This window comes from Callionymus lyra, chromosome 1 (genome assembly GCF_982586985.1).
Source record: "Callionymus lyra chromosome 1, fCalLyr1.hap1.1, whole genome shotgun sequence".
Taxonomy (NCBI): Eukaryota; Metazoa; Chordata; class Actinopteri; order Syngnathiformes; family Callionymidae; genus Callionymus; species Callionymus lyra.
Window position 1 is genome coordinate 4,692,484 of NC_141818.1, and position 134,902 is coordinate 4,827,385.

Below are 134,902 nucleotides of genomic sequence, written 5' to 3' on the forward strand. Positions count from 1 at the left end.
CAACATCCACAGGACTAAACTAAATATTTCTGGTAAAATCGTCTGGTGACAAAGGCCCAAAAACAAATGTGTTTATGTTATTCTTTGTGATTGTCAAGATTGTTTTTAGGCCTTCGGGTCACCTTGACCCTGAGATAACATAGGGTTAAAATGGTGTAGAGTTGCAGGCGATCTGGTCCACCAAGATGGTGATCGATCTTCTCTCCAGATACTGGTCGGTCTCACCCGACACTTACCAGATCCTTAGCAATTTTCAATCTGGTCCCAAGTATATCTTCTGGTTTGGTTTATTCTTCAAGAAACATGAATAGATCTTGTATCTTGAGATATTCCTATCTCGTGATATTCGAATATCGTAATATTCGTATCTCGGGATACTTGTATCTTGTGATCCTTGTATCTCGAGATTTTCCTTTCTCGTCATTATCTCACCCAAAGATTTTCATATCGCGTGATATTCATATCTTGTGAAACGTGTATCTCGAGATATTTGTATCTTGTGATATTCGTATCTCGTGAGACTTGTGTCTCGAGATACTCATATCTCACTATATCCGTATCGCATGGCGCTTGTATCTTGAGATATTCGTATCTTGAGATATTTTGATCTCTGAATTATTGTACCTCGAGATATTCGTATCTTGTGATATTCCTATCTTGTGATAATCATACACTGGTATATTGATTTTGTCATACTTGTATCATCTTCATGATAGTTGTATCTTGAAATATTTGTATCTTGTGACACTTGTATCTCAGTATATATGTATCTATTGATCATGTGCAGTACTACCCTCCTCTTATCAGCATTTTATTGAGTAATAGTTGATTCTTTCAGCCTAGCTAATCCTTAAAGCACAGCAACTATGCCGGACAAAGGGATTAACTTTATTGACAATTAGCAGTTTACAGTCCGTAGTTACAGGTGGATAAATGGAAAATGGTAGTTTCACAGCTTGGTTTTGTGGTTATCCTGTGCAGTGGAGTGAGTACTTCAAGTCATTCTCATTCATCCTTTAATAATTCTTCCACTTCATCTTCATCTTCTGGTCTCTCAAGAGATCACTCATCAATTAATCATATAATAATAAACATATAAATCACGTTAACAACCACACATACATGTGTAAACAGACCAAGTCATAATATCTGCTCTACCTCTGCTTATATTATTTACCTACAATTTACACAAATTTGTCACAAATTGTCCTTGTTAGTCTCGAGAGACTTCCCAACGAACACACTCAACCAATGAACGATTCTATCTAGTGGCTAAACTTACTAAATAGAGTTATTAACATGAATATTTGACTCGAAAGACACTCACAAAAGAGTCACTGAAAACAACTTCTCCACCACTCTCAAGTAGACTGAAGGATGGGATTCTTTTTTTTAAGGGTAATCTGCTATTTTTGGAGTTTTAGGCAAACGTATGTCCATTTTACAGTGTCCAATGTCTAAATGTAAGCTATCGCTAAGTTTAAGTTTAAGTGTTTCCTGTCTGTGTAGCATGTTAGCCATTTAGCTTCTGCTACAAACAAGCTTATATAGCTTATAATGGGTTTTTTTCCCTAACAATTCCTCTAGTCGCAGTGTCATTACAAGAGGAATATCACAGTATTAAGTATTAAGGTATTTGGACGTTTGTAAGTGTGTCTTTTTGGACAAAGAAAAGTTAGCACGGTTAGCGACCATCATATGAACATACATTTCTGCCTATAACTCTAAAAAGGGACAGATTACTCTGAAAATAATCCAAAGCCTTAGTTGACTATATGGTGAGAAGAAAAAAGGTGTATTTCTGAAACTGAAGCGACAAAAATACGAGATACGGGTATCACGACATTTGACCATCTTGAGAGTTTGTAGAAAAACTACCTAGAAAAGAAAAATCTCTACGTGAAGAAGTGTGTGATGTAAACTCTTCCACTAATTTCATACGTTCTTAAAGTAGATAATAAAGTGCAATATTCCACTGGACACCCGACTCAGTGTCACAGGAATTTATTATCATTCATTTAAACCGGTTTGTCGACTTTTAAAACTTTTGATAACGTCCAGTGAGCACTTCTCACGAAGCTCAAACATTAAATCCAAAATGTTTCTTTTAGCAGATTTTTTTTCAACCCTCCCCCCCCGTATCCCATTCAAGTGTCCAAATTTTAATAGCTTTTTGTCCGGCGTTAACAATGTCACCTCCATTTTAAATATTTGCTCAGAAGTGGCGGCGTCTCGGCGGCGGAGCGGAACAGCCGGCAGCGGCGAAGGCGGTGGCCCGGGTGAGATTAATTTAAATCAGGCTCTGTGATTCACGCTGGGTTTCTGAGGATGGAGCTGCTGGGGAGGAATGGAACCTTCTGTCTTAATCAATATTCAAAATTAAAACTCTGTGTGACAGATAGTGACACTCTCTGCCTCCCGCTTGCTTCGCCCTCTGTCGCCTCGGCGCAAAAGGGAAAGCAGGTAACGCTTGTTTGTTTCCAACAAAACCACTTGTTCACTTCACGCTCTTTGTTTATTTAAAGTTGTATAATTAGAACGATCAACATCAGGGAGGAGATGGTTCTACAGCAGTATATTCACACACTCGAGAATGTTTTTCACATAAATGAAAAGAGAAAGAAGAATTTAATGGATTTGAGGTCAGTTGAAGTGTGACTTGTGACCTTTACTCTTCTGTTCACTGTGGGTTTTTTTGGACTTTCTGCTCTACAAAGTCTATTTTCGACATTTTAGATTGACTAGTCAATTACGGCCGCTGAGATGATACTCCGAGGCCCGTCATTTCAGTGGCTGCTGACCCTTGGAGGGCGCTGGGGCACCGACCAGTTTTTTAACTTTTTTATTTGTTTAGAGGGAAAGTAATCATCAATTAATAATAAAATAATCTGTTGTTAACCTTTCACACTGAACTGTGACGTTCTATTTATAATCCTGGTTTGTCTCGAAAGTCGTCGTATCCATGTCGACCTGCAGGCGCTTGTTTACAGATCCAGTTTCTATAACTCATATAATCGTAACCGTTGCAAACGTAACCGAGAACATGATTTGCTCCAATCAGAGTCGTCTCTGATTATGATTTCGGGAGCGCAGAAAATAGCGCCCCTTGATAGTTCCAGAGCAAAATGGTGTGAGATCTCATGACGTCATAAGCTCGGTTGTCTCACTTGGTGCCATCGTACCATCAGGTTCCAAGACATGAATACAAGAATATATATTTTGTTGGAAAAAAAAATCAAATAGCTCAATAGTGAGCCAATCAGAAAGCGTCTCTTTATTGCCCTTTTTCCGATAACCGAAAACCCATTTAAGTCGTACAGTATCAAATCTAAGGGATATTTTCTTTGGGGATCGTTTTGTGAACTGATAATGTACTTTTACGCGTGGAGGGTTCGGCACTACATTGTTTTATGTGGCCCAGCGGCATGTTTAGATTGAGACCCATGGTTTAGAGTTAGTGTGTCAAACTGAATCACACAAGGGCCCAGACTTAGAAACGGCCTGAACAAAACATATTAACCTCAGTGTCCGTAACAAGAAGAATGATATTTTTTTTAATTCTGAGAGGCTCCTTTGTGTTAAATCAGGGTCAAGGTGACCCGAAGACCCAAAAAAATCATGTTTGTGGTATCCCTTGTGTTGTCTCTGGGTCACGGTGAACAACCTTCAACACGGCATATGTATTTATGGAAGCCAGGGAGGTCGTTCACCTTGACCTAGAGACAAAACAAGGGATACCACAAACACATTTATTTTCAGGCCTTCGGTTCACATTGACCCTGAGATAACACAAGGGTTAAAGGGCCACTAATGTGTCAATTTAAGTGTGTCTTAAGTTGATCTTAGACTCTATTGTCTATTGTGTATGTCTGTTTGTACAAAACTCTCTTTTCATTGAAATATTTACGTTAGAAAATGATCTTAAGCCCCGCCCACTGAAAATAGTTTATCTGACGATTAAATATTGTTAAGTATAACCACACCCACTCAGCTGTGATTGGACAAGCATCAAGGTATCAATCAAGGAAGTCTCCACCTCCAAGGGACTTGTTGTATAGACAAAGCGGTGAACGACCTCCACCACTGCATATGTGTCACCTTGTTCCAGAGGCAACACAGGGGATACCACAAACACATTTATTTTTCGGCCTCCGGGTCTCCTTGACCCTGAGATTAGACAAGAGTTTTACCTTTTGGTTGTGACTGAGTTTAACCACGCTGCTATTAGAACATGTATTTGGTAGAATTTTGTTTTTTTTAATTTCCTTTTAGTTCAGTTCAGTTTAACCAATTATCATCTGACATTCTGTTCTCAACCGCAGCTAATGGCTACAGAGTAACTCATTTTTTTAAACCCTGCCCTTAAGGTTGAAATGGTTCATGCACTTTTGTAATGTCTTTGGTCACAACATTTCACATATGTTGTTGTGTAGTTGAATAGCTAATGTTTTATTACGTAATATTAAATGTATCTTGCATTTTTGGGGTGTAAAGCAAGAACAAAATCAGTTTGTTCGGTGTGTCTGATGAATAAAAAGTACGTTCATTTTTTTTTTTAACTGGTGGACAGGTTAAATATTATGCATTTAAAACTTTATTTTTGTAATATAGAAATCTTATTTGTACTGTAATTGCATCTTTTATCATCAAAAACTACACAAATTCTTGAAGCAACATCCACAGAACTTGCTCCAGAACAGAATGAAGCAGAAATTAAAACAAAATTAATCATTTTTGACTTCATAACAATATAAAAATGAGCCATTAAAAAAGAAACGTGTCACTCCAGGACTGTAAAAATTGACCCGTCTTACTTTTAAAAGCCTTTTTTTTTTCCTTCTCTCAACCATTATAAATCCAAAAGGGGTGAGGGGTGGGGGAGAAATCACACATTCTTTCTCTGTATACAATGTTTCAAGTTGATGTGTCACAGCTGAATAATAGGGAGCTCTTTCTTATTCATTTACAGTAGCATATAAAAGGCTTGTGACGGTCACACCGTGAGTGAAGGGCCTCGTCGCTCCTGGACGGAAAAGAATGTTACAGCGAAAGAGAGAACATGGGGGTGAAAAAAAAAGAAAAAAAGATGTGGCAAAGCCCTCTACTGCCCTCAAGTGTGCGCTTTAATCAAACATCAGCTTTTATCTTTGTGTGTGTGTGTGTGTGTGTGTGTGTGTGTGTGTTGTGTTGTCCCAGTGTTCTCGCACGGCTGCGTCATCACGTGTCCTCCACGAGCGAATGCCTCTTATTTAATCGAGAGATTAGCGGCTAGAAGGACGCGGCGGAGCCTGAAGAGGAGTTGGTGAGCGGAGGAAACAAAGGAATGAAAAGACAACTGTTGGTGAAACACAAGCGGCGTCGGTCGAGACGCGCCGAGAATCATCGGATGATGACGAACCGTCGCGCTAATGGCTACATCCCAGATTGTTCTTAAATATTACTTTTGGCTTCTTTGTGGGCGTTCGTATCTACTAGAAAAGGATGAGGTTTGATCTGAGGAAATAAATGGAGAAGCTACTTTTAGCCAGTGGTGGAGCCATGCATTCCACTCATAGGCCTTCAGTGGCGCACGTTTGAATGAATCCACCTCTTAATAACTCAATTTAAGGTTCTTTATACACCACAGGGATCTGAGCGTGAACTGTTATAGGTCAATAAGACGTTTATCATCAAATGAACATCAGTGCATTATATCAAAATATCACTCCCACTAGTCTGTGTGGTATCCATGGCCACGACACACACTCTCTGCATCGCCCCCCCCCCAAAAAAACACACAGACACACACTCTACGCCCTTTAACACACACACGCTACAGCGACATACACACAAGCACCACTATTGATCTCATGAAGCGCAACATTATTTAGAAAAAAAATGCATTTACTCACGTAGTTCATTGAGGAAATAAATAAATCATTTGAGGCTCGTGAAAGACTCATCTCGGAGTTGGCATAACTTTCGTGTTAACAACGTGCAGCTTTTCTTGAAAAGTCCTTCTTGAAAATGGCTTTGCGAGTATTTGCGACCAGATCGAGCTCTTCAGCCATTGTTTTGAAAAACAAGGAGTTAAATTAAATCAAATCAACGTTTATTGAACAACGCACTCAACGTGTAGCTTCCATTCCTTTAATTTTTCTGAATTATCTTTGTTTTATATATATATATGTATATATATATATATATATATATATATATATATATATATACAGTATATATATATATATACAGTACATGTCCTATTAGGTTTTTCTTCCACGCACTAATTTCCAAGATTGCACGAATGCTCGTCCACAGACGCAACACTAATAGACTCAGGGACCCATTAATTCTTTGTGCTTTTAGACTGTATAATTCAGAATTTCGGGGCAGTGGCGGAGTGAAAGGATGATGTATTCTATAATATGTCAATCTTGGTATCCTTTTCTCGGCTTTTTTTTTTTTATCCTTGTTCTTCATACTTTCCATCCATTTAGTTATTTTATTTTCACTTCTTGATCTGTTTTTATTAAACTTGCTGTACCAAACTGGAAACCAAATTTCCTGCGGGAGATCTCCAGGGATTACTAAGGTCAATCAATCAATCCATCCATTCATTCATTCATCTATCCATCCATCCATCCGTCCATCTAGTTATTTATCCATCTAATTTGCCATAAAAAAACAATGGATGTCCAAGAGACCAAGATCACAGAAAAGCTCCTCGAACCAACTAAGTTCCTAATGAATAAAAGGAAAGACACAATATATTTTTTGTTGTTAGTACAGACATGTAACCGTAGGATTCCTCATTCTTGGGCCAATTATCACCAGGACAAATTTCTGCTTTAAAAAGCAGAAATTTAGCATTTGATTTCGAGTGATTTTGTAACTGGCAGTTGTGGATAGAAGAAGAAGATGTTCTGACAGATGTATGGTTTCCCTTTAATACAATTAATATTGTTTTAATTAATGAACATAACTGCTAAATAATAGTTACTTAGAAATAACTTTAGGCTATATAAATGTTTTAAAAACATTAGAACAGATGGAATCCAATTCGAGTCATCCTTTTGATAAAGTTCAGGTCTTTTACCTCGAATTCAACTTATTAATATAGCACGTTAAGCTCTGTGTTATAAACTGTGTTGCTACTGTTCCAAATTAAATAAATGTGTTTACAATCAGAAACTAAGTCTATTGTTTGTTTAGAACTGCGGCTATCAATATTTCACTAACCTGACAAGACGAAATTAGTACTTTGACAAGATATTTATGTTGTAGATCCTCTTTTTCTACGACAATTGTTCGCAGTCGGTAAAACTGTTTTTCAAAAACACAGGAAATATTTAACATTTTCTAAGGAAATGGTTTAGGATCTCTTACGCGCCCATCGAGTATATCCAAGATGGCGACTTACAGTTTGATGACGTGGCATTAAAACATTCTTTACATTTTGTTTGGCGTCAAGGTTTTTGGCCCCTTGTGTGATTGAGTTTGATTCCCCTGTACTATTTTTTTTTGTTTCTTTTGTTTTTGTTTTCAAAATCACTAGAGTCTCTGTGGTACATAAACCAGGGGGTCGCCCTGACGTGCACACAATTTGGGGCGTATGAATGTGAGCCGGGGCCCCACCTGTGAGGTTTTACAAATTCCTTAAAGTTAGTCGTCTCCATGTCCCCCATGTGTGTGCATGGATTTGGCTTCGAGTCTTCTAATGTGTTTTCGCAGTTTTTCTATGTGTATCTCAATATTGTATGACTGTAGCCACGCGATGAAGTTTCATTTATTCATTCAAAAGCGTCGGAGCTGCAAACTCCAAATGAGAAACAGAGTGTTGGAGGTGAAAACGATGGATGGGTGGAGAACAGAGGGACGGCGGAGGTGTTCATGTGGAACTCATCTCTCTCCATTGTTGACACACGGTGACCTGTGTTCCCTCTCACACACATGTCGGAGGCGACACACACACACTCGCAGCCACAGAGTGACTCACATTCCACACGACTGCAGTTATTTAAAATTCATGTTTGAGCAAAAATAAAAAAAAACGATTCCGTTTCTTCATTTTGAGCGGCGAACACACTCGCTTGTCAAGATGTGGAGCCAAAGTTGATGACAGGAGACCCGCAAATTTGCAATTAGGAGCTCTATGGTGCGAGTTTCAATCAGGTATTGATCTGTTTATCTCATCGATCTGTTGACTGGGAGAATAAATCATGTCATTGATGGCGTGTTGTTGATGTCCGCGGTGCCTTCAGGGCTCATTTTCAATTGGGTTTGAAACTCAAAACAGGCTGTGAGATGATACAAGACACAAATGATCAATTACTGGACTCCGTTCATGTATAGTCGCCGTAATGAAGCTCCCGCATTTAATTGACAAGGTGATGAATACGCTGCTATTCAGTGGAATAAAAAACACAGTTATAGCATCAAACTCTCACTTATTATGTGACCTGAGATCAGATGAAAAATAATTTGACAACAAAATAATATTTATTTTATTTTGATTTTAATTAAACCCACTCTTTGACTTCAGTCCTGATCAAAATAGTTAAGCATTTAATAAGCCATTTTATTAATTATAAATCAATTATTTATTTACCAAAGAGAAGAATCATTCTTTATTAAAATTTTATGAACCGTTTAAAGAGATTAAATTCATTGTCATCAACTAATCATAGTCCTAAACTCTCAATGTTTTATGATTTAAGATTAGATTAAAATAAAAATAAAACATTCATTTCTAGCCTTTTTGTTTTTTTGTTTTTTTTAATTCTTCCACTAAATCGTTGTTTAAAATTGTTAAGCATCTTATCATCAGGTCTGTTCATTATAAATCATTTATTTAATCACCAAAACATTTTAAAAATCATTCTCTATTAACATTCTGTGGAATGTTAAATCGTTAAATCGGTGATACGTTTTTGAATGAGCTTCGCTTTTTTTTTCTTTTTATTTGCAAAAATTGTGAGATTCATTGAGTACAGGTAATGGAAAAAATACATATAATAATATATTACTAATATTACATAATTTAAAACCAGGTCCAACAATTTTTTTAACTGTAATACTTTTTTTTTTTAATACACAACACACACAAAGCAACAATTTGTTTTTAATCTGCATTTTATTGGTAATTATTTTCATTTTAGTGTACCCATAAGCTTGGTAATGTAATTAAAAGAAAAACGCAGAAGATACATTAAAATTAGAACAAATTATGATTATTTGATTAGAACATCAAAAGGGTTTCATATTTTTCAGGGACTTGGGAAGAATTTGTTTTTTGCAACTGGGTTTGCTGTGCGGTCTGAAGACTTTTTCAGGGTTAGAGGCTCCGACGAGCCCAGGTTTGATTTGTGTGCCTGCAGCCAGGTCACTGTTCTTTGATCTGCTCGCAACCGTCTTGATTTCCCCACAGAAATCACCAGCTGTACCTGCTCACACACACACACACACACACACACACACCTTCACACACTGTTTCATTGTAATGTTTTCGTGAGCTACATGAGACGAGCTGTCTTTTCCACCATTACAGCAGAGGCGAGTGGAGGGTCGGTGGGGGTGGTGCTGGTGCTGGCGAGGGGAGGTGGGTTCTATTGTCATCGCAAAGAGAAGACAGCCATAATAGATTTTTTTTTTTCTCTGCTGCATCCACCTTCACGCTACAAATTGTTTCTCTTTCGCTCCCTCTTCAACTTTTCTTTATCATTTTTTCTTACTCCTGTGCCGAGCCGTTACGATCTGTGGAATAAAAAAACACTTCTTTGAATGAGGAAGAAAAATTGGAACTCTTGAAATGAGAAACAAACGACAAAAAAGGAAATTCAAATGAACGTGAGATTCTGTGGGAAAGAAAAAGTTTGTTATCGTGTAGAATTCAGTGAGTAAATGTACTTATACCGAAGATGTCAGATAGATCTGTCAACAACTTTTTGACTTGCTTGAGCTCATCAACTGGAAAGTTGCCTCATTATCAGTCCATCTGCCTCTGACTTATATCCTGAAGTCATCTGGAATGACTTTCTTACACCACATGTTTGTTATACAGAGTTCCAAAGCAAGACAGGTTCTAGGAAGGACATTTCGCCTCTAATCCAAAGACCATTCTATAGGTACGAACCTAAGAAGCTTTTTGGCTTCCCAAAACTATACCTAGTCCAGTTTCCTCGCCTTGGAACTACGGTATTTGAATAACAGTGGATGAATGAGAACCTACACGGACACATGGTTAATTGGCATTTTTTTCCGCTAGTAGTGAAATACATAAAGTTGCCATAGGCACATCCAACCAATTACGTTACAACTCTGAGCCCCTTATCTTAGATTTTCAAGAGCTCTTTCAAGATGCCTTCAATAGGTCAAAGTACCTTCTACTTGTCTTGACCCATGACTCACATGTAGTTCCGTATCAATGTTTGCGCATATAGAAATCTTTACACAATGACTGATATTCCAATTTGCGAATATTCATTTTGCGGGCATAACAATGTTAAAAAGTGGGCTGTCACCATGGAAACATTTGATTTCAGAACCATGCCTTCCAGAACACATCAAAATTAAGAGGTTTTCCGCAAAACAGCCCAGATCCTGGCGATCTTCTTTCGAGTTCATTATCACTCAGTGAATCCGGGAATTCTTGCGCTTGATGGAGTCCACTGACTCCTTTAAGAAACATCTTAAGACGTTTCTATTTGTTCAGGCTTTTCCTTGAATTTCTCGAACTCCTGTGTTGTTCTCAGTATTATCTTGCTCTTTAAAGTATGTACCTTTTTGAGTATTGTTTTGATTGTTTAAGCGCTTTGTGACCCTGGTCTCGAAAAGCGCTATATAAATAAATATTACTTACTTACTTACTTACAATATGTTCCCAAATGAAAGTGTAACTAAGTAAGTAAGTAAGTAAGTAGTATTTGTAGAGCGCTTTTTAGACCAGGGTCACAAAGCGCTTAAACAAGTGTTAGAATGGTTCTCATCTTACCTTTCTGGGCGAAGTTTTAGTGTATCTGCCAATCGAATGAGGTCTGAATCGGCAGATCTGTTGTGTGGAGTCCCTCAAGGTTCTGTTCTGGGTCCTTTATTGTTTTTGCTGTACTTGATTCCCCTTGGTAAAATCATTCAGAGATTTCCAGATGTTTCTTATCACATTTTTGCTGATGACATCCAGCTCTACTGCTCTTTTGACCCAACTGAGCCCCAAAGGCTGAACAGCTTAGTCAATTGTTTGCTAGAAATCAAACAATGGCTGAGTGAAAACACTTTACAGCTTAATGTGGACAAAACTGAAACTCTGGTGATTGCTCCTGATGATAAGATTCCAGGGTTGAGTCAGTACTTGGGTGACTTAGGTCAGTCTGTCAAACTGAGCCTGAGAAACCTGGGTGTTGTATTTGATAAAGACATGTCTCTTGTTCAACACTGCAGAAAACTGACCAGAAACTGTTTCCTTCAACTGAGAAAAATCTCTAAACTTAGGAAAATGTTGTCACAACATGATCTGGAGCTTGTAATCCATGCGTTTGTTTCTTCTCGTCTGGACTATTAGTCTCTGAGGTCTGTGGATCAGAATCTACTTATGGTTCCACGCACACGGCTCAGGACCAGAGGAGAGAAATCTTTTCAGGCTGTTGCTCCTAAGCTTTGGAACGATCTTCCTCTCTCTTTGCGCTTGATGGAGTCTACTGACTCCTTTAAGAAACATCTTAAGACGTTTCTATTTGTTCAGGCTTTTCCTTGAATTTCTCGAACTCCTGTGTTGTTCTCGGTGTTGTCTTGATCTTTGAAGTATGTACTGTTTTGAGTATTGTTTTGATTGTTAAAGCGCTTTGTGACCCTGGTCTCGAAAAGCGCTATATAAATAAATATTACTTACTTACTTACTTACAATACTCAATCAAATATAAACTTAGGTCAAGATAACATCGAGAACAACACAGGAGTCTCAGAGAATCAAGGAAAAGTCCTGCACGAATAAAAGTGTCTTCAGATGTTTCTTGAAGGAGTCAGTAGATCAATCAAAGGAAGATCGTTCCAAAGCTTAGGAGCAACAGTCTGGAAGGATTTCTCTCCTCTGGTCCTGAAGCGTGTACAGGAACCATCAGTAGATTCTGATCCACAGACCTCAGAACTCGAGCTGGGGTGTAAGTCTGGATCAGATCACTGATGGAAGGTCTGACCATGAATAGATCTGAATCTAAGAACCCGAATTTTTAAGTTGATCCTGAAAGAAACTGGCAGCCAGTGAAGAGATTTAAGGATCGGGTAAAAGTGAGTTCTTCTACTAGAGCGGGTCAGAATTCTTGGTGCAGAGTTTTGTATTAACTGCAGGCGAGACAGATCCTTGAATTGTCCGTCCAAATTATTAATTTAAAAAAAAAATTCTCGACTTGTATTGTGAGCCTTATGACACTTTCACGATTGAATCGACCGGGACGGAAACAGGAAATGAAATAAAGACGCAGCCACGACTCGTCACGGTGTCAACTCCCCTCTTTACTTGCTTGTTTGAGACGCACCTGAAGGCAACATAGTCAGGGGCACCGCACCTGGATCTTCTTCAAACCCTCAGGTGCGCTTCTGCACGATTTCCTCCCCTTGTTATTGTGGCTTTAATGTTATTGCGGGAAGCGTGAAATCTATAAGCTGAGGGGGTAAGAAAGAGGAGTCAGATTATATAGATGAGGGAAAGAAGGTGATGTAATGAGAAAAGAGGACGTGAAAGGATGCACTGTAAAGGGGTGACGACCCGCAGCAATCGACAGCGTGGAAGCGTAGACGAGGGCTCAGCTTGAATATTTTTTTTATCCCCCCGGTGTAGGATTGAGGGCTTTCAGCTGTCTCAGGTGTGACGTACGTATGCAGGCGGAGGGCAATTATATCTGGAGGGTTGTTTGTGTTCCCGGTAAACATCTGCCGAAAGGCCTGTAAAGTGTGTCTCCTCATGATCCTGTGCAGCCCATCTTCATAGTGACTTTCAAAAAAAAGATCTCTCATGTACGAGTGCTTACATGCTTACGTAACCGAACGGTAGATCATTTCAACTCAAAGTTCAACTAAAGTGTGGATTTAAGTGAGTCTTAAATAGATGTTGGACTCTATTGTACTCATCAGTGTCTGTTTGTACAAAACTCTCTTTTTATTGAAATATTTACATTAGAAAATTATCTTAAACCTGCTTGTTTACCATAACCACACCCACCCCTGCTGTGATTGGTCAATCATTGGTTTCAGGAAGTCCCCTCCAATGGACTCGTTGTATAAACAATTCGGGTGTGATTACATCTGGCTGGAGGAGGAGTGAAGCCATTATTACATCATAATGGACTCCGCTCTCGTAACCTCTCGTTCGCCCAGATTTCAGACGGAGGAGAACTTTATAAAGTAATAAGTTGAAAACATGGTCATGATGAGAGACTTACTGCATCTTGGAGAGGAAGACTTCAAAAGTAAGTTTGGTTTTCACATTAGGTACCCTTTTAAGTTACTTCGTCCAACGGGTATTTTTATTTATACATTTTATTTTTTTATTTTTTTTATTTGTTAAAGAAAACAAATATATAACTATATTAAAAATGTATATATTATGTCGTTTTTTAATCTGTATATGAAAATACCTTAACATGTTTTTTAATTAGTAAGCAGTATACAGAATACAGTATACAGATGTTTAATTTGTTAAGGTTTTATATATTTTACATTCATATCCGATTTAACTGTTTTAATTTGTTTGCAGAGAATAAAGTAATTATTTTGAGATTTTAGAATTTTGATTTACCGTTTAATCATTTGTTTTTACGTCTCAGATCATAAATATATTTTTTATTTTTTTTATTCAAAAATGAATTAAATTCTAGAAAAAGGAAAGTAGTCAGTTTCACTGTCACAACAGATGTCATCGTCATATGTTTTTTTAAAATAAATAAATATAAAAATATGTTTCCACTACAATGATTGTTCAATTATTGTCTTCTTGAGCCGAGGCGGAATAAAAATAAACATATTTCCTTGAAGAGATTAAAAGGACTTCCTGCTGGGCCCATTCTGGTAAAAGAAAAAGAAAAAACATATGGTTAAACATTCCAATCCATCAGCTACAAACAGAGTACAATTACTGTAGAATTAAATGGTCGACCCAAAGGCAGCCAACGACAGAGCATATGTGATCTCCACACAATTGAAGCTCGGTATACGAACATCACGACAAGAGTTGAGGATTTCGATTGCACTTATTTTCTACTCACCCTCATGTCGACTAAGGGTTGGGATTATTCTCAGCTAAAAGGCTAATATGCTACACAAACAGGAAGCTTCCACTCCACAGTCTACACTGGGAGTCAGGAGATCTGTGACCATGAAAAAAGAGCTGAGCCAAAAGACAAAGCCCTTCACGTACCATCTAATCACAAACGTTGAGTTAAAAGAACAAGATCACAGATCCTTGCGACCAAATTTGTTTTCTCCACAAGCACTTCTCCTCAGAGATAAGGTGGGGAGCTCAGTCATCAAGGAGAGACTCAAAGTAGAACCCACCTTCTCAACTTCATGCCTAAAGAGCAGAGGTAAGTCTGGTCCACTTTGTTACGGCTGTTTACCCCTCAACGTAAACTTGGATAGGCAGGAGAAGATGGAGGGATGGATGGACGGATGAATTCATGGGTGGAAAGAAATTCCCACCAAATAGGATTAGACACTCATGAGCTGGAACTTGAACTACATTTCTAAATTCTCCGGGTTTATTCTGGCCCAGTTGCAGGTCGCAAATTCACAAAGTTGGCCAGGATGCTTGGTCTGGGCATCGGAACGCAAAGCTGCATGAGAACCATCTCCCCTCGGGGAACGAGGGAATGAGCAGGAAAATTCATTTTGGAGAACTTTGAGTAAGAGAGATTGAGAAGAGTTCCTTCGGGAAACATTTAAATCCAGACTCCATCCTGTTCGTCGGAGCAGATCCAGCTCGGAACTCCAAATACACCCTAGAGTAAACAAGTTTTAACACACAAGCGGCATTAGGTTGCTGAACACTTATTCGGCTGGCTGAAGCGTTTAGCACAGATTTATCGGGAAGTCTATCGCCTCTCAGCTCTTACAGGTCAGCGCCAGATAAACTCATCTGCATACATTAGTCGGAATAGTTAAACAGTGTTAACTGAGCTTTCCAAAAAGTCACACCACATGACTCAGAAACCTCTAAATATGAACCAGAGTTTTAACATGAGATTGAACTGAAGTCGACCTGCCTTTCTTGAACTTTGTAAGATCTTAATGTTTATTTTTTTTCAAGCTGGAGTAGAAAGGGTTAAAAATAAGTAGAAGAAGTGTCAAGTTATCATTTATCTTAGTAGCCTTTGGGTATTTATTAATTAAAACGCCGGATTTCCTGCAGACCAGCGTCAGTTCGTTGCACAGTTCGCAGTTACCTTCCATTTGTTTGACTAGTTGTTTGATACTGGACTTTTATAATTCCTAGCAATTTTTTCAACACCGTTTTTTGGTTACTACGATATTTGGTGATTTTTGATTGACTTTGTTCCTTTTTTTCCTCCTGTTCATTTGGCGGACACTCTGTCTGGAATTACCCTTTTATGTTTGTTGGACGGAGAAAGAGATGCGTATTTAGAATCGACATTGTGGAAGATAGGAATTTTTGGACTTGGTACCATCTTGTGGACATTTTAAGAAACTGTTCTTTTGTCAAGTGTTTCATATTAAAAAACAGATTTTCTGGAAATATCTTTGTTCTGCATTCTAATTGTGTTTCGCTCCATGGATCCTCCTTTTTGATACTTACGACACTCACACTGACTTTTTTAAACTGGCGTTTAAATTATATATTGTTTAACTTATTGTCTCATTAACTTATGTCAAAGTTGTTTTTATATCACTGTTTTTTCAGCCATCTTTTACAGTGTCCTTGAGTGCAGGGAAAGGCGCCTTTAAATAAATAAAATGGATAATTGTTTTCATAAAACGAAGAGAAAAAAAAACAACAAATTATATTTTAGCACAAGTGTGTTTTCTTTTATGAATGTCTTTCATTGCTAATGTTGTTTTTCTTTTCGGTCTCATCTCTTGCACTTTGGTGCAGGTCTGAGCGAAGGGAAGACACAGCGACGAGGCCTTCCTGTCAAAGCGGCGCCATCCAGGCAGACGACTAATCAGCTAACGGATGCTAATGAGGCCCAAACTTGCGCACACACACAGACCGACTAATTCTCTCTGATTGCCTCTGAATGCATCCTGTGTTCACTGATTACAGAAGCACAAATAGCTTGTTTTCCGTGTCTTAAAGTCCAAGTGAAAGGGAAAAAAATAATGCGTTTTAATGTTTAATCCCTTCTTTATAGAAAAAATACTTTACATTTTTTATGTTTACATGGTCAAAATGTGAATCACAGGTAAAGTCATACTTCATTAACGCTATTAAAACTCCCTTTGATCGGGGATTGAGAGCCTACTTGTCATTCACAAGATGACATTTCAAAATTTGATGGTTTCGTCAGTTTGTGAGGGAAGACAGCGAGAGGTTTGAAAACAAACACAATGAAGCTGTGTCTCAAATCGCATACTTGCGTACTTAAACTAAGTATTTTTAGTTCATAAGTGCGTCTTAATTCTTAGCATGTGAAATGTAGTGCTCCATGCACACTAAATAGTCGTACTAAAACGCCCACAAAACTGGGTATGGATCGATGGACACAGCCGCCATCTTAGTGACGTTGATTTTGTAAACGGAATTAATGTCATATAGATATATATATATATATATATATATATATTCATATACTTACAGGTGCATTTTATGCCAGCAGTATGAGGATGACACGTCTTCGGTGCTGATACTGGCGTAAATATCTTGCATTTAATTATTTATCTCATATTTCTTGATCCAAACTTGCAAAACGTGCTGCCAGCAGGTGTCGCTAGTGTTCCTACAGCTGGTCGTTCATCATTAAATAGTAGTAGAAGAAGAAGCTTTCGCGTCATTTCCTGTTAGTGTGTAGCAACAGTGTTTGATTAGAGACATACTATCTGTCGAGAATTTGCGTACTAGTTAGTATGTACACTATCCTGATGCATACTAACTGCCAGTGCACTAAGAGAAGTATGCGATTTGAGACACAGCACTGGGGTCACAAATTGCGCACTTCTGCACTTACACCTTATGATTTGAGAGCAGTGTGCGAAAATGTAGTGCACAATGAGCACTAAATTGGCGCACTCAGATGGCCAGAAAATTGAGTGTGGATCGATGGACACTTTCCTCCCTTAACGGCCGCCTTCTTAGTGATGTAGATGACGCCAAAGGGAAGTTTCGTCATTGACGACGCATCTTCGGAGCAGATACCGGCATAAATGTCTCGAGAAAACACTAATTTTTCCACAAAACAACAATAATAACACAATGAAAGACAACTTAACAACTTGTTACAGATTGGCGGGAAATCGCTGTCAAATGTCGGCGATAGTGTTTTAACGACCGGTTGCAATCAGCGTTAAAAACCAGTAGAAGTAATCTTTTCGAAATCAGAGCACTGCGCAAGTAAGTGGACTACCACTGTACTATAAAGCAGTGCACTTATAGAAGTGCGTGATTTGAGTCACAGCATTGGCGATGCACAGGAAGTGAGTGAGAACCAGTGAGAAAGAATTTTGGCACAGGTGGACATGGATAAAGTTGGAGATACCGTTGTTAGGGATAGTAGTTTTTTAGGGGTTAGTAATCCAGAGGATGAAACTCATCCAGGGTGAAGAAGAGAGTGCAGGCAGGATGGGAGAGGTGGATATACAGACTCAGGAAGAAGAGGTAGAAAGGTCCTAGATCCTGAAGTCAACTTTGTATGGGAAAAGTTTAGAAGTTTGGAGAAAAAGTCGAAGAGATAAATTACAAATATTGGATAATTTCCGAAGAAAACACGATGAGTTTTCATATGATTTGCTGCGAGAAACACTTTCGTAAGCGGTTGACTGCAGACGTTTACTAGTTTAATGATAGAAAACTGTGTTCGCCCCTTCGCTGATACGCACAGCGACATTCCAAATGAAGGGAATTTTATATCCATTAAGATGCAAACGACTCCGGCGGGAACGTAAACAAGTCGGCGAGGAGGGGAGGCGAGGACGAGTCGGCGGAGGGAGGAGAAGGAGTGGACCGACAGGAGGAAGACGGAGCTGCCGGCCCTGATCAAAGTGAGAATATTCACAACGCTCGCCTCTCTCCGAATTAAATACTAATTACTCTCAACAGCTGCTCAATGAGACTCATTATCACGATGTTCTACATGTGTACCGCTGAATAAACACGACGCTTCATTACAAAGAAAGATGTTGATAGTGGAGCAGCAGAAAGAAAGAGGTGTCAATGTTTTATCGCCATGAAATAACCGTTAGGTTTGGCTTGTTGTCTCTACACACCAGTAAGAAGATGACAATTATATATTTTTATTTTACATCTTAATAGTATTTTTATTGTATTCATAAATAAGAAATTGGTTGTTTACAAGTACAACTATCTGCACCTCTGATATCTTAAAAAATATATATTTAAAAAGTTGTTGCTCTGAAACTTTTCTGGAGAGATTAAATAGTTTCCCAAGAAACTGTGTTGGTTCAATGCTCCAATCGACATTCAAAGTACATTTACACAAAGTACACAATTCATGCGTGTCTGGTGCATTTATGATGTTCTAAAAAAAAAAAAAGTGTTTATCAGGGAAAAAAAATCTAATAATTCCCTTTTTTTTAGTTCAGAAGTCAAACAGATTTAGCAACTCAAAGCCATGCTGTGTCTCAATTTTCTGGCTATTTAAGCGCCAATTGAATGCAAATTTTTTCGCACACTACTCATCAGAACGCACCTAAAATATTAAGTGTAAGTGCACAATTTGGGTTTGGTTTGGTTAATAATCTTGAATAGGTTTACATTATACAAGCTGCTGACACATGACCTCAAGAGAAAAAAAAACTATAATTTCAAGAAGATAAAATGTACAAAAGAAAATAAATTATAAGAAGCCAAACTTGAAATAAATAGATTATGTGGTCTATGAAGTCTAAAAGACTTTTGTTTGCTGTTTTATACTTGTTTTTTATACATGAAACACCTAATAATTACATTGGTAGTGACAAAGACAGCTGGGTTTACTGATGTATTCATGTTTATAACCTGAACTCCACTTGTCAATGCACCAGTGCATATATCATGAATCATTGATTTGTCGTGAAGTCATTTGGATTTAGCAGAGGATCAACTCAACTAAGACACTGACGTCACACACACGGAACTGGGCGCATCAGCCTTTATTCAACCGCCATTAAACACAAAACCACTTACTTTGATGCGGATTCCGATGATGAAGACATCAAAGTAAACACTGCTCCATCCTCAGGCTATAAGACGTTACCGTGAATTGAACACGGTTTGACAGGTATTTAAAATGGACATGGTAATAATATCTGTTGGGATATTTACCACAGTTACCCTTTTAACCGGTAACCTTTACATCCCTATGTAGGAAATTGCAACTCTAGTGGCCTCAAGCTAGTTTTTTTTTGTCGTATTTGGATCACGCAACTACACACTCGTCATTTCCCGAACCGAAAAGTTGAGCTTGATCACAAAACGTTCCATTTAAGTGCCAAAAAAGTTCTGTTAATTAAATGTTTTTGTTGGATCTCTGAGCTCCTTAATTGCAAAATATGTTTAATTTAGCATGTGAAGGGACATTTCCTTGTGTCGTTGTTTTCACTTTAATTGGATAAAAATTCTCATTATCAGCCAGACGACGACTTTTGGGAGTGAATGATTTCTCCTCACATAATCTCTCTCTTTTCCCCCTCTTTTTTTGTTTTGTTTGCGCTGCACTTCTCTTTCGGTTAATGTCACGCTGATGATCAGCACAGGCAGTGGACGGATATCCAAATGCAATCACAGATAATTATACTCCTCGCTGAGTGTCTGTTTCGTCGAACACACTCTTGTGTGTGCAGGAGAAACTCTTCCTATTAGGAAGTGACGCTCTGATTATCGGTCGACTCCAGCTCAACCCCGACTGTCACTCAACAACAACGTGAGGAATAAGCGGCGCCCGCCGACTGTCTTACACCTACAGAAATCCGGAGACCCCACAGTGATGCTAAAAATACACCACGAGCCGGCGTGAAAACTTCAGAGGATATTCATGTTGGGGAAACTTTTTTTATTGCGTTTTCCGCTCATAAATCAAGACTGTGTGCGGATAATCAGAACGCACACGACCTCTGTAGGCGTTATTCATTATAAAACTAGTGAGTCACTGTCAAGTAATTGCAAAAGATTTTGGGATTTCACGTTCCAATTAAACTTTTGAAAAGGCTTCACTGCTGGTGTTTTACTTGTACCTTCTGTGGATGTTTTGAGATGCTGTTTATGATAAAGACGAGAGAGAAATTAAAAGTGTGCATATAGTGGGCATTTAGGAAATCAGAAAAACAGTTGACTAAGTTGACAATGGAGAACAAAGATATAGTTATTTAAGGGGGAAGATCAGGGGCCTCATGTACAAAGAACTTTGTGGATCTTCTACTGAAAACGCTCGAATACTTGAATCCAGAAAATGGTGCGTGTACAAAAATATTCACATGTATGTGATGTTGTTCCACAAGAACGTCTGTGACTCTCATATAGAAAAATTGAAACGATCAGACGCTGATCATTTTGTTCGTTATATCATAAAACAAGCTCATAATTCCTCTACATTTGAATTGTAAGTAAGTAAGTAAGTAATATTTATTTATATAGCGCTTTTCGAGACCAGGGTCACAAAGCGCTTTAACAATCAAAACAATACTCAAAACAGTACATACTTCAAAGATCAAGACAACACCGAGAACAACACAGGAGTTCGAGAAATTTAAGGAAAAGCCTGAACAAATAGAAACGTCTTAAGATGTTTCTTAAAGGAGTCAGTAGACTCCATCAAGCGCAAAGAGAGAGGAAGATTGTTCCAAAGCTTAGGAGCAACAGCCTGAAAAGATTTCTCTCCTCTGGTCCTGAGCCGTGTGCGTGGAACCATCAGTAGATTCTGATCCACAGACCTCAGAGACCGAGCTGGGGTGTAAGGCTGGATCAGATCAGTGATGTAAGGAGGAGCCTGACCATGAATAGCTCTGAAAGTAAGAACCAGAATTTTAAAGTTGATCCTGAAAGAAACTGGAAGCCAGTGAAGAGTTTTAAGGATCGGAGAAATGTGAGTTCTCCTACTTGAGCGGGTCAGAATTCTCGCTGCAGAGTTCTGAATCAATTGCAGACGAGACAGCTCCTTCTTGTTAAGACATGAAACAAACTGTTACAATAGTCCAGACGAGAAGAAACAAACGCATGGATTACAAGCTCCAGATCATGTTGTGACAACATTTTCCTAAGTTTAGAGATTTTTCTCAGTTGAAGGAAACAGTTTCTGGTCAGTTTTCTGCAGTGTTGAACAAGAGACATGTCTTTATCAAATACAACACCCAGGTTTCTCAGGCTCAGTTTGACAGACTGACCTAAGTCACCCAAGTACTGACTCAACCCTGGAATCTTATCATCAGGAGCAATCACCAGAGTTTCAGTTTTGTCCACATTAAGCTGTAAAGTGTTTTCACTCAGCCATTGTTTGATTTCTAGCAAACAATTGACTAAGCTGTTCAGCCTTTGGGGCTCAGTTGGGTCAAAAGAGCAATATAGCTGGATGTCATCAGCAAAAATGTGATAAGAAACATCTGGAAATCTCTGAATGATTTTACCAAGGGGAATCAAGTACAGCAAAAACAATAAAGGACCCAGAACAGAACCTTGAGGGACTCCACACAACAGATCTGCCGATTCAGACCTCATTTGATTGGCAGATACACTAAAACTGCGCCCAGAAAGGTAAGATGAGAACCATTCTAACACAGACCCAGACAGTCCCACTTCATCCCTTAGTCTTCTCAGCAGGATCTGGTGATCAACTGTGTCAAAGGCTGACGACAGATCCAAGAGAACCAGAACAGTGAATTTACCAGAGTCAGCCGACATCATGATGTCACTGGACACTTTCAATAAAGCTGTCTCCGTAGAGTGATGTTTACGGAAGCCAGACTGAAACTTCTCATGGATGTCGCTCTGATCCAGGAACAAAGACAGCTGCTCGGACACCACCTTCTCCAAGATCTTGGACAAGAAAGGGAGCTTAGAAATAGGCCTGAAATTACTGAGGTCAGTTGGGTCTAAGCCTGGTTTTTTGAGCAGAGGCTCCACAATGGCATGTTTAAATGCATTGGGAAAAACCCCTGTGGAAAGGGAGAGGTTCACCATATTGGTAACCCAGGGGCCAATTACATCAAATACTTTGATAAAAAGCCTACAAGGAAGGACGTCATCTGAGCAAGAGGAGGGTTTCATCTTGTTCACTAGTGCTGAAATATCACCCAAAGATACAGCAGTGAAGGATGACCAAGAGGAGGAGATGGGCTCAGAGACAGTAGGGGTTCCCAACAAAGGGGGAGAGATTTTCTCTTTGATAAATTTAATTTTGTCAATGAAAAATCTCAACAATGCATTGCTGTCAGCTTCACAGAAGACCGGCGTGATTTGAGGAGCAGGAAACACGAGAGAATTAATCGTGTCAAACAAAACTTTGGGGTTTTTCCTATTTGCTGCTACCAGTTTTCTGATGTAATCAGATCTAGCAGTTTCTACCATCTCATTGTAAGAAGTCAACAGATCCCTGAGGTGAAGTCTGTGCACCTCAAGTTTAGTAGACTTCCAGAGACGCTCAGTCTTTCGACAAAGTCTCTTCAGACTCAGGAGATCTTCATTTGTCCAAGGGCACCGTTTTTTCTGAATTTTCAAGTTCGATTTAACAGGTGCCACTTGATCCAGTATTTCAACACAATGATCAGTGTAACAGTGAATCAAACTGTCCACATCTGGACAGTCATCAAAGGAAAGACGGTCAAACATAGCAGAAAAACTGTCTGCAGTATCGGCTGAGATGACACGCCTCTGAGACCTAACTTTCAAAGCCTTAGGTTCAGGGATGAAGTCCAGGTTGAACAAGACAAGAGAATGATCACTCAGATGGACATCATGTACAGATACATTAGAAATGTTCAGGCCAAGAGTAAAAACTAAGTCTAAAATGTGGCCTTTTTGATGAGTGGGTTCAGAAACATGTTGCTCAAAATTAAAGTCTTCAGTTAAAGTTAAAAGTTCTTTAGCAGAACAAGATGTGACGTCATCAACATGAAGATTAAAGTCTCCAAGAATAAGAACAGATTCCATCTGAATAATGGAAGATAAGAAGTCACTAAAGTCTTTCAAGAACACCGCCGCAGGACCAGGCGGACGGTAGATTGACACACAATAGAAAGGTCTTGTAGAACCAACCAAGATCATCTGAGACTCAAAATAAGTGAATTCCTGTGTCTGAATCACTTTGCAAGAACAACTCTCCCTAAAAACAGTAGCAAGACCTCCTCCACGACAGGCTTCCCCAGGACAGCGCTCCCTACTGGACAGAGTTCGTTCAGATGAATAAACTCTTCCTCTCTCTGCCAAGTCTCAGAAAGACATAATAAATCCAAATTAACTCTTGTGAAAAGATCATTAAGAATAAAGGATTTATTAGTAATTGTGTGAAATAGCAGATTAAAATATTCACTTTAAAACAATCGATGTTGTCTTAATAAATACAGATCATCAGTTTGGTGAATGAGAACATATTTATAAGTTTGCCAAGATTTTAATACTCACACGTGTAACTAAAAACACTTGTTTTTGTGTTAATTTTTAATCAACAGGCCCCTGGTGATTTTCAACTTGTGGGTCATGACCAAGAAGAAGGACCATTTCAGTTGGTAACAAGTCTGTGATTAAGCAAAAATAATGCTTTTAATTTGAAGGGAATGGATCCTCATATGGAGCATAGTGTAGTCCAAGAAAAAATATTTTATCTATGTCATTTTTTTATCTTACTTTATTTAACAGGAAGTAAGACTAGGAGGATTTTTGACTTATTATTAAAAAAAATTGTGTTTGTTCTCTTGTTCCAAACTAATTTAGTTCCTTCGACAAAAGTTTTATTCTTATTGGAAGATATCTGTATAATTTCAGACGCCAACAATCTCTGTTCCTTATCTTATCTCAAACACTACACAAACAACATCTTTACAGGTTTATAGGTCACAAAATTGTAACCATTAATTGAATCTACAAACCATTGTAAAATACTACCATCTAGAAAGAAAAAATCTGAGTCTAAGTATTGGGGTTGGAAGTCTCACCCTCTAAGTATTCAAGTATTATTAATGAATTTTTTGAGTGTTTTTGTGGGCTTTTTGTTCGATTTTTTTGGGTATGAAAACGTTTTTTACACATTTCTTATTTTGATTAAACCTTTTTTCAGATTCAAAACATAATTTTATCGTATCATATGGTTGAGGTGCATGTTGTGATGTTGTTATGATATTATCCTATGTTAATCCATCCATCCATCCATCCATCCATCCATCCATCCATCCATCCATCCATCCATCCATCCATCCATCCATCCATCCATCCATCCATCCATCCATCCATCCATCCATCCATCCATCCATCCAACCATCCATCCATCCATCCATCCATCCATCCATCCATCCATCCATCCATCCATCCATCCATCCATCCATCCATCCATCCATCCATCCATCCATCCATCCATCCATCCATCCATCCATCCATCTATCTATCTATCTATCTATCTATATATCCATAGGTAAAACTGCATTAGATGATAAAAGATGCTGAGCTGGGATAGAACATGCAACCGTTAGTCAGGGTTAAAACATATTTTAACAACCGTCAAAACCATTAAAAGAATGATAACCAGGTTGATACAAACCTACCGCCACACTTTGCTTAGATCCGCAACTGTTTATTTCATATTAAATCAGGATCCGATGTAAAATGAACCGGCTGACTTTAGGTTCGTCTGTATGATCCCATATTTATCAAACTTTATCCTTCAGGCTGCCGACAGTGGAACGTCGTCGTGGCAATTCTGGAAGATCCTTGAGCCTTTGCTTGAATAAGTGATGGCAGATCTGCTCCTCTGGTGTACCATCACGCCTGAATTACCTCGAATCATTACTAATAAGCAGATGCAGAGGTTGTCGCCTCTATGAAAAGTTATCTCGGCGGTATCTCTCGCTGCATCACATGAAGAGGCTGAAGACGTCTCGCTCTTTCTATTCGCACAGATGTGAAAACAGCAAATTGAATGGGGGATCAGGGGGGGAAAGGAAGTCGCAGGAAAATGGGAGCAGGCGGCATGAAGATGAATGGGAGGAGGAGCGGAGGCAGGAGATGATGGGGAGAAGGCAGAGAGGGACTGACAGCTCTAATGTGTCGGCATGAGTGACAGCTGTATGTATGAATTTTGCATGCCTGATTAAGGGGAAGATGAAGCTTTAATGGATTGTTAAACTCGGGCCCAGAATACCGGCAGTGAGACGAAAGGCAGGAGTGAAGAAGTCGACTTTTGAAACGATCTATATAAAAAAAGCAAGTTAAGTTGGTCTGGCTCCTTCTTGAATTATCCACATAAACCTGATTCCCAAAGTTAATTATTGAATTAAATTAAGACTACTTTAGACATTCGTGCTTAAGTTGAGTTAAGTAAACTGAGAAAAATCTCTAAATTTCGGAAAACTTGTCACAGCATGATCTAAGTCTTATTTTATTTTTATAATCCATGCGTTTGTGTCTTTTAGTCTGGACTATTGTAACAGTTTGTTTTAACAAGAAGGATCTGTCTCGCCTGCAGTTGATACAAAACTCTGCAGAGAGGATTCTGATCCGCTCTAGTAGAAGAACTCACATTTCCCCGATCCTCAAAACTCTTCACTGGCTGCCAGTTTCTTTCAGGATCAACTTTAAAATTATTGTTCTTACTTTCAGATCTATTCATGGTCAGACCTTCCATCAGTGATCTGATCCAGACTTAGACGGGCTCTGAAGTCTGTGGATCAGAATCTGCCGTGAAAAGTGCTCTACAAATATTATTTACTAATTTAAGTTCAGTCCTGCCAGGTGGTCCGTTACCTAATCTAATGCTCTTAAGATAGTGAGTCCATATCTTTATTTGTCATTATTGGCAGTTCTCGTTAACAGTGGCACAGTATTGGTAAACCAAATGGTCACATTCGGTCCCCTAAGCGGAGCATACCAAAAAAGTGGTCCGGGTTGAGGTCAGTTACTTCTGGCCGTAGAAATCACCTTACATGAGACAAACCTACCAGGTGGTTCAGGGAAAATACACCACAAGGCTCATTTTAAATGGCACCAGGACCAGAATGGCCCCGCACTGATGATTATAAGGTGGATAGTGCTTCCCCTTTATTTGGTTTTACTGTGTATGATCACTTCCTGTTCACTCCCTTCTTTCTCTACACAAACTTGACTGATGGCTGGAGCTGATCAAATGCAACCCACGACTTCCAAACAAATGACAATAATCAATGTTATTCATGTGTTTTCCAGTGGCCGCTTGTCTGACTGTTAGATTCCTGTGTTTTCCCTGGATTTAGTATTAAGCCTTTCCTGCCTCAGCATTTTAGTTGTTGTTTATTCCTGCGAGTGCTTTGGCCTCTGTATTTTATTTTTCTCTTTCAGATCCCCTGTTATCTTGACCTTTAAAGCATATATTTTATTGAGAATTGTTTTGATTGTTTAAGTGCTTTGTGACGCTGGTCTGGAAAAGCGCTATACAAATAAAAATTACTTACTTACTTACTTTTGGTTTTGTCCCTCTTTTATTCGCTTTTTTTACTGGAAATTTTGGAAATTCTTTTTTTTAGAGATGTTGGACTATGTATTATACTATACGGTTGACTCTGGTTACTTTTTTTTTGCAATTTAATTGTATATTGCACTGTTCCTGTGTCTGTTTGAGACGGAACTCTCGCACTTGGTTCCACTAAAATCGTGACGTAGTGAAGTATATGGTTTCAAATATTGTCAGTGTTAAAAGTTTATTTATTAGATTTTGACCTGATGGTTGTGTAGTGGACAAGTAAGTAAGTAAGTAAGTCATTTTTATTTGTAAAGCGCTTTTCCAGACCAGGGTCACAAAGCGCTTAAACAATCAAAGCAATATTCAATAAAGTATATACTTTAAAGGTCAAGATAATACTGATAACACAACAGGAGTTCCAGAAAATCAAGGAAAAGCCTGAACAAACAAGGAGTGCTTTTTGGAATATTCTCAAGGCCTATCCCAGCTACTCAGTGCCAGAGATCGGACACACCATGGACGTTGTATTTGTCCTTTAATTTGAAGTTAAGCGGTGGATCATTTCGAACCAAATACCACGTTGTTTTGATCCAACAAGTAACGCCAGAATTCTACTTCATTGTTTTCACTGTTAAAAATACGTTTGGCAACAATAAGTTTTTGTTTCGCATGTGTATGAAACTTGTTTTTTTGGTGAGGGGGGGGGGGATTTTTTTTTTCTCACTCCACCGGTTTCTGGCCGGCGCTGGAAACTGTGATTGGGCGGAGGGGGGACTCTGCTAATCGAAAGTGGCTGCATGCCGTTTTGGCACCGTGTCATTTATCGACAGAGCAGAGGACACTTTCTCAACTCCAAATTCCTGCTGCAGGACATTTTCTGGCAGAGTAAATTAGCTGTCGGAGCCAGACGTGCACGCTCACGCTCGCACAAACACCGACAGCAGAAGCACATTTGCGTGGACAACCGTGAGAGCAAATGTGTTAGCGGAGAGGACAAATGAGACGCAGACTTAGCGGGGGTGTTTCGCTTTAAGTGCGAACATGCAAATGACAGGCGTATGGACTAGAATAACCCGCCAGCGACGCCTTCTGTTTATGATTCCTAATTTGTGGCTGTTAATAATAAGAGGAAAAATATGGACAGAACTAGTTTTTTTTTGCATATCGGTTGACGCATCAAAGTGCATTTGCGAGTTAATGAGTTGCCTTCGCGAACGTTCTGGAATATTTTGTCGCCACTCGTGTCTCTTTTGGTCAGGATCACAGTGCCGTCGCTGCCCTTCTCACAACTTCTCTCACTCACGGTCACCTCGAGGGGGTCGGGGTGGGTGGGGTGTCGTCCCCTTATTAATATCATAAAGATCTCCGACGTGACTCTGTTGACATTTGGCTTTGTTGTTGCTTTCCTGATTGAATGTTGTCACTGATGTTGACAAAAATGAGCCTTGTCTTTAAACGTGATTTTCTTTTAACACATCAATCCTTGTCTAAACATCGCAGACCCTATTCTCCTTAAATCGTCATTTCATCCACTGTTTTTATTCCTTCATGTATATAAGGTATCATCACTTGGACTTGAGACTGTAGCTTTTCCCTGTGGTTTCGTTCTCGCCACGGTGTTCTCTTCATTATTCCAGGTCACCCAGGTCACTCAAAAATAATTCCACCTGGCTCACCTCTAACAGCCAGATCATCGCCCTCTCATGATCTTAAAATGTGGATGTCTGACACCCTTGAAGCAGGAGCCGGATTAACAAACCCTGGAAACTTGTTTCAACATTTGGGGAACAAGGAACGCCCTCACAGTTCCATCTTTATTTCTGCAGAGAAAGCAATAGAAGCGAAAAGTAAGTGGAATTGCACTTTTTGGTTTTGGGTGTGTTATTTGTTTTTTATTTTTCAAAGAGCATTTGAAGTGATAGTTGACCCATTATTCCAAACATCACTCATTTTCTACTCACTCTCATGTCACCGAAGGGTTGGGATTATTTTCATTTTTTCAATGCTAATGTAGTGTTTGGCGCTCAGTTGTCTTCGCCTTCGTCTTCGTCCAAAAAGATACTTAAAAACATCCAAATAACGTCCATCTTGTAATGAAGCACCGACAAGTGGAATTGTTGTGGAAAAACTTAATCAAGTCTGTATTTTAAGATTGTTTTTACCGGATGCTGCTAGGCTAGCCGCCAAGCCAACATCCTACAAGGACAGGAAGTACTTCAGGTAAACATATATAAATATTGCAAGCGCTTCCAATGTAGACAATAGACTTGACGAAGATTAAGACAACTGAGCTCCAGTCGCTACATTAAAATGAACAAACATTTTTGTCTATAACTCAGTACTGTATATATAAAAAAGAACAGATTACTCTGAAAATAATCCCAACCCATAGTCGACATTAGGGGGGGTAGAAACTGAGTGAAGTTAGAATTTTGGGAGAACTAACCCTTTAAAAGAAACCTTTATTATATATATATTTTGGTTTGGATATTTTGGTTTTGGTTAGCTGCTTTTGCTATGCACTTTCAGTACTGTATTAATGTATTGCTCTGCATTGTTTTTTACGGTTCTTTCTTTTCTACACGCCCGTTCTACCCTTTGTTAAGCAACTCCGAAGTTCTCTTACGTTTACTATCTATCTTTTCTACCAGAAATCCCAAAGGGAAAAATAATGTTCAGGCTGTGGATTAGATCTACAGGTACAATCGTTTAACTAGACTTGTATCGTTACAAGACAACACAGATCATTATCGTTCACATTTGAGTTATTCAAAATGTAAAAAACCCAGGATGACATTTTTTCGCCACCCTGAAGTGCCAGAAATGTTCCAGTCACTCGTCCATCTTGCGAGTGTTTTCATAAAGTTCTTCGTCTGGTTGGCCGGAGGCTCTTCGAGTCCTTTCGGACCTCGGCGCCTCAGGAAGAATTCCATCTTATTATTGTCTGTTCACTTTTTAAAAGTTGTTTGGATGCTTATTCAGGAAACAGGTGGTAGGATTTTTTTTTTGTCTTGTATCTTAATTCCTTTTTTTCTTTTGTCTCGTGAGATCATATAACGAATGTCTTTTTTCTCCCATTTTGATCCAACTATTTGAAAGCTAATGACAATAAGCCCATGTAAACAAACGCAATTGCCACTTCTATTGTGCCAAACAACAGAAACACATGCCCGAATGTGACAATTGTGCGTGGAACCTCTTCCCGAAAGGTTTTTTTCTCTCTCTCTCTTATTTTTTGGAGTTTTGCTTCATTGGAAGCTAACGCGCTGGCACAAACATGCTCTTTCACGCTGAGCTGGCCTTTTTTGGACAAAATACAAAAGATATTACTGTAACAAAAGGATTTTCAGATGAGATGATGTTGTTGTATATTTGTGTGATTCATCACGACGGCACTGGACTAATAAAAGGAAGAATAAAAAGGTATTACTTATTATTTTTTAGTCGTTCCTAATACTCGCCTAAATAAACTCAGGCTTTGTCCACAAAGCAACACCGCTGACAGAAGCTGGAGTCCATTAACCAACATACTGTATGAAGTCAGTCATGATAGAATAAAGGTCGAAACCAAAATTAAAGGTGGGGTAGATGATCCTCAAAACAGTGTAGGCAACAAGCTACAGTTCAACGATATTTTTTGGTTTAAATGCGTCCGTTTTTTTATGTTGATTTTTTTCAAATTTAAATATTTTTGCTTTTTGTTTCTGTCTGAAATCTTGTTTACCGTAGCCACGCCCACTCTGCTGTGATTGGTCAAGCATCAAGGTTTCTCACCGCGCGTCATCAATCTCGGAAGTCTACACCTCCAGGGGACTGGTTGTATAAACAAAGCGGGGCATGATTACAGCTGGCTGGAGGAGGAGTGAAGCCATTATTACGTGGTGATGGACTCCGCTCTCGTAACCTCTCGTACGCTGAGATTTCAGACGGTGGCAAACTAAAGTTAAAAAAAGGTTATTGTTAGTCAAACGGTTAGTGACCAAAAACTGTGCGTCTGACAGGTTCTACAGTCACCTTTTGTAACATGCTACTGTAACTTTACCACTAACTTAATACATTAATTCAAACATACTATTTGTTATGGTTTTAATTTGGTTTTAATTTGCCAAATGTGTTGATTTAAGTGTGTCTTAAATGGATCTTGGACCTCTTTTATACTCATCAGTATGTGTCTGTTTGTACAAAGCCCTCGGCTGTGATTGGTCAAGCACGGAGGTTTGTCACCGCGCGTCATCAATCCCGGAAGTATTCACCTCCAAAGGGACTCGTTGTATAAACAAAGCAGTATCCTCTCGTTCGCCCAGATATCAGACGGGGGAGAACTTTATAAAGTAATACGTTTATGATGGTCATGATGAGGGACTTACTGCACATTCGAAACATGCGAGTTTGACATGAGTTAGCGTTTAAAAGAGAGGCAAAACTTGAACGTAGAAAAAGCAAAGTATAAAACGGGAGAAAACATTTTCAGGAGCTCAACACTTTTTCCCCGATAATCATCGTCCAATTTGATCCGTGCGTAGATTTCAGGTTAAGAAGACATCTTATCTTAATTGTGCCTCCCAGCAAACGCTCCGCCGAATCATTTCAGTTTTCTATCTTGACTGGCATCATCTGCGCGGAGAATTTAGGTGAGACCGGCGTAGAATGATAATTGTGCACCACCTCGCCCGGATTGTGTATTCAGATGGAGTTCCAGAACGAACGGCCCGGGGGTCGAGGTTATTGCTTTGGTCCGTACCCAAGTAAAGGTCAGGCCCGTGTTTGCGCGCATATTTGTCGGGGATGGAAGCCAGAGGATGCATTACATCAATAAAAGCTGTCACAAGTTTAGAGGTGCTTATAAATTTCAGTCAGCGTTGCAGCGACAGGGACGGTGAGTGGGATGAAGTTATATCCGAGTCCAAACTTTTATTGACATCGTATATTTCATACAGTTTGCCTGTCTTCTCTGTTATTTTAGGGGAAATCATGAGTAAGCAGCAGGAGGTGTGTGTTTCCATCCAGAGCCGGAAGGAGAGAGTCATTTAGACGGGAGATGGTCTGGAGTGGTTATGATACACAGAGTTATTCATCTGTCACCCTTTGAATGAGTTATAAATGACAGCAGTCCTCAACCTTTTTTTGTTCCACTGACCACTTCTATACAAGTTTACATAAAGGGTGGACGAGTAATACATTTTATGAATATGAATTTTATTTTTTTGTTGCGAAAAGTGGGAAATTTGAGACCATTATTAATGACAGCTTTCTTTTTTAAAAAAGCGACAGAAAAGACTCCTGTAAAGGGATTCTTTGACATTCCTGGCAAGTAATTATATATTATATTATTTTATTTATCGATTTAATTTTTTCATTGTATTATTCTTTACTTTTATATATTTTATTCATTTATTTATTTATTTTATTCAGGGTGAGTATATGGTCAGGAAAAAACTATTCTTAAACTGTTTTTGGGGGGGGGGTTCAAAAAATGAAAAACTTTACTTGTATATGACATTTTATAATCATATTATGTTTGTATCATACGTTTGATTCTGGGGATAATAACACCCTTTCTTTTGCATTAAAGGGAAAAACTAAAATATATATATATATATATATATATATATATATATATATATATATATATATATATATATATATATATATATAAATAAATAATGAATAGTAATAATGATAATAATATATTTTAAGTAAGTAATTTTTATTTATATAGCGCTTTTCCAGACCAGGGTCGCAAAGCGATTAAACAATCAAAACAATATTCAATAAAGTATATACTTTACAGGTCAAGATAAAACTGATAACACAACAGGAGTTCCAGAAAATCAAGGAAAAGCCTATTATATTCTTTATTAGTTCTATTATATTCATTGTAATATTGCAATAAACAGGAAAATATATTTAAATATAAATACTATGTATTCTGCAGAGTGTGTGTTAAGTGTAGTTTATATGTATATGTATTATTTCAATCTCATATTGTCCTTTACATCAATTCAAGTTGATAAATGTAATGGTGCTCAATAGTCTAAGTTTTTATCGTATCTTGTTGCACACATAAATAGAAAAAAAGTTTTGGATTGTGTCACTAACTCTTTCCTCTCATGGATATAATGCACAGCCATGTGTGTGTTTGGCTGCGAGCAAGAGACACAGATGGCGTGTTTCGGGCACAAAAAGCCTTTGGAGACGAATCAAACCACCAGAGACCGAAAGAACATTTTTACCTCACTCTTTTTCTCTTTTTTTTTGTTCTCAATCGTGTCACTCTATTTCTCACACTTCCCACCTTTCATGTGCTTTATTGAATCTATCAAGGTCTTCCGTGGCGATTGGATTTTCTGCGAGTAGAAGGCGCCACCTACTGGTCAAACGATATAACGTAATGACGTTATTAATTGTAATAAAGTAGCTATTGCTCTTTTACATGATTTAAGATCGTGCGTGTCTTCTTTTTACGCGTGTCAACAACTTGAACACTGATCCAAATGAAGAGGAACAGAAGAGGAAAAAGAATGGAAAGAAAGAGTTTTGAAATGAGAACAAATCTACTACTTAGTTTAAATGAATCAATTGATTCTTTTTTCAAACAGTAAATATGTCGATATTTATACCTACAAAATAAATAAATAAAAATAAAGCTTTAATTCGAAGGGGAGAAGAAGGAAGTAAAAATGCTTTTTTGAATTTTGTGCCTCTTTTTACCATTTCTTATTGTTATTTCTACAGAGAAATCCATTTAAAATATAAATTATAAGTAGTCATAGCACTAAATACAACTAATATATCTTGTCTTGCAGTATCTATACTACACAATATAACATGATATAGTATAATATATAATCATACACTAAGCAGATAGTATTATAAAAACATTATGATACATTATTATTATTATTATAACCCCTACATATAAACTGTACTGAGAAAAATCTCTAAATTTAGGAAAACAATGTCACAACACAAAATGGAGCTTGTAATCTATGTCTTTGTGTCTTTTCGTTTAAACTATTATAATGGTTTATTTTGGTGTCTAAACAAGAAGGATCTGTCTCGCCTGCAGTTAATACTAAACTCTGCAGCAAGAATTATGACCCGCTCCAGTAGAAGAACTCACATTTCCCTCGATCCTTAAAACTCTTTACTGGCTGCCAGAACAATATTCTTTCCACATGACGACCCCCAAGAAAAAAAAAGCATGTCACAACCTTTGCCCCGACACTCTCAGGGCATGGGGTCATAATGGGGCTCCAGCGAATGAGACGAGTCGCCCCCTGTCACTTATCATCACTTTTCACTATATAACTATCGTTGACATTTTCAAATACTTAATTATAAACTTGTACTCCAGAGACTTTAAGTGGAACGTAAAAATTGAATAAAAAAGAAAAAAGCATACTGTTCCACTTTTTTTCTTTCATGATAAGTTCATTTTTTTAAATTTCATTTTAATTGATTTATTGAATGGGAACTGCACATGTTAGTAAGTAAGTAAGTAAGTAATATTTATTTATATAGCGCTTTTCGAGACCAGGGTCACAAAGCGCTTTAACAATCAAAACAATACTCAAAAACAGTACATACTTCAAAGATCAAGACAACACCGAGAACAACACAGGAGTTCGAGAAATTCAAGGAAAAGCCTGAACAAATAGAAACGTCTTAAGATGTTTCTTAAAGGAGTCAGTAGACTCCATAAAGCGCAAAGAGAGAGGAAGATTGTTCCAAAGCTTAGGAGCAACAGCCTGAAAAGATTTCTCTCCTCTGGTCCTGAGCCGTGTGCGAGGAACCATCAGTAGATTCTGATCCACAGACCTCAGAGACCGAGCTGGGGTGTAAGGCTGTATCAGATCAGTGATGTAAGGAGGAGCCTGACCATGAATAGATCTGAAAGTAAGAACCAGAATTTTAAAGTTGATCCTGAAAGAAACTGGAAGCCAGTGAAGAGTTTTAAGGATCGGAGAAATGTGAGTTCTTCTACTAGAGCGGGTCAGAATTCTCGCTGCAGAGTTCTGAATCAACTGCAGGCGAGACAGCTCCTTCTCGTTAAGACATGAAAACAAACTGTTACAATAGTCCAGACGAGAAGAAACAAACGCATGGATTACAAGCTCCAGATCATGTTGTGACAACATTTTCCTAAGTTTAGAGATTTTTCTCAGTTGAAGGAAACAGTTTCTGGTCAGTTTTCTGCAGTGTTGAACAAGAGACATGTCTTTATCAAATACAACACCCAGGTTTCTCAGGCTCAGTTTGACAGACTGACCTAAGTCACCCAAGTACTGACTCAGCCCTGGAATCTTATCATCAGGAGCAATCACCAGAGTTTCAGTTTTGTCCAAATTTAGCTGTAGAGTGTTTTCACTCAGCCATTGTTTGATTTCTAGCAAACAATTGACTAAGCTGTTCAGCCTTTGGGGCTCAGTTGGGTCAAAAGAGCAGTAGAGCTGGATGTCATCAGCAAAAATGTGATAAGAAACATCTGGAAATCTCTGAATGATTTTACCAAGGGGAATCAAGTACAGCAAAAACAATAAAGGACCCAGAACAGAACCTTGAGGGACTCCACACAACAGATCTGCCGATTCAGACCTCATTTGATTGGCAGATACACTAAAACTGCGCCCAGAAAGGTAAGATGAGAACCATTCTAACACAGACCCAGACAGTCCCACTTCATCCCTTAGTCTTCTCAGCAGGATCTGGTGATCAACTGTGTCAAAGGCTGACGACAGATCCAAGAGAACCAGAACAGTGAATTTACCAGAGTCAGCCGACATCATGATGTCACTGGACACTTTCAATAAAGCTGTCTCCGTAGAGTGATGTTTACGGAAGCCAGACTGAAACTTCTCATGGATGTCGCTCTGATCCAGGAACAAAGACAGCTGCTCGGACACCACCTTCTCCAAGATCTTGGACAAGAAAGGGAGCTTAGAAATAGGCCTGAAATTACTGAGGTCAGTTGGGTCTAAGCCTGGTTTTTTGAGCAGAGGCTCCACAATGGCATGTTTAAATGCATTGGGAAAAACCCCTGTGGAAAGGGATTTAAATTTCATTTAAATGTTACCTCTTTTATCTTCAGATGGTCTCATCAGAACATTTTAAATGAAACATGTACAACTTGTTTCATATATTTATGACCATAAACATGTCATTATGACAGATTTAGCCAATGGCTACTTACCATTCGTAGATCGAGAACATATGAAAATAATATGTTTATAACAACAACACAAGATCAAAGACAAGCATCATCTAAAAACTCAGCATTAAATCAAAACTTTAAGAAAAGTTATAGTTGGTCAAACGATTAAGTTTAGTGACCAAAACCTGTGCGTCTAACAGGTACTTACTTACTTATTCAAACATGCTATTTTTTATGTTTTTAATTTGGTTTTAATTTGCCAAATGTGTGGATTTAAGTGTATCATTTATAGATCATGGACCTCTATTGTACTCATCGATATGCGTCTGTTTGTACAAAGCCTTCTTCTGCGATTGCTCAAGCACGGAGGTTTGTCACCGCGCGTCATGAATACCTGACGTCTTCGCCTCCAAGGGACTCGTTGTACAAACAAAGCAGTGGCTTGATTACAGCTGGCTGGGTGAGGAGTGGAGTTATTATTGAATCCAATTATTATTATTATTATTACTATTATTATTATTAGTTATTATTACTCAAGGACTCATCCATTTACATTCATTACATCTATTAAATTGTACAATTCTGAGTTTGGGGGCAGGAGTGGAGTAAAAGTATCATGATGTTCTGTCCCTTTATCTTTAGACTTAGATTGTATCATCTTGTTCTTTCTCTTTATTTCTCTTTGTTCTTGTTCTTATTTTATTTTGATTATTTTTTATGAAAAATTTCTGTATTTGCTGTGGATAATTTGGAAAAAAAAAAATCCTGAGGGATCAATAAAGTTCTACCTATTATTACAGTCATAATGGACTCTCGTAACCTCTTGTTCGCCCAGATTTCAGACGGGGGAGAGAACTTTATAAAGTAATAAGTTGAAAACATGGTGATGATGAGGGACTTACTGCATCTTGGAGAGGAAGACTTAAATCTTTTTTTTAAAAAGTGAGTGAGTTGGGATACTTTGGTTTTAACATGGGCTGATCTTTAGTATTTAAAATGTAACAAATATTTCAGATACTTAAATTAAAAAAAAGATAATTAAAAAAAATATATCAAAGTATCGGATGATTACATTGTGTTATAACACATGGTAGTGATTATAACAGGTACTTACTTATTCAAACATGCTATTTTTTATCTTTTTAATTTGGTTTTAATTTGCCAAATGTGTTGATTTAAGTGTGTCATAAATAGATCCTGGACCTCTATTGTAACCATCGATATGTGTCTGTCTGATCAAAGCTCTCGGCTGTGATTGGTCAAGCACAGAGGTTTGTCACCGCACGTCATCAATCCCAGACGTCTTCGCCTCCAAGGGACTCGTTGTACAAACAAAACAGGGGCTTGATTACAGCTGGCTGGAGGAGGAGTGGAGTTATTATTACAGTCATAATGGACTCTCGTAACCTCTCGTTCGCCCTGATTTCAGACGGGGGAGAACTTTATAAAGTAATAAGTTCAAAACATGGTCAAGCATCTTGGAGAGAAAGTATTTAACATTTGAAACATGTGAGTACATTTGTTTAAGCTTTCCCTTGATTTTCTGGAACTCCTGTTGTGTTATCAGTTTTATCTTGACCTTTAAAATATATACTCTATTGAATATTGTTTTGATTATTTAAGCGCTTTGTGACCCTGGTCTAGAAAAGCACTATATAAATACAAATTACTTACTTACTTACTTACTCTTGTAACCTCTTGTTCACCCAGATTTCAGACGGGGGAGAACTTTATAAAGTAATAAGTTGAAAACATGGTCATGATGAGAGACTTACTGCATCTTGGAGAGAAATACTTTAATATTTGAAACATGGGAGTGAGTCGGGAGAGTTGGGTTTTCACAATGGCTGATCTTTAGTATTTTAAAATGTAAAAAATATTTCAGATATTCGCTCTCCAAGGGACTTGTTGTACAAACAAAGCAGGGGCGTGATTACAGCTGGCTGGAGGAGGAGTGGAGTTATTATTACAGTCATAATGGACTCCTGTAACCTCTCGTTCGCCCAGATTTCAGACGGGGGGAGAACTTTATAAAGTAATAAGTTGAAAACATGGTCATGCATCTTGGAGAGAAAGTCTTTAACATTTGAAACATGTGAGTACATTTGTTTAAGCTTTCCCTTGATTTTCTGGAACTCCTGTTGTGTTATCAGTTTTATCTTGACCTTTAAAGTATATACTTTATTGAGTATTGTTTTGATTGTTTAAGCGCTTTGTGACCCTGGTCTGGAAAAGCACTATATAAATACAAATTACTTACTTACTTACTTACTCTTGTAACCTCTTGTTCGCCCAGATTTCAGACGGGGGAGAACTTTATAAAGTAATAAGTTGAAAACATGGTCATGATGAGAGACTTACTGCATCTTGGAGAGAAATACTTTAATATTTGAAACATGGGAGTGAGTCGGGAGAGTTGGGTTTTCACAATGGCTGATCTTTAGTATTTTAAAATGTAAAAAATATTTCAGATATGCGCTCTCCAAAGGACTTGTTGTACAAACAAAGCAGGGGCTTGATTACAGCTGGCCGGGTGAGGAGTGGAGTTATTATTACAGTCATAATGGACTCTCGTAACCTCTCGTTCGCCCTGATTTCAGACGGGGGGAGAACTTTATAAAGTAATACGTTCAAAACATGGTCAAGCATCTTGGAGAGAAAGTCTTTAACATTTGAAACATGTGAGTACATTTGTTCAGGCTTTCCCTTGATTTTCTGGAACTCCTGTTGTGTTATCAGTTTTATCTTGACCTTTAAAGTATATACTTTATTGAGTATTGTTTTGATTGTTTAAGCGCTTTGTGACCCTGGTCTGGAAAAGCACTATATAAATACAAATTACTTACTTTCTTACTTACTTACATTGGGATACTTTGGTTTTTAACATTGGCTGATCTTTAGTATTTTAAAATGTAACAAATATTTCAGATACTTTTTGATACTAAAACATTTTTTTTTTAAAGATATTACATATATATAATTGTGTTATAACACACGGTAGTCTCTGACCCCTGACCCAAGCCTCGTATGTAACCCTTGCTCCAGCCAGGGCCAACCCCGGAAGACAATAGCTGTCAGCGGGAGGCTCTGCTGCTCACTGACGGTGCAGCTCCGCCTTTGCAGAACCCCAAGCTCGTAGCAAAAAAAAAAACCTTCGACACGCACGGAGCTCCTGACCGCACACACAGCAACGCAACAAGTCGCTGACAGAAAACACGGACATTTGACCGTCCGAGTGGCGTTTTTTTTATTATTATTATTTTTTTTTATTTTTTTTTTTATTTAAGTCTCCAGCGAGCGAGTTAGCGCTTAGCTTTAGCCCCAACTTTGACTGTTGACAAGATAAAAGTTGCTCCGGAGGGAAACATGTAAAACTCGCAGCGAAGTGAAGCCATGGACGGGAAAGTCACCAGCGATGCTTTGCAACCATAAACGCACAGGTGCGTGACCGAGAAGCGGGTTTTTAATCGCCGCGGAAATAAAAAGAAAAAAAAAAAGGGACGAAAGTGTCGCGGCGAACTGTCACGGCTGGTCCTGGCGGATCCACCGGCCTAAGAGGCTAGCATTAGCTAGCTAGCGTGCTAGTTTTTTGTGCAACGGCTAGCTCACTTTCTAAAGTGAGTATTTGGCGATTTGTCCACGCGTTTGACAGTCGATCGTGGGTTTATTTCCGCGCGTCCACCTTTCCTTTTAGACCCGGAATTGTTGGTGGAATCGATGACTTGCAGCCCCTGGTTTTTTTTGGTGGTCGGTTCTGGGGTAAGCGTTGTTAAGTTGCCCGGGTGGGTGTGTGAGGCTGCTAGGAAGCCCAACATCTCGGCCTCCTCCTCAAAGTTGTCATCGCTCCTCGATCAGAGATTGAATGTTGTCACTGTCGATAAGAATAAGATTGATCGATACAGGATCCGATTGATTAGATAAAGTGCGTTTGCGTTTAACGGATCGGGTTGTTGTACGTGTGGGTGTGAGATGTTTGTTGTTGTCATGACTTTAGAATGACTTTTTTTTATGTTCTTTGGTTCTGAATTGTGGGAATAAGTCACAGTTTTAACCCACATTATTAACTGGTTACCTAAACTTACCTTTAAAACAATATATATATATATATATATATTTATGTATATGAAATGATACCCTGACCTTTTATAACAAAACTACAAAAATGTTTAAAATAAAATGTTAAATATGATTATAGGGATGTTTTTCAGAACATATGTTGAATTTACTTTGAATTGTTTGAGTAAGTAAGTCATTTATACAATCATGACATGAACAAACAAAACATGTTACCATTTTAAAATGAATAATGGAAATACATACTAAATTATATAATAAGTGAGACATCAGAGGAATTTCTACATGATCGTACTCGCAAAGGTATTTATTCTGCATTTATATATATATATATATATATATATATATCCATCCAAATCTGGAACTTTTATTGCCAGACAATATAGGATTTTTTAGTTTTGTAAAATTAAGTAAAGTTAACAAAGTAAGCAATAGAAAAACAGAACCAAGCACCAAGGTATGTTGTATATTTTCAAATAAATATCATCGCTCCCAATCAGAGATGAACTCTTGTCACTATCTATACGAATAAAACGTATCGATACAGGATCCGATTGATTAGATAAAGTGTGTTTGCGTTTAACGGATCGGGTTGTTGTACGTGTGGGTGTGAGATGTTTGTTGTTGTCATGACTTTAGAATGACTTTTGTTTTTATAGTCTCTGGTTCTGAATTGTGGGAATAAGTCACAGTTTTAACCCAGATTATAAAATGGGACTGTTGTGAGGTCAAGCAAATGGAAAGCTGGAACAAAACCTTTAAAACAATATATATATATGAAATTATACACTGACATTTTATAACAAAACTACAAAAATATATAAAATGTAATGTTAAATATGATTATAGGGATGTTTTTCAGAACATATCTTGAATTTACTTTACATTTTTGGAGTTAGTAAGTCATTTATACTCAAGACATGAACAAATACTAAAATATTTTACGATATTAAAATGAGTAATGAAAATAACTACTAACTTATATAATAAGTGAGCCATCAGAGGAATTTCTACATGATCGTAGTTGCAAAGGTATTTATGCTGCATTTTTTTTTTTTTAATATACATCAGAACCCAAATCTGGAACTTTTATTGCCAGTGTTGTAAACACAACATAGGATTTTTTTTTTTTTTTTTTAATTAACTAAGTTAACAAAGTAAGCAATATATAAATGGAACCAAGCATCAAGGCATGTTATACATTTTAAAATAAATAATACAATTAAATGTGGGGTCGTGAAAGTATGTTCATGTAGAAATCGCCAACAATATTATGTTTTATTTCAGAATCATAGCTTGGATTGTAGAGTGGTTACTTGGGGTCTGAGTGGTTGCAGGTTCAATCCCAGCTCCAGACGAGCTTGTGGCATTGTGTCCCTGAGCAAGACACCTTACCCTGATGGCAGCCTACTCCCATCATTGTGCAATTGTGTGTGTGTGTGTGTGTGTGAATGCATGACAATCAAAGCTGATCTGGTCTAGAGAGGCGCTTTACAAATATACATTATTAAAGAGACACAGGTGGAGCTTTACCTAGTTAAATGCAAAATAAGAAAGTTGTTTATACCTGTTTTTTGTGTCAAAAGTAACCAAAAAGTCTCTGGCAAACAACTTGGGGACATTTTCCAAATCAACAGACAGAACTATTGCAATCCTAAACAGCCCTTCTCTTCTTAACATTGCATCTATATATTGTATATTTGCACAACTTTCAAATGAACAATAGAAGCCAAAAATTAAATAGAAAACAAGAGACTGTGTGGCTGAGGTAGAAACCCAATGTGGGCTAATATTTAAACCTCGTATATAAAGGAAATTGCACAAATAACAAACCCAAACAAAAATAAACATGTCTTAAATAGAATTATAATATAAAATATGTGAGAAAAACTATATATAAGTTGTAAATATACTCAATACAAATAGGAACAAACAAACCAAAAAAACAAATCGGACAGAACGGTATTAAAAAAAGATCAGTATGATATAAAACAATTGTGATCGTAGGATTATTTTAGTGTTGATTTTAATATTTGACTTGCCTATTTTAAGCAGGTTAATATCCTCAAGGACCCTCATTCTATAAAACTCGAATACTATCAAGTGTTATTGGCTTAAATAATATTTTTTATTGTATTTTTTCATAAAACCTTTTTTTTATCTGATGTAATAGCGCTTAAAAAAAAATACTAATAATATATTTACTTAAATATTTGTGGCATGCCATGAAAAAAAAATGGCAAAAACTGAAGAGAAAAGTCCTGTTTTTCGCTTGATCATTTCAGTTCAAATCACTTTACTTATTCAAAGGTAAACTATTGAATAATCGTAATATTTTATTATTAAATGGATTATATCAAGTGATTTTAAATCGATTTTTCAATAATGACCCATCATTTTTTGTTGGTTTAAGACCCAGACATATTTTTTCTTCCTAATATTTTCTTATTAATTAGATTATACGAAAGTGATCAGGTTTTAAAAACTGCATGATCATTTTTTTTTTGTTTTAAGACCAGACTGTTTATAGTTTTTTCTTCCTCAATTGGTTCAATGTGTAGCTGCTACTACTAAATAAAAGTTACCACTAACAATAGTTCAAGAATGGTTAAAACGGAGCAGGTCTCAGTCATGCCCCTTAAAAAACGTTATTATTCCCACAAGAAACCTATGGAGGATCAGGAACTAATTTGATGGATGGAATAAAGTAGTTTTCAAAGTATATGGTGTCGTTAAATATCAACTATTTGAATAACATTGAAAAGTCTTCGAAAAGATCATACCTTCATAATGTATTGTTGTTTTTGAATCGGATATTTTTTTGGTATCCGATATTATTATGTATTGCTTGTATCCTTTATTTCCACCGAATTAACAACGAAATTTCCCTCAGTATAAGACCAAATATATTCAAAATATTCACACATACAAATTAGGGATAGATGGCGCCGAAATTGGTTGATAGAAAAATATTTACCAAATAATCACAAACTCACTAAAAGGACAAATGTATTTGAAGTAAAAACTGTAAAGGGCCGACCTCACCCCGGAATGAATCAGTTCTCTGCACTTTGTTGTATTTACTTTATAAAACGTCAGGAAGCTTATTTATTTATTTATTTATTTAATGTTCACTGAAATTCATTTGAGATGCTGCAGACGCTGGTTATGATGTTTAATAAAATAATATGCTTAAAGCCATTTAAACATAGTTAAGTGTTGGCATTTGTATTACTTAAAAAAAAAACTGATGCAAATATATATACTTTTACTGAAAATGAATATCTGCTCCAAATATATGTTATCGGCATCCTTGACTACTAATTATCGGTATCGACCATAAAAAATATCATATTGGTTTATCTCAAACACAAATTCTTATTCAGCAAACTGTAGCAGTTTTTAAGTCAAACAGTTCTTTCAAGTGACCGAGGGCGAGTCAGACAGACATCATTCTAAGGATCTGAACGTCTGAGCGGCGACTACATCAGTTTTCTGTTCTCTTAATACGTATTTAAATGTGTGACGTGAACTTAAAGCTCTTGTTTTTTTTTTTGGGGGTTAAAACGAAAGAAAGATCTCAATGTATTTGATAAGAGAGAAGATCCTTTATAATGAGATTTCCAGATTTTATAACCCTTCTCCAGACAATGGATCCTCTGTGCCACCAGCGAACGGTTTATGCAACCAGCGAGGCCGTCTTCATTGAGAATTCATTACACGTCGCGGAGGGAAGCCGCCATGGAACTAATTGGTTACATTAGCTATCTTTACCATTTCAGGGTTACATGCTGTTGACCGCCTCTCTGTCAGCGATGGCCACAGTGACCAACACACGTACGCCCGTGCACCAAAATGGGACCACACATAGGGAGTCTGCCGAGTCCAGACCAGCCGCCGCCGTTCTGAGGCTGCATTTCTACCACAACGGCCAAGGGACGGGCGACTGCAGTGACCTCAGTTACCCACCCGGGGACTATGTGGCGGAGGAGCTCTGTATAGAGGCAGCTACAGCTTGCGGTGAGTATTCTAGCTCCGGGAGTTTTTCGGTGTGTGCATCGATACGTTCATGCTCAGGTCACAGGTCCCGAGATAAGGTTATCAGGAGGCCACAGTAAAACAGCAGCAACACTGTGCTTGTTGTGTTGTCTTTTCTTACGAATGTAGGACGCTCTGTCTGGAGAAAAAGTGCGTCCAATCAGTCTGTTTTTGGAATTATGTCTTTAGTGTTTGATGAAAAACCTGTGGGGAATTCTAACTGAAAATGTATTGACACTCATTAATGTACGCTCTTTGCTTTTAAATTAATTTGTTTATTCTCCTGTTGCCTCCCCTAGGTATAGCACCTCTGTATTTTAGTCTTTTTGGCCTTTTTAGAGAGAAAGACTGCTTGTGGTTTTCACCTAACCACACATTCCATCTTGAAAGTTCAGCATCTGAAGATCTTTTCTTCAGAATACGGTAAAAACTTTTTTTATTGTCTTGACCTTTCTGGTTTCCCATTAAAAATGGATGCGAGATACAACTTTTTCTTTGATCGGTGTCCCCCCCCCGCAGACACTACTACCCTGGCTGGTACAGCGGTGGAGCGTCTCGAGCCTGTCGTTATGGGGTTACAAAAGGAATGGAGTCTCCAGTCATTGATGATTTTGTCATGTCATATCTGTTCTTTCAGGTAAGAATTTGTTACTCCGAACTTACTATGGAGAAGTGTTTGAGGAGGGTGGGAAGACAATGGAAGTGTTGAGTCAGGTTAGGAAGATGTCTCTATGGACCATGATGTTTTTTGATTATATGGTGATTTGTACGTTCTGGAGCACAGTGACGATGCATTGTAAAGAATAGCTCAAATAGTTGGGGTCAATCAACCATAATGGGAGGGAACTTTGGGCTGCAGGATAGGTCGAGAAAAATATCGTAATCGCGATATTGGCATCGAAAACATGAATCAAGCATATCTTAAATGCGCACTTTGACCAATCAGTGTCACGTTCTGTAAAGGTTTTTCAATTTGTACTTCTATGTCTTATTGTTGTTTACGTCTCGGTCTGTGATATCGCAACTCAAGTCACCAATATCGAATATCGCAATTATTTCCAATACCGTGCAGCCCTTGTGTTCTGTGTGTAGTTTGATGTTGTGTGGGCACTCCGGTTGCCTCCCACAGTCCAAAAACATACATAGGTTAATTGGGAACTTGAGGAAATTATGTGTAGGTATGAGTGTGTGGGGAAAAAGCGTCATAGAAAATGAATGAATGAATGAATGAATGCATCATCCAACATAGTTGTGTGATTTGTGAAACTTTTGCCATTGAACTTGTCTTATTCTGTATCGTTTTTATTCATTTTAGTGGAGAAACGACTTTATCAGTGGCTTGGTGAAAATCCCAAATTCCCACGAGGCACAGGAAGAGTGTCTCGGCATGGCCGTGTTGGACATGACCCGGACAGCCAAAGAGAGACAGATGTCCCCTTTGGACATTTATCACACAATAAGGTAATTTTTCTCAAAATCACACACATCATAATAAACTACTATAAGCATATAGAAATGCATGCCCTTGCAAGGACATTATAATAGTTTATTTTAAAGCTGAGCCCTTAAACTCTGCCGTTTATCTACAAAATCTGTACATTATTTTTATTCAAAGTTATGAAGCCATGTATACAGTAAAAAATCACTGAATCTTTACTTGGAGTTGTTTAATGTGTTGCTACTGTGGTTGACAAAGCTAGACTTGATGTTCCATCAATTTCAGGCTGTTCTTTTTTATAGTGACTATAATTTTCCACTGATAAATAGGAGATATTTCTTTGGATGAAGTAAACCAAAGAAAAAAACTGTCTATATTTGGACGTGTTAACCTTGACGATCAAGGGGGAATAATTGATTATAATAAGATAAAGTGATGTCATAACAATTGAAATATAATCATTCTTCTCTGTAAAGTTGTCTCTTGTAAAACACATTTTAGGGTATTTGGTATGTAACACATCTGATATGCTCTTCGGTTAATTTTTGTTCCAGGAGAAAATCATTTTAATGTGAAAATGATCTGTATCAGGAATTAACAGAACTGTTTTTCAACACTTTTTAAAGACCAAAACTAAAATGTTTGGTTATTTTAACCATCAAGGATAGAGAAAATGTGTCAATTCCTGGGGGGTTCTGTTAAGAAAGCTATATGAAGAATGAGCTGTTTTTTATTAATGTAAAATAACATTTAGTCACACACAATTTGGCATATTGTTTAAAACTCTTGTGAAAATACTTTGAAATAGTTGAAATACTAAAAAAAAGTCAAGCTAAATCTAAGGAGTGTTTGTGTTTTTCAGCTACAAATCCTTCTTACCAAAAGAAATGAGGGCTCATATCCAGAACTGCAACTTTGTTACACGGAAACGAATACGCTTTCGCTTCAAGCGCTTCATCCAGCAGTTCAGCCAGTGCCGCACAACCATTCGCGACCTCAAACTCAAGTACCTCATCAGCATGGAGTCTTTAGATAAAGCATTCTACACCGAGACCTTCCAGGTCAGGGAGCCGTCCCGTGGACAGCTGGTCGTCCTCGTGGCCGCGGACACCGGTATCCAGTGGTGTCGGGAGAGATTAAAAGATCCTGAACAGGTTGGTGAAGTAAAACTCGTCACAGTTTTTGGTCTGTTTTCCTAAGCTTTGGAACGATCTTCCTCTCTCTCTGCGCTTAATGGAGTCTACTCACTCCTTCAAGAAACATCTTAAGACATTTTTATTTGTGAAGGTTTTCCTTGATTTTCTGTAACTCCTGTGTTTGTCTCGGTGTAATCTTGACCTTTTAAGAGTATGTTTTATTGGGTATTGTTTTAATTGTTTAAGCGATTTGTGACCCTAGTCTGGAAAAGCGCTATATAAATACAAATTACTTACTTACTGTAGTTAAGAAGGTTTTTACCTTCCACATTAAGTAAAGTTGTTGCCATATATTTGTCTACAAAAGAAAGCTGAAGTGTTAGAACAATAAATGGCTTAATCTCAGCATTAGCTATGAATATTGATCACAGGAGTCTTGGTTTTCTCAGATTTAATGTCCTCGTTGTGTTTTTGAGATAAATTGAGGAGCTCCCTAATTCTCAAGGAGAATGTATGACTCTCAAGTAGCCAGTCAAAGGAGGGGTAGATCATCTCCAAAACAATGTGATCTAGCTGCAAATTCAATACAGAAGACTAACTACCTCCTCGAAACCACGCCTCCAAAGCTACGCAGCGCTGTGTTGATCCAAATTCTGTCAAAACCGGTACTGATACTTTCACTATGTTACCGTTTTTTCAAGTGATACTTCTATTGATACCTATACAAGATCAATTATGAATTTATTTTTATTTTTTTTTCAAAAATTGTCTCCGCTTTGCTAAACTTCCACTCCAAGCTTTTTCTCTCTTAAAGAAAAAAAAAGTAAAATAATTTGTAGTGCAAAATAATTTGCATTTCCTTTGATCCTTGTTATTTATATTTGCCCTTTTTCATCCCTTGAACTTTGTTCTTTTGTTTGCACTTTGTTCTTGTTCTGTTTTTAAGCAACTTGCTGTACCGAACTGGAAACACAATTTCCCTACGGAGATCTCCAGAGGCATTAATGAAGTCAATCTAATCTAATCTAAGAAAACTTGCTAAGAAGTTAAAATTCAATCCGAGGGTTTACTGCTTTTCTTTACCACCTACTAGTTTTTAAGAATAAAAATATGTTTTGATCAGACGGGAAAGACAGAGCATGTTTATGTACTATGTACTCAACGTTTTGGTCGAAACCACAAAGGAACTCGAAGTTTTAAACCCACCCCTGAACAGAATTGATGTCCTGAGATTTTTAGACTTATTCTACGATTTACAGGTGAATAAAATGTTAATTTTTCGTGTTGTAACATTTAGGGAAAACCCGTTGATTGTCTGATTATAAAATCAACAGATCAATGGTTTTCTAGGCCACAGAAGTCCTCGGTTATGCGTGAAGTTCACCAACCGGTCACAAGGCACATTGACAAAATGACTCTTCCAGTATCTCCACTGACAATTGTACAGTTACTGATTGTGCTGTGTGCGTGTAGACAACACTGTGACGATGGTGGAAGGTAACCGGCTAATCATGCATGAGAAGAGTTACAAATCCTTAGGCAAGACTGACCCTTATTAGGAAAGAGTATTTTGCTGTGTTTGCAGTATTACAGTCCAATACATCTGTAGATCTTTTAAAGCTAATGGGAGATAAATTCAGTAAATCATCCATCGTATTTCTTATGAAAGTTTATCCAAAAGTGTTGCCCCTCAAATATGACTGTCGTGTTATTTATAATCATCTGTTGAGCATGAAATAAGCAGCCAATAATTGCTTTTGTCACACATTGTTAATAAGTCTGATGCTACCGCTGGGAAAGCTGTCACATGCTCTCTTTGAAACCCACTGGGTTTGTTTGATTTTTTTTATGACGAACCAACCGTCTCTTGGTCTTTTTCGCTCCATTCCACATTCCTATCGTGATAATTGCAACAAATATTTATCTTATAAAACGCTGTTTTTGAGACTGAGTCTGCTTACTCCTTGCTATTGTACCTTTATGATTGACATGGCAGTTGCAGGTGACCAATATCATCCATCCTCTGGTGGTTATTGGCCCCTAATCCAGTTAAAGGGGCCGGCGTTTAATCATGGCTATATTCTGGAAATGTAAAAATGGCTAATATTAAAAGGTAATCTTTGACTGGTGATTCAATTAGATCATATCTTCTTTTTTTTTAACCTCTCAGGAGTTGCAGGTGTTATGCGACTTCTCTGACGTCACCTACATCCACATCAAACAGGCCAACAAAGAAGGAGTCACCGAGACTCGAGTGGTCACGATCAACAAGCAAGACGGGAAAATTTGGGTAATTAATCTTCTTTTGTGCGTTTTCTTTTCTTTCGTAGGAGTGCACCCATCGCGATTTTTGTGGCCGATTTCTCTTGTTTTTTCCCCCAATTTAACACACAAAAAAAGCCACGATAGCCTTTTATTGATCACACAAACCTAAATAAATAACAACAATAAAATGGAACAACACTGTAATAACACAACTCCCTTTAAAGGTAAACAAATACCGTATTTGTTTGACTATAAGGCTCGTTTAAAAACCCTTATCCGGAGTTTTGGTTGTACTTAAACCATTTTTTAAGTGGTTCACACCCCACAAAAATATGTCTGCTTTGGCGCCATGGTATTAAAAATAAAAGTCTTATATAAGGCTGTCTATTATTCCCTGTCGTCACACCATTTCTTTCTCTCTGAACATCGAAACCCTCGCGATTCCTCAACCATGCGTTTCTAAGAACCGTACATGTAATGTTGGCCAACAAAAACTATTCCTGGAACAAGTTTTTCCATGTTAAGTCATATAAATATTCCACGCTCTTGAACGCATTTGCCCGCATCGAAGAGGTTTAAACTTTCTCTCATCCGTGTCTTCATTGTTGATTTTCTTTAAATGAGTAATAAAAAAACATCTAATCTAATAACCACCGTGTATGAATATATATATATATAGCATTTAATAAATATTTGTGTTGAACTTTCAGGAACTGGAATTCTCGTGTCTTTCGGAAGCTCTCTCGTTTGTATCCCTGGTCGACGGTTACTACCGACAGATGACGGACGCTCATCACTACCTCTGCAAAGAAGTGGCGCCACCAAGACTCGTGGAGGCCATTGCTTCACACTGTCACGGCCCCGTTTCGTAAGTAAAACTTTGTTTTATTGACCAGAAATGATTCAAATTACAGGTCGGGTTCAGATATTTATTCTCTCAGTAATTCCATAATAGAATGAATGCCCAGAAACAGTCTTGGAATTGTCTCTGTTGAGGAGGGGACATGATTTTTTGGGTTGTGTAATGACTGGTTGTCGCTGTTATCTTAGTGGATGATCTGTGTGGATAATCTTTTAGAAGCAAAAAAAATCAGGCACAAAGGACTTTTTACACATAGAGGAACTAAAAGGTAAATTCCAACTTGTCCGACTTGATGTGCGAGTTCCACATCATGCATGTCCGTCCTTTTATTAATTATCGCCATGCAAACGCAACTGTACCCACGAGACTTGAGAAAGTGAATTGAATTTCACACTCGCTAATGACTTTGAAAATGTTTGAACATGCATTCCTGTCAGCTGCGTAGCTCACAGCAATATAACGGCAACAGCTCCGCCCACCGAGCTTCACACAAGTGGCTTTATTTTTACATGAAGTTTCAACAGCGTTAGTGTTTAATTCAGTCTTTGCCTCAATGGATTAAGAGCCATCGGCTTTATTGTAGGATTCAATGTTGTGTCTGATCTTGGCATTTTATTTAGTATTTTATTAAAACACACGGTGCTCCACTGGGGTCCTTTATGATTATAAAGCCCCCTGGATAAAGTCCATTTAAGTCTATTCCCTTTATTTACCTTCAATTATTTAAAGATTACATGTTCAAAGAAGGAAAAATAAATTAATAAAATACAAAAATAATTAAAATATTGCCTTTTTTCTTTATAATATATATAACTATATATTATATTGGATCCATGTTTTTATGTTGAACCCACATTACAGTAATTCAAAAGTGTAAATAAATCAGTCAAGAATACTCTGTAGTACAGAAAACAAAATTGTTAATTCCTTCTACATTTCTTTTTTTTCCTTCATTGTATCATGAAATGTTTTCTTGAACAGAAAAAATTAAGAAGTCATACAAATAATTATAATCCAGCGGGAGATCTATTTCAAAATATAACTCAGGATCTGCTGCTTTCGTTTCTAAAAGTCTTCGACATTTCTTAGTGCCGGTCATTGGTGATCTAGCATCACTATTTCATTTAACAATTGATGTCACAAAACTTTGGGTTAATGTTTGTCTTCTACTCTGCCTTTTTTTTGTTTTTACAGTATGGATTTTGCCATCAACCGACTACAAAGATGTGGGAACAAACGTGGATTATATATTTTGAGATGTAGCCCTAAAGACTTCAAAAAGTACATATTGACCTTCCCGCGTGCGGTAGGTGTTTTCTCGTTGTGACAGGATCCCGATCGACTGATTCCGATCTTGTGATAAGACTATCTTTTGGTTGTGTGTCAAAAGAATCACAAGTTTCTGTTCATGATGATTTTGATTTACGATTACAATTGTCTGGAGATGCGATTCTGAACCGGTCTGGCTTCTCTGCATTAGAACAAGCTTAAGGCTAATTGAGGGGAAAAAACATTTTGAAACGAAATGTAGCAGAAAAATTAAGGTTTAATCCTCAAAATATAAATGTTATAATTAAATCAGCTAATGGTTTAGCTTTTAAAAACTTTGGGAAAGAGAGCCATGTAAACTAGTTCTGAAAGATTATGGGAAATTGTCTAACTGCGATTATTTTCCTCAATACAGAGATTTAATGAGTCTTCTTTTCATATATTTCTTCTGAAGAAGTGATTGATAATAAAATAAATGGTGTCACCTTATTTGTTTTAAGATAAGTCATTGTAACGATGAAGGCAAAATAAGGAAAAATTGAAATACATTAAAGACAGTTTATTTAGTTACTTGTAAATATACTTGTATAATAACAATTGTGAAAGACAATAATGTGAAACTTAAGGCCTTGTGAACGATACACAATGTGTGAGGAAGTCAAGCGTAAACACTTGTATTCATCAGTCAGTAATAAATCACACCAACTTTTGTGCAGACTTTTTTCTTCCAGCTCAGGGCGAGGGTGGTTAAAGTGTCCCAGCACCTTATTAAACGGTTGCTCTTGTAACTCTGCCATCTCTAAGTGCATCTCCTGCAAAACAAAACAATAGTGTTATTTATGCAATTTGACTTGAGTGATTCAGACATGCACGTTGCAACCGTTCAACCCTAGTGTTAACTGCTGGAACACAAATTCATTTTTAATTTTAAAATTATAAATCAGAACCTACATATCCAGCACAGGATGATGCAGATATGCTCGGGCACCCCTTGGTCTATCGGTCGATAGTGAATTCAAAATCATGATCACAGTTTTGAGTCAAATTAGTTCAATTTTAAAACAGACAAAGATCTTTAGCTCTAGAGATGCTGCTACATTTTAACTGTCTTCCCTTGCATTTGTTCAATGAAGGTTTAGAATTACTCTCATCAGGTTTGTTCACAGTTCCACGTACGTTTTAGATTATTAAAGAAGATCCTCATGGATTTTTATTAACGTAAGCAACAAAGAAAATGGTCTGAGCAGTTTCTGTCTGCCTTTGATCAGATCTGTTTGATTCTGAAGTCTGAGATTCGATTTACTTCAACAAATAAACTGAGCTGTGAAAAAACATTCAATTCACATTAGAGAAGAATCAGGAATACTGCTTATTTTTAATTCATTCCTCATAAAATATGTATTTTAAGATCTCTACATGCATGTGTTACCTCAACCCCAGCATAACTTGAACATGTGTCTCTGCTTCAGCTGTACGAGTCTGTGGAATACAAGCATTGCCAAATAACAAAATCCGCCAGCGGGGAATTCAACCTCTGTGGAACCAGTAGAAACTTCAGCACAATGCAGGAGCTACTCGGCTGTTACCAAAAAGAAACGGTGCGCTCTGACAACGTCGTGTTCCAATTTAGCAAGTGCTGTCCACCAAAATCTAAAGGTGAGACGAGGAGAGGAGACGTGGGAGGATTCTCTGATCGTAACATTTATTTGAACCGACAGAAAAGACCTGCCTGATGGTGTGCAGAAGCAACAAGAGCTCCGACCTTTCCGTATCGCCTTCCTCGCACCGGCACAACTTCAACCAAATGGTGTTTCACAGGATAAAGAAAGAAGATCTGGAATTTGTACGTGAAACGGTCTTTAAAACAACGTCTATCGTGTTACGCTCAAATACAAAACCGGTGGTTTATCTTTGAATTTAAGATGGAAAGTCTCGGCCAAGGGACGTTCTCCAAGATATTCAAGGGAGTTCGTCAAGAGCTGGGAGATTATGGACAAGTACACAAAACTGAAGTCGTCATGAAAGTCCTGGACCCGAGCCACAGGAGTTACTCTGAGGTGAGTCTTTGTGGGGAAAAAAGATTTGATTCTTATTGTTTGTGTTAATGTGTTTTTAAATATGTATTTATTTTGTTGTGGTTTCATTGTCTCGTAGTCCTTCTATGAAGCCGCCAGCATGATGAGCCAGTTGTCACACAAGCACCTGATCCTCAACTATGGCGTTTGTGTCTGCGGAGAAGAAAGTAAGTGTTCCGTAAGACCGAGCCTCGTTCATGAGACTCCTTCTAACCACGTCCTCGCAGCCTTTGACCTCGGACCACACGCATGGCTGCTGACTTAAAAGGCGTAGCTCATTTTTTTTTCATGGGGAAAAGTCAGGAGTAATCCCAATTACTCAACTGTCCCTGATAACCCTCATGTCAGTGATAAGAAGCCGGGTCAAGGTGGGATATTCTTAGGAGGATTAAGTTCCGCTCGGTTCCTCAAGCCAGTTAAACATACACTAGAATGGATTGTACCTAATGAGAGATACATTTCTGTTTGGAGAGACCATTTGGCTGCACTTACATTTATACCCTTCAAGTCATTTTAATTGAGCAACAATGACATGAGATTTACTCAACTTTAATAGACTTATTGGACATTGGAAACACAATCTTCAGAGCTTAACCTAAAATAAAGATTAACTTTGTAACTTAGTGATTAGTGGTGTTTTTTAAGTGTTAAGAATAATAAAAAGCTCACTGAAATTAAATGACAATTTAAACATGAGTGAAATAACTTTTAAAGTCAGTTATAAATACGACAACATTGTAAACATCCAACACTTAACTAATGTCAGTAATAAAATGTAAAAATCTATGGTTTATCAGTGTTTTTTTAATAGTATTGTGTGTAAAGTCAGTTAGTTTAATTAGTTAATATGTTTAAGCCCTTTCGCTGACTTTAATACAGTTGTTTCAAGTCTGTTTACCATCAGCGTGATATCTTGCAGATATTATGGTGCAGGAGTTTGTCAAGTTTGGATCATTGGACACTTACTTGAAGAAGAATAAAAACTCTATAAACATCATGTGGAAGCTGGAGGTGGCGAAGCAGCTTGCCTGGGCCTTGAACTTTCTGGTAGAGTAACAACTTTTTTTTCCTTTTTTTTAGATTTTAATAATAATACCTCTTTTTTTCATTTACACAGGAGGAAAAGCTTCTTGTTCACGGGAATATCTGTGCCAAAAATGTCCTGCTCATAAGAGAGGAAGACCTTAGAAATGGGAATCCTCCCTTCATCAAACTGAGTGATCCTGGTATCAGGATAACTGCTCTGCCAAAAGAAGGTAAGAAGATGATTTTAATGTATTAGGTTTCGGTTTATTTGATGAAATGAGTTTTCAAGATATATGTTTCAACCAGGAATATATAAATAAAATGTAATATTGTTCTGACCCTTTTATGTAGTGGACTTTATTGTTCTTGTTGTTTGATGTTATTTATTTGTATTATTTAATTTTTTATTGTTACTATTTATTATTTTATGATTCTATTCAAAACAAGATTCATGACTTTGTTACCCTTGGACTTATAAACCTGGAGGTAAAAACCAAAGGGAATATGCGTGAAGACTTTACTGTTTGTAGTGCTATCAAACAACCACTGGGTGTCGCTACACAACCAGTGTTTTATTTAGGTTATAATAATGTTAAAAGTTACCTTATATTTACTTCATAACTCTTCATCCAATGTGAATTAAGAGACAGATTCTTGGATTTATGTCAAATCTTCCTACATTTTTTGTAATAAATATGTTTTTAAGGATAGAAAGAGTGAAGATTTTGTTATTCAAACCATCACTGAGAGTATTGGGAGCGTTGATGTGTCTTTTTCCTTCAACGCACTAGAGATTTATTATTTATATATATTTCATTTATTTTTTTACTATATTATTATTATTATGAAGGTGTAATATATGTATTTTCTCGTGGTTTCTCCTGCTTAACAGACGCAAAACAAAATATTTACTTCCTCTTTCTCTCAGAATAAATCGACTCAGCGTGTATCTAATTATCTTCTGTGTTTGTGTGATCAGTGCTTATTGAGAGGATCCCATGGGTGCCCCCCGAGTGTATAAATGACGCCGCCAACCTCAGCTTGGCAGCGGACAAGTGGAGCTTTGGCACGACGCTCTGGGAGATTTTCAGTGGCGGAGACAGGCCTTTGGCATCCCTCGAGAACTCAAAGGTAAGAACATCACTCGTAGTTAATTTCGGTTAAGACCCTCTCCCATCTAATCGTTCCGGTTTGAGAACTTTATTTGCTTTGTATAATCTTCATCTTGACTGTGTTTAAAGTTTTGTAGCAAAATTAACTGTTGTGACATCGTTAGAAATGAGAGGAGGCTGTGGAATGAAGCAAGAAGTCTTTTTTTTCTCATCCTGTCCAAAGAATGCAGCAGCACAACAAAAGTTTATTTCTGAAATTTCACAGAAAAGACTGTTTTACGAGGACCGCCAACAGCTACCTTCCCCCAAGTGGACGGAGTTGGCCACTTTGATCATCAGCTGCATGGACTACGAGCCGGATTTCCGACCCACCTTTCGTGCTTTGCTCCGAGACCTGCACAGCATGTTCACTCCAGGTCGGGTTCAGACGTCCCTGTTGTCGTGTCATACTAGCTATTTACAACTTTCAACTGTCTGCAAATTTACAAAAAGGACTCTCTCAGTTAAATCAATATTGTATAATGTTACAACTTTTATTGATGCATAATGAAAAAAATTGCAGCTTAACTTCAACTTCTCCAAATCTGCTTCAGACTATGAGTTGATCGTGGAAAGCGACATCCTTCCAAACAGGAACGCTGCCTCGAGCTGGACAAGCGGAGCCTTTGAAAGCCAGGAACCGGCCCAGTTCGAGGAGAGACACCTCATCTTCCTGCAGCAGCTGGGAAAGGTACAGTGCTTGTTCAAACACTGATGTTATTGATGATATTCTCGTCTGGTGTCGGTTGACTCAAGTCAATGTTAGCCCAGATACTACAGCAGGTTACTTTCGTTTCTTCTACGCTTCAGGGCAACTTCGGCAGCGTGGAGATGTGTCGGTACGACCCCCTCCAGGACAACACGGGGGAGGTGGTGGCGGTGAAGAAGCTGCAGCAGAGCACCGCCGAGCACATCCGGGACTTTGAGCGAGAGATTGAGATTCTCAAGTCGCTCCAGCATGAGAACATCGTCAAGTACAAGGGCGTCTGCTACAGCGCAGGTTTGGAAATCGATAACCGAGATGTTCAGTTAGGGTTGGTCTTGATTTATGTTTTGTGTTGTCAACAAATCTGTAAACCTGTAAATGCATTCCGTCTTTACCTTTTTGCATCCTGTCAGAACCAGTCACACTGTTTAAAATGTGTCTTAAGAGGTAGTAGTTGCCAAAGTCATGATCGACAATAAAGAAAACGACCTAAAAAGTTTGAAGATGCAAACAATATTGTCATTCTCACAGACTATCACAGTAGAAGCATATATTTGAAGTAAAGAAAAAAGAAATAAAAACATACAGAGTTATATTGAATACAATATTGTCATTCTCATTAAAAGTAAAAATATATATTTTATAGTAATTTTGTAACATAAAAACATATATTTAAGCTAGATTGCACACAATATTGTTATTACCTCACACTATTAAAGAAAAAATATATATTTTATAGTAATTTGTAACATAAAAACATATATTTAAGCTAGATTGCACACAATATTGTTATTACCTCACACTATTAAAGTAAAAATATATATTTTATAGTAATTTGTAACATAAAAACATATATTTAAGCTAGATTGCACACAATATTGTTATTACCTCACACTATTAAAGAAAAAATATATATTTTATAGTAATTTTGTAACATAAAAACATATATTTAAGCTAGATTGCACACAATATTGTTATTACCTCACACTATTAAAGTAAAAACATATATGTTATAGTAATTGTGTAACATAAAAACATATATTTAAGCTAGATTGCACACAATATTGTTATTACCTCACACTATTAAAGTAAAAACATATATTTTATAGTAATTGTGTAACATAAAAACATATATTTAAGCTAGATTGCACACAATATTGTTATTACCTCACACTATTAAAGTAAAAATATATATTTTATAGTAATTGTGTAACATAAAAACATATATTTAAGCTAGATTGCACACAATATTGTTATTACCTCACACTATTAAAGTAAAAACATATATTTTATAGTAATTTTGTAACATAAAAACATATATTTAAGATGGATTGCACACAATATTGTTATTACCTCACACTATTAAAGTAAAAATATATATTTTATAGTAATTGTGTAACATAAAAACATATATTTAAGCTAGATTGCACACAATATTGTTATTACCTCACACTATTAAAGTAAAAATATATATTTTATAGTAATTGTGTAACATAAAAACATATATTTAAGCTAGATTGCACACAATATTGTTATTACCTCACACTATTAAAGTAAAAATATATATTTTATAGTAATTGTGTAACATAAAAACATATATTTAAGCTAGATTGCACACAATATTGTTATTACCTCACACTATTAAAGTAAAAATATATATTTTATAGTAATTGTGTAACATAAAAACATATATTTAAGCTAGATTGCACACAATATTGTTATTACCTCACACTATTAAAGAAAAAATATATATTTTATAGTAATTCTTTAACATAAAAACATTTAAGTTATATTGCACACAATATTTTCATTCTAACACACTGTGGAAGTAAAAAATATATATTTAATAGTCTCTTTTTTTTTTTACATAAAAGCACACATTTAAGTAACAAATTACACAGTTTTGTCATTCTCACACACACTTAAAGTAAAAAAATATATTTTAAGGAATTTCTTTTTAACATAAAACATACATTTAATCGATAAATTACACAATATTGTCATTCTCACACACTTTGACAGTAGAAATATATATTTTATAGTCATTTGTATTACATAAAAGCACACATTTATGTAAGAAATTACACAATATTGTCATTCTCACACACAATCAAAGTAAAAAAGGATATTTTATGGTAATCTTTTTAACATAAAAACATACATTCAAGGGAGATTCTTGCTTCTGCCATGAAAATCAAACCTATTGCAAAACAAGGTTGCTGTTCAAGTATGTATCAATAATAACAAAGTGTATTTTCAGGACGACGTAACCTTCGGCTGGTCATGGAATACCTGCCCTTCGGAAGTCTGCGGGATTACCTCAACAAACACAAGGAGAGGATCGATCACACCAAGCTCATGCACTACACGTCTCAGATCTGCAAGGTACCGGTGCAGTCGTCTCGCCTGTTGTTTTCAAAGAGTTCAACATGTTCACGTGTTCTTTCCGGGCCAATCAGGGGATGGACTACCTGTCGAATAAACGCTACATTCACCGAGACCTGGCCACGCGAAACATCCTCGTGGAAAGCGAGCAGAGGGTAAAGATCGGAGATTTCGGTCTCACGAAGGTCCTGCCCCAGGATAAAGAGTACTACATGGTCAACGAACCTGGAGAGAGTCCCATCTTCTGGTACGCTAGTTCAAAGTTCAGATCCTTCGTGTGCCTTTCAGTAACCTGGCACGTGTCCTGCAGGTACGCCCCGGAGTCGCTGACTGACAGCAAGTTCTCGGTGGGGTCTGACGTGTGGAGCTTTGGAGTGGTGCTGTACGAGCTCTACACCTACAGTGACAAGAACTGCAGCCCCCCTGCTGTGAGTGCTACCAAACATCGTGCGAAGAATGTTCCTCAACTGACTTTTAGAGACAGTTTTGACATTTCATCAAAGTCAATCATACGCTGAAGTCCAGTCTGAGACCCAAAGTGTCAATCATGTTCCCGCCATTGTCAGGTCGGAGCAGCCTGGGTAGTCTCTCCACTCAAAATGGGACATAAAGTGGCGTAACTTAAATAATAAGACAGCTTTTTAATAACCATCTCATTTTCTCTTTTAACCTTATTGTTCACAAGTAGTAAGACACCTTTAACTCTTTAAAATATCTAGTCTCAAACATGATGTACACAAGCCAATATACTTCTCATAGTTATTCATATGAACATCTAGCTGATTGAGATTTGACTCTCACTCTTCTCTTTCTTTGCAAACATAGGACATACTTTGTTAAACACTTCAGTTCAGTTGGGAAACGCAGAATCTTCAGAAATTAATCCTCTTTGTTTTTTGTTCCCATCACATTCCAGGGTCAGATTAACATCATTGCTTTGATTTTGAAGGGTGTTTTTTGGGGGGGGGGAATTTTGCAGCTAACTTTTTTTAATCCGGTCATATTTCTGTGGTTAAATTTGTTTTCCCTTAAGTAAGAGGCGAACTCTCGGCTCTCTTGAGCCGGTGAATGCTGAAATTGTGTAGTGGATTTACTTGACAAACATGTAAAATATAAGCCAAATGTGGATAATGGTTTTCTGGCAATTTCATATATTTACCAATGTTCCTTGATTTCCAATCATTTTAACATTAAACATGTATTTTATTGGTCGAGAAACACATTGTTAAGATTGAAACAAATAATCTTATGTATAAAAAATTGCGTTGTTTGTTGTTTATGGACTTGTCTTATAGCAATTGGTAAAAACAGCATTTTTTAATAGATGATGCATTCAAAAAGGAATGTGTAGTTAATTTGCAAATCATCTTATTAAGATGTCAAACCCAAACCCACGTTGATGCAACTGCCTGAGACATGTTTTTAAATCTCCAAAATAAGACTCTCAATCGTCAGACAGACACTATCTAATGTCACGTCAGGTGTTGCACTCCTGACCTCTACTCTCGAGTAACCGGTTTTCCACTTCTGCGTCTGCCTCCAGGTGTTCATGTCTATGATGGGGAACGACAAGCAGGGTCAGCTGATCGTCTATCACCTCGTTCAACTGCTCAGGTCTGGCAGCAGGCTGCCCAGACCCCTCGAGTGTCCCGCCGAAGTACGTGGAACACCTGTTTCTATTCTGTTTCTTTGAGTGTTTTTGAAGACTTTTTTTTTTACTTTTTCAATATAGCGTGAAGCACAAATATCTCCTTGGTTTGCTTACGTTCGACTTGTAGAAATAGTCATCAACGTAATATTGGGTGTCCTTTTGAACCCTAAACTAAATTGAAAATACTCTTTTTCAACACAGATACTGAGTTTTTAAAATAATGAGTCTTGAATTTCTCTCTAAGACAGGAAATCGCATGAACTTGTTTCTTACCACATTTTTGCTGATGACATCCTGCTCTACTGCTCTTTTGATCCAACTGAGCCCCAGAGGCTGAACTTAGTCAATTGTTTGCTAGAAATCAAACGATGAGTGAAAACACTTTGCAGCTAAATCTGGACAAAACTGAAACTCTGGTGATTGCTCCTGATGATAAGGTTCCAGGGTTGAGTCAGTACTTGGGTGACTTAGGTCAGTCTGTCAAACTGAGCCTGAGAAACCTGGGTGTTGTATTTGACAAAGACATGTCTCTTGTTCAACGCTGCAGAAAACTGACCAGAAACTGTTTCCTTCAACTGAGAAAAAATCTCTAAACTTAGGAAAATGTTGTCACAACATGATCTGGAGCTTATAATTCATGCGTTTGTGTCTTCTTGTCTGGACTATTGTAACAGTTTGTTTTCATGTCTTAACAAGAAGCTCTGATCCTTAAATCTTTTCAATGGCTGCCAGTTTCTTTCAGGATCAATTTCAAAATTCTGGTTCTTACTTACAGAACTATTCATGGTCAGACCTTCCATCAGTGATCTGATCCAGACTTACATCCCCGCTCGGGCTCTGAGGTCTGTGGATCAGAATCTACTGATGGTTCCTGAACAAGCTGAAATCCTTCCAGGCTGTTGCTCCTAAGCTTTGTAACGATCTTCCTCTGTGTTTGATGATCTACTGACTCCTTCAAGAAACATCTGAAGACACTTTTATTTGTGCTTTTCCCTGATTTTCTGAGACTCCTGCATTTGTCTTCTGTGTCTTGGACTTTTAAAGTATATATTTTTACTGTATATTCTTTTTGATTGTTAAAGCGCTTTGTGACCCTGGTCTAAAAATGTACAAATAAATAACCTTTACTTTATTACTAATTTCTGCGGTGCAGATCCACGAGGTGATGGAGGAGTGCTGGGACAACGACCCGGGCGGGCGACCTTCTTTCAAGGAGTTATGTCTGCGCGTCGACCTGCTGAGAGACAGCGAGGACTTCTGAGTGTGACTGCTGCTGCTGCTGCTGCTGCTGCTGCTCGACTACAGTGCCTTTAAGCAAGGCAGCAAAATGGCTCAATGTGAAAAGGACAATTTATAGTGAAGCTGGATAAAATTGAGGTTGAAAAACGACTGTGAAGAAGAGTGTGTGTGTAGGTGTGTGTGTGTCAACAAGGGCTAGCAGGGCTGGCCTTCCTCGTCCTTAACAAAAAGACTGTGTTTTGTAGATGTAGCGCCATGTATAAATAGATGTATTCATAAATGTATATGTTTTAACCCTGTACATATAAATACATCTACAGTATATCTGTAAATATGTCCAAAAAAATATTTCTTTTTTTATATAATTTTCTAAATGATGGTCGATGCTGCCGTGAGATCCGCCGCTAAATTATTGTGATACAAACGTGAATCTGGAGGAGAAAAAAAAACTGTTTAAACTGTGAGAGGTGGTGTGACGATTAAAGAGCAACTTCACCTTTTCTTTTAAACCCTTCAAGGGAAATTTGTTGTTTGTTCTTTCCTTTTTATTTACTGGTTGTTGGTGAACAGGTAAGAAGTTGACTGTAGCAAAGCAGGTGAAAAAAAAAAAACTCATGCGGCTGATAATGTGTTTGCTTTTCCACAGACTTGACGCCTCAGGGTCGACGACAATAAAAACAAACGCTAAAGTGCTCCCAGAAAACATGTGTCCAGATGCACTTTTTTTTCCCCCTTAATCTATGGGTGCGATGGTTCTACTCCGAGTCTCTACTGGAACCCATCGGCGTAGAAATATTCTGTTCTTCTTCGATAAAACGAGTCCACGCGGTGAGAGTCGACAGAGGAATCGGTCCACGACAAGTCTTGCTGGTCGAGTTGTCATCGACCCAGTTGTAAGTCTCTACTACACACATCATTAAAAGTACACAATGGTGAATTGATGATGATGATGGAGGCGCACAGCTGTGTAAATAAACCCGACCCATGTGCGTCCAATTAGCCGATGACGCGTTGTTTGGACAAGAGTGTGTTGCAATTTAAATAGCTGACCTCGTCAGATGTTTCACAGAGAAGTGCTTATATCGGGTCAAGTTATTATTTTTACTGTTTAATGATATCCTGCTTGAAGGTTTGTCACAATAAAGTGTATTTTGTGTGATGATGAGTATTCGAAAAAAAAAAGGAACAATCTTCCCGGCAACGTTCATTGTTTTAAAGTCGAACCTAGGGATTAATTTTATTTTAAGCTAGCTGGTAGTTGTAACTAGTACCACAATGTAAAACAACATGATGGATAGAAAACGTATGGTTGAAAATCCTGGCGGGATACACCTAAAACTACTACTTTATGAAGCTTTTCTCATGTATAAGCTTGTTTTAATGTTTGAATCAATGACTTATTAACTTTGAACTTATTAAATTTAACTTATTTATGTTTATACTTTTTATATAAATTAATTTATTATACGCAATATTTTAAACGTTATTTATTCTGTTTATGTTGCACTATTTTTAACTTATTTATATTTATAAATTTAACTTTAAAAGGACAAAATTAAAAAGGTGTTAAGATGCTTCTTGTAGGAGTCCGTAGACTCCGCGTTGAAGTGGCGTTGCCATGACGCCATACATATACATTTCATGACATTTACGTCATGCACGCGTTGAAGTGGCCTTGTCGTGACGCCATACACGCACGTCGCATGACATTCACGTTATGCACGCGTTGAAGTGGCGTTGTCATGACGCCATACACGCACGTCGCATGACATTTACGTTATGCACGCGTTTAAGTGGCGTTGCCATGACGCCATACCGACGTTGACCTACAAACATGTTAAAGACTCATTGCTAAAAAATATATATATATTTTTTTTTGTTTTAATTATTTATTATTTATGTCAAGGTGGTTATTTTTAAATCGGTGATTTATTATATATTTTCTAGGCGATGTCATGACGCCATATAACTTCCTGCTGGAACCACTGGTGCGCACAAAGCGACCTGGAGCAGAACTCGGTTCGGTTCTGTTCGAGACTTCAAGTCTCGCCGCACGTCGACACGTTCCGTCGTCATCGACACGTTATTCGAGTCACTCTCGTCCACCTGCGTGAGAGGAACGGAAGCGTTTGAACATGACGACAAGGTTGGTTTGTTTTGAAAGGAGAATAACTGTCACTAGTGTCGCCGTTAAAAAAAAACGAGTTGTGTTTAATAGTTGATATGTTTACTCAAAGCTTGAAGATACTGTTAGTGTTTAATGGTTGTTTTTTTTAACGTGAATGTGAATCTTCAACGTATTTCCATGCGATACATTTGCGAATTATTTACGCTACAAACCGGTGTTTTCAGAACTGTCAACAACATCCTCTCAAATGTCTTTATTCTCCTGGAGTTTATGTTCAATACAAACACAAATACGCGTGAAATACTATTTTTAAATTACAGTGGAAATTGAAGAACTTTTCCTTTTTTTATTTTCTAGAGAAATTAATTTTTAAGTTAACTTTTAAAGTAATATTTACAATGTTTGGTTGAGATCATGTTTTGATGTTCATCTTGGACATTACCCTCTAAAATACCCTCACTTGACTCTTTTTCGCTTTCCTTCTTCCTCCGCCCCCGGAAGATAACCCGAGTGGTACCGGGGCCGACAGGTGGTCTACCCAGAGGTGATGGCGTCCAGCAGAGCGCGGCCCCCCGACGGAGGGTACGGCTGGGTGGTGGTGGTGTCGGCCTTCTTCATCATGGGCCTGACGGCGGCCGTGCTGAAGAACTTCGGCCTCTTCTTCCAAGAAATCCAGGACCACTTCGGAATCATGACCAGCACCACGTCGTGGGTCGCCTCCACCTGTATCGCCATGTTTCACATTGGAGGTAAAAAAAAAACTAGTAGTCCAGTAGAAAATGTTTTCTCAACTGGTTCTGATCCTGTGTCAGGTCCGGTGGCCAGTGCTCTGACTCTGAGGTTCTCTCAGAGATTGGTCATTGTGGCTGGAGGTCTGCTGAGTGCGTCCGGGATGATCCTGGCATCTCTTGGCCTCAATTTGCCGTGGCTCTACCTCACCATGGGCGTCCTCCAAGGTACCGTTCTCAACCCTATTCTAAGACGGTATTATAGTCCCGTCTGTCCTCTGAACTCCAGCTTCTTAAAACCCGAGCCAAATACAATGTATGCCCGACACTAGGTGCCACCAAAATAATCCGCAAACCACATCACAGACTCATCCGAAAGCCATCCTGCCACAACACCCAGCAGCACAGATACATGATCAAACCACATCCTTGATCTCACAGAACTTCACCACAGTAGCATGGACCACAAAGAACACGTGCGCTTTACCTCAATGTGTATTTGTATCAACTCTTTATACTCACCCTTGTGTCGAATAAGGGTTTATTTTCGGATGAATCCGTTCCTTTTAGAGTTCAGAGGGAAAAAAAATGTATGTTGTAAAGTAGCAACTGATCATCTTCGTCCAAAAAGACACTTCAAAACATCCAAACACCTCCATACTGCTCGTCTGTAACGTCCCTCTTGTATCGAAGCCTCGACAAAAATCGCATTCGCTTCCAGTGTAGACTGTTGACTGTGTGCGTTCTCAAAACGCTTGCGATGTTTACCCGGAGTACTACCTGTTTGTATCGCTTGTTATTCTTTAAACATCTTCTACCAACAAGATTTAAAAAAAATCTGGAACAATTCCTTCAATACAAGAGGGACGTTACAGACGAGCAGTATGGAGGTATTTGAAGTGTATTTTTGGACGAAGACAAAGACGACTGAGCTCCAGTCGCTACATTAAAATGAACAAACATTTTTATCTATAACTCTCTAAGGGGCAGATTATTCTTTTATTACAAACCTTTAGTTGACATAAGGGTGATTTGTACCTATCACTCTAACGCTAACTGAAAGTTTGGATTGGACCATGTGACTTCACATTGTAGTTTTTTTGTTTGATTTTTTGAGTAAAACTTCACATGTTGTTTGGGAAATTTACTGTTTTAGAAATACTCTTTCATCCAGCAAGAAAGAAGTCGAAACTAGGGAAGCACTGATCCAACTATTATAGACATGATTGATGGATCTACTGACTCCTTCAAGAAACATCTTAAGACGTTTTTATTTGTTCAGGCTTTTCCTTGATTTTCTGGAACTCCTGTTGTGTTATCAGTTTTATCTCGATCTTTAAAGTATATATTTTATTGAACATTGTTTTGATTGTTTAAGCGCTTTGTGACCCTGGTCTGGAAAAGCACTATATAAATAAAAATGACTTACTTACTTACACTGAGTGTGAGCATCTACCGGTACCAATTTGATACCTGTGTTAAAGAATATTATGTTTTGGCTTCATTTCCTAGAACTTCTAATAACCTTCTTATGGTATTGGACGTTTTTTGTTTTTTTTGTTCAAGTTCTTTTTATTGTCAAATATGCATGACAGACCGGACCGATACCAGGATCTGATCAGTACATCCCTAGTCTAGACAGTTTCTTCATTCAACCCCATCATTCATCTAATGACCCGAAGACCTTTTTGTCTTCTGTGTTTAGGAACCGGTATGAGCTTCTCGTGGATCCCTGCAAACAGCATGGTGAGCCACTACTTCGTCCGCTGGCGTCCCATCGCCTACGCCATCGCCAGCTCGGGGGAGTGCGTCTTCTCCGTGGCCTTCAGCCCGTTCTTCCACTGGCTGATCGGGCGCTACGGCTGGCAGGGCGCCCTCCTCCTCATCGGGGGTCTCCAGCTGAACCTGTGCGTCTGCGGCGCCCTCATGAGGCCGCTGGAGTCGGACGAGCCGCCGGCGGCGGGGAAAGAGGCTCCATCGAAAGAGTCGAGCTCCGGGAGGAACACCATCTTCCAGGGTTCGCTCCTCAGGAAGCCGGAGTTCCTCCTCTACATTGTGTTCGCCGTCTTCGCCGCCACCGGGTTCTTCGTCCTGCCTCTGTTCCTGGTGCCGTTCGCCAACAGCCTGGGCATCGACGAGTACTGGCCCGCCTCCATCCTGTCGGCGCTGGCGCTGACGGACCTGGCCGGGAGGCTGCTCTGCGGCTGGCTGGCCAACATGCGCCTGATGAGGAACCTGCAGCTGCTGGCGATGGTGACGGTCATGCTGGGGGTCACGCTGCTGCTGCTGCCGCTCAGCACCGGCTACTGGGGCGTCCTGCTCTTCTCCGGGCTCTACGGCTTCCTGTTCGGCGGCGTGGCGGCGCTGCACATCACGGCCATCGTGGACATCGTGACCCTGGAGGGGTTCGACAGCGGCCTCGGGCTCTTCATGCTCTGCAGGAGCACGGGCGGCTTCGTCGGGCCTCCTGCCGCGGGTGAGTATCTTCATTTTAAGCCTTTTTTTTAAATCAAAGTCCAAATGTTCGACGGCCTGTTTTTCAAGAAGAAATCATCACTTTCAACCTGAAAATAAACTAATTAAACACGGAATATTTAAAGTCGATTTAAAAACGATTTTAATTACTCATTAATCATGAGATTATTCGTTTTGAACGTGTTATGTTCCAGTTTATCAGTTTAACAGCTTTTTGAACTTGTACATGTTTTGGTTTTTCAAAGTAAAACGTCTGTAGTTTGCAATATTGATTTAACTAAGTGGTGGGAAATGACATTTTCCTCAGGGGCCACATTAAATTAAGTGACTATTGTAAGGGGGTAACATCAAGCTAAGTATAAAGTAGCAAAATAAAACTACAAGAAAATAGTTAAAATCGTTATAAGTTGAAATGGTTGCTAATAAATCTGATAAAATCGAGTTAAATAAGCTAAACTATATACTTATAGTATTTTATATTTCTTAATTTTTAAATCTGATATAATGGCCTTTTTATTTAACCAAATGTCATTTTATATTCGTTAAAATCTTCTGATAAATAATCAGGAATGTGTCAATAATTGGAAAAACGACTAAGTTTCGACCTGATGTTGACCTATTAAGGGACACAAATGCAGTCAGCTTTTCAGGTTTTCATTCTAGCATTAAATCAACAAGACCAGACCTCACACCATGTGACACACAAAGACGGCAGTAAGTAAAAAATATGACCAAGCATTTTATTTTTAAGCTACTATCAAGATAAAACCGGCAAAACAAGAGCTTTTGCATTGCGGACTGTGGCTGGCGCGACTTCAGTTTTCACGACAGTTTGTGATATAACAGTGGGTTGAGCCAGAAATTCTGTTCTGTAAACGTTAAAATCTACTTTTTCTTTTTCAACCAATTCGTCCCACAGGCTGGCTGGTGGACCAAACCCTCACCTTCGATACCGCCTTCCACTTCTCCGGCCTGTGCCTTGTGGCGTCGTCCCTGTTTGTGGTTCTGTCGGACCGTCTGGTCCAGAAGAGGAGGCTCCCCCTTCCGGACTGTTCGGCATCGGAGGAAGAAGGAAAGATGATATGAGACTGTCGCCCCATGCTGGTTGCAGTTTTTTTTTTGAGTTTTTTTTTTTTTATTGTGGTGGTTCAGGATGTTACGAAAGAGAAGGTAAACCAAAGAAAACCAGTGGAGTTTACAGCCTCGAGCTAAGCTTTTTATGCACAAGTTTTATTTAATATTTTATCATTTTTAGAGCAGTTTTTAATGTATTCTTTTACTTTGTTAGGCTTAATGTTTTCCTTTTATGTTCCGTGATGAAGCTGTTGGGTCATAACCTTTTAAATCTGTGAATTAAAATGTGTTTCCTCATAAATAACAGAACATTCTCGTCATTCAGATCTGGATTAGCAATAGCATGCTAATGCTAGCTACATGTTTAAACAAAAATAGTTAAATGGGTTAATCAAGCAAAAGTAATGTCATCCTACCCTTAAAAACAACACCCAATGTCCTGAACACACCAGCGCTCTCTTTTGGTTGACAAATTCTTCAAAAAAAGTCCTCGATCCGGATGGTCCGCTCTGGAAATACCACAGAAAATAACAGAAATAATAAGGATTTCAGTTATTTTTTAATGTATCTTAAAAGCATACGTAACCTCCTCGACAGAGGTCACAAAAGCTAGTTAGTTTGCGACATTTTCAAATTCGTCAAAATGCTCAACATTCTTCTACCATGTCGGGCTGGTTAACTTTACTCCGGCGTATTTATTTACTTATTTTAAAAGCTCTTTTTAACTGGCAGGTTGTCGCACATTTGCAAATAAATGTCTCAAAAGTTTTAGCTAAAACAGAAATTTCCGTTTTTCTAATTATGTTTTTGTGTAACATTATCTCACGAGACTAACCGACCTCTCCGGTGACATGTTTTGACGTTCTCTGGTCACGCCGTTTATTTTCCTCAGGTCGTCTATCATGACGCAAGCGTGTGAATCAAGCTGTCGTGAAGGTCGGCGGAAGCTGCTCGTGTTACCATGGCAACCGGTTTGTCTTTTAGAGAAACATTGTTCAGTCCTAATGAAGTTTTGAACATTATGCTGTTTTTTTTGTTTTTTTCAACTTGTTTTTTATTCTGCTGACAGACGTGTGTGCGCTTGTATGTCAGTCGCTGGTATGTGTCGCTTAAATAGCCGTCGTGGTGGAAACACTTATGGAACATGTGCCTCAGTTTTTCCTATATAAGTAAAGACCTGTTAGTACTGCATTCCTGTGGTTTTACTCCTCAAAGTCTTTTATTACTCCAAGAATGATGTGACTTCACGTATCCACAGTTGCTACACGAAGTAGAATCTATTGTCTCCTTATCTGTGTGTTTTGTGTTTGATCATATAAATACATTGATAAGTAACAGAGCTGCAGTTACATAATTACCTTAAAATAGTTCAACTTAATAGTTTTAACATCAGACCTTTGACCTTTAAAGGTTGTTTATGTCGGCACTGAGGCTTTGACGGACATTCTAGGTCACGCTCAAATTTCACGAGGTCCACAGTCTCTTTAATAAATGATGCTTTTCTCACCGTCAGTCAAATCACACAGTGATTATATATTATTGATTCACAGTTTTAATGAAAAGTCTAAATGTACCTTTTTGTGCTTTTAACTAAATTTTTTGGCAAAAAAAAATCCGAATTTGTTGTCATTAGAGATTAGTTTTTGATTTATTTTTCATCTAATAATAAATTGACCTCAATATGGTTGGACAACCAGGTGTAAGACCAGTTAACTTTATCTTAAATAATACAAATAATAAAACATGTTAATTTAATAAATGTATTAAATAAGAGCAACTCAAAATAATTCAACATTTATATCCACAATGAAATGGTTTACTAGTCCAGTGTTGCTATGAGAAAAGCTTTCATTTTCACCATCGTCACCTCTGGGTGGCGCTATTAGCTAACATTTTCCATCTAAAGAACGTTAGATAGGAATAAAAGTCTAAATGAGGTACCTGTTCGTTTCTTAAACAAGAATTTACATTAAATTATTCATTCATATAAAAAGCAAAATATAAATAGCTCGGTAAACTACGATATTTTGAAGATTTTTATACATTCTTTTACATTTAAAAACAGTTTTATCTATAATTGAATTGTTAACAAATATAAAATGTGCTTTTTTCGGCCAGTTGACGCGCTAAGTTTACACCTTATTTGAAAACTGTAACCCAAAAATAATTTCTAGCAGATTTTTATACACACACTGTATAAATAAAATTGAAAATACACTATGCTGAACAAAAATCCCACACGACAACTTCCTATTGACATTCATTTTTAATAGAAAGGGAAATTCCACATTTTGACAATCATATAAAAGCCACTCAAAATAATTCAACATTTATATCCACAATAAAAATGCTTTTACTGGTTCAGTGTTTTGCTATAAGAAAAGCTTTTATTTTCACCGTCGTCACCTCTGGGTGGCGCTGTTATATCTAACCTTTTTCCATCTACAGACAGTTAATGTTTGTTCCTACAGACAAGAGATTAGAAACATTACTTCAATCACCAGCACGGCTACGAGACACTTCTAAGCAGTTCAAGGATGCTTATATAAAAAAGAAACCTAAAAAGAAACAAGGTTTTGGCAGTTTTTGATTAAAGACGAAGAGGCACCGAGGGCTGATCTAGTTTGAGTCGATGCATTTTTCATTTAAGATGCATCTTTGGTCCCAGGAAAGAAGAAGATTAAAGTCGTCGTCCCCCGAAACGTTCGAGGATCAATTCCCTACTTTCCGATCCAATAAGCAGGAGGGGGTTCCGTCCGAATGAGTGCCCGGAGCTACGTCGGGGAAAAAGTGATTCTGTTCGCGACTAGATCTGAAATAAGTTAAGTCTCGGGCTTCACGACGACCAGGTCCTCACGACGACGCCCTCTTCTCCTCGTACGGGGACTCGTAGGCGTCCATGGGCGGGCAGGTGCACACCAGGTGCTGGTCGCCGTAGATGTCGTCTATTCTGGAGATGGACGGCCAGAATTTGGTCTCGGGTCGGATGAAGGGCTGATGGAGAGAAAGCGTTAGCTTAGCTTGATTGCTAATGGTTAAGCTAATGGTTAGCAGCTGATTTTTTTTCCACCTGAACTTGGCAAGAACTCGAAAATGAGACGAAGAAAGAAAATGATGATAAATTGTAGATATTTATCAAACATACAATTATATACTTTTGGATTTTCATGCATTTTTGTGATGATTCATCAGTGAAATATCCATGTTTTTAGCAGTTAATAATAATAATTTGTATGAATTAAAACAACGGTTTCTGCGGATCCTTAACCCTCGTAGGAAACAAATGTGTTTTATGGTATCCCTTGTGTTGCCTCTGGGTCAAACCTCCCCGGCTTCCATAAATACATATGCACTGGTGGAGGTCGTTGACCTTTGACACAGACAACACAAGGGATACCACAAACACATTTGTTTCCCGCAAGGGTTAAGGATCCGCAGGAACCTTCATTTTAATTCATACAAATTATAATTATTAACTTTATTTACAAACAGGAAGTAGGCGTTTGTTTGCGATATTAGGTTTTCGTTCTTAGAGGCTCAAGTTAAGGTAAGGTAAAACTTTATTGATTATTGAAATTGTTTTTTCCAATAGCCACAGCAAATACAGCAATTTTTCATAAAAAATAAATCAAAATAAAATAAGAACAAGAACAAAGAGAAATAAAGAGAAAGTTATCCTAATTCTTTATGAAACGCTTAAAGTTTGACACTTATTTGAAGTCTATATGATTCCAGGCGCTCAGAATACTCACCAGAGGGAAAGCGGCGAACTCTCGGGTGTACGGTCTGTCCCAGGTGGACGAGGAAATGCAGGCCAGAGAATGTGGCGCCATCTAGAGTCAAAGACACGTCGGGTAAGTTTCAGATCATTTCTCGAGGGGGGAACCAAGGGAGGGAACTCGTACTTTGAGCGGGTTGATCCTAGAGTCCATCCTTCCCTCCTCGATGTCCGCGATCTCCTGTCGGATTCCCAGCAGCGCGTCACAGAACCGGTCCAGCTCCGCCTTGTCCTCCGACTCCGTGGGTTCGATCATGAGGGTTCCGGCCACCGGCCACGACATGGTGGGAGCGTGGAAGCCTGGGAGCGTCGCGAGGTCGTCGATGAATACGAGGAAAACGTTCGGGAATTTTCCCGCGTGAGTGGGACTCACCGTAGTCCTGCAGACGCTTGGCCACGTCCACGGCCTCCACGTTGGCCGTCTTCTTGAAGGGCCGCACGTCCACGATGAACTCGTGAGCCACGAAACCTGCCGGATCGTAGAAGTTCAGTCCAGGAACGAAGGATCCCCTGACGGACGTTAGTACCTTTCCTGCCTCGGAAGAGGATCTTGTAGTGACTCTCCAGACGCTTGGCCATGTAGTTGGCGTTCAAGATGGCGACTTCTGTGGCATGCGTCAGACCTTTGGACCCCATCATCTACACACAATAAACACACTTGTTAGTTTGTGTTTGAGCGGCAAATACTTTACGTCAAACATCATGAAAATATGAAATTGTTTCACCTGATGATGGAGAAAAATAATAAAATCAATCAATCAAGAATCTATATTAATTTATCTTTATTATTTTTTTGATAAAGGATTTAAACGAGATGTACATTCGTCCTGTACTAAATTAAATGTGCACTCAAACCAGATCCAAACAAAGGACGACATAATGAAACATAAAAAGTTATGATAATAATAATTAAAGACCCAAAAAAAGTAACGCAAAGATTAAAAGTTGCTGTAAAATTCCATTATCCAAATGACATGAATTTTTTTTGCTTTTAATCAATTTAATACACTCTTAAATTCGCAAATGAAAATTTTTATATTTTTATTTTATTTAGATTTGTGAATGGGATTTTTGATGAAGATGATAAGATTTTAAAGACATTATTTTTAGCTTATTGTTAATAATAAAACAATGTCTTTGTAACATTAATATTTCTCTTAATAAAAACTTCTAAGACGTCCCATAATTTTTTTTTTTGTTTACAGGCATTGACGGTTAAAATTAAACATGAATATATTCAACACATGTTTGTTTTTTCAATGAATGGTGATATGCAAATATTAGTGAGATAAATGTTGTTAATTGTTTTACATTTAATTTTCTTTATATTATTCGAATGAAAAATGTATTTATAAAACCAATTAAAAACCCTTTATTACTGTATTCTAAAAGTATTTAGACTTGGGTTTATTTTATAAAAAATAAAACGTATTATTGTAATAAATATAAGAATAATAATATTATAAAAAAATATATGTATATATATATATTTAAAAGTTTTCTTATACTTTAATTTTAGCTTTTATTTTGCATCTCTTACATATATTCCATTCACGTCAGGCGGACAATGATTATTGTCAAGATTAAGAAAAATAATTCAATAGCGAAACGACATGTTGTGACGTCATCAGCGGGCGACAGGCCTGCCGCGTCCATAAAGTTCGTTTTTGTCCTTGATATAAAGATTTTTTTATGTAGAAAACCCACTTTATTATTAGTCTTTTATTTTATTTTACCAAAACGAATATGAGAAACGGAACGAAAATCGCTAAAGCTTTCATGGCGTGTTATACGCATTTGTGGCGACATCTAGTGTTCAAATCAGCGTACAGCAGACAGAAAATAAAACACGTTTATTCATTTCTTTTTTCATCTTAGAAGGTTTTAGTTCGTATATGCAAACAGTTTCATCTCACCTTGATGTAGGCCCACGAGATGGGCAAGATGGCGCTGGAGCCCCAGGGCGCGGCGCTGATGGTGCCGAGCGAGCTGCTGCTGTTGACGGACGCCATGGAGACGACCGGGTGGCTCGGCAGGAACGGAGCCAGATGCTGCTTCCTAGGAGAGAAACGCTCAAGTCAGTATCGTTTGGGTTTAACACGTCCGTCGGGGTCTAGACACGCACACTCCGATGGGCCCCATGCCGGGTCCTCCGCCGCCGTGAGGGATGCAGAAGGTCTTGTGGAGGTTCAGGTGGGACACGTCGGAGCCGTAGTCGCCGGGTCGACACAAACCCACCTGGAGAGACATAAAATTCAAAGTGAAAATAGCATTTTCGTGAAAATATATTGCGTTTTGATGGTGGTTGCACTCGGCGTTCCTCACCTGAGCGTTCATGTTGGCGCCGTCCAGATACACCTGACCGCCGTTCTGGTGGATGAGGTCGCAGACGTCTCGTATCTGCTCCTCGAACACGCCGAACGTGGACGGATAGGTGATCATCATGGCCGCCAGACTGGCCTTGTGCTTGTCCACCTGTTTAGGATTTTGAATAATTTTTAATCTTCAGCTGGTCCACCCTGTCAGCATCATCCATGGATACATATTTATCACTACGTCATCAGCAAACAGCATCGTCCATGGATACACCCCCATCCTCCATCTGTCCACTTTATAAAGTTCTACCCAGTCAGAAATCTCGGCGAACGAGAGGTTACGAGAGCGGAGTCCATTATGACGTAATAATGGCTTCAATCCTTCTCCAGCCAGCTGTAACCACACCCTGCTTTGTTTATACAACGAGTCCCTTGGAGGTGGACACTTCCGCGGTTGATGACAAACCTTGACGCTTGACCAATCACAGCAGAGTGGGTGTGGTTGTGGGTGGGGCTTAAGGTCATTTTCTAATGTCAATATTTCAATGAAAAGACAGTTTTGTACGAAGAGACACTGATGATACAATAGAGTCCAACATCTACTAAAGACTTAAATCCACAGTTGACCTTTGACCTCACCAGAGACTTGAGATGTGCCATGTCAATGTTGCCGTCCTTGTCGACCTCCACCACCTGCACCTTCATCCCGGCCATCTGAGCGCTGGCTGGGTTTGTGCCGTGAGCGGATTTAGGAATCAAACACACCTGGAGAAAAAAAAGAAGAAAAAAGTAAACCATGAGATAAAGAGACGAGCTTCTGTCACCAAAAGTCACTGTATTTATATCATTTGTTACATGAGAATTGTTAAGCAATACTTTTCACTAGATCTTTTTCCCTCACAATAGTTCATTTATAGTATTATTAGTATTTTTCATTTTTTTAAAGTACACATTATTTTTTCTGCTTCTATTTAACTTTAATTTATTTACCATTTTAATCAATATTATTTTTCAAACCACATTAAATTGGGGGGAAATGGTGGAATCATTTTGAAAATGATATACAAGAAGATAAATGATATAACATTTTCATTTATACACATAATGGAATAACATATAAAGTGTTAATAAGTTAGGAGAAAAAAGGAAATTATATATATATATATATATATATATATATAGTGAAAGGGTATAATGTGATCCCATTTCTGCACATTTTTCAGTATAATTTTGTTATAAGAAATATAAAAAAAGGGAAATGGAAAATAAATATTGAAATGTATAAAGAATCTATTTAACATTTTAATTTATACAAAAAAAGGCAAAATAAAAATATATATTTGTCATTAATATAAAAAATAAAATGGCTCTGGAAATTAATTCGATTTTCAAATGTTTATCAAATATTACTTCATTTTGCAGCTTTTATTTATCTATTTAACTTTACTTATTTACTTATTTATTAATTTACTATTTTCCCCATTATAACGCCCTTATATGGATTAAAGTGATTGAGAATTATTTATAAAAAGATAAATGAAAAAAAAAGTCACAATGAAATAAAATATTGCTTCAGTTTTTTAGTTCTTACTAAAAAAAAAAGAATTCTCTAATTGATTCGTTTTAATATCTATCAAAAGTAACTTTTCAAATACAATAAGATATCAGTATAATTATGTTGAAAATACAAAGAGTTAAATAAGGAATAAAGTTTAAAACAGAAGCAGTGAACTTTCAGTAAAACATTTGGCCTCCTATAAAGTTGGACATATTAATGTTTAACGCGACAGACTCTCGCAGATTGATTTGATCCTTATTAGGGCGACACCTTTGACCGCCTCAGTCATTCCACCAGTCGTGGGTTCACCAGTGGCGGCCAATGGCACCAGCGCTCGTCTTGGAACCTCCAAATATGGCATCTTGAGCCGATAACCTGCTGTTTGCACAAGCCGGCGTGGACTTCGGCTGTTTCGCCACTATCTGAGACGCCAAGCGTTGGAAGAAACGACGAGTCAGCCCGAATATAATCTTGGAAAAGAGTCTTATCTCAGCACGTCCTCAGCGTCAGCAACACCACAGCTAGTTAGCGTGAGGTCTGAGTGACACGAGCCACTCAAGCCACTGATGGATGAACTTTATTAACCTCAGACTGGACGGATAGTCATGAAACACGCCAGGTTTTAAGTAAAAAGGAAGTTCAAATAAAACTACAGAGTCAGCATTAAAGTCATCTTGCATTCCTAAAAATACTAAAAAGCAGTTCTGCATTATTATTGTTCAGACCTAATAAATGTAATGTTTATTTTAATTATCATTACTTTTTACTATCTCTTTTTTTTAGATGATCTGGATTTTATTTCTTATTTTGAGAAATTATCTATTATTTTAATATTATCAAATGCATTTTTTTTTTTAATTATTATTATCATCATCATTTAAATTATTTTATTTTAATTATCATTAAACATTTTGAATAATTATTATTATTATTATCTTCTTTTGAATTATCATTAAATATCATTTATTATAATTTTTAAAAGTATCATTATATTTTAAATATTTTTTTTAGATTATCTGGATTGTATTCATTATTTTGAGAAATTATTATTATTAATTTTATTGTGTTTATTTTAATTATCATTAAATATAATGTATTATCATTATTTTTATTACTATTTCTTTTTTTTAGATTATCTGGATTTTATTCATTAATTTCGAGAAATTATTATTTAATTATCATTAAAATCTTTTTATCTTTTTATTTTTTTTAGATTATCTAGATTTTCTTTATTTTTTTGAGAAATTATCCATTATTATGTTTTATTATCATTATTTTAATTATTATCAAATGCAATTTATAAATTTTCTTTTTTTTTTTATTTCCTTTTTTCCTTTTTCCTTCTCCTCCCTCAGACTCTTATGTAACTCTGCGGATCAGAGGCTCGACCGCGACTCATTGTTTGAACAGAGATCAATGAACGTCTCTCTTGAATGAACTTACGCTTCTGCCACTTTGACCCCTGGAGTTCAGGTAGGCCTTGATGGCTGCCAGGCCGGCGTATTCGCCCTGAGCGCCGCTGGACGGGAAAGAAAAAAAAGAAAAAAGGTTTAACCTTGTGTTCAAAGATCAGCACGCACACACCAACATGGGTCGGCGTGAACCTGATAATGTTCATAAACGCTGCTGCTCTGATAGCATTTTATTGGTTTCCCTTCCACTCCATGACCTTCGACTACTGTGTTGTGGCTAACAATTGATTTATTAGAGATCAGAACCGACTTAACTGGTTCTACTCTCAGTCTCTCACAGATGACTGAGCTACTGTCTTTAACAAGTCTTTTGTCCTCTCTAAGGGGGGGGGGGGTCTAAGGATAGTGGAGATTCAAAATGGCAGCTAAGAGTCAGATTTGTAGATTTAAGTGGATGTTAAAGTCTTTGTTTAAATGCCCGTTATCTCCTCCTTTCCTTCTTTTTTGTTCTTTTTATTGATTTTGTTCATATTTTTTCAGAAAATAAAGTTATTTATGTTCAACTCTACCTCTAACTTGTTAAAGATCGTTAAATTCATTTTTTCCTTTTTAATGGGATTTTGTTAATATTATTTCAGAAAGTAAAGTCAGTTTATTTTGAACTCTACATACAACTTGTAAGAAAACTTTGTTTTAATGCTCGTTTTCTCCTCCTTTCCTTCTTTTATTTGATATTTTTATGGGATTTTGTTAATATTATGTCAGAAAATAAAGTTATTTATGTTAAATTTACCTATAACTTTACCTTATCTTTGTTTAATTCCCCTTTTTTATTTGCCAGTTTTATGGGTCTAACGTTCATATTGGGGAAATAATGTTATTTTATATTTAAATAGAATAATATATATATATATATATATATAATTAAATATAGTTTTGATTTTATGTCATATTATCACTTTGATTTGCATTTAATGCATTTTATTTTCAACTGCAACATATATAAAATGTGCTTTTTCTTTCTTTTGAATCTTTAGATATATAATTATTTAAAAAGAACTAATGATTATAATCAAATTTAGACCAAACTATTTAAAAAAATGTCCCATTTATATTCATGTTTTTCTTTAAGTTTTCTAACATATTAAAGCGTTATTTTATTAGTCCCTTCTTTCTTTACCTTGACATCCCCTCATGACAAACACAGAATAAAACACCCTGCTCTATACTCTCCTCTTTTGTCTCTCCATCTTCAGTCTACCCTTCCCCCACACTCTGAGTCTGGTTCTGCTCAAGGTTTCTGCCTTCTAAAAGGAACTGTCCCGCTGTGATTTCGCTCATCGTTGAGTTTCTGTGATCGGTTTTTATTCGTCTCCAATGTAGTCTGTAGTCTTTCTTACACTGTCAAGTAGTCGTTCCTTGTATTCTCTGAAAAAGTACCTGTTGGGTTGGAAGGAGATCTTGTCGTAGCCCGTCAACTCGCACAGATCCTTCTCCAGCTGCCTGAACAGCTTCTGGTAGCCCTCGGCCTGGTCCAGCGGCGCGAACGGGTGGAGGTTCGCAAACTCCTTCCACGTGATTGGCTGAAAACGTGGTCAAAAACGCGAGTTAGCTCACGAGCGCTCTCTCTCTGCGACCACACGACCGTGGACTCACCATGAGCTCTGAGGAGCTGTTGAGCTTCATGGTGCAGGAGCCCTGATGGAGACAACATGAAGGTTAGACCACGGGCGGACGGACGAGCGCTCGTGACGACGCCACTGACCAGAGGGATCATGCTGTGCACCAGCGAGATGTCCTTGTTCTCCAGACGCTTCATGTACCGAACTATGTTGGTCTCCGAGTGGTGGCTGGAGAGAAGATACGTTAAAATAAAAATGGACGTTCACACTTCTGCTGGTCTTCAATGATTAAGCCGAGGTAGGAGAACCGTGATAAGGAACGACTTTTATGCCGCTAATAAAGATTAGCCCGGCGTCGGCTGCTGACGACTCGTTTTTCTAAAAGACGTCGGCGAGTCGACTCTACCTGTTGAAGATCTGGTGAGTCAGGAACTTGCTGGTCCTCTTGAACGGACTTCCCATGATGCCCTTCACTCGTTCGCCCATCTTCTCCGCGATCAGCTCCTGCCGCATTAAAAACAAAAAATGCAGTTCATTTTTTTTTTTTATCTTTCTCCGGAGATTTCGAGAGTCGGCGAAGAGACTTACGGCCGAGGACTCGCAGCCGAACACCCACAGCAGGTCGTCCAGGTCCCTCTCCGTCACCGTCTCATCCAGGGAAACCCCCAACTGTGAGCGGCAAGACACGGTTTTAAAATTAAACCCCGACTTGACACGAGCAACTTGAAGGTTTCACCCAAAGATGGAGGAACGTTTCATTTTTCTTCAAAAATGTTACTAGGTAGCGACAAGAATGCACCTTTAGAAGGACCAAATGTGGGTTACGGTCACCCCAGTTACGCCTTTTTTTTTTTTTAAAGGGATCATCGTTGAGCTAATGGCTACATTCAGAAGTCAATAGGAAAATGTTAGCTGGTGCCGATTTTCTGTAAGAAAATGCATCCTTGAGTTTGGAAAAGACACCGTCGGTTGAGAAAAGTGTCAAATTCTTATGTACACGTAACAGAAAAAGTGTTTTTTTTCTTCTTATCCATCCAAGACAGACCCTAAACTGTGAGTATGTGGCCCTTGTGAAGTCAAATTTTATATAGAAACTAACTTGAATTAATTTCTAATATTCATTACTAGTCTCTAAATAGAACAATAAGGTAATTTTTGAGTATATTGGCTTCAAAGACTAAGAAAAGCAAGATTTAGTTGAAAGTAAAAGTTATTTTACATCAAAAATAAAATCGTTCAACTCACCACGCCCTCCGAGAAGACCCTCAGGTTGATCTCCCTCTGCGTCGCCCTCTCCAGGACGTCCTTGGCAGCGACGCCGCAGTTGACCTTCAGTGTGTCGAAGAACATCTCGCTGTGCAGCCTGTGACCCGCTCTCTTCAGGCCTGGAGAGAGTTTTCCCCGTCGAGTCAACAACAACAACAACAACAACAACGACGTCAGAAGAGCAGGCGAGTTCAACCGTTACCTTCTGCCAGGATCAAGGTGGCGCTGTGGGTCCGCTTCGCGATGTGTTTGAGGCCCTGAGGGCCGTGGTACAGCGAGAACATGGCGGCCATGTTGGCCAGCAGAGCCTGGGGCGTTGAAGTGCAAGTTTATTAAACATGTCTTTTTCTGTGTGTATTACCAACAAAATTAACAAAAAAAAACATCAAATATCTGTAGAAAGAAGAATTCACAACAATAGATGTAGGTGTAATACACTGCATATTGAATATAAATGTATAATATTTTGAGTATTTCATTTCAATCTTGTGGGTTTTTTGATTGTACGTTTCATTCCTTAAGCCCTTTTATATACATTTATTAATAATAGTCGTTTTGGACAAACAAGGTCACAGTACAGATGCATGTATAACAGAAAAAAAACGTTTAAAAAAAATCCTTAAAACTCAAATACATAATTTATTAATACAGTTATTATTTTATGATGCAACACAATTAAATACAATTTCCATTGATAAACTATAGATCACTTTTATTTTATGAGATTCCTTTTTAACTTAAAAGAGAAAAAGAACACGTAAACTCAGAACAAAAAAACCCAATAATAATTAGATGGTCAAACATAAAATATATGTATTTTTAATGTTAATAAATGTCTCCAAAGGGTTTAAAGGGTAAATTATTGCAAAATTAGAGTTTTTAATATACATATCCTTAGTAAATAATGTGAAATCGTGCATCTAAGACCCGGAAAAAAAAAAAGAAAGACATTTAATGTCAGTTTTGATCATGAACCTCCAAAGAACTGCAACATACGTTGTGTAAACAGTCATAATTATATATTAAATTATTATACAAGATAATAAATACTACAAGGGTCCTTGAAAAGTAGGAATATAGTAAAGTAAAACTTTACTTCTGACCAAAAAGATAATTTCTTCAAGACGTACCTGGGCTGTGCAGATGTTGCTGGTTGCCTTGTCTCTGCGGATGTGCTGCTCTCTGGTCTGCAGAGCCAGACGATACACTTCCTTTCCAGCCGCATCCCTGAATCACACAAGCACTCGTTCAGCTACACTCGTTTCTGACCCTTCTCCCTCTCTCTCGTGCACCCACCTCGTGACCCCCACCATCCTGCCGGGCATCATCCGGACCAGGTTGTCTTTGACGGCGAAGAAGGCGGCGTGAGGTCCGCCGTAGCAGAGGGGGACCCCGAACCTCTGAGAACTTCCCAGGGCGATGTCGACGCCGAACTCCCCCGGAGGCCGGAGGACGCACAGAGCCAGGAGATCTGTGGCGCAGCAGGCCAGTGCCTGGAACAACAACAACACACTTGTACACAACTCGTCTGACCAAATATCTCCTTTGAGTTAACATTAGAATCAGTGAAATACTTTTAAACCATTTCAAAACGTATCATGGTCTAGTGCCCTCCTGGCAGAAGTAACGTCTTACCCCGGCCTTGTGTGCTCGGTCCACGAGGGCGGTGAAGTCCTCCACTCTGCCGTCGGTGTCGGGGTACTGGAACAGAACCCCGCTCACATCTTTCCCAGTGAAGTCCATCTCATGAGGCAAGCTTAGCACCGTTTTCACTCCGATGTAGCTGCAACACAAGTTAGCAAGTTAGCGGTGAACATTGGGGTGAGTGTGGGGACCAGTGTGGGGTCTAGTGTGTGGTCTAGTGTGGGGACCAGTGTGGGGACCATTGTGGGGACCATTGTGGGGACCATTGTGGGGACCAGTGTGTGGTCTATTGTGGGGACCATTGTGTGGTCTAGTATGGGACCAGTGTGGGGACCAGTGTGGGGACCATTGTGGGGACCATTGTGTGGTCTAGTGTGGGGACCAGTGTGAGGACCAGTGTGTGGACCAGTGTGGGGACCAGTGTGGGGACCAGTGTGGGGACCAGTGTGGGGACCAGTGTGGGGACCAGTGTGGGGACCAGTGTGTGGTCTATTGTGGGGACCATTGTGTGGTCTAGTATGGGACCAGTGTGGGGACCAGTGTGGGGACCATTGTGGGGACCAGTGTGGGGACCAGTGTGGGGATCAGTGTGGGGACCAGTGTGGGGACCAGTGTGGGGACCAGTGTGGGGACCAGTGTGTGGTCTATTGTGGGGACCATTGTGTGGTCTAGTATGGGACCAGTGTGGGGACCATTGTGGGGACCATTGTGGGGACCAGTGTGGGGACCAGTGTGTGGTCTATTGTGGGGACCATTGTGTGGTCTAGTATGGGACCAGTGTGGGGACCAGTATGGGGACCAGTGTGGGGACCAGTGTGTGGTCTATTGTGGGGACCATTGTGTGGTCTAGTATGGGACCAGTGTGGGGACCAGTATGGGGACCAGTGTGGGGACCAGTGTGGGGACCAGTGTGTGGTCTAGTGTGGGGACCAGTGTGGGGACCAGTGTGGGGACCAGTGTGGGGACCAGTGTGTGGTCTAGTGTGTGGTCTAGTGTGGGGACTAGTATGGGGACCAGTGTGGGGACCAGTGTGGGGACCAGTGTGTGGTCTAGTGTGTGGTCTAGTGTGGGGACCAGTGTGGGGACCAGTGTGGGGACCAGTGTGTGGTCTAGTGTGGGGACCAGTGTGGGGACCATTGTGTGGTCTCTTGTCTGGGGATAGTGTGGAGGGCAGGGCAAGTGTGGAGGGCGAGTGAGGGACCAGTGTGGGAACCAATGTTGAGCTTTTACTTGGCAATGGTCTGGGGCTAGTGTGTGACCAGTGTGGGGACCAGTGTGTGGTCTAGTGTGGGGACCAGTGTGGGGACCAGTGTGGGGACCAGTGTGGGGACCAGTGTGGGGACCAGTGTGGGGACCAGTGTGTGGTCTCTTGTCTGGGGATAGTGTGGAGGGCAGGGCAAGTGTGGGGGGCGAGTGAGGGACCAGTGTGGGAACCAATGTTGAGCTTTTACTTGGCAATGGTCTGTGGCTAGTGTGTGACCAGTGTGGGGACCAGTGTGGGGACCAATTTTGGGGCTCTAACTTGGCAATGGTCTTCGGCGAGAGTGTTACTAGTGTGGGGGGGACTCAGTGTGGGGGGACTCAGTCTGGGGGGACTCAGTGTGGGGCTCTTACTTGGCTCTGGTCTGAACCACGGCGATGGTCTGCGGATGACACCGGGGGTCGATGTAGAAGGTTCTCTTCTTGTTCTGTCTGTGAGAGGAAAAAGGAAATTTAACCGAAGAACTTTGACCCAAGACCATCTCTCGTTGTCCACCTGTGGCACAGCTGCATGGCTTCGGCCGCCGCCGTGGCCTCGTCCAGCAGCGACGCGTTGGCCACAGGCAACCCCGTGATGTCACAGATCATGGTCTGGTAGTTCAGCAAAGACTCCAGGCGACCCTGGGAGACCTCTGGCTGGTAGGGGGTGTACTGGGTCACCCTGCAGGAGGAGGGGGGAGTCATTTGTGAGAAGATTAGAAGAAGACAAAAGAGTCCCAGCTGATGAGAGTCTCACATGAGTGAACTATTTAATCACACTAAATTAATCACTGGAAAAGTGCAAGAGCTCAGACCACCAACCCATGTTGGTTCCTTAGAGGTGTTTTTTTCGGTTGTCTACGTTCATTTTATTTAGTTTGTAAAACTCAAAAACATTGTCCAATGTCATTTTAAACAGCATTAAAACTACAATTTGTTTCGCCTCTGTGCTCTTTTCAAGACCAAAAAGTTAACATCAATCGGGTTTCAAATTCAAAATGCAGCACACAGCGTTTTGAAGAACACCTACCTCACCTTTACAACCCATTAAACCCCAAGAGCTGAGTCTGTGAACAGCGAGGGACATTTTTTTTTGTGAGAGGACATCCTTGCCTGACTTACTTGAGAATTTCAAAGATCAATGATATAATAAACTATTCATCTTTGGCTAGCGCAGGGTATTGAACCTTTTATCTAAATTTATGTACCAACGCCTGATCTAAACTTGAAAATGTGTGGATTTTTATTGAAGAAAAACTAAGAAAAAATAGTGACAAAGTCAGTGAACATCAGATTGATTTGTCACTTGTTACCAAGTGTTCTTTTGCAGTTCTTTTGAGTTTTTTCTGTAGTTTTTCATTGACCAAAGCAGAAAAATGCAACTATTGAGATTTTGAACCATGTGTGATATCCTTGACTTGGTTAGGATTGATCTTATATCGAGGTGACTAGCGATGATACCCGGCCCTAGAAGGGGCTCTACTTAGCCACGACTTGCTTAAGTAACATCTCATGAACATTTCATCCATTTTTTGAGATACCTCCTTGGCAGTGGTAATGAATCTTCACTCACCAGCCGGAGTTCTCCAGCAGGTTCCTCTGGATGGGCGGTGGGACGGAGCAGTTGTAGTAGCCCATGCCGATGTACGAGCGCCAGACTTTGTTCTTGGACGCGATCTTCTGCAGTGTCTCCAGAATCTCATTCTCACCTGGACACAAGAGAACCCCGTATTTATCGACACATATTAAAGCTTTTTAACCAACATTGGTTCATAAAAAAAGGTCCTGGTTTCACCTCGACCTACATTAGCTTTAATTCTCTGTGACCGACTTGAATCATCGGTTGATTCTAAATAAAGGATCTCGTGTCTCGTCTGGTGCATCATCACACAATTAAACTCATGACTCCAAGAGGCTTGGTTTTTTTTGCCTCCGCCAGCATCACTGCCTCTTTAAGAATATGGAACGGATCATCTCAATTTCACGCTCTATTCTGAGGGATAATCCGACAGCAGAGATTAGTTTGTAAATTTCGCCTTCAGAGCGAGCCGGAATCCAACCAGCCTCTGAGATTCCTCAGTCCTCCCTCGCTGCCTAGCAACTCCGAGGAATGAACAAAACCAGGCGTTTGAACCAGCAACTGAGGGGAGGGCGGGGGGGGGGGGGGGGGGAGAGAGAGAGAGAGCCCTTCTCCCCACAACACAAGTGCCTATTTACAAGTTGCATCATGGGAACAACAACTGTGTCTGGAGCAGCTTCACTGGGCGTCTTGGTGCGTTTTTTTAGTCGTGGCGTGGATTTTTTTGGTCTCGCAGCCACACGGCGGCGGATCAAGCCGGATCGAGGGGGCGCCCAGGTCGGCCTTTGTGTTGCCAGAGAATTTCTTGCTGGCTTTGCAGACTCGACAACAAAGCTGAATAAGCAGAAAAAACCCTCCAGTTGTGGTTTGATTTAACTGGAAAACTGCCGAGAACAGCTTAATTTTGTCCAACTTTTAAACTGATGAAATTTTGGTTTACATTCTCAATTGGAAAAAAAAGAATCAATTATTTTAGATGTATGTTAATCACTTTTTAATTAAAAATTCTATGATACGAATATTTATTCATATTTTTATGACCAGAAATCTCTTGTTCCTGCTTTTTCTTCTTCCCATTTTCTTTCTTAATAAATGTCTTCATCTTCATGGCTTGATTGTTTTTATCTAGGGCTATACTTCAATAGATTAAGCAGCATTTATGCCGTTGTTGTTGTGTTTTTCCCTCCAGTCAGCTTTTTTCAAAAACGTTTTTTTCATGATTAGGCAAAATTCCCCGTCTGCGGAAAACTTTTTTGACAGTTGGGAACAGAAAATGGGCGGCAAATGTATTTATTATATTAGATTTCTCTTTTTTTATTAAAAAGCTGAAAAAAATTAGAAAAAAAGTAAAGTTTTCTTTCCTTCCTTTTTAGTTTTTTTTTCTGATTTGCTGTCATCAGCGGGGGTTTTTTATGTTCACAATACAAAAGCAGTCCCACTTCATTCATTGGCTAATTCCATTTTAAAGCTAAGTTGACAGATTACTTCAACCGTTTTCTCTTCTTTGTGAAGCCGTTTACCGAAATGGAACAAAATAGCCTCGATGTAAAAGTGGAAATCCAGTATCGGCAGGTCCGGGTGGACAAATCCGACACATTATACGGACCTTCCGAATACATATCGATATCGTGACCAAAGGCACTATAATAATTTTTAGTATATGATGCATTGTAGTTACTGCAGGTTTGAGTCATATTAAAATATTTCTTTACACTCTTCCAACTAATGTTTAAACACCAACTCTCCGGACTCACTCACATGTTTCAAATATTAAAGTCTTCCTCTCCAAGATGCAGTAAGTTCCTCATCATGACCATGTTTTCAACTCATTACTTTATAAAGTTGCTCTGAAATCTGGGCGAACGAGAGGTTACGAGAGCGGAGTCCATTACGACTGTAATAATGGCCTCTCTCCTCCTCCAGCCAGCTGTAATCACGTCCCGCTTTGTTTATACAACAAATCCCTTGGAGGTGGAGACTTCCCGGATTGATAACGTGCGGTGACAAACATTGATGTTTGACCAATCACAGCAGAGTGGGTGTGGTTATGTCCAGAAAAACAAAGCGTATTCATTGGGCGGGGCTTAAGATCATTTTCTAATGTAAACATTTCAAATTAAAAGTCCTCTATGGTACTCATCGGTATGTGTTTCTTTGTACAAAACTCTAAGATCTATTTAAGACACACTTAAATCTACACATTAGTTGCCCTTTTAAAAAGGTTTACAACCAGCACAACTGTCTCTGAGCCCCTCTCCTCCTCTTGGTCTTCCTTCACTGCTGTATGTACAATTACACCCCAGCTCGGGCTCTGAGGTCTGTAGATCAGAATCTACTGGTGGTTCCACGCACACGGTTCAGGACCAGAGGAGAGAAATCCTTCCAGGCTGTTGCTCCTAAGCTTTAGAACGATCTTATTCTCTCTTTGCGCTCCTTCAAGAAACATCTTAAGACGTTTTTATTTGTTCAGGCTTTTCCTTGATTTTCTGGAACTCCTGTTGTGTTATCAGTTTTATCTTGATCTTTAAAGTATATACTTTATTGAATATCGTTTTGATTGTTTAAGCGCTTTGTGACCCTGGTCTGGAAAAGCACTATACAAATAAAAATTACTTACTTACTTACAAATGAGGACACGGGAATCTGTGTGGACTGACCTCATTATGTAAAAAAATGTACTTGCTGCCCAATTTTTTTTATTTAATTTCCCATTATAAGGATATTATTTATGTAATTTTCTTAAATTATAGTATTTTCTTATCATTTACAGTTGTGATTTGGTGTCATTTTTAAGTGAAACCAATTAGATGTAGTCACCAGTAATAAAATGAATTAAATGGTTTGTTTAAAATTGACAAATCCTATTACAAAATAAAGTGAGTGATTCCGTTTCAGCATGAGTCGTGTTGTCAATGATTACCAGAACAATGTGGTACTTTGATCAAATTAATCTCATCAATATAATGATGAAAGGACAAAAAAGGGAGATAACGCATCTCTCTCTCTCTCTAAAAGAAAAAGAATCCAAAGTGATGCCATCAGGAGGGAGAAGAGAGTGACTCGGTCCAGCAGACACGAGGGAGGGCAGAAGAGGAAACATCATGTGAAGCCACCTTATTAGGAAGCCCCTGGGCTGTGATGTAATGTCAACGCTGTGAAACCAGATTGAACTGGACTTGGGACCGAGGCTTCCTCTGGGCTTAAACTTTACACTCCACTTGCCATCCGACGAGCTTTTCCAACAGAGAGATTGGTGCCGCTCGTCGAGTTTCGCAAAAACAACTCCAAATATGTGCAAAGGAAGGAGAGGCTGCACAATAGAGGCGCAACCTACATTTCAGCGGCTCTTGCTTCTGCCACAGGCGCGTGGAAGAAGAAGAAGAAAAAAAACACTTCTTTTTCTTCTTCTTCATGGCGTCGAATAAAAGAAATATAAAAAAAACTTACACACAGGGTCGTCCATCCTCATGGCGCGCTCCATCCTGATGGATGGAGGGACCGTGTTCTCGATCAACTGATCCACCGACTGAAAGTGGAATAAGTTGAATTAAAATGAAAATAATAAAAGAAGGGATGCAGAAAAAAAAAGAAAAACAAACATACCTCGACCCCGAGGGCGTCCAGCATCTCCCTCTTCTCGCGCTCACCTGGACCGATGTGTCTCTCCGCGAAGTCGTCATGCCGGGGCAGGATCCTCTCGATCTGCCTGGAGGAGACCCCCGCGCTGCTGCGGAGCCCCCGCGACGCGGCGACCCCGCTCCAGACCACGCGGTACTTGTCGCCGCCGGGTCTCAGCGACCTGGCCAGGAGGACCCGCCAGGACCTGGCGCAGCTCTGCATCTTTGTATAAAAAAGAGAGTCCCGGAGAAAAACCTGCTGGAAGTGTCGGCTGCTCTCACTGCGTCTCTCTCTCTCTCTCTCTCTCTCTCTCTCTTTCTCTCTCTCAACTCCCGCAGAGTTTTTATACAAGTGCTCGTGTTGCACAAGAGCCGACCAATGGGAGGCGAGTGTCGCGGTGACGTAGTGACGAGCCCCGGCCCTGGCAGCTGGAAAACTTCCTCACGTGCACGAGAGTAAAATAAGAGAGGTGTCACTCTGAGGGGTTTTTTTTTAACTCACCTGTCAGTGTTTGTTGACAGTTGCTTCTTGTTGAAAACTAGTTGGGAAAAGTGCGGTCCTAACTATTTTATTTATTTTATTTATTTTATTTATTTTATTTATTTTATTTATTTTATTTATTTTATTTATTTTATTTATTTTATTTATTTTATTTATTTTATAACAACAGTATAACATAAAGGGAAAAGATTTTCAATAAAACGCTTTTTTGTTGCTTTGAATTTTTTTTTAAATTGTTTTTATTTAATTTAATATTTTATTGTATTCCCTTTTTTAGTCTTTCCTTTCCCCTCAAAATCGTTTTAAAGTAAATTTAAAATATTTATATTTTCTCTCTCTCTCTCTCTCTCATATTTTCTCTCTCTCTCTCTCTCTCTCTATATATTTTTTAGAATCCCTTATTAGTCCCGCGAGGGGAAATTCAACCATTCACACATACTGATGTGAGTAGGCTGCACACTTGCGCCTTATATATATAAATATATATATATGCCTTAAATCATGTTTTTTATATACATCACAAATAATAATAATAATAACAAATAATGGAATTCAAAATGGCTGCCTTGGTGATTGGTTCCATATTTCTATTGCTTAATTTTTCATGTTTAATTGATTGTATTTTATGTAATTAATCTCTTTTTAAAAATTCCATTTGTAATTATTTCATTTTTGTATTCTGTAATGCCACCACAACAAATCCCTGTTTTCACAACTGGTAATAATACTTTTTTGATTCTGATTCTGAGAATTGTTGTTATTTAATTGTTATTTAACAATTGTCAATTTTACCTTTTTCTTTTATAAAATGTCAAGGCAGAACGACATATTTTTTTCTCATTTTTGACGGCACCTTACAAGAGTAAGTAAGTAAGTAATTCTTATTTGTATAGCGCTTTTCTAGACCAGGGTCACAAAGCGCTTAAACAATCAAAACAATACTCAATAAAGTATATACTTTAAAGGTCAAGATAAAACTGAGAACACAACAGGAGTTCCAGAAAATCAAGGAAAAGCCTGAACAAATAGAAACGTCTTAAGATGTTTCTTAAAGGAGTCAGTAGATCCATCAAGCGCAAAGAGAGAGGAAGATCGTTCCAAAGCTTAGGAGCAACAAGAGTAAGAGTAATGTGGCCCCTAAGGAAATTAAATAGCCGGTCCTTGAATGTATTTATATTTGTATTGTGACAGTTAATCTGACAAATTCCTAGCACCCCGTAACAGACAAAATTGTCATAAAAATATAAGCATCCTGTTAGAGTTACGACATCCGTTCATGCCACGCATTTAAGTTTTCAAAGATCCTCGGGTCGGGAGGAAGGCAACTTCTGTTTGCATGTTCTCCCTGTGTTGCGTGGGTTTACTCTGGGCACTCCGGTTTCCTCCCACAGTCCAAAAACATACAGAGGTTGATTGATAACTTGGGTATGAGTGATTTTGTGTGAATGGTTGTGTGTGTGTGTGTGTGTGTGTGCACTGCTAGAGACTAGCGTCCTGTCCAGGGTGTCCCCCACTTCTTTCCCAAAGAAACTGGGTGGGGAAGATTTTGAAAATAGTTTTTTTTTTGTATCATATTTCCAAAATGTTTATTTGAAATGAATATTATAGAATAAACTCGATTATTTAGATTTATTTCATAATTTTACGGCATAACTACATTTCATATTTTGATTATTTGATGTTATGAAAAGGTTTTCTTTTTCTTCGGGAAACTTTAATATAATAAATAAAAATATTCGATTAAATGACATCTTAAGCTTATTCTATAATGTCCTTTTTTTCTTTTTTATATTAAAACTCCTTTTATTTTATTTTTTTTGTAACCAAAAACTATGTTTAATTTCTGCTTTCTAGAACTATGATGTTGAAAGCTGGACAACAGGAAATGTGCTTGAATCTCTACTTCCTGTCCGATACTACCACCGGTCCAAGTCAATACATGGACACATTTAGGAGGAGGTCCCGGGACAAATGCAAGACTATTTCTCCCAATGATCAACTTATCTAAGGAGAGGGAATTCTAGTCCTCAGAATAAGTATTTGTTAAAATATTTATTTTGTTTTACTCGTGTCTTTCCACTACAAATGAATGCGAACAGTTAGTTTTCAGACTAATCTTCTTACCTTCAGCGATTCCTTCTTCCTTTGTTCCAATGAAAATGTGTCATTGCAACACAACAACCAGCAGCATCTTAAAATATCTGGATCTGAATCCTGTGATCATTTACTTTTTAGGCAGCAAAGTACAAAATAAAGCTGATATTGTTTTGTTTTTTCACCTTTAAAACCTACACAAAGACGATGACATTAAGCTTTATGACATGATCCAAATACTCTCCTCTGATTGGTCATATGTCTGCTGCTGAGTTACAACACATACCTATGACAGGACACATGTGGACAATAACAAACACAGAATATGTGATCCGTCCGACACAGGCTGTGACCTCTAATGTTGACCAAGCCCGGAACAGCTGTTGCATCACAGAGGAATAAATAAGAAACACGATCTATGTTGTTGAGAGCGGCTTTGCCGAGTCACTTGAGAAACCAGGTCAAGTGCGTTTCGTTCCACAGACTTTTTTATTTCCTTTCATCCGTGAGCCAAGAATTCCTGCATCGTCAGCGTTTTCTATTAAACAGTAATACATGCAGAAGTTGGAATCAGGAACAGGTTTTTAGAGCAGTTTGATATTAATGAGATGTTTTCTTTACAATTGTTTGAAGATGAAGGTGTTATGGATGTTTTACTGAGCAACTGTGGAACGGCGGAGGAGGTTCAGTCAAGGCGAAGACCAAGTATCTTAGGTCTCCTAAGTAAGTAAGTAATGGTTATTTGTAAAGCTCCTTTTTAGACCAGGGTCACAAAGCGCTATAACAATCAAAAACAATACACAGTTAAAATATATACTTTAAAAGATCAAGACAACATAAGACAAACACAGGAGCAACAGCCTGGAAGGATTTCTCCTCTGGTCCGGAAGCGTGTTCAGGAACCATCAGTAGATTCTGATCCACAGACCTCAGAGCCCAAGCTGGGGTGTAAGGCTGGATCAGATCACTGATGTAAGGAGGAGTCTGACCATGAATAGCTCTGCAATTAAGAACCAGAATTTTTAATTTGATCCTGAAAGAAACTGGCAGCCAGTGAAGAGTTTTAAGGATCGGAGGAATGTGAGTTCTTCTACTAGAGCGGGTCAGAATTCTCGCTGCAGAGTTTTGAATCAACTGCAGGCGAGACAGATCCTTCTTGTTTAGACATGAAAACAAACTGTTACAATAGTCCAGACGAGAAGACACAAACACATGGATTACAAGCTCCAGATCATGTTGTGACATCATTTTCCTAAGTTTAGAGATTTTTCTCAGTTGAAGGAAACAGTTTCTGGTCAGTTTTCTGCAGTGTTGAACAAGAGGCTTCTCAGGCTCAGTTTGACAGACTGACCTAAGTCACTCATTGTTTGATTTCTAGCAAACAATTGACTAAGTTCAGCGTTTGGGCCTCAGTTGGATCAAAAGAGCAGTAGAGCTGGATGTGATCAGAAAAAAAGGGTAAGAAACATCAGGAAATCTCTGAATTATATTACCCAGGGGAACCAAGTACAGCAAATATAATAAAGGACCTAAATCAGATGTTAGATGTTGGTAGTGTTGTCCATCCATTCTTCTACAGCCTTTCCAAGTATGGGTGGATGGAGTTGCCTTGCTCTGTTCTACTGGTGTTTTTTCACCTTTATCTAGATGATTAAGTTATAGTTTTCAAGGTGAGATTCAATTACATTTCACAGTTATCAACAGGTTTGGTATTGAATCTGGTGATTCCGTACATTTCACGATAGAGGGGCATTGATACGACATATTGTGATACTATAGTAACAAGTATATAGCCCCAGAGGCTGAACAGCTTAGTCAATTGTTTGCTAGAAATCAAACAATGGCTGAGTGAAAACACTTTACAGCTAAATGTGGACAAAACTGAAACTCTGGTGATTGCTCCTGATGATAAGGTTCCAGGGTTGAGTCAGTACTTGGGTGACTTAGGTCAGTCTGTCAAACTGAGCCTGAGAAACCTGGGTGTTGTATTTGATAAAGACATGTCTCTTGTTCGACATTGCAGAAAACTGACCAGAAACTGTTTCCTTCAACTGAGAAAAATCTCTAAACTTAGGAAAATGTTGTCGGAACATGATCTGGAGCTTGTAATCCATGCGTTTGTTTCTTCTCGTCTGGACTATTGTAACAGTTTGTTTTCATGTCTTAACAAGAAGGAGCTGTCTCGTCTGCAGTTGATTCAGAACTCTGCAGCGAGAATTCTGACCCGCTCTAGTAGAACTCACATCTCTCCGGTCCTTAAAACTCTTCACTGGCTTCCAGTTTCTTTCAGGATCAACTTTAAAATTCTGGTTCTTACTTTCAGAGCTATTCATGGTCAGGCTCCTCCTTACATCACTTATCTGATCCAGCCTTACACCCCAGCTCGGGCTCTGAGGTCTGTGGATCAGAATCTACTGATGGTTCCACGCACACGGCTCAGGACCAGAGGAGAGAAATCTTTTCAGGCTGTTGCTCCTAAGCTTTGGAACAATCTTCCTCTCTCTTTGCGCTTGATGGATCTACTGACTCCTTTAAGAAACATCTTAAGACGTTTCTATTTGTTCAGGCTTTTCCTTGAATTTCTCGAACTCCTGTGTTGTTCTCAGTATTATCTTGATCTTTAAAGTATCTACCTTTTTGAGTATTGTTTTGATTGTTTAAGCGCTTTGTGACCGTGGTCTCGAAAAGCGCTATATAAATAAATATTACTTACTTACTTACTTACTTAGTATTGTCGAGTACTTGACTCCGGTGTTGCAGAAGTTACAGACCTCATGACTGGTATGAGAGCGTGTATGAATGGTTGTCTGTCTTTGTGTGCCCTGTTGTCCTGTCCAGGGTGTCCCTTGCCTCTCGCCCTATGACTCTGGGATAGGCTCCAGTCCCCTCGCGACCCCGACCCCGGGATAAAGCGGTTGGCAATGAATGAATGAATGACTCTTGACGAAGTAGTAAAAGCTTTCATTTGTTTTCAAACCAAAATATGTCCAAACATTAGCTTTAAAAGCTGATGGAGTCCACCGTATCCTCTCGTCCTCAGACATCGCCAGAATTTCCTTGTTTCTGTAGCTAAGGAGGATGTTATGACTGCTGCCATCTAGTGGCCAATTAGTTTAATTGCAACCCAAAATCGAAATTGTATACATATACACATATATGTATACAACATATTTTCTTACACCCATATAACTGAGCGTTTGCACTGAAAGAGATTTGGCAACACTTGTTGTTGCTACTCCAACACCCAGGTCAGTATTAGGGTCTGGAACCCGCGGCCTCAGAGCCACATGTGACTTCCTAACACCTTTGTTTAAGACACACTTTGTTTACCACGTATATTTTAGCCAAACCACCATTTTCATCCTGTTTTTTATCTAATAGGTTTTATGGGACTTAGCTTCGGTTCATATTTCAAATGGAGTTTCGGTTTTATTTTGACGGGAAAACGTCCAAAATGGCTCTTTAAACGATAAAAGGAAACCTTGTGTGGATGTTGGTTTCTGTTGACAAATGACTTCCTGTCGTTGGCAGAGGAGGTCTAAAGTAAGTGTTGGGTCCTCGTAGCTCCATTTACCTTCACCTTGTTTTTAACGGTCACTCTAGGTCTGGTTGTGTTTCCTCCTGAAAACTTTACTTTCTGTTTTATTTTGACACAGATTTTACAAGTAATCTGAAATAATCTACATTCTATTGTCAACCACTTCAGATCATCGTTAAGAGCCGGCAGCAGGAAGTGGTTTTCATCATGACCTTATTACAGTAAACCAGGAGAACATTGTGTTCAGGATCACATGAGTCTGATCGCTTCGCTTTCACTTCTGCTTCTCATACTCGTCCTTCTCTGCACTTCCAGAAAACAAAATTAGTTATTTCTGTCTTCTGTGTAAGCCTACCCCCCACACCCCTACCCCAGTCTGGACGTACTGGAATTTACACTGCTTAGCCAAAACATTATGACCTTTGTTTTTTTAGGTCATCTCTTAGGGTCGGTTTTGACCCACCCTCGGTTTGTACGAAACACAGACACACAGAGGATTTAAGGACATTTTTGAAGACAGGAAACACAAACACAAACATGTCGCCCAATATATCTGTAACCTTTGACATTTTCCTCTGTGGGAATCAAAACATGCATGAGATTATAGTAACAAAACTATTCTTCTTTACAAAAATAAGTTTCTAATTTTGAATGTTTAGCTGTTTAAGATACACAAAGAAACAACAACACATACGTATGTAAACAGCTTTGGAGTCAGTCAAGGTCGAGCTCTCTTGAACAATGATGCTGCGCCCTAGTGGTGAGACGTGGCACAACAGGACTGAAGGGATTCACTATGAGATATCCATCTTTAGGTTTGATCTTCAGATGTTTATTTATACATCTTAAATCCTTTTTTTTTTTAACTAGAATTTAGCAGCAATTTCCTCCAACACTCAAACATTATCTAAACAAAACTGAAAAACTATTAAAGTATTCCCACTTAGGATACACAATTGAATACATATGTAATTATTAGGCTGTAAAATCTCCCTCCTAGAGTCTGACTTAAGCTGCTATGTGGTTTGAAAACCGGTTGGATTGTTCAGATAAACTCGATGACTTTGGGGTGTTCTTTGTGTGTGCGTGCATGTGTGTGTGTGTGTTGAGGTGGTGATAATAATATCTTTATTTTTTAATGACAGACATACGCCAAGAGAGACTTTAGCCGCCGGATGTGAGATCATCCGTGTGTTGTCAGAGCTGTGATACATATCTGTCTTTTTGTGGTCGTCTGCTTGTCTCTCATTGGCTCCTCAGTGATGGAAACATAAGCAGAATTGAGGTTTCTCACCTTACTGCTGAGCAATCGGTTTCTATGGAACGGATATTCTTATGAAGACATGAGTCTGTCTAGTGCGTGTTGTAATGTAATTGTAATGTAAGTTGCTTCAAGTTTAGATTGCAAGAGGAGTTCTTACCACATCCGTCTCTCTTCATCAGGTTGCGGAACACAAGGGGGGGTTAAAGACCCCCACGATAATTAAAATAATTCTAATTTCAATTAAAGTATGAACCATATGCAAAGGGGGTTTACACATTTATAGTGAATATTAACCAAAGGTCGTTTCCATGAAACTGGTCTCACAGCAGAAAGGTGTGAAAACGCTCAACGCTTCTCCTCTGCACCCCTGAGGGTTTACAACTCTGGCACTAAAAGTATGTGCTTGTCATTAAGATTAAATTGATCTTGTACTACTATTGTACTCATCAGTCTGTGTCCTTTTGTACAAAACTCTATTTTCATTGAAATGTTTACATTCAGAAAAAAATGATCTTACTGCATCTTGGAGAGGAAGACATGAGTGAGTGAGTGAGTCAGGAGAGTTGGGTTTTCACATTAAATAGTTGCCCTTTAAATACATTTAAATGGTGATAAAATCTATATAGCAGAAAATATATAAGATATTGATGAAAACAAATCAGCTTTAGATACTAGAGTTTATAATGTCATGTAACATTTTTTTCTTTTAGGAGATAAGTATAAACTTTCACTGCATTATGACCCATGGTGTTTGTTGTTCCCTGTGTTTGCATTCTTTGTGTGTTTTACTACTCTCAGTCCTACAACGTCTTCTTCCCTAATTTGGATTCATGTTTATTGTGGTGTGGACAGTTGTGTTTAGTACCCTGATATTTTCAACTGTTCAATGGGACCTTGAAGAGTGAGAGTTTGATGACCATCAGTCACACATGAACATGCAGGGAAGAATAAGTGAGCAGAAGTATGGTGTCTCTAAAAGAAGACTTGGATCAGTGAGGACACATAGACGGCCATCTTAGCAGGACGTGAAACGATCAATGTGTTGTCAGAGTTATGATACATATCTGTCTTATGTCGTCGTCTGCTTGTCTCTCATTGGCTCCTCTGTTGTGGGAACAGAAGCAGAATTGTGGTTTCTCACCTCACTGCTGAGAAATTGGTAACAATGGAACAGATATTTTTATAAACTCGCCCTCTTCCTCTCCATCTCCCCCTCAGCACTAGTTCACGATCTACTTTACCTTTCCATGACAGTCCTAACTGGTCTAGGATTCTCACCATGGCCGGACCCTGGTGTCCCTGATCTATTTTGTTCCATCATCTCTGCCTGTATATAGATAGATCAACTTAGATTTCCAGATGTTTCTTATCACATTTTTGCTGATGACATCCAGCTCTACTGCTCTTTTGACCCAACTGAGCCCCAAAGGCTGAACAGCTTAGTCAATTGTTTGCTAGAAATCAAACAATGGCTGAGTGAAAACACTTTACAGCTAAATGTGGACAAAACTGAAACTCTGGTGATTGCTCCTGATGATAAGATTCCAGGGTTGAGTCAGTACTTGGGTGACTTAGGTCAGTCTGTCAAACTGAGCCTGAGAAACCTGGGTGTTGTATTTGATAAAGACATGTCTCTTGTTCAACACTGCAGAAAACTGACCAGAAACTGTTTCCTTCAACTGAGAAAAATCTCTAAACTTAGGAAAATGTTGTCGGAACATGATCTGGAGCTTGTAATCCATGCGTTTGTTTCTTCTCGTCTGGACTATTGTAACAGTTTGTTTTCATGTCTTAACAAGAAGGATCTGTCTCGCCTGCAGTTGATTCAGAACTCTGCAGCGAGAATTCTGACCCGCTCAAGTAGGAGAACTCACATTTCTCCAATCCTTAAAACTCTTCACTGGCTTCCAGTTTCTTTCAGGATCAACTTTAAAATTCTGGTTCTTACTTTCAGAGCTATTCATGGTCAGGCTCCTCCTTACATCACTGATCTGATCCAGCCTTACACCCCAGCTCGGGCTCTGAGGTCTGTGGATCAGAATCTACTTATGGTTCCACGCACACGGCTCAGGACCAGAGGAGAGAAATCTTTTCAGGCTGTTGCTCCTAAGCTTTGGAACGATCTTCCTCTCTCTTTGCGCTTGATGGATCTACTGACTCCTTTAAGAAACACCTTAAGACGTTTCCATTTATTCAGGCTTTTCCTTGAATTTCTCGAACTCCTGTGTTGTTCTCAGTATTATCTTGATCTTTAAAGTATGTACTTTTTTGAGTATTGTTTTGATTGTCTAAGCGCTTTGTGACCCTGGTCTGGAAAAGCGCTATATAAATAAATATTACTTACTTACTTACTTACTTTATTGATAGTGATTGATATTGTATATTCTCTTTATCTTTGTATCCTTTGTCTTTGTTATTTTTCTTTGATCTATGTTCTTTATCTTTATCTTTACACTTAGATTGTATGATCTTGTTCTTTCTCTTTATTTCTCTTTGTTCTTGTTCTTATTTTATTTTTGATTTATTTTTTTGTGAAAAATTGCTGTATTTGCTGTGGCTGTTTGGAAAAAAACAATTTCAATAAAGTTCTACTTACCTACCTACCTACTTCTGGTTCTGCTCAAGGTTTCTTCCTGTTGTGCTTCTTTGTTGTGTTATTCTGCTCAGGTGGTGCAATTTGACCTTGAAGAAGCAGAGGATGAGAAATGTAGATACACATAGCTCAAGTTGATTAGTCACACCATAAACATGTGGGGAAGCATCAGAGAACAGCAGTATGGTTTCTCTTAAAAAAAAACCATTGTTGATGTTCATGAATAAGTTCTAAGATTTTCTGGGGGGAATCATCTGTTCTGTCTTGGAGGAGTTTCAACTTCATCAGGTCAAGGAACAAAAGGGGGCTCCTCGGGTTGTGGGAACAGAAGCAGAATGTGAGGTTTGTCGCCTCATTACTAATAAAACTTACTCACTGCTGAATAGTTGTTTTCATTGGAACAAAGGTATTCTTATGAAGACATGGGTCTGTCTGATGCAGGTCTTAGTCACACTGCTTTAAGTTTAGATTGCTGGAGGAGTTCTTTAGATATATATCTCGAGTCTGTTAAAAAATATGTTTTTTTTTAAATGTTCTTTGCTGTGTAACTCTGTTGGGGTGTTGTGTGTCTTTGTTTGTGTCTGTGTGTGTGTGCGCAACGTAGAAGAAGCAGAGGATGATAAGGGGAAGAAAATGGGAGTCACAAATGTAGCTACATATAGATCAAGTTGCTCAGCCACACGATAAACATGTTGGGAACTGTTGGTTGGCAGCAGTATGGTTTCTCTAAACGTAGATGTTGATGAATAAGTTTGGAGATTTTCTGGGGGAATGATCTGATCTGTCTTGGAGCAGTTTCAACTTCATCAGGTCGAGGAAAACAATGGGGTTAAAGACCCCCATGAAAATTAAAATAAATCTAAGTTCAATAAAATTAAGAACCATGTACATGTAAGTAAATAATAATAATAATAATAATAATAATAATCTCTATTTATATCATTAAACATTAATCTTCTCTTTTCCCCAAGTGTAAGAGGCAACATAAATACCACATTTAATTAAATTAAATAAGGTTATTTTTAATTTAAGCACCAAAAATACAATGAATTTACTTCTTTTTTTTTATACCTGAGTAACACAAGACATTTCAGATATGTATGAAAATTCCCTGTGATTCACAAGAGTTCATTAGAATAACGGTTGTTTCCATGTAACTGATCCCACAGTAAAAGGTGTGAAGCCTCACAACACTTCTTCTCTGCACCCCTGGGCGTTTAAAAGCTGCAGAGCAGATTCAGCAGAACAGAATTGAAGTCAACTTCTCACCAAGCCGACCATGTTCTTGAAGGTCGTCGCTCTTCTGTCCTCCGTGATCATCCTCAGTGCCCAGTCAGGTAAGTTAGCTTTAACCTGAATGATGTCTTCTGCCCTCAATACTGAGTCGTCTCTGCTGCTTTAGGTGATGGTGCTGAAATCATCGGAGGGAAAGAGGTGAAGCCTCACTCTCTCCCCTACATGGCTCTGGTGAAATTTAATATATTAAACAAAGCAACTCAAAAGCAGGAGACCCATGGATGTGGGGGAACATTGATCACTTCAAAATGGGTTCTGACGGCTGCACACTGTGCCGGGTAAGTAGTGACTTCCAAGTAATTCAAGAACTTTGTTTTAAAAACAATTATTACAAGTTAAGGTTGACATTGTCATGGGTTTATTATTTAAAGATATTATTGAAAAATGTACTACCGAACAAGGTTTAAAGAAAATGTATGTATAATAAACTTTGAACTCTGTCAGAGATCACCATGAGTAACCAAAGCATGGATGGTTAATATTTGCTTCTTCTCTAGTAAAGACATGAACGTGACTCTGGGACTTCACTCAAAAAAAAGTACAAACGAAGAGAAAACGAGACAGAAGAAAAAAGTCATCCAACAAGTGATCGATGATCAATATGAAGAGAATAAAAATGAGAACGACCTCATGTTGCTGAAGGTGAGTCGACTTGTTGAGATGTTCACACAGTGACTGGAAGAACCAGAATTGTTTTGCTTCAACATAAATATGATCAGATAGACGACATACGCTCGGTGTGGTTCAATATTTATGTTGTCTTGCAGCTTGAAAATGACATAAAGATCACAAAAAGTGTGAAACCGTTCACTATCAAGAAGATTAAGAAAGAGCCCAAGGCTGGGAAAAAATGTTTGGTGGCCGGTTGGGGAGATACTTCTTACGAAAAAGATCGGTCTGATGTCCTGAAGTCCACCAAGGTGTCTATAATAGACAGGAAGACGTGCAACTCTACAAAATATTACAACCAAGACCAGGCAATTAACATCAACATTCTTTGTGCCGTTGGAAAGCACTATAGTGGCGTCTGGAAGGTGTGTAATTTTTAGCCAAGTTCAGAATAAAATGAAGTCGTGAATCACTTTGAGCTTTCAAAACCATTTGTCACCTGCAGGGCGACTCCGGTGGTCCACTGGTCTGTGACGGAAAGCTGGTTGGCGTCACTTCCTTTGGAAAAGAATTTCATCCCGGCGTGTTCATGTATCTTTCCAAAGATCGAATCGCTTGGATCAACGAGAACATCAAAAAATAAATTCTGCTTTAGTTAGTTTGATCAACGATACTGCAGGTCAAGCTTTTGTTGAAGCCATGAAAAATAGAGATTAAAGTTCATTATTCGTGTTTCTTTTGCTGTTTCCTTTATTTACCATGAACCTGATCTCAAAACTCTTCACACAAGAGTGAAACACAAGAAAATGATTATCTAGCTCTTATTGAGAAACTAACCGCCTGCTCTTAACTATTTCCTGATTTATTTGGCACTTTTACCTCCAACTTGTTTAAACTTGTTTTACTTATTTATTTATTTAACACTATCAGGTTAAAATCTTCACTGAGAGTTCGGAACAAGTTCTACATGCTAATCTTCAAACTATGTTATAGTAATAAAAGTTTGACCTATTTATATTTTCATGGGGGTCTTTTCTACCCCCTTAGATTTAACAAAATGGACTGGAAAAGGATGTTTTCTAATGGCTCTTTCTTGTGTAACTCTGTTGGGGTGTTGTGTGTCTTTGTTTGTGTGTGTGTGTGTGTGTGCGCAATGTAGACGAAGCAGAAGAGGATGAGGGGAAGAAAACTTGAGTCACAAATGTAGCTAAATATAGATCTACTTAATCAGTCACACCATAAACATATTGGGAATCGTTAATGAGCAGTAGATTGGTTTCTCTAACTAAAAATGTTGATGTTGATGATCTTAAACATGAAACCCTGAGTCTGATGACTCTACCTCACACTGGCTCAGACTCAACAGTTCCTCTTGGTGTGAGAAGATGATGGTTGGAAACAAATAACTTCTGATTCTACAAAAAAAAACAAGATACTTGTCTGCATCCGTGACCTTTACATGTCGTCTACGTGACTTTCACGTCGTTTACAAGTTTCTTACCACGTCGATCGATTTCCTCCTCATGCATTTGCCTCAGACCACATTCCTCTGAGGGTTTAAAAGCTGCAGAGCAGATTCAGCAGAAGAGAATTGAAGTCGACTTCTTACCAATAAGACCATGTTCTTGAAGGTCGTCGCTCTTCTGTCCTCCGTGATCATCCTCAGTGCCCAGTCAGGTAAGTTGGCTTTAACCTGAATGATGTCTTCTGCCCTCAACACTGAGTCGTCTCTGCTGCTTTAGGTGATGGTGCTGAAATCATCGGAGGGAAAGAGGTGAAGCCTCACTCTCTCCCCTACATGGCTCTGGTGAAATTTAATATATTAAACAAAGCAACTCAAAAGCAGGAGACCCATGTATGTGGGGGAACATTGATCACTTCAAAATGGGTTCTGACGGCTGCACACTGTGCCGGGTAAGTAGTGACTTCCAAGTGATTCAAGAACTTTGTTTTAAAAAACAATTATTACATCGAAAGGTTGACATTGTCATAAGTTAATTTAAAGATAATATAGAGATATTCACGACCAAACAAGGTTTAAAAAATAAACTTCTATTAAAATTTAAACTCTATCAGAGACCACCATGAGTAACCAAATAATATTTGGATGGTTAATATTTGTTTTTTCTCCAGTAAAGACATGAAAGTGACTCTGGGACTTCACTCCATCAAGTCAGAGAAGCAGGAGAAGAACTTCAGGCAGATTGGGAAAGTTTCCCACCAGGAGATTCACCCCGACTACAACGAAGAAACCAACATCAACGACCTCATGTTGCTGAAGGTGAGAACAGTTTGAATGAAAGAAGAACCACAGTGTAAAAGGTGTCAGACTCAGGCCTGGGGGCCAAATACGGCCCGTAAAGTAACTTGTATGTGGTCGGCAAGAGCTTCAAACTACTATTAAATTGTAGCTTTACATTTAATTACCCCCAACATGGTCTGTGTACCTTCTGTTGATTCTGTTTTGAATTTTGAAACATAAATCTGAAACCTAAACTATTATTTTTATACAGCCATTAAATTGGATTTTCCTATTAAGGATTTTGTGCTCCCAGAAAACCTCTAAACACAGAAATGTTGCACTGACTCAGAATATATAACATATACATGAATAAAAGGAAACTGGATATTAATAGCTGTTATTTAAACTGAAAAGAGATTAGTCCTTACAATAAACTTAATGAATGAATGAAATAAAACGCACTTACGTAGTTACTTGCATTTTTAAATAAAAATGTAATTTAATTTAATTTAACAAGAAACCAGACCCTTCACAATGTATGGTAAGTTCAGGGCCAGCGATATTATGTCGTCCAACAATCTATTTTGTCTTCAGTCATTGTGAAAAATTAATTTTTGTTTCTTATTTTCTGTGTATTTTCCTCAGGAGCTAAGATTTTAATGTTAACATAGGGAAGCTATTTGCTAAAACAAGCCATTGATAGATAAATAAAGACTTCCGATACATTCAGTTTTGACTCCTCCTGACTTGTTTTGAGTAAATACATTTTGGCCTCTTGCTTGATAGGGTTTTACACCCTTGTGGTACAACCGTGTATTACAGTCTCCTACGTCCAAATGATTTAGGTTTGTTTTCCTGTTTAGGTTTTAGTTCACGATTATCACTTATGTTGCATCAATATCTTTAGAGTTTAAGGTTTAAAAATAAATGTTTCTCAGCTCAACATAGAAGTGAAGAAGACGAAGTGGGTGAGTTGGCACACTTTGGGAAAAACCACCAGAGACCCTAAAGCCGGGACGAAATGCCTGGTGGCCGGTTGGGGAAAAACCAGTAGTGCTAAGAACTCGAAAATGTCTGACGTGCTGATGTCCACCAAAGTGACGGTGATCAACAGGATGAAGTGTGAAAAGTATTACAAGCCTGATCAAGTGATAAACAGTGACATGATCTGTGCCGGCTCTGTTGGAAAGAAGCCTCACGACACATGTGGCGTAAGTTGAGATGATTGAAGCAGTTTTTTTCTGAACCGTCGCTGATTTTAACTCCAGGTTTGTTCCCCACGCAGGGCGACTCTGGCGGGCCACTGTTGTGCAACAACGCTCTGGTCGGTGTCACTTCTTTTGGACCTCAGGAATGTGGCGTCTTGAAGATGCCAGGAGTTTATAGTTTTCTCTCCAGGAAGCAACTTGAATGGATCATGAAGACGACCAAGAAATAAATCGACAATTGTGTTGCTGTCTATGAATTACTCCTAACACTGACCCCTTAATGACCTTTCTCTCTTTTGACCAACACAATGATCGTTGTTTTTCCCCTAAACATTTGACTTTTCTGTTCATCTGTAACTTTTTAAAATTGATTATATTTGAAAACCAAACTATTAATAAATTGTTTAGTATTTAATATTTTGTGAAAGTCTTCATTCTTAACCCTTGTGTTAACTCAGGGTCAAGGTGACCCGAAGAACACATTGGTTATTGACCATCATTTCACCTTGGTTCGGAACAGATATTCTTATGAAGACATGAGTCTGTCTAATGCGTTGTAATATAATGTTGCTTCAAGTTTAGATTGCAAGAGGAGTTCTTACCACATCCCTCTCTCTTCATCAGGTTGCGGAACCCAAAGGGGGGTCAAAGACCCCCACGACAACTAAAATAAATCTAATTTCAATAAAAGTATGAACCATATGCATTTAAGTAAGGGGGGTTTACACATTTATCTTGTCTTTTTGCCAAGTGCAAGGGGCATCATTTTATTAAAATAATACCACATTTAATGAAATTTAGACAATGAAATTACTTAATTTTCTCCTCCTTTATCTTCTGTGTTAAGGAAGACTGTTGTTGGAACAGAAGCAGAATTGTGGTTTGTCACCTCACAGCTGAGAAATTGGTTTCAATGGATCAGATATGTCATGTTTTGGTGTTTTCCTGTTTTATTTTGAAGTCGGTTTCCTGTTTTGGTACGTGTCTATGCTTTTGTCTTGACAGACGCGGGCAGGTGCGCGGCTGGGGGTGATGGAATGGCGGGTTCTTCCCACAGAAAAGGAGCGTCGCGGACCTGAAGAACTCGCCAGAGAATTGAGTTTCCAGACTAGGTTGGCATCGCAGATTCTCTATGCTCGTGTTCCGTATGAACTATTTCCCGAAGACCCCTGACGTTGTCAGCGCCTTGTTTTGCTCAAGTGAGTCTTTTTTCTCTTTTGTTTTAGTTCCGGATCTGAGATCCCGATCTCCAGCCGCGTCCTGCCTTCGTCCCGAGTTCCTGATTTGTTTTTTGTTTCGGTCCTTTCCGACCGCTTGGAGTATTAAAAGACTTTGCTTGAACATTTGCTCCGAGGATATTTGTCCACTTCCGCTTCTGGGTCTCCTGCCGAGTTCCACCCGTGACAGAATTCTCTGGCCACCAAATGGACCCAGCGGAAGTGAAGGAGCTCCGCCGAGCCCTCGGATCTCAAGGCACCAGACTTGGTTCGCTCGAGGAGATGACACGGGAGAGTCACGCAGCGCTGGTCCAGCTGTCAGCCGCCGTGGGTGAGTTGACTCTCCGTGTGGCCCCTCCAGCACCTGTTGCAGCCGCTGCAGCCTCTGTACGCACGCCGACTGTCTCTGCTCCTGCTCAACCTGAGAGACTGCCGGTTCTACGCGAACCCACGATACCCACGCCGGGATATTATAGTGGAGAAGTGGGTGGTTGTTCACGCTTTTTGCTCCAAGTTCAGTTAGTTTTTAGCCAGCAGCCCTCCTCGTTTTCTGCGGGTCGCGCTCAGATCGCTTATCTAATAAACCTCCTCCGGGGTAGAGTAGCGGACTGGGCTACTTCCCTGTGGGAGTCTAACTCTCCGGCTCTAGCTAATTTTGACTGTTTCTCTAACGAGATGCGCCGGGTTTTTGACCTACCACATCGCTCTCCCGCGGTGTCCTCTCGCAAACTACTCAGGTTACGACAGGGCGAGGAGTCTGTGGGGCATTACTCGGTAGATTTCCGAATTTTAGCTGCTGAGAGTGGTTGGAATGAACCCGCACTGATCACCGTGTTTACCCAGGGGTTAGGTAGCGCAGTCAGGGATCAACTCTCCACACGGGAGGAACCAGAGGGGTTGGAGGCTCTTATCAGCCTAGCTATCAGGATTGATAATAGGTTGAGGGAGCGCCGCAGGGAACGTGGCAGGGACGTTTTCTCTCCTTCTTTTCCCCCTTTTGACCAACCAGCTCCTCTGTTGACTCCTGAGACTCCGACGCCGCCACCCGATGAGCCTATGCAGCTGGGTCGGACACGTTTGTCTCCGGAACAGCGCTCCCACAGGCTCACGAAGGGACTGTGTCTGTACTGCGGCGAGCCTGGTCATCGACTACGTGTCTGCCCCAGTCGACCTAAGGTTAGTGCTCGGATGGGACACACTCGTTCGTCTCATGACCCGACTCACCGGATCACCCTACCTGGTCTATTGACGGTTGACTTGACTTCGACTGCGGAAGCTGTTCTAATCGACTCTGGCGCTGACGACAATTTTATTGACCGAGACTTCGCCCTTTCCCTCAACCTTCCCCTGGTTAAACTAGACGTTCCCCGCCCGGTCTGCGCCATAGATGGCCGACCACTACTCGACGTTACTCACCAGACTACTCCCCTTTCCCTCACGATTTCGGGTAACCACTCTGAGTTAATTTGTTTACTTCTGATTTCTTCTCCCTCTTCTCCTATTGTTCTCGGTCTCCCCTGGCTTCGTATCCATAACCCTCACTTTGATTGGGTGAACTCCACGGTACTTGGTTGGAGCCCGCATTGTCATTCACTGTGTCTCCGTTCTGCACCTACTGCCTCTCATCCTCCACTTCCCATCTCTCCCCCTCCTGACCTTTCCTCCGTTCCTCCAGAGTATCACAGTTTGGGTGAGGTTTTTAGCAAAGAGAGGGCGCTATCCCTACCACCGCACCGTCCCTATGACTGCGCCATCGACCTACTTCCTGGTTCTCCACTTCCCTGTAGTCAACTGTACAAGGTTTCTCGCCCGGAGCGCCAGGCCCTCAACACTTATATCGGGGAGTCACTGACCGCCGGTTTAATTCGCCCCTCTTCTTCGCCTCTTGGTGCAGGGTTCTTTTTTGTTAGTAAGAAGGACAAGTCCCTGAGACCTTGTATAGACTTCCGGGGGTTAAACAGCATAACCGTTAAGAATCGGTATCCCCTCCCACTCATAGACCCATCGTTTGATCCTCTGAACAAGGCCATGATATTCACTAAACTGGACCTTAGAAGTGCTTATCACTTGGTCCGTGTTAGAGAGGGCGATGAGTGGAAGAAGGCTTTTAAGACCCCCTTAGAACACTTCGAGTACCTGGTCATGCCGTTTGGCCTGACCAATGCGCCAGCGGTGTTCCAGAGACTTATCAATGAGGTCTTAGGGGACTTCTTGAGTGATTTTGTGTACGTTTATCTTGACGACATTCTGATCTTTTCCAGTTCTCCTGAGGAACACGTCAGCCACGTCCGCCGCGTTCTCCAACGATTATTAGAGAACAGACTGTTTGTCAAGGCAGAGAAGTGCGAGTTCGGAGTCCCCACAGTGAGTTTTTTGGGTTTTATTCTAGGGCAGGGTCAGCTGCGGCCAGATCCCATGAAGGTGGAGGCAGTTGCTCAATGGCCGGTGCCTGTTAGCCGCAAGGAATTGCAGCGATTCTTGGGTTTCGCTAATTTTTATCGCAGGTTCATCCGGGGTTATAGCCAGGTTGCCGCTCCATTAACCCAGCTTACCTCCACCAAGAGTGCTTTCACCTGGTCCTCCAAGGCGGACGACTCCTTCAACCGGCTGCGCTCGCTGTTCTCCTCCACGCCTATCCTACGACACCCCGACCCAGCCCGTCAGTTCATCGTGGAGGTGGACGCTTCGGACACCGGCATAGGGGCAGTGCTGTCCCAGAGGTGCGCCAGGGACAACAAGGTGCATCCCTGTGCTTTCTATTCCCGGAAGCTGTCCCCAGCGGAGCAGAACTATGACATTGGCAACCGGGAGCTCCTGGCGGTGGTGGCGGCACTTCAGGAGTGGAGGCATTGGCTGGAAGGCTCAGAGGTACCCTTTCTGGTTTTAACGGATCATCGGAGCTTACTCTACCTACAGGAGGCCAGGCGCCTGAACTCCCGCCAGGCCCGTTGGGCCCTGTTTTTGGGTCGTTTCGACTTTTCCCTGACGTACCGCCCGGGAGGTAAGAACGTTAAGCCTGATGCCTTATCCCGTCAGTTTGCTCCTTCCCAGGAGGGTCTGTCAGAGGAGACCATCCTTCCGAAGCGGTGCTTTATCAGGGCGGCCAGCTGGGATATAGAGAGGGTTGTTCAGGAGGCCCAGGAGAGTGACCCAGGACCTAGCTCTGGACCGCCTGATAGACTGTTTGTTCCGCAGCCAGCTCGTGCCCAGGTCCTTCAGTGGGGGCACACCCACAAGGTAGCGTGTCACCCGGGCGTTTCAAGGACACTCTCGTTTCTCAGGCAGAGATTCTGGTGGCCGGAGATGGCACGCGACGTCCTGGAGTTTGTGGCTGCATGTACCACGTGTGCTCGCGGAAAGTCCTCTCGTCGCCCCCCCGCTGGACTCCTTCGACCCTTACCTGTGCCGAGTCGCCCCTGGTCGCACATCTCTGTGGACTTCGTCACCGGTCTCCCTCCTTCCATGGGTAGGACAGTAATCCTGACAGTAGTGGACCACTTCTCCAAGATGGTTCATTTTATCCCCCTGATAAAGTTACCGTCAGCCTTGGAGACAGCAGACCTGCTGGTCCTACATGTTTTTAGACTCCATGGAATCCCGGTAGACATTGTCTCGGATCGGGGACCCCAGTTCTCCTCGCAGGTATGGAGAGCTTTCTGTAGATCCCTAGGGGCTAAGGCTAGCCTTTCGTCGGGGTACCATCCGCAGAGCAACGGTCAGACGGAACGGGCCAACCAGGACCTGGAATCAGCTCTACGCTGCGTGTCAGCTCGTCACCCTGCCTCCTGGTGTCAGCACATCCCCTGGGTGGAGTATTCTCACAACTCCCTAACTTCATCTGCCACTGGGAGTTCACCATTCATGGCAGCGTACGGTTATCAACCACCTCTCTTCCCCTCTCAGGAGAGGGAGGCAGCGGTTCCCTCAGTTCGGGCCCACCTACGACGTTGTCGATCTGTCTGGCACCAGACCAGGGCGGCCTTATCCCGCACCGTCACAAGAAATCAACGCCTCGCTGACAAGCACCGTGTGCCAGCCCCGAGGTACTCACCTGGCCAGAAGGTCTGGCTATCCACCCGGGACCTTCCCCTTCCAGTGGAATCACGCAAGCTGGCTCCTAGGTTCGTGGGGCCATTCAAGATCAAAAGGATCATTAATCCCACTGCCATGCGCCTCAAGCTCCCTCCGTCGCTCAAGGTCCATCCCACCTTCCACGTCTCTCTCCTGAAGCCCGTCTCAACCAGTCCTCTCAGTGTGCCAGCTGAGCCTCCACCTCCTCCGCTCATCATTGACAATCACCCTGCGTACAAGGTCCACAAGATCCTGGAGGTTCGCCGCAGAGGTCGGGGCTTCCAGTACCTAGTGGACTGGGAGGGCTACGGTCCAGAGGAGCGCTCCTGGATCTCCCGCTCACTCATCCTGGACCTCTCCCTCCTCCGAGACTTTTACCGGGAGCACCCGGAAAGACCGGGTAGAACGCCTGGAGGCGCTACCTAGAGGGGGGGGGTACTGTCAATTTGACCTTGAAGAAGCAGAGGATGAGAAATGTAGCTACATATAGCTCAAGTTGGTCAGCCAAACCATAAACATGTGGGGAATCGTTGGTGGGCAGCAGTATGGTTTCTCTAAACATAAACGTCGATAGATAAGTTTGGAGATTTTCTGGGGGGAATGATCTGATCTGTCTTGGAGCAGTTTCAACTTCATCAGGTCGAGGAACAATTAAAATAAATCTAATTTCAATAAAATTAAGAACCATGTACATGTAAGTAAAGGGGATTTACGCATTAATCTTCTCTTTTCACAAAGTGTAAGAGGCAACATTAATACCACATTTAATTTAATTAAATAAGGTTGTTTTTCATTTAAGCACCAAAAATACAATTAATTTACTTCTTTTGATATATATACAGTATACTTGAGTAACATAAGACATTTCAGATATGTATGAAAATGTCCTGTGGTTCACAAGAGTTCATTAGAATAACGGTTGTTTCCATGTAACTGATCTCCGGTGGTCCACTGGTCTGTGACGGAAAGCTGGTTGGCGTCACTTCCTTTGGAAATAAAAATCTTCCCGGCGTGTTCATGTATCTTTCCAAAGATCGAATCGCTTGGATCAACGAGAACATCAAAAAATAAATTCTGCTTTAGTTAGTTTGATCAACGATACTGCAGGTCAAGCTTTTGTTGAAGCCATGAAAAATAGTGATTAAAGAGCATTATTCGTGTTTCTTTTGCTGTTTCTTTTATCTAGCTCTTATTGAGAAACTAACCGCCTGCTCTTAACTATTTCCTGATTTATTTGGCACTTTTACCTCCAACTTGTTTAAACTTGTTTTACTTATTTATTTATTTAACACTATCAGGTTAAAATCTTCACTGAGAGTTCGGAACAAGCTCTACATGCTAATCTTCAAACTATGTTATAGTAATAAAAGTTTGACCTATTTATATTTTCATGGGGGTCTTTTCTACCCCCTTATATTTAACAAAAGGGACTGGAAAAGGATGTTTTCTAATGGCTCTTTCTTGTGTAGCTCTTTTGGGGTGTTGTGTGTCTTTGTGTGTGTGTGTGTGTGGGGGGGGGGTGTGCGCAATGTAGACGAAGCAGAAGAGGATGAGGGGAAGAAAACTTGAGTCACAAATGTAGCTAAATATAGATCTACTTAATCAGTCACACCATAAACATATTGGGAATCGTTAATGAGCAGTAGATTGGTTTCTCTAACTAAAAATGTTGATGTTGATGATCTTAAATATGAAACCCTGAGTCTGATGACTCTACCTCACACTGACTCAGACTCAAACATCCTCTTGGTGTGAGAAGATGATGGTAGGAAACAAATAACTTCTGATTCTAAAAAAAACAACAAGATACTTGTCTGCATCCGTGACCTTTACATGTCGTCTACGTGACTTTCACGTCGTTTACAAGTTTCTTACCACGTCGATCGATTTCCTCCTCATGCATTTGCCTCAGACCACATTCCTCTGAGGGTTTAAAAGCTGCAGAGCAGATTCAGCAGAAGAGAATTGAATTAAACTTCTCACTAAGAAGACCATGTTCTTGAAGGTCGTCGCTCTTCTGTCCTCCGTGATCATCCTCAGTGCCCAGTCAGGTAAGTTAGCTTTAACCTGAATGATGTCTTCTGCCCTCAACACTGAGTCGTCTCTGCTGCTTTAGGTGATGGTGCTGAAATCATCGGAGGGAAAGAGGTGAAGCCTCACTCTCTCCCCTACATGGCTCTGGTGGGATATAAGAAATTAGACAAAATGACTCAAAAGCTACAGCCCTATAGATGTGGGGGAACATTGATCACTTCAAAATGGGTTCTGACGGCTGCACACTGTGCCGGGTAAGTAGTGACTTCCAAGTGATTCAAGAACTTTGTTTTAAAAAACAATTATTACATCGAAAGGTTGACATTGTCATAAGTTAATTTAAAGATAATATAGAGATATTCACGACCAAACAAGGTTTAAAAAATAAACTTCTATTAAAATTTAAACTCTATCAGAGACCACCATGAGTAACCAAATAATATTTGGATGGTTAATATTTGTTTTTTCTCCAGTAAAGACATGAAAGTGACTCTGGGACTTCACTCCATCAAGTCAGAGAAGCAGGAGAAGAACTTCAGGCAGGTTGGGAAAGTTTCCCACCAGGAGATTCACCCCGACTACAACGAAGAAACCAACATCAACGACCTCATGTTGCTGAAGGTGAGAAAAGTTTGAATGAAAGAAGAACCACAATGTAAAAGGTGTCAGACTCAGGCCTGGGGGCCAAATACGGCCCGTAAAGTAACTTGTATGTGGTCGGCAAGAGCTTCAAACTACTATTAAATTGTAGTTTTACATTTAATTACCCCCAACATGGTCTGTGTACCTTCTGTTGATTCTGTTTTGAATTTTGAAACATAAATCTGAAACCTAAACTATTATTTTTATACAGCCATTAAATTGGATTTTCCTATTAAGGATTTTGTGCTCCCAGAAAACTTCTAAACACAGAAATGTTGCACTGACTCAGAATGTATAACATATACATGAATAAAAGGAAACTGGATATTAATAGCTGTTATTTAAACTGAAAAGAGATTAGTCCTTACAATAAACTTAATGAATGAATGAAATAAAACGTACTTACGTAGTTACTTGCATTTTTAAATAAAAATGTAATTTAATTTAATTTAACAAGAAACCAGACCCTTCACAATGTATGGTAAGTTCAGGGCCAGCGATATTATGTCGTCCAACAATCTATTTTGTCTTGAGTCAATGTGAAAAATTAATTTTTGTTTCTTATTTTCTGTGTATTTTCCTCAGGAGCTAAGATTTTAATGTTAACTTAGGGAAGCTATTTGCTAAAACAAGCCATTGATAGATAAATAAAGACTTCCGATACATTCAGTTTTGACTCCTCCTGACTTGTTTTGAGTAAATACATTTTGGCCTCTTGCTTGATAGGGTTTTACACCCTTGTGGTACAACCGTGTATTACAGTCTCCTACGTCCAAATGATTTAGGTTTGTTTTCCTGTTTAGGTTTTAGTTCACGATTATCACTAATGTTGCATCAATATCTTTAGAGTTTAAGGTTTAAAAATAAATGTTTCTCAGCTCAACATAGAAGTGAAGAAGACGAAGTGGGTGAGTTGGCACACTTTGGGAAAAACCACCAGAGACCCTAAAGCCGGGACGAAATGCCTGGTGGCCGGTTGGGGAAAAACCAGTAGTGCTAAGAACTCGAAAATGTCTGACGTGCTGATGTCCACCAAAGTGACGGTGATCAACAGGATGAAGTGTGAAAAGTATTACAAGCCTCATCAAGTGATAAACAGTGACATGATCTGTGCCGGCTCTGTTGGAAAGAAGCCTCACGACACATGTGGCGTAAGTTGAGATGATTGAAGCAGTTTTTTTCTGAACCGTCGCTGATTTTAACTCCAGGTTTGTTCCCCACGCAGGGCGACTCTGGCGGGCCACTGTTGTGCAACAACGCTCTGGTCGGTGTCACTTCTTTTGGACCTGAGGAATGTGGCGTCTTGAAGATGCCAGGAGTTTATAGTTTTCTCTCCAGGAAGCAACTTGAATGGATCATGAAGACGACCAAGAAATAAATCGACAATTGTGTTGCTGTCTATGAATTACTCCTAACACTGACCCCTTAATGACCTTTCTCTCTTTTGACCAACACAATGATCGTTGTTTTTCCCCTAAACATTTGACTTTTCTGTTCATCTGTAACTTTTAAAAATTGATTATATTTGAAAAACAAACTATTAATAAATTGTTTAGTATTTAATATTTTGTGAAAGTCTTCATTCTTAACCCTTGTGTTAACTCAGGGTCAAGGTGACCCGAAGAACACATTGGTTATTGACCATCATTTCACCTTGGTTCGGAACAGATATTCTTATGAAGACATGAGTCTGTCTAATGCGTTGTAATGTAATGTTGCTTCAAGTTTAGATTGCAAGAGGAGTTCTTACCACATCCCTCTCTCTTCATCAGGTTGCGGAACCCAAAGACCCCCACGACAACTAAAATAAATCTATTTTTTTAAAAAGTATGAACCATATCCATGTAAGTAAGGGGGGTTTACACATTTATCTTATCTTTTTGCCAAGTGCAAGGGGCAACATTTTTTCAAATAATACCAAATTTAATTAAATTTAGACAATGAAATTACTTAATGTTCTCCTCCTTTATCTTCTGTATTTTATTTTTTTGTGAATTTATGTCAAATATATGAGCAGGTATCTCAGATAGTAAGAAAGATCCAAGTCTATGTGGAAATAAAAAGAGTAAATATTAACTATTGGTGTGACATTCAATAGTTAAGAATTTCCTGTGGTTCACAAGAGTTAATAAGAATAAAGGTTGTTTCCATGAAACTGATCTTACAGCAGAAAGGTGTGAAAACTCTTCTGCTCTGCAACCCTGGGCGTTTAAAAGCTGCAGAGCAGATTCAGCAGACCAGAATTGAAGTTAACTTCTCACTAAGAAGACCATGTTCTTGAAGGTCGTCGCTCTTCTGTCCTCCGTGATCATCCTCAGTGCCCAGTCAGGTAAGTTAGCTTTAACCTGAATGATGTCTTCTGCCCTCAACACTGAGTCGTCTCTGCTGCTTTAGGTGATGGTGCTGAAATCATCGGAGGGAAAGAGGTGAAGCCTCACTCTCTCCCCTACATGGCTCTGGTGGAATATAAGAAATTAGACAAAATGACTCAAAAGCTACAGCCCTATAGATGTGGGGGAACATTGATCACTTCAAAATGGGTTCTGACGGCTGCACACTGTGCCGGGTAAGTAGTGACTTCCAAGTAATTCAAGAACTTTGTTTTAAAAACAATTATTACAACTAAAGGTTGACATTGTCATGAGTTTATCATTTAAAGATATTATTGAAAAATGTACTACCGAACAAGGTTTAAAGAAAATGTATGTATAATAAACGTTGAACTCTGTCAGAGACCACCATGTGTAACCAAAGCATGGATGGTTAATATTTGCTTCTTCTCTAGTAAAGACATGAACGTGACTCTGGGACTTCACTCAAAAAAAAGTACAAAGGAAGAGAAAACGAGACAGAAGAAAAAAGTCGTCCAACAAGTGATCGATGATCAATATGATGAGAATAAAAATGAGAACGACCTCATGTTGCTGAAGGTGAGTCGACTTGTTGAGATGTTCACACAGTGACTGGAAGAACCAGAATTGTTTTGCTTCAAAATAAATATGATCAGATAGACGACATACGCTCGGTGTGGTTCAATATTTATGTTGTCTTGCAGCTTGAAAATGACATAAAGATCACAAAAAGTGTGAAACCGTTCACTATCAAGAAGATTAAGAAAGAGCCCAAGGCTGGGAAAAAATGTTTGGTGGCCGGTTGGGGAGATATTTCTTACAAAGAAGATCAGTCTGATGTCCTGAAGTCCACCAAGGTGTCTATAATAGACAGGAAGACGTGCAACTCTACAAAATATTACAACCAAGACCCGGCCATTAACATCAACATTCTTTGTGCCGTTGGAAAGCAGAATAGTGGCGTCTGGAAGGTGTGTCATTTTTAGCCAAGTTCAGAATAAAATGAAGTCGTGAATCACTTTGAGCTTTCAAAACCATTTGTCACCTGCAGGGCGACTCCGGTGGTCCACTGGTCTGTGACGGAAAGCTGGTTGGCGTCACTTCCTTTGGAAATAAAAATCTTCCCGGCGTGTTCATGTATCTTTCCAAAGATCGAATCGCTTGGATCAACGAGAACATCAAAAAATAAATTCTGCTTTAGTTAGTTTGATCAACGATACTGCAGGTCAAGCTTTTGTTGAAGCCATGAAAAATAGAGATTAAAGTTCATTATTCGTGTTTCTTTTGCTGTTTCCTTTATTTACCATGAACCTGATCTCAAAACTCTTCACACAAGAGTGAAACACAAGAAAATGATTATCTAGCTCTTATTGAGAAACTAACCGCCTGCTCTTAACTATTTCCTGATTTATTTGGCACTTTTACCTCCAACTTGTTTAAACTTGTTTTACTTATTTATTTATTTAACACTATCAGGTTAAAATCTTCACTGAGAGTTCGGAACAAGCTCTACATGCTAATCTTCAAACTATGTTATAGTAATAAAAGTTTGACCTATTTATATTTTCATGGGGGTCTTTTCTACCCCCTTATATTTAACAAAAGGGACTGGAAAATGATGTTTTTTAATGGCTCTTTCTTGTGTAACTCTGTTGGGGTGTTGTGTGTCTTTGTTTGTGTGTGTGTGTGAGTGTGCGCAATGTCGACGACACAAGAGAGGATGAGGGGAAGAAAACTTGAGTCACAAATGTAGCTAAATATAGATCTACTTAATCAGTCACACCATAAACATATTGGGAATCGTTAATGAGCAGTAGATTGGTTTCTCTAACTAAAAATGTTGATGTTGATGATCTTAAACATGAAACCCTGAGTCTGATGACTCTACCTCACACTGACTCAGACTCAACAGTTCCTCTTGGTGTGAGAAGATGATGGTTGGAAACAAATAACTTCTGATTCTACAAAAAAAAACAAGATACTTGTCTGCATCCGTGACCTTTACATGTCGTCTACGTGACTTTCAAGTTGTTTACAAGTTTCTTACCACGTCGATCGATTTCCTCCTCATGCATTTGCCTCAGACCACATTCCTCTGAGGGTTTAAAAGCTGCAGAGCAGATTCAGCAGAAGAGAATTGAAGTCGACTTCTCACCAATAAGACCATGTTCTTGAAGGTCGTCGCTCTTCTGTCCTCCGTGATCATCCTCAGTGCCCAGTCAGGTAAGTTAGCTTTAACCTGAATGATGTCTTCTGCCCTCAACACTGAGTCGTCTCTGCTGCTTTAGGTGATGGTGCTGAAATCATCGGAGGGAAAGAGGTGAAGCCTCACTCTCTCCCCTACATGGCTCTGGTGAAATATAAGAAATTAAACAAAGCAACTCAAAAGCAGGAGACCCATGGATGTGGGGGAACATTGATCACTTCAAAATGGGTTCTGACGGCTGCACACTGTGCCGGGTAAGTAGTGACTTCCAAGTGATTCAAGAACTTTGTTTTAAAAACAACTATTACAACAAAAGTTTGACATTGTCATGAGTTAATTTAAAGATAATATAGAGATATTTACGACCAAACAAGGTTTAAAAAATAAACTTCTATTAAAATTTAAACTCTATCAGAGACCACCATGAGTAACCAAATAATGTTTGGATGGTTAATATTTGTTTTTTCTCCAGTAAAGACATGAAAGTGACTCTGGGACTTCACTCCATCAAGTCAGAGAAGCAGGAGAAGAACTTCAGGCAGATTGGGAAAGTTTCCCGCCAGGAGATTCACCCCTGCTACAACGAAGAAACCAACATCAACGACCTCATGTTGCTGAAGGTGAGAACAGTTTGAATGAAAGAAGAACCACAGTGTAAAAGGTGTCAGACTCAGGCCTGGGGGCCAAATACGGCCCGTAAAGTAACTTGTATGTGGTCGGCAAGAGCTTCAAACTACTATTAAATTGTAGTTTTACATTTAATTACCCCCAACATGGTCTGTGTACCTTCTGTTGATTCTGTTTTGAATTTTGAAACAGAAATCTGAAACCTAAACTATTATTTGTATACAGCCATTAAATTGGATTTTCCTATTAAGGATTTTGTGCTCCCAGAAAACTTCTAAACACAGAAATGTTGCAATGACTCTAAATGTATAACATATACATGAATAAAAGGAAACTAGAAGGAATTTTTTTTCTGAATATTTTCTTCTAGTCAACATTGACAGATTGCATTGATCGAGATTTGAAGCCAGGATGAGATGACGGTGTCCATTGAACCTTGTGAAAACCCTTGTGTTATCTCAGGGTCAAGGTGAATGAGGGCCTATGGGATACCTCAAACACATTTGTTTTCGTGCCTTCGGGTCACCTTGACTCTGAGATAATGCAAGGGTTTATCAGACAACCAATATCTTGAAATCTGTGACTATATAAGGTTAAAATACTTTGGATTGTAAAAAGTAACTGTATTTTTTTATTTTCTGTTAACATACATTCAATTCTTTAAGTTTTTCGGGGAAAAATAAATTAGAAAACTAAAAAGTGAAAAAAATTGGTTCTACGAGTAATTAGTAGTTTTGTGGGAGGTGAGGCCTTTTATAGGTTTATGGGTGGCAAGTGCATTAACTGTTCTCAGCAATTGAAAAGAACAACCCATAGCGACAGCCTGTAGAGGGCAGAGTTCGAAGAAGTAGAACACTATACGATACATTTTTAATGAATGTATTTTGCTGTAGTTGGGGGGTTTTTTTAAACAGAAAAAAGTTTTTCTTTTTTACTGTTTGACTTTCAGAATTCAAACCAGAAGGAACTAAAAGGTTAATGGATTCCGCAGGAGGTCATTCACACTAAACGAGCAAAAATGAGCCATTGATAGATAAATAAAGACTTGCAATACATTCAGTTTTGACTCCTCCTGACTTGTTTTGAGTAAATACATTTTGGCCTCTTGCTTGATAGGGTTTGACACCCTTGTGGTACAAACGTGTATTACAGTCTCCTAAGTCCAAAAGATTTAGGTTTGTTTTCCTGTTTAAGTTTTTAGTTCACGATTATCACTAAAGTTGCATCAATATCTTTAGAGTTAAAGATTAAAAAAAAAAATCTTTCTCAGCTAAACAAAGCAGTGAAGAAGACGAAGTGGGTGAGTTGGCTCACTTTGGGAAAAACCACCAGAGACCCTGAAGCCGGCGCCGAATGCCTGGTGGCCGGTTGGGGAAAAACCAGCAATATGGCCTCGAGAGGCTCTGACGTGCTGATGTCCACCAACGTGACAGTGATCGACAGGAAGACGTGCGACTCTCAAGAGTATTACAACCGTCACCCAGTGATAAACAGTGACATGATCTGTGCCGGCTCTGTTGGAAAGGAGCGTCACGACACATGTGGCGTAAGTTGAGATGATTGAAGCAGTTTTTTCTGAACCGTCGCCGATTTTAACTCCAGGTTTGTTCCCCACGCAGGGCGACTCTGGCGGGCCACTGTTGTGCAACAACGCTCTGGTCGGTGTCACTTCTTTTGGAGAGAAATGTGGCGTCTTGAAGAGACCAGGAGTTTATAGTTTTCTCTCCAAGAAGCAACTTGGATGGATCATGAAGACGACAAAGAAATAAATCGACAATTGTGTTGCTGTCTATGAATTACTCCTAACACTGACCCCTTAATGACCTTTCTCTCTTTTGACCAATACAATGATCGCCGTTTTTTCCCCTAAACATTTGACTTTTCTGTTCATCTGTAACTTTTAAAAATTGATTATATTTGATAAACAAACTATTTATAAATTGTTCAGTACTTAATATTTTGTGAAAGTCTTCATTCTTAACCCTTGTGTTAACTCAGGGTCAAGGTGACCCGAAGAACACATTGGTTATTGACCATCATTTCACCTTGGTTCGGAACAGATATTCTTATGAAGACATGAGTCTGTCTAATGCGTTGTAATGTAATGTTGCTTCAAGTTTAGATTGCAAGAGGAGTTCTTACCACATCCCTCTCTCTTCATCAGGTTGTGGAACCCAAAGACCCCCACGACAACTAAAATAAATCTAATTTTAAAAAAAGTATGAACCATATGCATGTAAGTAAGGGGGGTTTACACATTTATCTTATCTTTTTGCCAAGTGCAAGGGGCAACATTTTATTAAAATAATACCAAATTTAATTAAATTTAGACAATGAAATTACTTAATGTTCTCCTCCTTTATCTTCTGTATTTTATTTTTTTGTGAATTTATGTCAAATATATGAGCAGGTATCTCAGATAGTAAGAAAGATGCAAGTCTATGTGGAAATAAAAAGAGTGAATATTAACTATTAGTGTGACATTCAATAGTTAAGAATTCCCTGTGGTTCACAAGAGTTAATAAGAATAAAGGTTGTTTCCATGAAACTGATCTTACAGCAGAAAGGTGTGAAACCTCACAACACTTCTGCTCTGCACCCCTGGGCGTTTAAAAGCTGCAGAGCAGATTCAGCAGACCAGAATTGAAGTCAACTTCTCACGAAGAAGACCATGTACTTGAAGGTCGTCGCTCTTCTGTCCTCCGTGATCATCCTCAGTGCCCAGTCAGGTAAGTTAGCTTTAACCTGAATGATGTCTTCTGCCCTCAACACTGAGTCGTCTCTGCTGCTTTAGGTGATGGTGCTGAAATCATCGGAGGGAAAGAGGTGAAGCCTCACTCTCTCCCCTACATGGCTCTGGTGAAATTTAATATATTAAACAAAGCAACTCAAAAGCAGGAGACCCATGGATGTGGGGGAACATTGATCACTTCAAAATGGGTTCTGACAGCTGCACACTGTGCCGGGTAAGTAGTGACTTCCAAGTAATTCAAGAACTTTGTTTTAAAAACAATTATTACAAGTTAAGAACTTGAACTTGTCATGAGTTAATTTAAAGATAATATAGAGATATTTACGACCAAACAAGGTTTAAAAAATAAACTTCTATTAAAATGTAAACTCTATCAGAGACCACCATGAGTAACCAAATAATATTTGGATGGTTAATATTTGTTTTTTCTCCAGTAAAGACATGAAAGTGACTCTGGGACTTCACTCCATCAAGTCAGAGAAGCAGGAGAAGAACTTCAGGCAGGTCCGGAAAGTTTCCCGCCAGGAGAGTCACCCCTGCTACAACGAAGAAACCAACATCAACGACCTCATGTTGCTGAAGGTGAGAACAGTTTGAATGAAAGAAGAACCACCGAATAAAAGGTGTCAGACTCAGGCCTGGGGGCCAAATCGTCAAGAGCTTCAAACTACTATTCAATTGTAGTTTTATATTAAATGAACCCCAACATGGTCTGTGTACCTTCTGTTGATCTCTAAATCTGCAACTAGAAAAGGTTAAAATACTTTGGATTTCCCTGTATTTTTGTATTTTCTGTTAACATACATTTAATTCTTCAAGTTTTTATGGGAGTAAAAAAAAAAAACTTGATTCTACGAGTTCAACCAACGCCCTCTTTTCATGTGTAGACTTTTATAGGGGGCGGCCTACTGCCCTCTGATGGGTGGCAAGTGCATTAACTGTTCTCAGCAATTGAAAAGAACAACCCATAGCGACAGCCTGTAGAGGGCAGAGTTCGAGGAAGTAGAACACTATACGATACATTTTTTATGGATGTATTTTGCTGTAGTTAGAGGGTTTTTTTAAACAGAAAAAAGTTTTTCTGTTTTACTGTTTGACTTTCAGAATTTAAACCAGGGGAACTAAAAGGTAAATGGACCCTAGGAGAAGGTCATTCACACCAAGTCTGGTTCTGCTTGAAGTTTCTGCCTGTTAAAAGGAAGCTTTTCTTCACCACTTAAGAAAACGCTTGGGACCTATTTTCCTCTATAATTAGCTGTTATTTAAACTGAAAAGAGATAAGTCCTTACAATAAACTTAATGAATTAATGAAATAAAACGTACTTAGGTGCTTACTTGCATTTTTAAATAAAAATGTAATTTAATTTAATTAAACAAGAAACCAGACCCTTCACAATGTATGGTAAGTTCAGGGCCAGCGATATTATGTCGTCCAACAATCTATTTTGTCTTCAGTCATTGTGAAAAATTAATTTTTGTTTCTTATTTTCTGTGTATTTTCCTCAGGAGCTAAGATTTTAATGTTAACTTAGGGAAGCTATTTGCTAAAATGAGCCATTGATAGATAAATAAAGACTTCCGATACATTCAGTTTTGACTCCTCCTGACTTGTTTTGAGTAAATACATTTTGGCCTCTTGCTTGATAGGGTTTGACACCCTTGTGGTACAAACGTGTATTACAGTCTCCTACATCCAAATGATTTAGGTTTGTTTTCCTGTTTAGGTTTTTAGTTCACGATTATCACTAATGTTGCATCAATATCTTTAGAGTTAAAGATTTTAAAAATAAATGTTTCTCAGCTCAACAAAGCAGTGAAGAAGACGAAGTGGGTGAGTTGGCTCACTTTGGGAAAAACCACCAGAGACCCTGAAGCCGGCGCCGAATGCCTGGTGGCCGGTTGGGGAAAAACCAGCAATACGGTCTCAAGAGGCTCTGACGTGCTGATGTCCACCAACGTGACAGTGATCGACAGGAAGACGTGCGACTCTCAAGAGTATTACAACCGTCACCCAGTGATAAACAGTGACATGATCTGTGCCGGCTCTGTTGGAAAGGAGCCTCACAGCACATGTGGCGTAAGTTGAGATGATTGAAGCAGTTTTTTCTGAACCGTCGCTGATTTTAACTCCAGGTTTGTTCCCCACGCAGGGCGACTCTGGCGGGCCACTGTTGTGCAACAACGCTCTGGTCGGTGTCACTTCTTTTGGACCTCAGAAATGTGGCATCTTGAAGTTACCAGGAGTTTTTAGTTTTCTCTCCAAGAAGCAACTTGAATGGATCATGAAGACGACCAAGAAATAAATCGAAAAATAGATCGCCTTTTTTCCCCTAAACATTTGACTTTTCTATTCGTCTGTAACTTTAATAATTGATTATATTTGAAAAACAAACTATTAATTAAAAAACTATTAATAAAATGTTATATTTTGTGTGAGTCTTCATTCTTAACCCTTGTGTTCACTCAGGGTCAAGGTCATCCGAAAAACACATTGGTTTTCGGTTCACCTTGATCCTGAGATAACACAAGGGTGTTCCCTCTTTGTCTGTTTTGCTCTTCATCAGGTGTTGTTTAGTCAACATTTCGGGTCTATTTCCAGCAGTTCTACGTCATTGGTGCTCCGCCCTCCAACGGCTTCGCTATTGGTTTACCCCGAGGCACCGCCTCGTCTCTGAGAAAGCTTAATGAACTCGCCACCCAGCAGGGGGCAGTCCACTTCCTATAAAGGCGGGAAGCACCCGCCGCACTTTCTCCTTTTTCAACTCAGCGAGAAAGCTCCTGACAGTGGAATGTAATGATGGCGAATGAATATTGAAGTGAACCATGTGTGCACGAAGACTCCCTGAAGAGGAGACACACATGTCTGCTTCGTTTTGCCTAGAGGCCCAAATCACACGTGATGATTATGTGGCCTTCCGAGCGCTTCCCACGGCTTTTGACAGTGTTGGGAAGCGTTCGAGGCTTGTCGACCCACGCCGCCTCAGATCATGATTATGATCAACACAGGACTGCCATGTTGTTTAAGAAAAGGCAGTCCTGTGAGCTGCACTCGACAAGCTCACGTTCCAACGTGTTGGGCCCTGATGAGTCGAGCTGAGTCGTCCATCGGTCATGAACAGACGTCGACGAGGAGGACGACTGGCTCGCTGCATGGAGTCGACCATGAGGTATGCGAGAGCGATCAGGTGAGTATCTCTTGCAGGCCACATGGCCCTCCTGCAGCGCACTCGACGGGTTCACTTGAGAGGTGTTAGTGTGCATGTGGCTCCGCCTGTGAGTGTGACGTGTTCACAGGCGTCATTAGAAACTTTCGCCGCTAATGCTAAGCTAACATGCTCCGCCGTTCATAGACGGCGAGAGTTTCCTCTCAGAACACAGTTCGGAGGAGGTTTTAAACCCCTTCGTCCGGGTCATGCCGAGACTGTAATAACGGAGTCTGTCCACACGAATGAAGGGCAGACTCAACCATGTGCTTTGTTTCCAGATAAGCAAATGTCCACGAGACCGGCTTGATCAGCTGTGTTTACTTCACTTCCGTGTTGACATGCGCTGACGGGGTTTGACCGCCGATGAGCGTTGTCAAAAAAATCCCGGCGCCATGGATGACGTCACGTTTGGCGGAGAAACGTCATGGATGACGTCACGTTGGCGGAGAAACGTCATGGATGACGTCACGTTTGGCGGAGAAACACCATGGAACGGACGCACCATTGAGAGGAATGGCCCGGCAGGAGGCGGCGCAGCTCCGCCATCACCTGCATGGGCGTGATGACGAGGCGCGACGGGGATACGCGGAGACGGTTATCCCGTTCGTCGGCCTGATAAGAAAATGTCCACGAGACCGGCTTGATCAGCTGTGTTTACTTCCGTGTTGACATGCGCTGACGGGGTTTGACCGCCGATGAGCGTTGTCAAGAAGATCCCGGCGCCATGGATGACGTCACGTTTGGCGGAGAAACGTCATGGATGACGTCACGTTTGGCATGATGACGAGGCGCGACGGGGATACGCGGAGACGGAGATCCCGTTCGTCGGCATCATCATCTGGTGCTGGGGGGAAGCGTCACCAGAGACCAGCCACCCCAGCAGCACCAACAACATTGGCAACAGCGGCGGCGTGCGACGAGTGAGCGTCGCCAAGATCTGCAGCGCGAGCCGGAGAGCCAGCAGCCGCAGCAGAGTCGACGGCCGAGGGCTCCTCCCCCCTATTCATTCAAGGGAATGTGTCGGGAATAAAACAAGAGAACGTATGACGTTTCTGTGGTTCGTTCTGAGAAATGTTAGTAGTGTGCATGTGGCTCCGCCTGTGAGTGTGACGTATTCACAGGCGTCATTAGAGACTTTCGCCGCTAATGCTAAGCTAACATGCTCCGCCGTTCATAGACGGCGAGAGTTTCCTACCAGAACACAGTTCGAAGGAGGGTTTAAACCCCTTCGCCCGGGTTATGCCGAGACTGTAATAACGGAGTCTGTCCACACGAATGAGGGGCAGACTCCAACCACATGTGTTTTGTTTACAGACGAGCAGAGGTCCGCGAGACCGGCTGAGTCAGCTGTGTTTACTTCCGCGTCGACCAGCGCTCGTGCCCGACAGAGCTTGACAGCGGAGGTGAGTGGAACTAGTCCAGACATGTCTATGTTGACCGGAGGTTGTTCCTTCCCCCACAGCGCTGTCTACAAGCACTGGCACCGTGGAGGATGTCACGTTTGGCGGCGGAGAAACGCCATGGAACTGACGCAACCTGGTGTTTTTACGCGCGAGTTTTCTCGCCGTCCTGAGACCAGGCGAGGGCGAAGAACTTCCGCCCCGTCTGGTCGATCAACTGGAGAGGTGCGTGGCGGTCGGATCTCACGAGTGACGAGCAGGTCTGGACCGCCAGCGGAGCTTGAGAATGTACGGGACCGGGTGAGTGATGCGGTGCCGACGCGCGCGCGACCTAACTCACTTCAGCTCCGGGTTAATTCTCCAGCACATTCCTCCACATCGCGGGTTTTGTCAGCTCCGGTGACACTAAGAAGTGCTCAGGGAGTTGGGAAGACTTCCGGGGGGGGGGAAGGGAACACGCACGACGCGCATCTGAGGTGTCTCACGCGCACTTGCGCGCCTCTCCCACAGAGCCGGTTTATGTATGAGAGTGGGGGTTCTAGTGAATCCAACTCGAGTACATGCTCTGTGGATTCAAGAGATAGAGACGCGGCTTGTGTGATGCCCTTTCGTCTATGGCCCGCCCTTGGCGGCAGCCCACACGGTTGTTCGGCTGGGCTTGCTGCACATGAGGGAGCTTCAGAGATGGTTTGGTCGTCTCAAGCTAGACCTCAAGCGGGAAAGAGGTCGGAAAGTGCGCCTTCCCGCTCGGGTTTTGCAGGACATCCAGTTTTGGAACTCTCACGCCAACCTCAGGCGGAGAGTTCCATTGGGTTGCGTCCTTCGTTACACTCAAGTGTTTACAGACGCTTCTCTGACAGGTTGGGGAGGCACCTCGGGTCAGGCCTACGCCAGTGGGGTCTGGAGCAGTCCGGTGCTCGGACACATAAACTGGCTAGAGCTGAAGGCGATTCACAATGTCCTGCTTCACCTCTCTCCCCAACTGTCACGGTCCAACATCCTAGTACTATCAGACAGCTCCACCGCCGTGGCGTACGTAAATCGCCAAGGTGGAGTCAGATCCCCAGCCCTTCTGAGTGTGGCAAGGAAGATTTGGCTGTGGGCGGACTGTCACCTGCTTTCGCTCAGAGCCCAGCACGTACCGGGCGAGCTGAATGCAGTAGCGGACAGACTGTCGAGGGGGGCCGTCCAGGACGAATGGGGTCTGTCCGAGGCAGTGGCAAGCGAGATCTGGTCTCGATTCGGTCACCCGGTTGCAGACCTCTTCGCCAGCAAGGAGAACTTCAAATGCCCTCTTTGGTTCTCCCTCAGGGCTTCGGATTGCCCCCCACTAGGCGTGGACGCTTTAGCCCATTCGAGGTGGCCGGTCGGTCTGCTGTTCGCCTTCCCTCCTCCGCGGCTCCTTCTCCCCTTGATTCAGAGGACGAGGCGGGGGGGGGCTGAGGTTAATTCTAGTGGCACCAGACTCCCCGGGGACACTCTGGTTCCCAGAGCTGGTGCGCATGGCGGTCGGGGCCCCGTGGGCCATCCCTTTGGGCCCCGCTGCCCTGTGTCAGGCGAGGGGGACTCTGACAGCGCCCCCGGTGCTGGGCCGGCCTCTCAAGGTGTGGCTCCTGCACGGGACGAGCTGATCGGGACTTTGGATCCGGACGTTCTCCACACGCTGGAGAACGCCCGGGCCCCGTCAACACGCAGGCTTTATGCCTCAAAGTGGAGGATTTTCTCCCGCTGGTGTTCAGACCAGCTCTTGTTTGGTCTCCGCTATCCTGTCTTTCCTGCAACATTTGCTGGATAACGGGCGGACTGTGGCGACACTGAGAGTGTTCGCATCAGCCATAGCGACGAGGCATGTCGGTTTTGAGGGTGCTTCGGTTCGCGCCCACCCCTTGGTGGCGCGTTTCCTGCGGGGTGCCTGCAGGCTTCGACCTCCTGCAAGGCCTTCCAGCCCTCAGTGGGATCTCCAGTTGGTACTGGACTCTCTCACAGGCCCGACCTTCGAGCCTCTTGACCAAGTCCCACTGGATATCTTGTCTTTCAAGGTATCGCTCCTTCTGGCACTAACAACCACGAAGAGAGCAAGTGAGCTTTGTGGCAGCCTCAGTGGCTCTGTTGCGGGGTGTGGCAGCAGAGGATATCTGCTCAGCTGCCTCTTGGGCGTCCATGTCTACCTTCGCTAAGGCCTATCTCCTCGACGTAACGGCGGGTTCAGTAGCTCATACTGTTTTGAGCGCTGCTGTGCCCCCCTCAGGGCCCACGGCTCAAGTGGGTTTGGACCCTGGGCCAGCGGGGCCCTAGCGATGCTGCTCCAGGAGCGGCGTCCAGCTGGGGGTACATTTATCCCGTCAGGCTTCGCCTTTTGGGTAAACCAATAGCGAAGCCGTTGGAGGGCGGAGCACCAATGACGTAGAACCCCTGAGTTATCTATCATAACCTCAGGTTCTACGAGTTGGTGCGAAGCCCTCCAACCTCGTCGCCCAGCGGCCGCCCTTCTCGCTGAGTTTTCAGTTGGAGAAAGTGCGGCGGGTGCTTCCCGCCTTTATAGGAAGTGGACTGCCCCCTGCTGGGTGGCGAGCTCATTAAGCTTTCTCAGAGACGAGGCGGTGCCTCGGGGTAAACCAATAGCGAAGCCGTTGGAGGGCTTCGCACCAACTCGTAGAACCTGAGGTTATGATAGATAACTCAGGGGTTTTTGTCTCTCTACAAATACACGCCATTTTCAACAAATTTACCTTTTTTAATTGTTTATTTGTGTATATTATAATTGTATATATTATAAGTCTAGATTTTGTCATGTACACGAAATGAAAATATATAATTACATTTTAAACATATTTTAATCATATAATAATTCAACTTTTAGATCAAATTCATCCATCATTGAAGTAGTAATTTTCTAGTTTAGTTAGAAATAGTATAATCTTTTAGAAAATGAACCCGATTGTCTTTATCCAAGTTTCTTATATAATCATGTAAATGTCAGTAAATACCATGTTTTCTTCCCTCTCTTGTGTTTTTAATACCTGGTACAACTAAAGGTGCATTTGTTTGGACAAATATAATACCACGAGTCGACTCAGGTCCGAGCGGCTCATTTCCACTTCCTGTTTTACTGTCATCAGCGTCTTCAGCCAAATTCTCTTACGCCTCTCTGCTGACTCATGAGTTTCTCTTGTCAGACCACATCCTTCGCATGTTTAAGAACAACATGATGATGAGGATGATGATGATGATGAAGATGATGATGATGATGATGATGATGATGATGATGATGATGATGATGATGATGATGATGATGATGATAATGAGGATGATGATGATGATGATGATGATGATGATGATGATGATGATGACGGTGATGATGATGATGATGATGATGATGATGATGATGACGGTGATGATGATGATGATGATGATGATGATAATGAGGATGATGATGATGATGATGATGATAATGAGGATGATGATGATGATGATGATGATGATGAAGATGATGATGATGATGATGATAATGATAATGAGGATGATGATGATGATGATGATGATGATGATGATGATGATGATGATGATGATGATGATGATGATGGTGATTATGATGATGATGATGATGATAATGAGGATGATGATGATGATGATGATGATGATGATGATGATGATGATGATGATGATGATGATGATGATGATAATGATGATGACGGTGATGATGATGATGATGATGATGATGATGATGATGATGATGATGAGGATGATGATGATGATGATGATGATGATGGTGATTATGATGATGATGATGATGATAATGAGGATGATGATGATGATGATGATGATGATGATGACGGTGATGATGATGATGATGATGATGATGATGATGATGATGAGGATGATGATGATGATGATGATGATGATGGTGATTATGATGATGATGATGATGATAATGAGGATGATGATGATGATGATGATGATGATGATGAGGATGATGATGTTGATGATGATGATGATGATGATGATGATGATGATGATGATGATGATGATAATGATGATGACGGTGATGATGATGATGATGATGATGATGATGATGATGATGATGATGATGATGATGATGATGATGATGATGATGATGATGATGATGGTGATGGTGATGATGATGATGATGAACCACAAGCCTTCACAACGGAGCTTCCATCCATCACCTACGTGACTCAGAGCTCGCTTTACTGAGAAACTTCTGCTGCTGAACGTCATCTGCGTTCACCTCAGCCGTCTTCAGCCAAATTCTCTCACGCCTCTCTGCTGACTCATGAGTTTCTCTTGTCAGACCACATCCTTCACATGTTTAAGAACAACGGTGGGTTTCAGTGTCTTTCACAGCAAGAAGAGCATGTTGTTCTCCACCGGTGCTCTCCTCTCTTGTGTCCTGGTCTTCAGTGAGTGAGACTCCTTCAGATGTCGAGGGTGAGACATTCCAATCTTTTCCTTCCCTTCAGGTCATGCAGCTGAAATCATCGGAGGGAAAGAAGCGACACGTCACTCGCTCCCCTTCATCGCTCTGCTGGAGGACCACGGACCAACATGTGGAGGAACGCTCATCAACTCAAAATGGGTTTTGACTGCAGCTCACTGTGCTGGGTGAGATGAACATTTAATACTGGATAGAACTTGTTAAAAAAACAACATGTTAAGATCCTTTTTTTTCTCAGAAAAGAAAGTTTTCCTTGTGTCTATCTGTGATCAAATGTTTGAATAAAATGATTATTTTCAGTGTTAAAAAAGTCACTCTGGGACTTCACTCCATCAAGTCAGAGAAGCAGGAGAAGAACTTCAGGCAGGTCCGGAAAGTTTCCCGCCAGGAGATTCACCCCTGCTACAACCAAGAAACCAAAGTCAACGACCTCATGTTGCTGAAGGTAAGAAAAGTTTAAATGAAAGCAGAACCACAGAATAAAAGGTATAATATTATATATATTATATTAAATTACCCCCAACATGGTCTGAGTACTAATACTTTGGATTTCCCTGTACGTTTGTATTCTCTGTTAACAAACATTCAATTCTTCAAGTTTTTCTGGGGGTAAAAAAAAAACAAACTTGGTTCTACGAGTTCAAGCAACCTATAGCGTCAGCCTGTAGGGGGCAGAGCTCGAAGAGGTAGAACACTATACGATACATTTTTAATACATTTATTTTGCTGTCCTTGTTTTTTTTTTCTTTTTTAAACTTGACTTTCAGAATTTAAACTAGAAGGAACTAGAAGTTAAATGAATTCAGCAGGAGGTCATTCACACTAAGTCTGGTTCTGCTTGAAGTTTCTGCCTGTTAAAAGGAAGCTTTTCTTCACCACTTAAGAAAACGCTCGGGACCTGTTTTCCTCTATTATTAGCTGTTATTTAAACTATGATGAGATTAGTCCTTGCAAATAAAATGTACTTACATCCTTGCATTTTTGAATAAAAATGTAATTTAATTTAGTTTAACAAGAAACCAGACCCTTCACAATGTATGGTAAGTTCAGGGCCAGCGATATTATGTCGTCCAACAATCTATTTTGTCTTCAATCAGCGTTGAAAGATTCATTTTTGGTTCTTATTTTCTACATTTTGGCCTCTTGCTTGATAGGGTTTGACACCCTTGTGGTACAAACGTGTATTACAGTCTCCTACGTCCAAATGATTTAGGTTTATTTTCCTGTTTAGGTTTTTAGTTCACGATTATCACTAATGTTGCATCAATATCTTTAGAGTTAAAGATTTAAAAATATATATATTTCTCAGCTCAACAAAGCAGTGAAGAAGACGAAGTGGGTGAGTTGGCTCACTTTGGGAAAAACCACCAGAGACCCTGAAGCCGGCGCCAAATGCCTGGTGGCTGGTTGGGGAAAAACCAGCAATACGGTCTCAAGAGGCTCTGACGTGCTGATGTCCACCAACGTGACAGTGATCGACAGGAAGACGTGCGACTCTCAAGAGTATTACAACCGTCACCCAGTGATAAACAGTGACATGATCTGTGCCGGCTCTGTTGGAAAGGAGCGTCACGACACATGTAGCGTAAGTTGAGATGATTGAAGCAGTTTTTTCTGAACCGTCGCCGATTTTAACTCCAGGTTTGTTCCCCACGCAGGGCGACTCTGGCGGGCCACTGTTGTGCAACAACGCTCTGGTCGGTGTCACTTCTTTTGGAGAGAAATGTGGCGTCTTGAAGAGACCAGGAGTTTATAGTTTTCTCTCCAAGAAGCAACTTGTATGGATCATGAAGACGACAAAGAAATAAATTGTGACAATTTACACACAATTGCGTTGCTGTCTATGAATTACTCCAAACAATGACCCCTTGACCTTTTTCTCTTTTCACCATCAAAATTAACACCTTTTTTCCCCTAAACATTTGACATCTGTAACAATCTGTAAAAGTTGATTTTTTTTTTTTTTTTAATTACAATTAAAAATGTATAAAAAATGTATTTCATATTTTGTGAGAGTCTTCATTCTTAACCCTTGTCTTAACTCAGGGTCAAGTTGACCCGAAGAACATATTGGTTTTTGGACCTTTGGTTCACCTTGATCTTGAGATAACATAAGGGTTAAGAATGAAGACTCTCACAAAATATTAAATACATTTTTTATACATTTTTAATTATAATTTTTTAAAAATAAAATCAACTTTTAAAAGTTACAGATGTCAAATGTTTAGGGTAAAAAAAGGCTTTAATTTTGAACACCTTTTTTTTTTACTTTTTTCAATTACGTTTCAGTTTTCTTGTCTTTTTTGCCTCTCCTGTTTGGATTTGTAACTTTTTCATAGCAAAACTTCAGTTGATGTTCCTCCTCACTGACGTCACTTTGTTTATATTTACACACAAGTGTAAAAGTGTGTTTGTGAGGAAAGGAAACGTTCTAAAAACCAGTGTGATTATGATCTTTTCGACGTCAACATTTCACCAGCTAACTTCATCCCTGCAGGTTCTGGAACATGAAACTGAGAACTGATCCAATGTTCCCTCCTCATGCATCCCACCTCTCGGGGTGGGACGCCCTGGCACACCCAGTCCGGCCGACTCGGGCTTCTCTACGCCTTCCCACAACAACTCCCCTTCTTCCCGTTTCTCCGGAGGGTGAGGCTCCAGGTTCTGGGACTGATCTTGGTGGTAGGTTCCCCTACTGAAAGCACACGTCCCTTGGGACCTTCGTCGTCCTTCACACTGATCGGTTATGGGGTGAGCACCTTGGAGAGCCCACCAGCCCCGTCCAACCAGCAGACAGTAAGCGTCAAAACTAGAGCATGTTTTCACACGAGGCTGGGCAGACCTTTCCCCCGGAGTCTTGCCCCATAGCTGAGGTTCTGCTCTTCCTGCAGACCAGGATGGACGCACACTTCAGCTTCAGCCATCGCAGCCTTTCCACCGGGGTTTCGGCCGTTTCTCAGTTCCGAGCCACCCTCTGGTGAAGCGTTTTCTACGTGCAGAGCATGGAGTCTCCAGGCCACCATCGAGACGCCATATGCCGCCGCATTGGGATCTCGGGTTTGTGCTCCGGGGGGCGCTCACGGGACCTTTTATATGAACCACGAGACCAGGCCCCGCTGGACAAGCTGTCCTACAAGGTGGCGCTGCTTCTAGCTTTGGTGATGGGTGGTGGCCATTTCATTTTGGTGTTGAAGAGTCATCTGTTACACTCCGGTTCAACGCCGCCTTCTGTCCGAAGGTTCTGACCTCTTTTTATCCACCCCCCCCCCCACTTTAACGCAGAACAAGCGCGTCCTTCACCTTCTGTGTCCATTACGAGCGCTCGCTTGCTACTTGAGGAGGGTAAAGGAAGTCAGAAAGACAACCGGTAAAGGGCGTTAGAACATCTTTTCATCTCACTCATATTCTTGAGAAACTGAGATTGTCAGGGTCTGAAACATCCTGCCAACATGAGTCAAACTGAGATTTTCAGATACAAAACACAGAGCTCGATTTAAAAACCCCAAGTGATATGTATTTTATAACTGGGTGCCACGAATGCGCCCTCTACACATGTGGCCCAGCAGACAGCCTCCCTGAGCTCGAATACCGGCTTGCTAAAGGAAAACAGGGCCTGTTATAGAGGTCACCTACTGCCCCTTGCTGGGTGGCGAGTGCATCTTTTTATTTTCTTCAGCGACAACCTCGAGAGGTAACAGCCGGTAGAGGGCGTCGCATGCATTCGTGGAACCCAGTTATAGAATAGATATCTCTTGGGGTTTTAAATCGAGCTCTGTGTTCTGTGTCTGAAAATGTCATTTTGACTCATCAAAGTCATGTTTCAGAACCTGACAAACCTTAGTTTCTCAAGAATATGACTGAGATGAAATGATGTTCTCAGATAATGAAACTTTTAAAGTGATCATTTATTATTTCTCATTCTGAAAGTTAAAATCTGTAACGTCTAACTTTCCTTTTATAGTATGAAGTTTTGTTGAGAATTAATCGTGTTTTTTTTTTATCTATTTTCTATTAACTTTTTGATAAAATTCAAACTTTTCTTTGTGAATGCATTGGTAGTTTCAAATAATCAAAATAAAATCAAAATTTTCGAATATAAAACTATATAAATAAATGTTCTAGATGTGACACTTATTTAATGCATAGAATTTCCAAATTCTTAGACTATTATACTAACCTTTATATGACTTTATAAAATGTATATTTTATTGTTTTAATTGTACTGTAATTCGAATATAAAGCTATATGTTGAACGAAAATACTATTCAAATGTTTTAATTAAATGATTAATAAGAATTAATTAAATGAACAAATAATAATAACCTAAACCTTTCAGTATACAAATAATTTAATTAAATTATTAAATAAAAACTAATTCAACCTTTTAATATACAAATGATTCAATTAATTTATTAAACAAAAACGAATTCAACCTTTTAATATACAAATAATTGAATTAAATTATTTTTAAAAAACGAATTCAACCTTTAAATAAATAAATTATTAAACTAAATTATTAAATACAAACTAATTCAACCTTTAAATATACAAATGATTAAATTCAATTATTAAATAAAAACTAATTCAACCTTTAAATGTACAAATTATTCAATACAATTATCTAATAACAACTAATTCAACCTTTAAATATACAAATGATTGAATTAAGTTATTTAATAAAAATTAATTCAACATTTAAATATACAAATGATTGAATTAAATTATTTAACAACAACTAATTCAACCTTTAAATATACAAATGATTGAATTAAGTTATTTTAAAAAAAATAATTCAACCTTTAAATATACAAATGATTGAATTAAATTATTTAACAACAACTAATTCAACCTTTAAATATACAAATGATTGAATTAAGTTATTTAAAAAAAAAAAATTCAACCTTTTAATATACAAATGATTGAATTAAATGATTTAACAAAAACTAATTCAACCTTTAAATATACAAATGATTGAATAAAATTATTTAACAACAACTAATTCAACCTTTAAATATACAAATGATTGAATTAAATTATTTAATAAAAACTAATTCAAACTCAATATATACAAATGATTGAATCAAAGTGCTCAAGTTGTGATGAAAAAGACACTGATGCTCGTCAGTGTGAATTTATTAACTGTGTGTTCAAGAGTTGGTCGTCTCTCTGATCCACTTGAGTCGTTTGTTGGTGAGGTACATGAACACGGAGGGTTTGTCAGGGGCCCCAAAAGAGGTGACCCCGACCAGAGCCTCGTCGCACACCAGCGGACCTCCAGAGTCGCCCTGCAGGGAACAAACGCTTGTGAAGCTCAGGGCAGCAACGAGCAGCGAAGGCGACTCACCTTCCAAGGACTCTGCAGGACGTCGCCCGGATGTGACCCGGCACAGAGCGTGCCTTGGGGGATAAAGGGCCTGTTGTTGTAGACCTGATTGCAGGTCTTCCGGAGGAACACGGTCAGCGAGGTGGCCCTCAGCATCGGAGAACCCACCTCGGCTTGATAGCAGGCTCTTCCCCAACCGGCCGTCATGCACTCGCTGCAGGTCACGGGCTTGACCATGGCTTCCTCCAAATCGAACCACTCAACCGCCCTGGTCCTCCTCACTGGTCTGTCCAGCTGCAAGAAACATCAACAAGTGTTTTTCATGAGGAAGATGAAGATTTCTAAAACTTTTAATTCTCCGGTAAATTCTTGAACTTTTTTGGTGGGTGTTTGGGGGGATATCCTGCTGTGCATTTTTTCTAGTTAACTCAGTTTTTAGGTTTATGAAAGCAATTAAATATTAGGTGCATTTTTTTTAAATGCCAAAGTTGTTTTTAAATACTTTAAAAAATAGATTTTTTTAGGATGTTAAAATTTTAAAAATTGAATCATGGCAGTAAAATTGTGAAATTTAACAGCTTTTTCCTGTGCGTTTATAATAATCTAGGGTTTTTATAAAAATTAACTTCATTTCTTCAAGGTCATTCTCAACCTTGTTTTTTCTGTTTGTATATTCATAAGGTAATTATACATGAGGTGCCATTTTTTATATGTCAATTTTTTTTTTAAATGATAATAATATTAATAATAACTAATAATTAATTTAATTTCCTGCTGTGCATTAATATCTTTCTGTAAATTGTCAAGTTGTCTGTAAAGTTTTTGAACTCCAAAATTTGTAATTTGTTCATTCTCAACGTTTTTATATTTATGAGGTACCATTTTTCAATATGTCAAAATATTTAATTTAGTTTCCAATCGATGCATTTATAGTCATTTGGGTTTGGTTTTTTTTTTTTACCAGTAATTTAGTAATTTTTTAAGTGGATTATTTAATAAATAAAATAAAAACGTTTATTTTACTGCACTTTTTGTGTAGTTCAGTCATACCTGGGTTTCTCGGTGAAACAGGGTGCATTTGTCCGATGTCAGAAAACATATTTCTAAAAAGTAAAAACGTAAAATAAACTTAATATATAAACTAAATTAACCAAAATATTACCCAATAAAAATCAAACAAAACTAGCGGTTTTTTGAAATGGAACAATGATAGTAAAAGTAAAGTAAAAAAAAAAAGAAAAGAGAAATATTTCTAGAACATATGGAAAATAACGTTTGAAATAAATAGTTCACGTAGATTTTCAGCCTGGAAGTTACTTGTCGCTCAAACCTTTATGTGTACTTTCATGTTCCCTGTGGTCGTCTCACCTCCAGCAACATGAGGTCGTTGAGCAAAAAATCCTCGTCGTAACAGGGGTGAGGAACCCAGCGGGTCACGTTTCTGTACTGCCTGGACTTCTTCTCCTCGTCCGCGCTCCTGATAGAGTGACCCCCCAAAATCACCTGTTTAATGCTGCCAGAACAAAAGTTTACAAAAGAATTAATGTAATGAAAAAACCTAACAAGTGTTTGACTGTTTTTTAAATAACTGCACAAATATCT

General features: G+C 39.6%; 11 protein-coding genes and 1 pseudogene across 12 annotated transcripts in view; 10 read left to right on the forward strand and 2 right to left on the reverse strand.

Annotated features, from left to right (window-relative positions):
• The first annotated feature begins 38,989 nt into the window (after nt 1-38,989).
• jak2b (Janus kinase 2b) lies at nt 38,990-63,317 on the forward strand. The gene is made up of 25 exons (XM_087788779.1): nt 38,990-39,359; nt 43,776-44,013; nt 44,331-44,454; nt 44,551-44,668; nt 45,347-45,492; nt 46,332-46,623; nt 48,776-48,895; nt 49,581-49,738; nt 50,927-51,038; nt 52,471-52,657; nt 52,720-52,844; nt 52,924-53,058; nt 53,156-53,243; nt 53,996-54,123; nt 54,194-54,332; nt 55,082-55,233; nt 55,480-55,630; nt 55,808-55,944; nt 56,064-56,253; nt 58,220-58,344; nt 58,419-58,591; nt 58,655-58,772; nt 59,888-60,001; nt 61,149-62,127; nt 63,182-63,317. The coding sequence occupies exons 2-24, from the start codon at nt 43,782-43,784 to the stop codon at nt 61,254-61,256; spliced, it is 3,372 nt and encodes a 1,123-aa protein (XP_087644905.1). The 5' UTR covers nt 38,990-39,359; nt 43,776-43,781; the 3' UTR covers nt 61,257-62,127; nt 63,182-63,317.
• Nucleotides 63,318-64,060: 743 nt separating this feature from the next.
• On the forward strand, nt 64,061-68,069 carry LOC148087508 (monocarboxylate transporter 4). The gene is made up of 4 exons (XM_087788791.1): nt 64,061-64,111; nt 64,203-64,318; nt 65,796-66,566; nt 67,485-68,069. Exons 2-4 carry the CDS (start codon nt 64,255-64,257, stop codon nt 67,649-67,651), a joined length of 1,002 nt encoding a protein of 333 aa, XP_087644917.1. The 5' UTR covers nt 64,061-64,111; nt 64,203-64,254; the 3' UTR covers nt 67,652-68,069.
• A 1,821-nt stretch (nt 68,070-69,890) lies between these two features.
• Nucleotides 69,891-90,404, reverse strand: gldc (glycine dehydrogenase (decarboxylating)). Of its 2 annotated transcripts, XM_087788815.1 has the most exons (26): nt 90,296-90,404; nt 87,656-87,892; nt 87,500-87,578; nt 84,047-84,182; nt 82,991-83,155; nt 82,849-82,926; nt 81,226-81,373; nt 80,887-81,083; nt 80,721-80,817; nt 79,793-79,898; nt 79,570-79,709; nt 78,913-78,993; nt 78,731-78,828; nt 78,468-78,552; nt 78,359-78,400; nt 78,143-78,285; nt 76,734-76,809; nt 74,372-74,497; nt 73,743-73,892; nt 73,543-73,655; nt 73,334-73,475; nt 71,945-72,056; nt 71,791-71,886; nt 71,545-71,717; nt 71,392-71,472; nt 69,891-70,633 (listed from the first exon to the last, which is right to left on the reverse strand). In XM_087788815.1, the coding sequence occupies exons 2-26, from the start codon at nt 87,890-87,892 to the stop codon at nt 70,493-70,495; spliced, it is 3,042 nt and encodes a 1,013-aa protein (XP_087644941.1). In that variant the 5' UTR covers nt 90,296-90,404; the 3' UTR covers nt 69,891-70,492. The 2 variants fall into 2 exon arrangements, with proteins under 2 accessions (XP_087644941.1, XP_087644932.1); XM_087788806.1 differs by lacking the exon at nt 90,296-90,404 and having other exon boundaries at nt 87,656-88,289.
• Nucleotides 90,405-98,826: 8,422 nt separating this feature from the next.
• Nucleotides 98,827-100,297, forward strand: LOC148087510 (mast cell protease 4-like). The gene is made up of 5 exons (XM_087788829.1): nt 98,827-98,997; nt 99,063-99,234; nt 99,454-99,598; nt 99,724-99,990; nt 100,071-100,297. The coding sequence occupies exons 1-5, from the start codon at nt 98,940-98,942 to the stop codon at nt 100,206-100,208; spliced, it is 780 nt and encodes a 259-aa protein (XP_087644955.1). The 5' UTR covers nt 98,827-98,939; the 3' UTR covers nt 100,209-100,297.
• Nucleotides 100,298-101,167: 870 nt separating this feature from the next.
• On the forward strand, nt 101,168-103,430 carry LOC148087511 (granzyme A-like). The gene is made up of 5 exons (XM_087788964.1): nt 101,168-101,242; nt 101,308-101,479; nt 101,699-101,846; nt 102,746-103,018; nt 103,093-103,430. The coding sequence occupies exons 1-5, from the start codon at nt 101,185-101,187 to the stop codon at nt 103,243-103,245; spliced, it is 804 nt and encodes a 267-aa protein (XP_087645090.1). The 5' UTR covers nt 101,168-101,184; the 3' UTR covers nt 103,246-103,430.
• Nucleotides 103,431-107,739: 4,309 nt separating this feature from the next.
• LOC148087512 (uncharacterized) lies at nt 107,740-108,818 on the forward strand (annotated as a pseudogene).
• A 1,463-nt stretch (nt 108,819-110,281) lies between these two features.
• On the forward strand, nt 110,282-112,426 carry LOC148087513 (granzyme A-like). The gene is made up of 5 exons (XM_087789134.1): nt 110,282-110,354; nt 110,420-110,591; nt 110,811-110,958; nt 111,858-112,130; nt 112,205-112,426. The coding sequence occupies exons 1-5, from the start codon at nt 110,297-110,299 to the stop codon at nt 112,355-112,357; spliced, it is 804 nt and encodes a 267-aa protein (XP_087645260.1). The 5' UTR covers nt 110,282-110,296; the 3' UTR covers nt 112,358-112,426.
• Nucleotides 112,427-113,169: 743 nt separating this feature from the next.
• On the forward strand, nt 113,170-114,608 carry LOC148087514 (mast cell protease 4-like). Its single transcript, XM_087788988.1, has 5 exons — nt 113,170-113,308; nt 113,374-113,545; nt 113,765-113,909; nt 114,035-114,301; nt 114,382-114,608. The coding sequence occupies exons 1-5, from the start codon at nt 113,251-113,253 to the stop codon at nt 114,517-114,519; spliced, it is 780 nt and encodes a 259-aa protein (XP_087645114.1). The 5' UTR covers nt 113,170-113,250; the 3' UTR covers nt 114,520-114,608.
• Nucleotides 114,609-115,452: 844 nt separating this feature from the next.
• Nucleotides 115,453-118,041, forward strand: LOC148087515 (granzyme A-like). Its single transcript, XM_087788976.1, has 5 exons — nt 115,453-115,553; nt 115,619-115,790; nt 116,009-116,156; nt 117,434-117,709; nt 117,783-118,041. The coding sequence occupies exons 1-5, from the start codon at nt 115,496-115,498 to the stop codon at nt 117,930-117,932; spliced, it is 804 nt and encodes a 267-aa protein (XP_087645102.1). The 5' UTR covers nt 115,453-115,495; the 3' UTR covers nt 117,933-118,041.
• Nucleotides 118,042-118,778: 737 nt separating this feature from the next.
• On the forward strand, nt 118,779-121,339 carry LOC148087516 (granzyme A-like). The gene is made up of 5 exons (XM_087788951.1): nt 118,779-118,892; nt 118,958-119,129; nt 119,350-119,497; nt 120,717-120,992; nt 121,066-121,339. Exons 1-5 carry the CDS (start codon nt 118,835-118,837, stop codon nt 121,216-121,218), a joined length of 807 nt encoding a protein of 268 aa, XP_087645077.1. The 5' UTR covers nt 118,779-118,834; the 3' UTR covers nt 121,219-121,339.
• A 6,552-nt stretch (nt 121,340-127,891) lies between these two features.
• On the forward strand, nt 127,892-129,806 carry LOC148087517 (granzyme A-like). The gene is made up of 5 exons (XM_087789112.1): nt 127,892-127,942; nt 128,003-128,144; nt 128,278-128,422; nt 129,287-129,562; nt 129,636-129,806. Exons 1-5 carry the CDS (start codon nt 127,897-127,899, stop codon nt 129,783-129,785), a joined length of 759 nt encoding a protein of 252 aa, XP_087645238.1. The 5' UTR covers nt 127,892-127,896; the 3' UTR covers nt 129,786-129,806.
• A 3,294-nt stretch (nt 129,807-133,100) lies between these two features.
• Nucleotides 133,101-134,902, reverse strand: part of LOC148087518 (granzyme A-like) — a 2,493-nt gene continuing 691 nt past the window's right edge. Inside the window, exons 3-5 of the mRNA XM_087789074.1 lie at nt 134,669-134,813; nt 133,322-133,594; nt 133,101-133,262 (exon numbers count right to left, since the gene is read on the reverse strand). Coding sequence (XP_087645200.1) covers nt 133,125-133,262; nt 133,322-133,594; nt 134,669-134,813 — 556 coding nt within the window. The 3' untranslated portion in view covers nt 133,101-133,124. The remainder of the gene's footprint in view (nt 133,263-133,321; nt 133,595-134,668; nt 134,814-134,902) is intronic.

Coding starts and splice junctions, on each gene's coding strand:
- jak2b (XM_087788779.1), top strand. CDS start 43,782: ATGCTGTTGACCGCCTCTCTGTCAGCGATGGCCACAGTGACCAACACA. Junction 53,059..53,155: donor GCCACAGGAGTTACTCTGAG/GTGAGTCTTTGT, acceptor ATTGTCTCGTAG/TCCTTCTATGAAGCCGCCAG. Junction 58,345..58,418: donor ACACGTCTCAGATCTGCAAG/GTACCGGTGCAG, acceptor CGGGCCAATCAG/GGGATGGACTACCTGTCGAA.
- LOC148087508 (XM_087788791.1), top strand. CDS start 64,255: ATGATCCTGGCATCTCTTGGCCTCAATTTGCCGTGGCTCTACCTCACC. Junction 64,319..65,795: donor CACCATGGGCGTCCTCCAAG/GTACCGTTCTCA, acceptor TTCTGTGTTTAG/GAACCGGTATGAGCTTCTCG. Junction 66,567..67,484: donor CGTCGGGCCTCCTGCCGCGG/GTGAGTATCTTC, acceptor TTCGTCCCACAG/GCTGGCTGGTGGACCAAACC.
- gldc (XM_087788815.1), bottom strand. CDS start 87,892: ATGCAGAGCTGCGCCAGGTCCTGGCGGGTCCTCCTGGCCAGGTCGCTG. Junction 80,818..80,886: donor AGGATGGTGGGGGTCACGAG/GTGGGTGCACGA, acceptor TGTGTGATTCAG/GGATGCGGCTGGAAAGGAAG. Junction 73,476..73,542: donor GGCATGGGGCCCATCGGAGT/GTGCGTGTCTAG, acceptor TTTCTCTCCTAG/GAAGCAGCATCTGGCTCCGT.
- LOC148087510 (XM_087788829.1), top strand. CDS start 98,940: ATGTTCTTGAAGGTCGTCGCTCTTCTGTCCTCCGTGATCATCCTCAGT. Junction 98,998..99,062: donor CATCCTCAGTGCCCAGTCAG/GTAAGTTAGCTT, acceptor CTGCTGCTTTAG/GTGATGGTGCTGAAATCATC. Junction 99,599..99,723: donor ACGACCTCATGTTGCTGAAG/GTGAGTCGACTT, acceptor GTTGTCTTGCAG/CTTGAAAATGACATAAAGAT.
- LOC148087511 (XM_087788964.1), top strand. CDS start 101,185: ATGTTCTTGAAGGTCGTCGCTCTTCTGTCCTCCGTGATCATCCTCAGT. Junction 101,847..102,745: donor ACGACCTCATGTTGCTGAAG/GTGAGAACAGTT, acceptor AATGTTTCTCAG/CTCAACATAGAAGTGAAGAA. Junction 103,019..103,092: donor AGCCTCACGACACATGTGGC/GTAAGTTGAGAT, acceptor TTCCCCACGCAG/GGCGACTCTGGCGGGCCACT.
- LOC148087513 (XM_087789134.1), top strand. CDS start 110,297: ATGTTCTTGAAGGTCGTCGCTCTTCTGTCCTCCGTGATCATCCTCAGT. Junction 110,592..110,810: donor ACGGCTGCACACTGTGCCGG/GTAAGTAGTGAC, acceptor TTTTTTCTCCAG/TAAAGACATGAAAGTGACTC. Junction 110,959..111,857: donor ACGACCTCATGTTGCTGAAG/GTGAGAAAAGTT, acceptor AATGTTTCTCAG/CTCAACATAGAAGTGAAGAA.
- LOC148087514 (XM_087788988.1), top strand. CDS start 113,251: ATGTTCTTGAAGGTCGTCGCTCTTCTGTCCTCCGTGATCATCCTCAGT. Junction 113,309..113,373: donor CATCCTCAGTGCCCAGTCAG/GTAAGTTAGCTT, acceptor CTGCTGCTTTAG/GTGATGGTGCTGAAATCATC. Junction 113,546..113,764: donor ACGGCTGCACACTGTGCCGG/GTAAGTAGTGAC, acceptor CTTCTTCTCTAG/TAAAGACATGAACGTGACTC.
- LOC148087515 (XM_087788976.1), top strand. CDS start 115,496: ATGTTCTTGAAGGTCGTCGCTCTTCTGTCCTCCGTGATCATCCTCAGT. Junction 115,791..116,008: donor ACGGCTGCACACTGTGCCGG/GTAAGTAGTGAC, acceptor TTTTTTCTCCAG/TAAAGACATGAAAGTGACTC. Junction 116,157..117,433: donor ACGACCTCATGTTGCTGAAG/GTGAGAACAGTT, acceptor AATCTTTCTCAG/CTAAACAAAGCAGTGAAGAA.
- LOC148087516 (XM_087788951.1), top strand. CDS start 118,835: ATGTACTTGAAGGTCGTCGCTCTTCTGTCCTCCGTGATCATCCTCAGT. Junction 119,498..120,716: donor ACGACCTCATGTTGCTGAAG/GTGAGAACAGTT, acceptor AATGTTTCTCAG/CTCAACAAAGCAGTGAAGAA. Junction 120,993..121,065: donor AGCCTCACAGCACATGTGGC/GTAAGTTGAGAT, acceptor TTCCCCACGCAG/GGCGACTCTGGCGGGCCACT.
- LOC148087517 (XM_087789112.1), top strand. CDS start 127,897: ATGTTGTTCTCCACCGGTGCTCTCCTCTCTTGTGTCCTGGTCTTCA. Junction 127,943..128,002: donor CTCTTGTGTCCTGGTCTTCA/GTGAGTGAGACT, acceptor CCTTCCCTTCAG/GTCATGCAGCTGAAATCATC. Junction 129,563..129,635: donor AGCGTCACGACACATGTAGC/GTAAGTTGAGAT, acceptor TTCCCCACGCAG/GGCGACTCTGGCGGGCCACT.